This window comes from Nannospalax galili, unplaced genomic scaffold (assembly GCF_000622305.1).
Source record: "Nannospalax galili isolate Female #2095 unplaced genomic scaffold, S.galili_v1.0 scaffold469, whole genome shotgun sequence".
Taxonomy (NCBI): domain Eukaryota; kingdom Metazoa; phylum Chordata; class Mammalia; order Rodentia; family Spalacidae; genus Nannospalax; species Nannospalax galili.
In genome coordinates, this window is record NW_008359443.1 from 613,057 (window position 1) to 757,235 (window position 144,179).

At 47.3% G+C, this 144,179-nt stretch overlaps 2 protein-coding genes and 1 non-coding gene across 3 annotated transcripts in view; 2 read left to right on the forward strand and 1 right to left on the reverse strand.

Moving 5' to 3' along the window:
• Positions 1 to 37,733: 37,733 nt before the first annotated feature.
• Hephl1 (hephaestin like 1) lies at positions 37,734 to 119,852 on the forward strand. The gene is made up of 20 exons (XM_008823116.2): positions 37,734 to 37,911; positions 55,635 to 55,879; positions 62,074 to 62,286; positions 63,368 to 63,547; positions 67,446 to 67,700; positions 70,350 to 70,518; positions 71,622 to 71,761; positions 71,895 to 72,026; positions 75,768 to 75,979; positions 82,250 to 82,400; positions 85,619 to 85,831; positions 86,839 to 87,052; positions 91,773 to 91,912; positions 95,506 to 95,646; positions 102,834 to 102,940; positions 104,530 to 104,752; positions 106,193 to 106,332; positions 116,559 to 116,721; positions 117,837 to 117,908; positions 118,005 to 119,852. Exons 1-20 carry the CDS (start codon positions 37,742 to 37,744, stop codon positions 118,205 to 118,207), a joined length of 3,483 nt encoding a protein of 1,160 aa, XP_008821338.1. The 5' UTR covers positions 37,734 to 37,741; the 3' UTR covers positions 118,208 to 119,852.
• LOC115068479 lies at positions 77,026 to 77,132 on the reverse strand. The gene has a single exon (XR_003847825.1). It is a non-coding gene; the product is annotated as a U6 spliceosomal RNA (small nuclear RNA).
• Positions 119,853 to 126,761: 6,909 nt separating the features above from the next.
• Positions 126,762 to 144,179, forward strand: part of Panx1 (pannexin 1) — a 47,437-nt gene continuing 30,019 nt past the window's right edge. Inside the window, exon 1 of the mRNA XM_008823117.3 lies at positions 126,762 to 127,388. Within this exon, the coding sequence (XP_008821339.2) occupies positions 126,779 to 127,388 (610 nt within the window). The 5' untranslated portion in view covers positions 126,762 to 126,778. The remainder of the gene's footprint in view (positions 127,389 to 144,179) is intronic.

A 144,179-nucleotide genomic window follows, 5' to 3' on the forward strand; every position in this document is an offset into this window, starting at 1 on the left:
GAGATTGGCCTATGACGTTTTTGTTGTTGAATCTTTGTCTGACTTTGGCATCAGAGTAATAGTGCCTTCATAGGAAGAATTTAGAAGTGTTCCTTCTTTTAGATTTTATGGAATAATTTGAGAAGTATTGTATTTGTTCTTTGAAGGTCTGTTAGAATTCTGCACTGTATTCATCTGGGCGTTTTTTCCATATTTTATTTATTTTATTTTATGTGTATGAGTGTATTGCCTGCATGTGTGTGAGTGCACCTGCGTCGTGCAATGCCTGTGGAGGTCAGAAGACGGCATTAGATCCCCTGGAACTGGAGCTACAAGTGGTTGTTAACTACCATGTGGGTGCTGGGAATTGAACCCGGGTCCTCTGCAAGAGTATTCAGTGCTCTTAACCACTGAGCCCTCTCCAGCCCCTCATCTGGGTGTTTTTTAGTTGAACTTTTTTATAAAAATAATTCTTATTTTATATATGTGTTTTGCCTGCCTGTATGTGAGTACACCTGTGTTGTGCAATGCCTGAGGAGGCCAGAAGAGGACACTGGATCCCCTGAAACTGGAGTTGTGGACAGTTGTTGGGTGCCATGTGGGTGCTGGGAAATTAAACTGGGTACTCTGCAAGAGCAGCCAGTGCTCTTAACCGCTGAGCCCTCTCTCCAGCCCCTGGTTAGGATATTTCTAATTACTGCTCCTATGTCATTGGTTGTCATAGGTACATTTAAATTTTTACTTCATCTTGTTTTAATTTTGGTAGGCCATACATATTTATCAATTCATCCACTTCTTCTAGATTTTCCAGTTTATTGCAATATGTCTTTAAATCTGTTGTAGGGTTTCCCCTTTCATCTCTGATATTGCTGATGTGGGCCCTCTCTCTTCTGGTGACTAAAGTCTTGTTCATCTTGTTAATCTTTTCAAAGAACCAATTATTTCATTGATTCTTTGAATTTATTTTCATTTATACTTTATTAATTTCTGCCCCAATTTTGATTATCTCTTCCCATCTACTCTTTTTTAGGTGTTGCTTGTTACTATTTTTCAAGACCTTCAGGTGCACCGTTATTAGAATATTTCAAGTTTTAAAAATTTTTTTTTTAATTGAATTTTTGTGTATTTCATACAGAGCATCTCAATCAATCTTAATCATCTTTATACCCCTGTTCCCACAGGCACCTCCCATAGCCACACACCCCCTGCCACACACCCCCGCCACACACACACACACACACACACACACACACACACACACACACAACAATATCATGACGCCCAGCTATCTTCCCTTTTTAAAAAAATTTGTTTTTATTGAATTTTTGTGTATTTTTCATACAGCATCTCAATCAATCTTAATCATCTTTATACCCCTGTTCCCACAGACACCTCCCATAGCCACACACCCCCTGCCACACACCCCCTGCCACACACCCCCTGCCACACACACACACACACACACACACACACACACACACACACACACACACACACGTCTGTTAAGGCCCACTGTGTCAAGTCAGTGTCCCCAGACATTCCCCAGTGCAAGCCCATCCACTGAGGTCTAGTCAGCCTATTTACAGTCCCTTGTTTTAGGAAGATCAGCTCTTCTTTGTTTAGTAGCAATCAGTTGCCAATACTTCTTCAGATAAGATTGAGGTCTGCTGCACATTTCCCCAGTTCTGTGCTGGGTTATTGTCTGCCTGAGTTTGCATGGGACTTATGTATGCTGACACCATTGCCATAGAATCCTATGAGTAGGTTCCCAGGTATCTTTCAAGTTTTCTGATATAAGCACTTAGTACTATAAACTTTTCTCTTAGTATTGCCTTAATTGTGTCTCATTGATTCAGGTATATTGTATGTGTGTGTGTTTTTTTCATTCAATTCTAGGAATTTTTTATTTCTTTCTTGATTTATCCATTGAGTCAATCTTCATTCAGTACTGTGTGAGTTTCCATGAGTTTGTATACTTTTTTCCATTTCTATACTTGTTGATATCTAACTTTATTCCTTTGTAGTCAGATAGATCACAGGATGTTATTTTCAATTTTCCTAAATTTGTTGTCTTGCTTTGTGTCCTAATATGGGCTGCTGAAAAGAAAATGTATCTTTAGTGTTTGGATGGAATGTTCTGTAAATGTCAGTTAGATTCATTTGATTTATGATATTTAACTCCAGGGATTTTCTATTTAGTTTTTGTCTGGATGACTTGTCTAAGGTGACAGTGGGATATTGAAGTCACCCACTATCACCGTGTTGGAGTCAATGTATGATTTTAGCTCTAATAGTGTTTCTTTTATAAAATTGGGTGCTCCGGTGTTTGGTGCATGTATGTTTAAGGTTGTAATATTCTCTTGGTAGTGTTTTTCTATAATGAATATAAAATCCTCCCTTATCTCTTCTGACTAGTTTTAATTTGAAGTCTACTTTCTCAGACAGGATAGCTACAACTGCTTGTTACTTAATTCCATTTTTGTAATTACAATACCTTTATTCCTCCATTTGCCTTAATGTGGTGTCGACCTAGGATGTTGATGTGCTTCTAGGAGGCAGCAAAAGGATGGATCATGCTTTTAACCCCATCAGTTAGTCTGTGTCTTTAAATTAAAAAATTTTTTTTATTATATGTGTATGAGTGTTATGCCTACATGTAAGTGTATCTGTGTCATGCAATGCCCGAGGAGGTCAGAAGAAACTGTCTAATCTCCTGGAACTGGCATTAGGGATGGTTATTAGCCGCCATTTGGGAAATTTTCTTCTATAAATTTGTTGAAAATATTTTCTGTGTCTTTCTTCTTCTTCTAGACCTATGATTTAGAGGTTTGATCTTTTTATAGTGTCCCAGAGGTCCTGCTTGTTCTGTGCCCATGTCTTTGATCATGAGGCCTCCTTGCCCTTGAGTATCCTTCAGGTCTCTCATCACTATGCTAACCAAACAGAATGTGACAGGGCTGGTTTTTGTGTGCGCTGTTAAAAAAAAAACCAAAAACCTTGTACTGAGCTGAGAGCTCATGGGGTAGGTAGGTCCCCATCAGGTCCCTTCCTTATTAAATCCTCTGTCCTTAGAAGAGAACTTGTTGGGACTCAGTACCTCTTCTAGAATAAATGAGTAAAGGGCTTTATAGCTGTATCAGAGATTGAAAAGAATATGCTGAACATTTATTCCTTAATTTTAAGACAGGGTGTCACGTATCCTAGACTGGCCTCAACTCACTTTATAGCTGAGTACAGCTTCGCATTTGTAACCCTCCTGCCTCTACCTCTTGAGTGCTGGCATTTCTTGTACGCATCACCATGCCCAGTTCCACAGTGCTGGGGCGTCCTGCGTGGCATGTCCTGTGTGGCACGTCCTGTGTGGCACGTCCTGTGTGCTAGGGGAGCTCTCTGCTAGTTGAGCCACATCCAGCCCAGGCTGAAATTTATAAGAAACTTTCTTCTAAATCCATATTAGCCTAATTTTCAATTAAGAATCAACTTAGAGAAACTTCCTGTAGGGTAAAGCAACCACCACCTTGAGAGCATGCAGTGCTGTCCAGTGACTGCTACCAACTCGGACAAATGCTGTGATCTTTTAGCTAGGATGCGAGTAGCCCTGTCCGGGCAAGTGGCTGTTTTAAAACCAAGGGGCCCTTATTATAGAATGCTTTGGACAAATGGAGCCTTTGATGAAGGTGTCTTCTTTCCACAAATGACACAAAAGATGACAGGCCAGATGTGGTCTCACACCACATGAAAAACATCTGTAGGAAGGAGTAGCAATGTATGAAAATCCCACTCCCTGGCTGTGTGCCTCTTTCATCAAGGTTTATTGTAGTATTGACTGATCCCTCCCAAGCCTTTATGAAGCACAGCAGAGGTGCAGCTGGGGGGACATAAAACACAGTGGGTTTCACATCTGCTCTGCAGGAGCTGGCTGCACAGATGACCACATGATGGCACAGGGCAGATTATGCAGTGCTGTGACCCAGTAGTCAGACTCGCTGGTGTGGGTAGACACTGTCAGAGTTGAAGGCCCAGGTAACTCAGGACCCTAGGACAGGGAGTAGAACTAATGTTATTAGGAGAGAGATTTCTGGAAGAGCAGGTTTGAATATGCACTTTGAAGGAGGTGGAAGCTGGGGACCAGGCCAGAGAAGAGAAAGGACGAGCTTGGAGGAGTAAAAGCATAAAACACTGAAATGGAGCTGGCAGATTATTTGTTTGGCTGGCACATGGGCAGCGTGGTGGGACATAGGACAGTGGAGGTGTGGGATCTGCAGCTGTGTGCAGTCAAGATGGAGGGAGAACCATGGCCACACACCTTGCAGCTTAGATAGGATAGGACAGGCAACCTGGGGAGCACTGGGTGGGATACACACGTGGAAAACAGGGTTTGAGAAGGGCTCTGGCAGCCCTGCGGGACAGCGGAATGGCGGGAGGTTAAACACCAACATGGAAGTCACAATCATTTATGGGCGGTGAGTCCAGTATGAGATACAATGCAAGGCATGCACGCAATTTTGTTAAAGTCACATTGAAAAAGTAAAAAAAGAAAAAAATAAATAATATGTTTATAATTAAACTACAATTTTATCCTGATATATAAGCATATGGATAACAGCTTTTGTTTTTTTTGAGACAGGGTCTCCCTGTAGCCCCAACTCACCTAGAACTCTCTGTGTAGACCAGTCTGGCCTTGAACTCACAGAGATATGCCTGCCTCTGCCTCCTGAGTGCTGGGATTAAAGGCGTGCGCCACCACGCCTGGTCAGTTTTTTTTTTTTCATACTGTCTTCAAATTTCAGTGTGTCTTGATCCTTAGGACACTTTTTTTCTCCTTTTGAGTCTGAGTCTCATGTATCCCCAACTGCCTAGAACTCTCTGTGCAGCTGCAGATGACCTTGAACTTCCAATTTTCCTGTCTCCACCTCCTGAGTGCTGGGATGATAGGTGTGTACCACTATACCCAGTTTTTGTGGTGCTGGGGATCAAACCCAGGGCTTCTATGCATGCTAGGGAAGTGCTCTACCAGCTAAGCTACATCCCACTCTATATAGCCTAATTTAAATATTAAATTTTCACTGGAAATTCTTGATTTGTTCTGGGGTGTTGTATAGTTAACAACTGAAGAAGTCTATTTGCATACTGGTTTTCCTCATGTGTTTAAATGTTTCACAGGAATGGAATGAAGTATTGTTTATTAAATTTAACTCAAAGCGTAAAGCTTCAGTTCCTCTGTTATGTGAGCCATGCTATCAGGGTGTCATGTGGCTGTGGCAGCCACGTTGGATGACTGGGGCTTAGAAGCCTGTCTTGGAGATAGAGCTGGGAAGAGGGTAAGTGGGGGACTTTTTGTTTGCTCTGAGTGGGGGCAGGGTCTCAATATGTAGCCCTGGAATTCACTATGTAGTCAAGGCTGACCTCAAACTCATGGCAATCCTCCTGCCTCAGCCTCCAGAGTGCTGGAATTACAAGCATGAGTCACCACATCAAGCTTATGAGTAGAGGTATTTTCAAATCAAAATTGTGTCTATTTTGGACACACTAAAGAGTGGAGAAGGGGCTGGAGAGGTGGCTTAGCCATTAAGAGCTCTTGCAGAGGACCCAGGTTTGATTCCCAACACCCATATGGTAGCTAACAACCATCTGTAACTCCAGTTCCAGGGGATCCAACTCCCTCTTCTGAACTCTGTGGGCATTGCACGACATGGGTGCACTTACACACATGCAGGCAATACATTCATACGCATAAAATAGAAATAATAAACAAAAATGAGGTGGGGGAGACAGAGAGAGAGAGAGAGAGAGAGAGAGAGAGAGAGAGAGAGAATGGCCTGTCCTTTGCCCTCACCCAGCACAGCAGTCAGACTAGTTCTGATGCAGCTGAATGTTGGGATTCTCTTTGTCTCTCTTAGAGAGCACAGTGGCTTGGTCACGTGTGTCTGAACTTACAAATCCACAGTTGCCTTCTGGCCATCATCATCAGCCTCTGATCAGAGAGAGGGGCCCTGATGCCCATCTGACTTCAGTGTCTCCCTCTCAGGCTTCAATTGGAGAGCGCTGAGCTGAAATCCGGAAAAGCTGGCTGAACAGGGTGGGCTCCTGGCCTTCCCTCCTCGGCCTCTTTTCCTCCCTGACTAACCCTCCTCCCTCGTTTGCATCATGGTGGATCTCTGCAAGGAAAACAAGAAATGGCCCCAGAGCTTATAGAACTCCTGGATATGGGACTCATCCAGTTACTTCCCTCGTCAACCATGGACGCTATTCTGTGAGAGGACAGGGATGAAACCAGGGCCTTTAGTACGTCCCTCCACCGTTCTTGTGGCAACACCGTGTGGGTACTCCCCTCCTAGTCAGGCCGTCGCAGTCACCACTGGGCCCAATAACGTGGCTATCTATGTTAACTGGGTCTAGCTGTCATACTCCCTAACTGGTTTCCTTTAAAGCAAGCTTCAAGGTTAGCATTTACACTTTTAGTTTTGTTTTTGAACCAGGGTCTCTTTATGTAGACCAAGCTGTCTCAAACTCGGGCTCTTCCTGTCTCAGCTTCAGAGTGCTGACTTATAGGTGTGCACTACAACAACCCTTTTTACATTTTTTAGAGTTTTTTTAAATTTATGTGTATGAGTGTATTGCCTGCACGTAGGTAAGTGCCCTTGTGCAATGCCTGTGGAGGTCAGGAGAGAGTCAGATCCCCTAGAACTGGAGTTACAGGTAGTTGTTAGCTGCCATGTGGGTGCTGGGATTTGAACCTGGGTCCTCTGAAAGAGCAGTCAGTGTTCTTAGCTGCTGATCCATCTCTCTAGCCCCTCTGAAGTTTTTTTTTTCTCAAAATACGGTTTTGTATTTACAGAATAATTGAGCAGGTAGTACATAGAGTTTCACATGCTCACCTTTCCCACCCCTTAGCCCAGCACATTTTCCCTGCTAACATCTTCTTTTTTTTTTTGGTCTCTTTTGGAGTCAGGGTCTCCCTGTAGCCCCAGCTGGCCTGGAACTTGCTATGTAGACCAGACTGACCTTGAACTCACAGAGATCCACCTGTCCCTGCCTCCTGAGTGCTGGGACTAAAGGCGTGCGTCACCTTGCCCAGCCCTCCGCTAACATCGTATATTACCGTGGCACATTTTTAAAACCAATGAGCCAAGAGTGGTATATTTATATTAGGTAAAGCCCACAGTTTATGTTGGGGTTCACTCTCTTGAGAAATCCTGTGGGTTTGTAAGTACACCCATGATGACAGATACTACTATGGTCTCATAAGGATACTCTCTGTTCCTGAGCTTAACTTAAGGAGTCAAAGGATTATGGGTACCTCCCACAGTCACATGAGGAATAGCCCACTCTTTAATGTAACGATAAAATTGAAGGACACTGTTTCACAACATGTCAACATTACATGAAATCGAAATTGCAGTGCCCATAAACAGCTTTTCGGGGATGCAGTCACCTGCTCGTTTATACCGTGTCTGTGGCACCTTTCCTGTCTGACACTGGAATATTGCCACAGGGACCCTCTGGCCTGCTAAGCTAAACATTTACTATCCAGCTCAGCAGAAAAAGTATGCTGATCTTAGGTGAGATCATAAATTCTTGAAAGTTCTTTCTGGTTATCTCCTCTTACACAGAAGAGATCTGAACACAGTGGATCTGTCCTCTAACCAGATGGGTTAGGATGCAGAATTCCTTCCCTGAAACATTCACAGTTATTTCCATAATCAGCTTTCCCCTGCCATCTTGCTGGTGAGACATTACCACTACATCTTTACTTAAATAAAACATGAATCTCTGACAATAGGTATGCAGTTTATATACACATCGTAATACGATTATGGATCAAGGAAGTCATTTGTTCATATATTGTCCTTCCCTCTGAAAATCATTGTTAGTATTATTTGTTTGTTTGTTTTTTTGAGACAGGGTCTCCCTGTAGTCCCAGCTGCCCTGGAACTCACTATATAGACCAGGCTGGCCTTGAACTCACAGAGATCTGCCTGCCTCTGCCTCCCAAGTGCTGGGACTATAGGCGTGCGCCACCACGCTTGGCAGTATTGTTTTTTTAAAACGCCTTACTTATTATTTTTATTTTATGTGTATGAGTGTTTTGCCTGCATGCATGTAAGTACATCCATGTTATGCAATGCCCAAGGAGGTCAGAAGAGAGTGTCACATTCCTGGAACTGATTGTTAGCTACCATGTGGGTGCTGGGAATCGAACCTGGGTCCTCTGGAAGAACAGCAAGTGTTCTTAACTGCTGAGCCATCTCCCCCCAAAATCATTCTGTTAGTTGTGTGTAGTGCTGGGTAACAGAGATGAAAAAAAGCAACCTCAGTCTAAAAGTCAGTGTAAATGACAGACAAATGGAGCAGCCATAATGCAGTGGGGTAAGGCACACCCACTTGGTATAGAATCATAGACTCACCAATCACTTAATTAGTGAGTATTTTGTAGACCCCTGTGTATTAATTACTTTTCTGTTGCTGTGATAGAAACACCATGACCAAGGGAACTTACAAAAGGTAGAGTTTATTTAGCTTACGGTTCCAAATGTGAAAGAATCCATCATGGTGGGGAGGCATGGTGGCAGAGGTAGCTGGTAGAGGAGCTCTCAGATCTTCAAGTAGGCACAGGAAGCAGAGAGCAACTGGAGATCCAGCAAGGCTTAAGAACTCTCTAAGCCCGCTCCCAGTGACATGCTTCCTCCAGCATGGCCACACCTCACACCTCCCAGAACAGCAGCACCAACTGGGGACAAAATGCTCAAATACTTGGAGCCTATGGAGGACATTCTTATTCAAACCACCAACTGGTGTGCTAGGTATTGGAAAGACAGATGGTGGTGGTGAAGGCAGATCTTAAAGGCCCAAGTGAAGCTTAGTTTTATTGTTAAGTACTGGAAGTACTTTTTTAGGTCATCTAAAGTAATTCTCTCATCTGATGACAGAGGCTCTGCTGTACTCTCAGTAAATGTAATTTACATTAATGTGGTCTCTCTTCATTAAGATGCAAATCTCGGATTAATTGATCACTAATTCCATACAGCTATAAACATTGGTTGTTAGGTTTTCTTTTGAGTAAAACTATAATAGAAATTGTGCATTTGGGGAATGAAAGAGCTCTCTGGAAAATCTCAGCTCATTTTTCCCCATATACTTAAAAAGCAACTATCATTCCCTAAAATCAAAGCTCTTGGAGGACTGGAGTTTTGCTTTTGTTCGCTGTTTCACCCAGACATGCACAAGGATCGACTTCTGAAATCAGCCCAGAAAGTTGTTCCACAGTTTTAGAAAAACTTCTGATCTTGTCCTCTTGTTCCTGTAGATTCAGAGACATTAGTTTTATTACTTCTACTAACAAACAACAAAGTGTGTACAGGTGTCAGTGAGCAGTAACAGCCGCCATCTTGGGTGTTCTGTGTGCACCAGCCCCCTCACCGATTTCTCTTACTTCCTTCCCATGGTGAGAGGGGAGCACTTGCTAAGTCCCAGGTGGCAGTCGTCTGCTGTTTAAATCACCTGTGGAGGCAGATTTGCTGCATAGTGGGAATTGTCACAGCTTTGTGCCCTCTGTGGCCAGTTGTCCTTCTGGTTTACACTTGAGGATCTTGCCCACATTGGGGTGAGCCTTCCCACTTCAGTTAAACTGATCAGGAAAATCCCTCACAGGTGTGTCCAATTGCTTGCCTGTTAGATGAGTCCAGATCCAGCGGAGCTGACTATCAAGGTTAACCATCACGACAACCCTTGTCAACTTGACACCAGTTACATTGTAACAAGGTCATAATTCCCACTAACATGCTAAACTATCTCACGTACAACCTCAACATTATACACGTGACAAAGACTCTTCAGGAAACTTTGTCAGTGTCCCATAACTTAAATATGATAATGTACATTTACAACACTTAATCACTGATGTCAATTATTTTTATATTACATGGTAAAGAAATAGAGGAAAGAAAACACAAATTGGCTTCATATATGTGTACATATGCATAAACATGTTCTTAACAAAATGGGACAGAAACATGCTATTTTACAATCCCTGTTTTGCCTGGCTGTAGCTGGTATTTATAACTACCTGTACTCCCCATTCTGTATCTCCTTCACCCTCAGTGACCACATCATTAGGTCTTGGTCTTTACCTGAGGGGTGACCCATACCTTCATTGTGAAGGGTCTGGGCCACTTACCACCCTGCTTGGACTGGGTTGTTGTAGTTCCCGTTGGCTTCTGTCACAGGGTGTGGAACATCAAGAGGTGACCGAAAGGCTCCTTCCTTCGGACATACTCTTTCTTACCCCACCGTGGAGAAGCAGTCCGATTTCTTCCTGGTAGTCTGGATCAGTCAAGCCTAATGTAGTTACTCCTTTCTTAACCTGTTGACTCAGCATTAGGAGCCCAAAGTGGCCTTGAACTAGCGACCCTCCTACCTCTACCTCTCTGGCATCTCCTTGAAGTGTGTGCCACCACAACTGGCTTTCGATGCAATTGTCAGTCAAGATTAACTATCACAACAGAGCTTAAAGTCCAGTCCAGTGCACACTGGGCACCCTCCACACAGTCCAGGGCCTGTTTTCCCTGTGCCTCTGCCTTTCCATGGGGCCTTGGAGGTCTCCCAGGATGCTCAGCAGAGAGAGAATGTGAGTCCTCTATGGGAGCACTTTGTGAGCCAATCCTGGGAGTACTGAGTGGTGTCTCTGTTGACAATCCATTTGTCAGAGCTTCCAGGGAGGCACATAGATGGAGTCCAGGAGGAGGAGGAGGACACAGATCATGTGGCCAGCTGATCTATCTGTACTATGCTAGAAGACTAAGCATCTGGTCAAGCTGGCCTCTGTGTGTGGGCTACTCTCTTTATCCTTCTCATCTGGCCTTAGTACATGGCTCAATCCAAACACACTCAAATCTAGTTCGAGGGGACACCTGCTCTCTGGGGGAAGGGATGAGATGTGCATGAATATTTTCTGAACCACCCATGCTGGCCAGAACATGTCTCCTAAAGTCACAGAAATCAGAACCAGGACATGACCATGAGCAGACTGGTCCTGAAACCTTTCATATACTCCACAAACAAGGGGAGGGACTTCCTTTACTATTGGGGCGATACACACTTTGCTGCTTACAGAGGGTCCCATCAATCAACCTGAGCAACATGTGGTGTGTCTTAGAAATGCAGAATTTCAGGCTCCTGCCTGGCTGTGCTGAATCAGAAGCTGCAGTTTAACAAGATTCCCAAATGCTACGCATGAGCCACGGGCTGGACTTCACACGACTTTGCCCAGCTGGAATCACGAGCTTGCGCCCCGCAGGTGAAGCCTGCCATGCCGTTTCCTGCTGTAGTGTCTGCACCTCTCCCTTGGCTTCTTTTTAAAAAGTTTCCTTTTTATTATTTTTCATTATGTTTATGTGTGTGGTGGGGGTTGTGTGCCACGAGTACAGGTGCTTGCAGAGGCCAGAGGTGTTGGAGCATCTGGAATTGGAGTTACAGGTGGCTATGAGCCCCCCTAAGTGGGAGCTGGGAACTGAATTTTGATCCTCTGCAAGGCAAGAGCAGTATGTTCTTATCTTGGTTGTTAGCCTGAGCCTTAGCAGCCGAGCTGACCCTCCAGCCCACCAGGAACCATGGAGCCATCTCTCTAGTTCCTCCCTTGATATCTAAATAAGTTCAGAAGTTAGATAGCTGGATCATGACCTTGATATTGCCTATAACAGGAGAGAGGAGGGAAGCGGGGGAGGGAGAGGGAGAGAGAAAGAGGAGGAAGAGGCAAGGGGAAGAGGAGAACACAGAACTGAAGGAGAGAGGAGAGGAAGGCAAGGAGGGGAGAGGGGGAGGGGAAAGAGGCCGACAACCCCATTCGCTGTTCATTTCCAGACCTTCCCGACAGTTCTGGTCAGGGATCACGGGGCCTGTGCATCTTGGAGGGAAATGTTTTCCCCAAAGTCAGCGTGCACTCTGCCTGTCTCACACTGTCAGATTTTTTTTTTTTTTTTTTTTTTTTTGTCCTCTTGCGGTTTTTTTTTTTTTTTTTTTTTCCGTCTTTTTTGAGACAGGGTTTCCCTGTAGCCCCAGCTGGCATGGAACTCACTATGTAGACCAGGCTGGCCTTGAACTCACAGAGATCTACCTGCCTCTGCCTCCCGAGTGCTGGGATTAAAGGTGTGTGCCACCACGCCTGGCCTTTGTGCTGTCAGATTTGAGATTTGAGTAAGATACTAATCCTTAGCAATCTCTGAATCAAGCAAACTCCGATATCAATTCTTCCTGTCTCTGCCTGAATGCCAATTCCTATTTGGCTCAAATACCACCTTTTCCCTTTTGTCTTTTGGGGGTACTGGGAATTGAGCTAGAGCTCCTTTTATGGGGGGATGCTGGGGATTGAGCCTAGAGCCTCATGCTTGTGAGTTAGGCCCCTGTCACCAGGCTATAGCCCAGCCCTTCAAATGCCTGTTCCTGAATGCTGAGCTCACCCAGGCCTTCAGTGCCGACCGACCGCACTGACCCTGAGGCCCCGGAAGACCTGTTGCTTCCCCCTCCCGCCTCCTTTGCACCGTTTTATATTCCGGGTTGGCCTTACAGCTTCTGTCTTCTTTTGCAGAAAGGTGTCAACGTGATCAGATTAAGTTTGGGTGCTGTGCATAAGTGTGTTCGGGTCCTAACACAGGCAATTTATCAGAAGCCTCTGGGGTCCCGATGGGTCTAGGAAGAAGCAAGTGAAGGGGACTCTGTTCTGGTGGAGATGCCACAGGCCAGAGGGGAGCAGGGTCTCATTTTGCTCTGCTAGCAGTCATGGGCTCTGTCCGTGGATCATCCTCTCCTGTGGGTGAAGATCAATTTTGTGGAAGTCTGGGTCTCTCCAAACAACACAAGTCAATTAGCCTGTGACTGCATCAAGAAGACAAGGAAGATCTGGTCAGGTTGGTCTGTGAGTGTATGGTATTTCCGGTCAGGTTGGCCTGTGAGTGTCTGCTAGACCTGCCTTGCCTTGTTTGTGCAGAGCTCAACTGAAAGACACTGACTGAAATTGAACACCACGGGACACCTGCTCTTGGGGGGCGGGGGGCATGATGTGTTTTCAGTCAATCAGGGTGACCAGAACATGCCTCCTGAGATCAGAGAGGTGGCCATAAACAGACTGGTGATCCCTAAGCCAGTCTTTCACAGATTCTGCCCATGAGGAAGAACTGTTCCCCTGTGCACTGGGCAATGGTGTATACCCTGGTCTTCACTGCCGCTCTCGTGGCATGGCGGCGGGGGGTGTTTGAGAGCAGGTTGTGTGTGTGTGGGGGGTTGTATGTGTTGTGTGTAGTTTGTGTAGTGTCTGTGTGTTTGTGTTTGTATGAAGAATGTGTTTATGTGTGTGCGTGTGAGCATACTAAGTTGTGTGTGACAAATCTTCTGTGCTAGAATATAAAGATCAGTAGGCATAAACATTTTAAGAGATTCCTTACTTTTCCTGACCCACTTACCTCCTTGCCTCCCTCTCTTCATTCACTCATACACTCTGCTAACAGATCCAGATGTGCTGTACACATCCAGAGGTGAAAAGCCAGCCCCCACCCTATGATACCTTCAGCCCCACCTGCTTCTGCCTCAGCATCTATGAAAGCGGCCCAGCCTAGCCTGTCCTGCCTGTCTCCTGCTCCTGTCCCAGGGGCTCTGAATCCCCTTTCTTTTGAAATTCATAGACATTACTTTTTGAGACAGGGCCTGATTCTGTAGCCCAGGCTAACCTCAGATTCCCAGCGACCCTCCTGCCCCACCCTCCCAAGAGGTGGGATTACAGAGGTGAGCAACTATGTGCATGTGACTTTAGTTTTTAATATTTTGTTTATTATTTTTATGTGTATGAGTGTATTGCCTGCATGTATGTGAGTGTACCCGCGTCATGCAATGCCGTGGAAGTCAGAAGAGGGTTTCGGATCCCCTGGAACTGGAGTCAAGGATGGTTCACAGACACCATGTGAGTGCTGGGAATCAAACCCGGGTCCTCTGCGTATTGCCTGCATGTATGTGAGTGTACCCGCGTCATGCAATGCCGCGGAAGTCAGAAGAGTGTTTCGGATCCCCTGGAACTGGAGTCAAGGATGGTTCACAGACATCATGTGAGTGCTGGGAATCAAACCCGGGTCCTCTGCAAGAGCAGTCAGTGCTCTTAACCGCTGAGCCACCTCTCCAGCCCCATGACTTTAGTTTTTAAAACAGGTTGGCTCGAAGGAAAATTGAGCAGAAAGTATGACATTCCCTCACCTCTCTCACTGCTCACCCACTTCTATTTTTAGCACTGAATTGTGTGGTGTGTTTATTGAGGGGCTCCGTCAGTGCTGATGAGTAAGTCAAGGCCATGGTTCACAGGGTCCTGTGCTCCCATTCATGATAGGTGAACAATGTTTCCGCAGTTGGAGTGGCGTGAAGAGTGTGTCCCTGTCCCAAAACCCAGCTACTCGAGCCTTGTTTTTCTACCTTTTCTTTTTTTGGTTCACTTATTATATTTTTTAATATTCTATTTCTTATTTTTTATTTTCTGTGTATGTTTGGTCTGCACGTATATAAGTGCACCACATGCGGGCAACACTTGCAGAGGCCAGGGGAGTCAAACTCCCTGGAACTGGAGTTATGGACAGTTGTTAGCTGCCATGTTGGTGCTGGGAACCAAACTTGGGTCTTCTGGAAGAGTAGCAAGTGTTCCTAACCGCTGAGCCATATCACCAGCTCCCGTTCATTTATTTTTAAATTAGTATAAAATAATGGATTTGTTATGACATTTCCATACATGTATAGTATTGTTCTTTGGGGTTCTCCCCGTCCCCTCCTGATGGTCCATTTTCTTTCCCCAAATAGTCCCTGTCTACTTTCCCGTCATATACATATACATTTTACATACAGATTCCACCTATTCCACCTATGAGCGAAAACATGTGGCACTTGTCCGAACCTGGCTTATTTTGCCAACATGAAGATCTCCAGTTCCCTCCATTTTCCTGAAAAGTACGTGCTTTCGTCATTTATGGCGGAACAGAGCTCCACACTGTGTGCCCTGCTTTCTGCATCTGCTGGCCTGTTGATGAACATCTTGCCGGGTCCTTCAGTAGGCTGCAGTTGACGTGAGTGAGCAGGCGTCTGCTCCAGGGCTGGTCTGTTTCCTCTGGATCTGGGTGGGGTGGCCGGCCGCCAAGGCAGCTTTGCTGATGGTCTGTCAAGGAGCTGCACTCTCCCACCTCACCGCTCTGGGCTCTGCAGCTGCCTCCATGCAGCATTAAAGTGAGCTCATGCCCACTAGGACTGAAGTCACCGGTGGGCCACTTATTTAGATTATCTTGTTCCCTACCCCTGGTCTTGGCTAACCTATCACCCAGACACCCCCAAATCTTCACCAGACTTCACAAGAAATCCATCCAGTCTAACCTGTGGAAAAAAGACTGTGTCTCTAGTTCCAGAGAGTTACAAGAAATCCATCCCATGAACACAGCGGGGGAATGCCAGGCTGAGCTGCCTCAGGGAATTTCCCAAGAAATGCCAGGATTTTAAAAATGGCTTTTCTTTAATGTTGTGACTCATTCCTCCTGGATGAGCTGGAGTCCTTTAATGGAGCATTTTATGAATGTAATTTGAGTGGTGCTACTGTGTGTCTAATGAAGTGATAATTTATGGATGCGCAGGGTGTAGGAGGTAACCACGGGGCCAGTTTGGTGAGCCCAGAAGCAAAGCAGAAATGTCCGGTTTAGAAGCCGCCGGTCTCTTTTCCGGCCCATGGGGTGCAGGGCTGTCCTGGGTAGGGAAGGACCCTAGCCATGTATTTTCATGTCTTTTTGAAGGAAGGTAGAAGGCCAGTCATTCCAGTCAAGTTTGTACTTGAGTTTGCTGATCACAGATTCCCCTGCCCTGGGAGCCAGAGATCCCTCCTTAGGTGGGTATTGGTCATCAGAGACAACCACACAGTACAGCTCCTCACCGGCTGAGGGGCCACTCCAGGCCACAGCGCAGGAGGTCGGGGCTGGCCTTGGCTGTCTTCCAGTGGCACCTGCTTCCCTGCTCCAGATCCTCATGAGCCACCAGATTCGGAATAGCATTCCATCCCATGTGCCTACTACCCTGGGTGCCTCTCCCCTGCCACCCTGACCCCTGGGTACCTCTCCCCTGCCACCCTGGCCCCTGGGTACCTCTCCCCTGCCACCCTGACCCCTGGGTGCCTCTCCCCTGCCACCCTGGCCCCTGGGTACCTCTCCCCTGCCACCCTGGCCCCTGGGTACCTCTCCCCTGCCACCCTGGCCCCTGGGTACCTCTCCCCTGCCACCCTGGCCCCTGGGTACCTCTCCCCTGCCACCCTGGCCCCTGGGTACCTCTCCCCTGCCACCCTGGCCCCTGGGTACCTCTCCCCTGCCACCCTGGCCCCTGGGTACCTCTCCCCTGCCACCCTGACCCCTGGGTGCCTCTCCCCTGCGACCCTGGCCCCTGGGTACCTCTCCCCTGCCACCCTGGCCCTTGGGTACCTCTCCCCTGAGTGTCTCTTGTCACAGCTGATGGGAAAGACACCCAGGTAATATCCCAATTTCACAAAGACAAATAACTGGTGTGCAGTTGATTGACGTTAAGCGCATTGTTGTGGAATCAGCAGCAGCATGTTTTCAGAACTTTTTCGTCACCCTAAATAGAAATGGTCCTACAGATTCTGGGCCCTTCTCACATGAACCTACAGCAATGGTGTCAGCAGGCACACGACCCATGGAAACTCATTCAGACATAAACCCAGCACAGAACTGTGGAAATGAACACAAGACCCCAATCTTAGTTGAGGAATTATTGGCAGCTGATTACTGCTGGGTGAGGAAGAGCTGATCTTCTTAAAGGGAAGAACTCTAGATAGGCTGACTGGACCCCAGTGGATGGACTTGCACCGAGGGATGTCTGGGGACACTAACTTTACATAACAGGCCTTCACACAAATGACAGAAAGTATGAACTCCAGTGAGGGGGCTATGAGCGGGTGCCAATGGGGAAGGAGGTATAGAGTAAAGATGTTCTGTATGCAATACACAAAAATAACAACATGGTAGGGGTGGGAAGTTGAGTCTCATTGTGGTCCTGATTCTCATTTCCCCAGTGATTAGTGATGTGGAATATTTTTATGGGCTTACTGGGCATTCACCTATCTGGAAAAGCACCTACCCAAGCCCATTACCAATTCTGAATTTGATTGCTTTAGTTGTTATATAATAGAAGTTTCCTTCCTTCCTTCCTTCCTTCCTTCCTTCCTTCCTTCCTTCCTTCCTCCTGCCTTCCTGCCTTCCTGCCTTCCTTCCTTTTTTCCTTCTTAGGTGTATGAGTGTTTTTGCCTACATTTACATAAGTGCACCATGTGTGTGCAAACCCACAGAGGTCAGAAGAGAGTGTTGGATCCCCTGGAACTAGAGTTACAGATAGTTGTTCAGCACCATGTGGGTGCTGGGAACTGAACCCAGGTCCTCTGCAAGAGCAGCCAGTGTCTTAACCCTGATCCATCTGTCCAGCCCTAGTTCTTTTCTTTCTTCCTTTTTTTGTCTTTTTGAGACAGGGTCTCCCTGTAGCCCCAGCTGTCCTGGAACTTACTATGTAGACCAGGCTGGCCTTGAACTCACAGAGATCCTCCTGCTTCTGCCTCCTGAGCACTGGGATTAAAGGAGTGTGCTACCATGCCCGGCAGCAGTTCTTATTGACAAATGATTTACAAATCTTTCCCCATTATGTGGGTTACTTAGGAGCTTTGTGGTTTTACTTGTTAAATCTGACCACTCAAGAGATGACATGCAGTGGACAGAGGAAAGGACACTGCTAAGCACACACCAAGCGAGAAGTAGCTCCTGGAGAGACTGCCCTGGGGCAGGAGGAACAGAAGCTGCTGATTCTCGGGGTCTAGTGGTAATGACACTGGCCCAGGAGCTTCTTCCTGGACTTTTTGGGACTCAGCTCTGCTGCTGGGAATAGGAAGAGAAACCACGGCAATGTGGGGCAGTATCTCAGGGAAGTCTATTTAGAAAAATCCCTGTTCCATAGAGACATGCCCACTGTAAACACTTCCAGTCAGCGACCAGACGAAGCCCTAGTCCATACAAAACCAGATTGAGCACCTACAATGTGCCCCAGGCCCTGTCCCAGGCACCTTGACAAATATCTATTTTAATTCTCATTGGTATCTTTGGTATTATCTCCCTTTAGTTAGTACATGAATAAGTTAAGGTTTAGGAAGGTTGTAATTTGTTAAGTACTTTATAGGTTGAATATATATATATATATATATATATATATATATGTATGTATATATAATGTCTTTTTTGAGACAGGGCCCCCTGTAGCTCCAGATGGCCTGGAACTCACATAGTTCTGTCTCCCAAGTGCTGGAATTAAAGGCCTTGCACCACCATGCCCCGCCAAAGATATTTTTAAAGAACTGTGCTTCCCCACATTGAGCTTATACATTTAGGAACAGCATAAAAACAATCAGCGTTCATCGAAGAGGTGAACCACACAGTGCTCAGCCAAGTGCAGCAGCGGACCTCACCTTTCCAGTTCAGTTGCAAAGTCCCCAGAGCTGTGTCATTTTCTGGTCTTTCTACTGCTAGTATCCACATTACTGGCAGGAATGTGGTGGGTAGTCATTCCATAGATGCTTGGTTATCTGAACTAAAGTGAATTGAGTTTCATTTGGGGGACAAATACCTCTCCTTGGAACATGAGCGTCTGTCACGTGAGGGTCTTTGAAGCTTGAATCTCTAGTAGCACATCCAGCCTAGGAGCAGGAGACACGTCTAGCAGTGGGCCACAGCCTGCGGTTCTGGGAGCAGCAGCAGCAGCACCTGGGCACTTGAGTTCCTAGGTTAGAATGCAGATGATCACTGTAGGCTGGGTGAGAAGCTGTGGGCTGTGTTGTGTTTTAACCAGCTCTCCAGGTGCTCCTGAGAGCGATAACTCTACTGAAATTGGTGTGTCTAGTCTTTCTTGGACATACACTGATAGGGCCTCACCATGTTACCAGATTATCCATTCCATGTTCAGACAATTGTAATTATTAGAAAGTTTCTACCAAAGCCATGGCTTCTCATTCACCCGGGATACTTTCTAAGAGCCCCAGCACTTGGTAAGAACTTGGTAGCAAGAACAGTTCTGAACCATATTTCTACACATATGTACTTATAATAGTTTATGTTGCACACAATAGGACATTAGCCGTAACCAATAAGAAGAGTAAACATAATGTAAGTTATGTGAATGTGGTCTCTCTTAAGGTATCATTTCCATCACTCGGGAGGTAGAAGCTGGTGGATCTCTGTGTGTTTGAGGCCAGCCTGGGCTACACAGTGAGTTCCAGGCCAGCCATGGCTACACAGTGAGACCCTGTCTCAAAAAAAAAGATATTGTACTGTATCACCTTTTCTTAAGATGATGTGAGGAGTGAGGTGGGCAAGGGTCCTAGAAGATTGAGGCTAATTTGAACATACACATTTGAGATCATGGCATTCTTGTCTGGGAACAGAAGATGGTTCTGACTGATGGGTGGGTACCCTGCACACTGTGGATACACTGGATGAAGGGACAAGTCGTGTCCTGGTCTGAAGAGGACTGTGTGAGACTTAATTGCATCATTCTAAGAACTGTATAATTTAAAACAACAAATCGTTTTGTATTACTTGTGTCATTGCTACAAGATACCCAGCAAAACAACTCAAGGTTTACAGTAAGCCGGGGGGATACAGTCTAACACGGCAGAGAAGGCACACAGGGAAGGGGCAGGAGGTGGGTGGCGAGACTGTAACCGCCCCCAGGAAGTAGAGAGCAGTGAGTGCTTGTGCCCAGCTTGCATTGTCCTTCCATCCAGGACCCCAGCCAGTGGAATGGTGCCACCCACACTTACAGTGCCCTTCTACCTCACTTAACCTAATCCAGATCATCCCTCACAGACATGCCCAGAGATTTGTTCCCATGGTGATTCAAAATCCCATCAAGTTGGCAATCAGAATCAACCATCAGGTTTGTTTCTGTAACTTTAACATTTCAGGCCATGGCTGGCTGAGTAACTGGAACTGCGGGTGGAGGGTGGGTGACTGCGTTTAGAGTCAGAATCTGCTGCAGTTCCTGTCCTTGGTTTGCTCCTTCGCTCTGGATCTGGTCAGAATGAGAGTTCATACTCTAGAATTCTCTATGAAGATGGGCGTTCTCATGAGACATGGATCTGACATTAGTGAGGTGAGGGTGGGGCAGGCCGCCTCCACAGCTTGGCCGGAGTCAATCACAGATGCTTTGACATTGGCCCAGTTCCCCTGACCAGATCAAGCCCAGGGCATCACAGGTGGGATTCAGCGACCAGCCTCAGAACCTTTGGTCTCATCCTCCTCCACTCGGTTGGGGCTAACTTCAAGCAGCCCAGAGAAACCCATCTTGATGCTCCTCGCCTCTGATTTTTCATATAATCTTGTACTTTCAACACAGGAAAGAATCTTAGTGCTTACCAAGTGCACTTTATGGTCATTAAATGGAGGCTCAGTCACCAGGTTCGCTCCTGATCCCAGGATAGCTGTCCCAAACAGCTTTCTTTACAACCGTAAAGGGCATCACTTAGCTAACAAGAGAGTTAACAGCCTTACTGAAATATAACTTACAAACCCCACTTTTAAAATGTACTATTCAATGGCTCTTGGCCTTTTACATTAATTTTTAAGTTTTATAAATCAATGTGACAAAATTTTCCATTTTAACCATTCTAAGTATACAATTCAGTGACGTTAATTACTTTTACAATATTATATAATCACTATCAGCTAGTTCCAAAACTTTTCATTATACCAAACAAACTCTCCAGCAATAGGCAATAATGGCTCACTCTTCTTCTCTCCTAAGTCCTGGTAACCTTGAATATAATTTCTGTCCTCCGAATTTGCCGGCTGCAGTTATCCATTTAACTGGACTCAGTGCTTGCCCACTTTTTTGCTGGGGTGCTTTCTAGAATTGCCTCTGGAGACCCTGAGATGCGGCTCGTCATTTTCCTTTCAAAGCCCTTTCTCTGCCTACCTAGAGATTTTGAAAGTTTCTTAGTGCCCTTGAGTAAGTTCCCTTCATCCCACAATAGTGGAGGTAACTCCTGTTGTTTTCCGCTAGTAATCCTGAGCAGTATGCAGATTATTTCCTTCCTCTATGAAGGAAATAATGAAGGTACTGTCTCTACAGGCATGGGTTTATTTTTTTTATTTTATTTATATGAATATATTACCTATGTGTGTAAGCACACTCATGTCATGATGCAGTGCCTGCAGAGGACAGAAGAGGGGGTTGGATTCCCCTGGAACTGGAGTTCTCGACAGTTGTTAGCCTGCATGTGGGTGCTGGAATTCGAACCCAGGTCTTCTGCAAGAGCAACCAGTGCTTTTAACTGCTGAGCCATCTCTCCAGCCCCTAAGGGCATGGTTTTTAAATATTAGCTCTGTCTACAGCTTCATGTAAATTTTTTTATTAGTAGTAGTAGCAGTATTTGTGTGGTGTGTGTGTGTGTGTGTGTGTGTGTGTGTGTGTACATGTTGTATGTGAGAGTACAGGTGTACCATGGCACATGCACGGAGCTTAGAGAACAATGTTCGGGAGCTGATTCTCTCCACGATGTGGGTCCTGGGGATCGAACTCAGGTCATCAGACTTTGAGGAAAGTACTTTTACCCATTGAGCCATCTCACTGGCCCTGAACTTAAAAAAAAAAATGATACTTAAGAATTTTAGTATCACTATTTAAAATTTTCTAATTATATTTTATCGATTTTTTTTTTTTTTTTTTTGTGTGTGTGTGTGTGTGTGTGTGTGTGTGTGGTATGTGTGAGTGCCCGTGTGGTGGTCAGAGCACACCTGTGAGACAACCGGAGACAGCACGGTCCTCTCCTCCCACCAAGGGATCAAATTCAGGATGTCAGGCTTGGTGGCAGGTGCCTCTGCCCGCTGAGCCGCCCCATCAGCCCTGGGCCTCTGTACTTCACACACACGGCCCCTCTCGTTCCTGACTTGTTGCACGTGTCCAGCAACTACTCATCCAACAGAACAGCACTTAGTCCTTCCAGACTTTTCTAAGTACCTCAGGAAAGATACAGGGAAGCATCTAAAAGTTAGTGCAGACTTAGACCCTTCCCAGCCAATTTTCAGTCTAATAAACTTTCTATTGAAATGTAGCGTCCATGTAGAGAGCACCAGCCGTGAGTGTGCCTGAGCTGTCACACAACTCTCGTGGTCACACTCTCCCAGGGTCTTTTGACTCACGTGGTTGAGGAGTGCGGGCTTGGCTTGGGCTGTGATATGACTGCTCTGACCTTCGACTGGTGGCCACAGGTCTGCACCTGGCTCCTGTGCTCATGCTGAACTGTGGAAGCTTCTGTGTCTGTTCTTTGCCCTTTCCTCTCAGGGCTTGAACCACAGTTTATCTTTAATAAAGTCATGGCAGAAACATGATCTGTTTTGTAGAAAGTGATCATTTCTTTCATGCCATTTGCCTTTATTATTTTTTTTAAATATTTATTTTTTTTACTCATGTATTTTTTTTACTGCATGTATGTAAGTGCACCTATGTCATGCAGTGCCTGCAGAGGTCAGAAGAGGGCATTGGATCCCCTGGAACTAGAGTTATGGATGGTTGTTAGCTGCCATGTGGGTTCTGGAATTCAAACGCATGTCCTCTGCAAGAGCAGTCAGTGCTCTTAATCACTGAGCCATCTCTCTAGCCCCATAATACAAATCTTAAAATGCTTTCTTCATTGAGTAAAATAGAGTTCTCTGCTTTGGCAGGATTGCCTAGGGCAACCAGACGATACCTGACTTCTCAGGCCACCGTTCCAAACAAACCCAGATGGGTAGCTATTGTTAGTCAGGTGACGTGGCTTTACCCATGGTTTAGAGAGAAGGACATCTTTTTCAACTGGGATCCTTATTTGACCAAGGGCTCTGTCTCTCTGCATGGGACAGGTAACCATGGAGCCAGGAAGACCAAGTATGGGGAAATATGGGCCGAGGAGCCGTAGCTTAGTGACTTTGTTATTTAAGGCCAAGTTCAATCTAACAGATCCTTACTACTGACAAGGAACTTGCCACGGAATGTGGCCAGGTATCTGGAGTATGGCTGATTGGAGTGTGGGCACTTTTCAGGTGTGACTTGAGATCCTCTTCGGAACAATGTGGGCTCTGGGCACTTAGCATCTTATATTCCAAACTTTCTGTTTTCTGCAGGGATGTATTTGAAAGCAGAGGTTGTGCTTATTATGAGACTGGGATTATTATACTAGGTTGCAGCCAAGACTCAGGGAGTTCAAGATAACCTTCCTTCCCCGAGGGAAACCAGTCATCAAAAGGCTTCTCCCCATGGGCAATGGTCTTGTGTAATCCTCTGATGACACAGCATCATAGGGTAACTCCTATCTGAAATGCATGGGACGAGAGGATTTAGATTTCAGGGTTTGTTCAGGGTTTGGAATGTTTGCATAGATGTAACAAGATATCTTGGGGGTGAAAACTAAGTCCAAACACGATTTTCATTTATATCACACATATTCCTGATACTCACAGCCTGAAGGTTTGTTTCTGAGATAGGTCTCACTATGCAGCCCAGGCTGGCCTGGGAATTACACAATCCTCCTGCCTCAGTCTCCAAGGTACACACGTGCTACCATGTGCAGGGCCTTGAAGGCAGTTTTGTGCAATATTTTTAGTTCACCTGTACTTTAATTGGACACCTTACCCTACAACAAAACCTTTGAGTGTGTATGATGTAGCTATGTCAGTAGATTTTCTTGACTTGGGGTTAGATGGAGGAATGGAAGCTGATATCATGTGAGCTCATGAAGGAGAGATTCAGAATAAGAAAAATGCTGGCTGGCAGAGAAAGGACGAGCTTTGGAAATCCACAAAGGAGTGGAAAGGACACCAGAAAATAGAGAAATGGAGAAGCTGTGCCCGGCTTCAGACGCCAGCACCCTGGTGAGGGGAGCCCAGCAAAAGCCACTCCAAGTACATCTTGTTTTTTCTTTAAAGTTTCCTCTGTTACCTAGGAGTATGGACCCTGAACTATGTTCCTCAGGCAAAGACCCAGTGGACAACTGCCCCCATTTCATGTATACTGTAAAAAGATGCTGCCAGAATGAGCTGTGGAGAAGTGGTTTTCAGAGGAAAGTAGTGAGAATAATATCATTGCATTGTTTCTACCAGATGAAGCTTTGTAAGAACTGTGTTAATACGTTTAAAAAGACAAGACCAATGAACCCAAAACCAATCAATTAAAACCACAAATCACCACAGTCTGTTCTATTATCCCATATTTGAGGACAAGTAAGTAAAGGTCAAGAAGACAGTTGGCGTTAAAGATGCAGGAAGAGAAAAATTATTTCTGGATCAAGTCCTGAGGTGAATGAACATTCCTCCCACCTGCCGGGCTCTACCCTGCTGAGCGGACGGATGGCCCGTGCCTGGTGAAATCCATGGTGGTGCAGGCAGACCATCTGCAAGGACATGTAACTAATAAGCATTTGGCAGAAGCTGTAACACAATCCCGTTTGAATAAGGGAGTCACCAGATTCTGATTGTGTGCGCGCTTCCCCGGGAGCTGAGATCTCCTTCTGAAGAAGTGACTTCTTGGGCTGAGTCAAAGGATGGGCATGACAGGATGGGGGACTCCAAGGCCTGCCTGAGCTGAAGGGCCTTCAAGCCTCATTGAGAAAGTGGGATCGGAGATGAAGAAAGAGCTTCCCATGGAGGATGGAGCCAGAAAGAGGGTGTGAAGCAGCGAGACTGGATGGGGCTGGATGATGAGGGGCCTCATGCTAATCAGAGGTTCAGTGGGGTGGCCATAGTCAGGCTCTGTGATGGAAAGCTTACTCTGGGGGCAGAGAAGAATCCTGAGGGAGGGGACAAGATGGACTGTGGGACAGCGAGGACATAAAGACCATGTTCCATGCTAGCTAATGACTGTCAACTACGAGATGTTGCTGTGGACAGCAGAGGATTCCGGCCTGGGCTCCCTGTGGTGACCCCTGGGTTCTGGTCTAGGCTCCCTATAGTGACCCCTGGGTTCTGGTCTAGGCTCCCTGTGGTGTTCCCTGGGTTCTGGTCTAGGCTCCCTGTGGTGTTCCCTGGGTTCTGGTCTGGGCTCCCTGTGGTGACCCCTGGGTTCTGGTCTAGGCTCCCTGTGGTGACACCTGGGTTCTGGTCTAGGCTCCCTGTGGTGATCCCTGGGTTCTGGTCTGGGCTCCCTGTGGTGACCCCTGTGTTCTAGCCTAGGCTCCCTGTGGTGACACCTGGGTTCTAGCCTGGGCTCCCTGTGGTGATCCTTGGATTCTGGTGTATGCTTTCTGTGGTGGGCCTTGTCATTAGGATAGGTGTGGAAGAGCTGATTTAGGGGTGGAGATACATACTCAGATAAAGCCACCACAGCGCACTCCTTGATGAGCACAGATCCAAGGTTGTTGCTCCTGGTCTTTGGTGGATAAATGACTCAAGTCTGATAGACCTTGATGTAATGGAAGCAAACATAGTGCCTACCACACTCCAAGGGAACAAACTAGAACCTGTTCTTTTTCTTTTTTTAAGACAGGCTCTCACTACGTAGCACTAGGTGACCTTGACCTCACAGAGTTCCAACTGCCTCTGTGTCCTGCCTGCCAGAATTAAAGGTGTACACTACCACACCCAGCTAAAGTTTTTTAAAAGTATACAATTAGACATGGTTAATTGCCTGTTGGAAAAATTAGTAATATAATTCACTTTGGTAGATTTATTAGCTTTATTGGGTCAGTAGTCCCCCCAAAAAGTGAACAGCTTTTGGGAGTCAGGGTCTGAACTTGTACAGCAAATGCTATTAACCCCTGAGCCATCCCACAGGTCCTCTTTCAGTCTTCAAAAGGGTTTAGTTTTGATCTATCATATCCTTTGATATTTATCACATTAGTATTTGAACCGAGAAGTTTAAAAACTACTTAATTCATTTAAAAATAATAAAATAACACTGATCCCATTAAACATGAGCATAAATCAGGCACATTTTAAAATAAAGAATATTTTTAAAAAATAGACATTAGTGAGAATTAGCAAACCTGTCATGAGAAGTTTAATATCTTAACTGCCTGCTTTCAATCATCGTGATGTCAGGTGTCATGTGCTTTGGGGAAGCAGCAGACACTGTTAAGGAAACAGGAGTCACAGAAGCTAGTGACACAGCTCTGTATCCTTGTGAAGACAGTTTCAATGCCCCTGATGCAGGAAAGAGCGCCCAGGACACACTGGGAGTCACTGTGTTAGTTCTGTCAGGCAAGTGTCTCAGTGGCAGAATCACTGGATCTGGATGAGGCGCCCAGCAGACTCAAGTGAGGCATCCCCGTGCAGCTACCCAACTCCACACTAACTGCAGCCTTGCCCTGGAGCAGCTCGGTGGTGCTAGGCAGGTCCTGCAGCTGTCTGAGCCTCAGTTACATCACCTGAGCAATGGTCAGTGAGACTACGTGGCCACGCTTGCTGCTCTGTCTCTGCCTTTGTGAGCCTGCCTGTGGTAAGGTGTGGCACACACCTCTTCCCCAGCGTCTGAGTAAATGAGTGATAAGTGAGAGCTGCGTGGGGGTGTTGAATTTACGTTGAATGGAAAACTGGCCTAGAATATAAAGCTCGTGAATTGTGCACAGCTGCAGGTCAGGCGTTCTGAACATATGCTACAGACGAGTACAAGACAGCGGGACGTGGTGGCGTCTGTGATGAACAAGAGGAATCATATCCTTGAAGGAAACCAAGTTCAGATTCATTATGAGACATGACTTTAGACCAATAGAGTAATCTGGAGTCGTCTGTGAGTGGACAGTGGGGTCTTCTGGGGTCTTGGGGTCCATCTGATTTGACGCAAACTTGCTGGTCTTCCTGGAGGACTGGGTGCCTCATGCTCCCTCTGTTCCTCCTCTAACTCTAAACCTACTCATGGGAAAAGCCCTAATAAACGCATCCATTGAAGGCAACCACAGTCAGTGAGATCAATACCATGAGATGCATTTTTACAGGGCTCGTCTTAAGGCAAAGGTGGTGTGCTCTGATGGTGGAACTCAGACTTCACTGATGAAACCAGACAGGCCTGGCTGTTCTCCAGGATCCATACATGTGTCTACCTGCCTAATCTGGGAGCTGGGAGATGCAGCCCGACCACAAAGCCCTTCTCCACAGAACGGCTGGTACTTTGATGGGCAGAAGTGTTTCTCCTGGGAATCCATGTCCCTGAGAGATCTCAGTCCAAGAGCTCCCACCTTCAGCTGGAGCCGCCCTTTTATAAAACGTGTTCATTTGTATGTGCATGTGTGAGCAGGGAGATTGATGTCAGGTGCGTTCCTTGGTTGTGCGCTATCTTACCTTAAAGACAGGGTTTCTCACGGAATCTGGCTCTCACCAGTTTGGCTAGACAGGCCTCCTCCTCCCTGTTCCATACTGTGGATGGCTTACACATTCCTCTCTCTTTTTTTTTAAAAAAATTATTTATTATTTTTGTTTTATGTGTATGCATGCATTGCCTGCATATGTGTAAGTGCACCCATGTCATGCGATGCCCACGGAGGACAGAAGAGGGCGCCAGATCCCCTGGAACTGGAGTTACAGATGGTTGTTAGTTGCCATGTGGGTGCTGGGATTCGAACCTGGGTCTTCTGCAAAAACAGTCAGTGTTCTTAACCACCGAGCCATCTCTCCAGCTCCACATGCCTCTCTCTTACACACTGGAATCTTCTTGAAAACAGCCTCTCACCAGCACTCCCCGACACACACACCCTGCTACACCTGAGGTCTCGGTTTCATCAGAAGGCAACCACAGTTCAGGGGCTGCCCAGCCTCCACCCCCAGCTCCTGGTCCCCATCTGGCCTTTTCACTCTTAACAAGTCTCATCTTCCGGAGCTCTGGGAGCAGCTGACTTCCTTGTGGGAGTCTTCCTCACTCTGGGCCCCATGCCGATGCCAATGCCGATGCCAACCTTCAGTGCTGCCTCCACTCCAGGCTCTGAGGTTGGAAAGCTTGCCTCGCCTTCACACCCAGGCTGTTGCTTAGGCCACTTCTTATCAGGATCAGGAAATTTAACAACCATCTTGTTCATCTCCCAGTTGGTGGTTGGTACAAAGCCAGGCATGCAGCAGACCCTGAGGAAACCGCAGTATTTACACAGTGATGTTTACAACACATGAACTGTGTGCTGTTTCTCATACCGTGCCCTTCATCCTGTGCAACTATAACACCCTGTGAGGATGCTCTAAACCTGAGGAAGGTGAATGACTTGCTTACGCTACAGACACAGCAAACGGCTGAGTCACGACTGAAATCTGAAGCCCACACCCCAAGCCACCACACTCAGCACACACCTTAGAACTGGGATAAACTGAAAGCCAAGGCCAGGCCAGGCGGCTTTTTCAGGAAAAGGAATGAGAGCATCATCTGAGACGTGTTCTCAAACATAAGCAAGATCTATGCGGTTTAAGGAGCAGAGCTAGACCTACAGAGCACAGGAGCAAACTGTCACCCAATGAAGTCTGTGATGAGTTCATCTAGCTGGGTGTCCACCAGGGCCAGACACTGTGCTCTGCAGCAGGGAAGGAGATAGGCCTGGTTCCTGTCCTCAGAGACATAAACAACAAATGGGTTGAAGAGTTCATGAAGTTCAAGTGGAACCCAAGGTGGGTGTGCGAGGAGGACCTCGGGGCAGAGCCCAGGGAGATCCCGAGAACATAGGGAGGTGGCCCAGTGGAACCTCGGGGCAGAGCCCAGGGAGAACCTAAGGGCTCCAAAGGGTAAAATGAGACCAGAGACCAGGCCCATGTTGGTTCCTGTTTGGGCTCAGATTGGCATGCTCAGATGGCACAGCCAGGCCATGGGAAAACCTTATTCCTAGACCACAGTGGCCAGAGTGTGCCAGCCACCTCTGCTCACAGTGGCCAGAATGTGCCAGCCACCTCTTCCTCTTCAACACCAAAACCCACAGGATCACAGATTGGAGAGGAGAGGATCTGGAAGCCTGAGCCCAGTATTGTCCTTAGATCCAGATGCTGAGGGCCCTGCACTGAGCTAAATCCCTGGGTGTTTCTTGCTCTGAGAACTTTCCTTAAAGATGGCATCTGGGCCTGGTGGGGCCATCCAAGCATGCCAATCTGAGTCCAAGCAAGAACCCACATGGGCCTTGGTCTCTGGTCTCATCTGCCCTTTGGGGCACTCCATCCTATAGCTTGTGCCCAGGGTTGGCAGATCTCCTGGGGCTGGGGCTACAGGCTCATCCCAGGCTCTAAAGGCAGCCCCAGCTGCAGATGGTGGTGTCATGGGTGGGTTACTCCCTTGTTGCAGGTGTTATGTTTCTTTTCTTCTAAACATTTATTTTATGTATACGAGTGTTATACCTGCATGCATATAAATGCACCCGTGTCGTGCAGTGCTCATAGAGGTCAGAAGAGGGCATCAGATCCACTGGAACTGGAGTTACAGATGGTTGTGAGCAGCCATGTGGGTGCTGGGATTTGAACCTGGGTCTTCTGCAAGGACAGCCAGTGCTCTTAAACACTGAGCCATCTCTCCAGACCCTGATGTTTCTTTTGTCAGACTGTGAAATTAGGTCACCAGAACACTGACTATATGCTCATACTTGGACTGTTTGTTTAGGGCTGCTCTGGCCCACATGTTTCCTAGGGTGGTCCTGCCTAAACACATTAAGATCACATATCACAGAGTGCTGGCGTTTCAATGTTCCCAGCATGCTATGGTTCCTGTGAAAGGAGAGGAAAATGGGTTGGAGCAGAAAGTAAAAGTGGTTGTCTTTCTTCCAACATCCCCATGGCTGAAGGCGGGCTTTCTTGAGTCACTGGTATCCTGTTTGCCTTGGGAATGGGGATGTTAGACATCTCAGGCCTTTCCTAGTGCGAGAAACAAAGATCTCACTTCATAAGAGCATAAGGACTCAGAGTAGCAAAAGCAAAGCAATTTATTTTACAACTTGAAAATTGGTTATTAGGCCAGAAGTGTGGCTGGCTGGCTGCGTGCAGAGAATAGTCTTTAAACCCTAACATGTGACCCTTCTTCCCTTCCTTCTTACTGAGTAATCAGGGGTATGACCTTACACCTCATCAGGGTCTTATGTTCCTTCTTCTACCTATGTTTGTCTTTTTCTCAACAAAAAACATGCATGGGTTGTCTCTGCATTTTATCAGGTGCTTGAGATTTTAGCCAAGCTTGGCCGTTAGTAATTTTGTACTCTAGACTTTTGGTTGGGGTGTATGGGAAAGTAACCAGCAGAGTTTGGGTTGGGTGTAGGGGCTAATAGACGGCAGACTCTAGCAGGGGTCCAGTATTTTCCGTTTTCCATATTTGGACTTTCGCTGGCTCAAGGCACTATAAAAATGAACCATAAGGTTTCACTTCTTACGCCCATCAAGGAACAGAAACAGAGCTTGCGCTCCCACTGGGCAGGGATGTGGCCCACTGACCATCTTCACAGAGTTCTACTAAGGTATCTTTCAGGCTCACCCTGATTTTTTTGTTTTTATGATGATATGATGGCAGTGTGTCAGGACAGAGACTTCTCTATGTTTTATTCCACCCATAAAAAGACGCTTTAGAACAAGCTGGGTCACCTCCCCAAGCTCTAAAGCACTCCTGGGCTCTGCCCCGAGGTTCCGCTGGGCCACCTCCCTATGTTCTCGGGATCTCCCTGGGCTCTGCCCCGAGGTCCTCCTCGCACACCCACCTTGGGTTCCACTTGAACTTCATGAACTCTTCAACCCATTTGTTGTTTATGTCTCTGAGGACAGGAACCAGGCCTATCTCCTTCCCTGCTGCAGAGCACAGTGTCTGGCCCTGGTGGACACCCAGCTAGATGAACTCATCACAGACTTCATTGGGTGACAGTTTGCTCCTGTGCTCTGTAGGTCTAGCTCTGCTCCTTAAACCGCATAGATCTTGCTTATGTTTGAGAACACGTCTCAGATGATGCTCTCATTCCTTTTCCTGAAAAAGCCGCCTGGCCTGGCCTTGGCTTTCAGTTTATCCCAGTTCTAAGGTGTGTGCTGAGTGTGGTGGCTTGGGGTGTGGGCTTCAGATTTCAGTCGTGACTCAGCCGTTTGCTGTGTCTGTAGCGTAAGCAAGTCATTCACCTTCCTCAGGTTTAGAGCATCCTCACAGGGTGTTATAGTTGCACAGGATGAAGGGCACGGTATGAGAAACAGCACACAGTTCATGTGTTGTAAACATCACTGTGTAAATACTGCGGTTTCCTCAGGGTCTGCTGCATGCCTGGCTTTGTACCAACCACCAACTGGGAGATGAACAAGATGGTTGTTAAATTTCCTGATCCTGATAAGAAGTGGCCTAAGCAACAGCCTGGGTGTGAAGGCGAGGCAAGCTTTCCAACCTCAGAGCCTGGAGTGGAGGCAGCACTGAAGGTTGGCATCGGCATTGGCATCGGCATGGGGCCCAGAGTGAGGAAGACTCCCACAAGGAAGTCAGCTGCTCCCAGAGCTCCGGAAGATGAGACTTGTTAAGAGTGAAAAGGCCAGATGGGGACCAGGAGCTGGGGGTGGAGGCTGGGCAGCCCCTGAACTGTGGTTGCCTTCTGATGAAACCGAGACCTCAGGTGTAGCAGGGTGTGTGTGTCGGGGAGTGCTGGTGAGAGGCTGTTTTCAAGAAGATTCCAGTGTGTAAGAGAGAGGCATGTGGAGCTGGAGAGATGGCTCGGTGGTTAAGAACACTGACTGTTTTTGCAGAAGACCCAGGTTCGAATCCCAGCACCCACATGGCAACTAACAACCATCTGTAACTCCAGTTCCAGGGGATCTGGCGCCCTCTTCTGTCCTCCGTGGGCATCGCATGACATGGGTGCAGTTACACATATGCAGGCAATGCATGCATACACATAAAACAAAAATAAAAAGAGAGAGGAATGTGTAAGCCATCCACAGTATGGAACAGGGAGGAGCAGGCCAGCCTGTGCAAGGAAGGAATGATTGAGGCAGGAGAGGGCTGTGGGTGTGTGGGTGGGACAAGGCGTTGAGGAAGTACATGCGAGGGAAGACTGAGGTGGAGAGCGGGACGAGTGGAGGGCTGAAGGGAAATTGGAGAAATGGGACAGAAAGGCATGTTCGGGGTTTGGGAGGTTCTGTAACTGTTACAGTGTGGTCAGGTGGGCTGCACGCAAGGGGCAGTTTTGGGGTCATCCTCCAATGGACAGGCGTGTGACTAGCCCGGGCTCAATTTTCTTTATACAGTGGGTCCCCCAGGGGTCTGAAGCAGGCCCTTTTGGATAGTCTCTGTTTCCCTCTCTCCTCATTGCATTCCTTTGTAGGTGTTAGATTTAGGAAAGGAGCTTAGAGTTGAGAATTAAGAACCAGAGGCAGACCTACCACAGGCGCGGAATGTGTCCTCCTTATTCGGAGAACACAGCAGAGCACTGAAGCCGCCTGGGAAAACAGGCGTCTGCCTTGAAGGGCGGGGCAGTTTGGACTTAGGAACTCAGCTGCAGGAATTTGCTTGGTGCCAGGATCTAGTGTCTTTGAGAGTCTATTTTCTCTGTCCGGCGAGCTATCTTAGGGCACTAAAGGAGACAGGTTGGCCCCATAAACAGTCACCTTCAGACCAGGGAGTGACCAGTTGGTAAGACTTGAGCAAGGCCAAGCTGCCAATTTAGGGCCAGTTGGACACTTTAAGGGATTTATGGTTATGTTGCTTTCCTAACTAGGCTCACGGCTCTTCACACAGCCTGTCAGTAGGAATGCTGGTGACTCACAGAACTCCCTTATTTCTGTGCGTGACATGCAGTGAGAAACCCATGTGATGTTTTTAAGCCTCAGCATTCGTACCAGTAAGACAAGGGTAACGTGGGCTGCTGTGATGAGGTCGCACTTGTGAAAGTTGTCAGACTCAAAACACAGTCACTTATATCACCCCAAGAAAAATAAATAAAACCAAGAGACTGTGAAGCAAGGGTCATGTGCATGTCTTGGTTACAAGAGCAGATCACAGGAGACTTTGCTGGAACCACAGCCTCTCTCAAAGAGTACTATGGGAGCATCTGCCCCATAATGGCCTGATCTGCCCGGCAGATGAGACCTTGTCTATGATGTCATTGTTTACTTCCAGGAAAAGGCAGCCTGGCCTGGCCTTGCCTTTCAGTTTAGCCCAGTTCCACGACAGTGTACTGAGTGTGGTGGCCTGGAGTGTGGGCTTCAGATTTGAATTGTGACACAGCTGTTTTCTGAGTCTGTGAACTTAAGCTATTCACCTTCCTCAGATTTGGTGTCCAGTGTTTCCCTCACAGGGTAACACATGCAGAAACTTGTATCATGCCCTTTATGGAAGGACGTGATGGCATATCAGAGAGAGACATATCAGCCCAGGGTAGAACAGGTCATGGAGGCAGATGTTCCCACAGATGAACTCTTCGAACAAGGTTGTGGTCCTGGCAGGGTCTCATGATCTGTTCTTATTACCAGGGTAGATATGCACATGGCCCTCCCATCATAGTGTCTGGGCTTTATTTACTTTTCGGGGGCTGATATAAACAATTGCATTTCACATACCTTCTGAGTAATTCTTTTAGTCAAGGATTAGTGATTCAAAACAGTGTTTGTCATCCTCATCTTTATCGTTTGAAGATCTCCCCGCCATGGTCTCAGAGCACATGTTTATCATGTAAAAGACCCTGGGTTTAATCCCTAGCAGCACCAGGAAAGAAAGGGAAGAGGGGGAGAGATGGGAAGGAGGGGGAGAGAGGAGAGAGAGAGAGAGAGAGAGAGAGAGAGAGAGAGAGAGAGAGAGAGAAGAGCATCCCTTTAGCTCAACCTCAGCTTTATACAGGAACCGCCTGTGACCTGTTCTGGCATGCACATCACAGATTTGCATGTCCCTGGCTGTTCCCTATTAAGTTCTTTTCGAGTAGAGTGTCTGCTGTTTAGGTTGACCCACAAAAAGGACTCAGTACAGATTGCTATATAACAGGAAGTTGCATCTGTATAAGCCACTGATAGTCATTCTTTCATTCACATATGCACAGTTTTACCCTGTCACCTGTGCCTGTAAGGTATCAGACACCAGAGACACCAGAGCAAGGTCTGGTCTCATGCCTGTGCTAAGCACGTGTAGGAGGCAGACAAGTAAACAAGTGGTTACTGTGCTCTGGAATAAATGCTGGCAAGACCGGAGCAGCTGTGGTCAGAGCACGGACAGACGGCATGGTGTCGGCCATCATGATGGGGTGAGACTGATGGAGACCCATGGTCCCCAGGACTTGGGACCAACCTCAGAGTCGAGTCAAGGCCTTCAGCCCTTGTCCTGAACGCCACGAGGAGCAACTGAAACCCTCAGGTAGTGGAGAGACCTGGTTCTGCCTAGAGTGGGAAGTTCACTCTAGCATCAGAAGACAGAAGTTAGGGAATTCGGGCTCCTGGTGAGAGATAACGAGGTTCCACCAAGCCAGTTAGGGTCCCAATAAGGTGGGGCTGTGGTCTACCATAGTGCTGCAGTGGCTGAGCTGACAGTTTATAGTCATAATTTTGGATATCAAGAATCCTTGAAGGGACTTTAATACATTTCTTAAAAACTGCAGTCTCATGACAGGTCATCAAAATTATTTTTAAAAAATGACACCTCAGGGGCTGGAGAGATGGCTCAGCAGTTAAGAGCACTGGCTGCTCTTGCAGAGGACCTGGGTCCAGTTCCCAGTACCTACGTGGTGACTAACAACCATCCATTCAAATTCCAGGTGATCTGACGTCCTCTTCTGGTCTCCATGGGCATTGCACAATACAGGTGTAGTTACATACGTGCAGGCAATACACTCATACATATAAAATAAAAATAAATAAAAAACACCTCAGCTAAGACTCTCTAGAATATCATTTGTCTGACTGGCTTCTCCCAAGATGAAAGTTTTGTTTAAATGCCTTGTGTTTCCAGATTGTGCCCATCAGCTTCTGTCATGGAAGGTGGAGGGGTTTGGGAGGGCTCACCTCTGCCCCATGGGGCCACTGGTAGTTAACAGCTGCTGAGAGAGGGTGTGGGCATTGGTTCATCACTCATGCGTCAGTAAATACCCCTCACTTTCCCCCTTGACATCTTCATGCAGGCAACCCTAATTAAACTCACAGCATATCTCTCTCTCTCTCTCTCTCTCTCTCTCTCTCTCTCTCACACACACACACACACATATACACGTACATACATGCGCACAGACATACGACATGAAAGTAGGACTTGTTGGAAGAGGAAGGGGTTTAGCAGGAGTGAGGGACACTAGTGGGTCATTATGATCGAAATACATCATATACATGGCAAGAAATTGTCAAAGAATAGATAAAAATGCCCTGTGCTATATTTCAGAGATGTGTGGCCTTGTATCACCATAGCTCACATCTGGTGAGAGCGCTGAGGACATCCAGAGTGAGTGGCAGGCCTGGCTGTGTCACCCCATCCATTAGGGGTAAACGGCATGCTGCTATGTTTATGTTGAGGAATTCCCGCTGGAGCAGAAGCACTGTGTCACTCCCGTTTCCTAACTGGATTCCTGACACTGTCACTACATCTTGTTCTGGCAATCACATCGTGTTTTCAGAAGTGAATGTTGAGGGAGCCAGGAATTCCCTTACATCAGATCTTTCCTTTCTCTTAGGGAATTCAGATAGCATCTGAGTAGCGCCTTGATTGCCCTGGAGTAGGGAAGCCCTCAAAGTCTTCTAGGAACCCTGTCTGTTTGTTGAGTTACTTTGTTTGTTTGTTTGTTTTGTGTGTGTGTTTACAATATGTATTTTTTGTTGAATTTTTTTGTGTTTTCTACAACACATCTTAATCATATTTAGACCCCTCCCTATCTGTACCCCATACCCCCCACCACACTGGATCCCATGCATTTTAAAAGCCATGTTTCATTGTATACAGCAGACTCTTCACCTGACATTTATTCCTTGGTGACCGAGCTCTGTCCTTCAAAGGAGCTCAATGTGCTGACCCTGTCTTCTGTGGCAACTCTGGTCTAGCCTCATGCAGCCCTAGCTTTTTCCGTGTAGGTCAGGCTGGCCTTGAATTCTCTGTGAAGCTGGGATCCAGGCTTGTACCATGCCCTGCTCTGCACACCTGGTTTTGAAGCATTGTCTGGTTAAGCATATCACTCTTCTCTTTTGATCTTCTTGTGTTTTGACCTCCTTGTTTCTCTTATCAGGAAGAATTTATCTTAACAGAATATGTTCTAAGAAGGTTGCAGTAGGCCCATAGTAGCTTGATCTCCGAATTCATTTGGTTTGGGATATTTCCATGTTTCAAGCCCTTCTCACTCAGTTCTTCAGAGGCTGTGCTCAGAGTTACTCAAGGTATTTAGAGTGGTTCCATGTGCCAAGCCCATGGAAGTTTCCAGAATCATAGGAGTAGGCTTGAGTGAAAGAAAAACATGCTATGGGAATTAGTCTACCAGGGTTCCCTGACAGAAAGACAAATCAATAAATCCAAGCAGAGAGGATCCTGGCTGTGAGAATATTCTGTGTGCATTTTATTAGCGAGAGAATACTTCAAGACTTGTGTTATGGAGCATCTTTGGGGTATGTTCAGTTTACAGAAGGCATGGTGGGTGAAGTTTGGGAAAGAAAGAAGAATATTGGGAACCCAAGTCAGGTGATGCACAGAATGATATGGTTTCTCCCAATGCAGGAGTAGGGGGAGGACTTCAGCATCCAATGAGCCCCTCACCTCTGTTAGGGACAGAGGCGGGCACTTTGCAGACATCACTTAAATCTTCTAAAAAGTCCCCCAGGCCCGTTTCACAGACAGAGGCTGCAGTGATTAAGCGATTCTTCAATGTCATGAAGTTGGCAGGCGATGGGACTTGGGTTCAAACCCGTGTCTGGCTTCAGAGCCCGGGAGGCTGTCCTCTTCACATCAGGGTTGCTGGATCAGGAGCAGCTCTGTGTGGTGATCAGACTGGCTGTCTTCCAAGGTCAGTCAAGGTCTCTTTCAACACTGAGATTCTAGGTCACAGCCCAGAAGCTTAGAGCACACTGCCCTCACCTATTTATCCGAAGACCAGCTGCTGAAACTTGTTTCTGAAGACTTGTCACTCATCGTGAGGAAGGATGGGTGATTCAGGTGTGACGGTGTCTAAGATTTCAGCTGATCAGGACGACTAAGCTCCTCAGCTGTGGTAGGGGTCTGAGAGCACTCCGGGCAGATGGTGTGTGAGCGGACGGAGCAGTGGTGAGGCTTTATAGTGTTGTTAGGAACTTTATGATGCGGCACGATTGTTTCATGTAGCCTCATAAAACAAGTTGGAGGGCATTACATCACTCCCTCTGCCTTCGGACAGAGACCAGACCTCCTTCGGTGCCTGAAAGACTCCCTGCTGGTCCACTTGGGCTAGCCCACTTCTCCGAACAGGATGGCTCTGTAATGAGCTGTAATGGCAGAGAAGATGAGGCGGGAAGAACCCATCAGCTTCGGTTGCTTCCTGGGAAAGACAAACGGCTCACATCAGAGAAGAGTGCCAAAACTCTCAGAAACAGGCCGTTTAGCTTGGCCAGTGAATGAATAAGCCAGTTACGCATCTCCTGGGTGACTGGCAGAAGCTTTGTCGTCATAGCAACTCTCCCACCGGGCAAGCTCTGCTTACACAGGTTCTCAGCCAGTGTCCCACCCCAAGCTACCTGAGGAGGAGGAGCTGGGCCTGGTCTGTTCCTTATTTATAACACGCTCTGTGTGAGGGGGAGGGATCAACAGGGTTGACTCCCTTGCAGGCTGCCTGCCCTAGTTACATCCACAAATGTCTCAGAAGCAGCCTACTGGCTGCACCCTTCTCCTCACATTCCTGGGTCTGCCTGGGCTGATTGGTGCAGTTACCAGAACGTACTACATCGGGATTGTGGAAGAATACTGGAACTATGTTCCTCAAGGGAAGGACGTTATCACTGGGAAGAGTTTCTCAGAAGACAAGTGAGTGAACTTGGGGTCTTCACAGACTCCCAGGTTTGACTACTTTTTGACTCTGAGGGAGGGAGTTTGTGTTCCTTGAGTGGTTATGATGGGTATGAACTGAGCCTCACCGAAAGCTCGGCTTCACTTCTGCTTGAGGAGACCTAGCCTGGGTAGGTCTGTGACTTGTGAGAGAAATTCCTAGCTCCAGACATTTGTTGCACCATCTGTTACCCCTGAGTGTGAAAAGAACAGCCAGGTATTTTGAATAGCCCCCCTATTCCCGCTGCTTCTAGGGGGTTCTAGACAATGCTAAGAAGAATAAAGGGCAAACTTGTGAAACCTTGAGAACTTTCAAGAGCTCTTAAGTATAAAAAAAAATACACCCAGTTGTCTTAGCCTTATTTTTAGAATAAGCAAACTGATCAGAGATAACTAGGCTGTATGTGGCCCTGCTTTTCTCTTGTGATGCAATATTTAAATGGAGAGGTTGCCATAGAAGTGGCTGGTTTTTGAAGAGCTTCCTTGAGTCTTCTTAGAAATGACTTTCTCTGGTGAGCAGCTTGTTCCAGCCCTGGTTCTGTGTGTCCTGAAAGGCCATGTCCTCTGAGAGCTCATGACAGGGTTGGGGGAGGTGGTGTCGGAGTGTCTCATGACTCTGACTTCTAGTTTTTGTGAGACTAGCTTTCAAGGCTCACGGCCTCAGATGCGGTGCTGGCTCCTAGGTTTCCCTCTGAAGTCACTTGCTGGCTTGGAAGCTGTGATGTGTGTTTTCAGCATTGTGATTCTCAAGACATCGCCGACCTGTCAACCGCTGTCGAGTTATTTAACCCCTACTTCTTCCTTGATGCGCACAGCCTATTACATTCAACATCCACATTTGGTTCCTTAAAGATGAGGCTATTTGCTCAAGTTCAGGCATGGCACGGGGTCTACCAGTAAGACCTTCAGAGCTGGGCCTCCTAGCTTGGAGGGAAACCTGAGATCCAACTGGCTCAGTATTCAACTTCCTGCCTTTCTAACAATACAATGGTGTCAGTCATGTCTTGTTTTCTAAAAAATGATGAGGCCCCTGCCAATCTGGAGGCCAAAGACTTTTCCTTAAGCTTTGTATTGGGAAGTTTAATGCCTGTAGGATTATTTCTAAAGAAAGTGCTTGGTACATTTCAATTCCCCATCTTCAGTCCGTCATGGTGGTCTTTATTGTGATAAATAGATAGGAAATTTAAAAGTATCCTGTCTGCCAGTGGTCAGCTCTGAAACCAGGGTTTTACTGCCCGAGAGAGGGAGCTGCTGGAAAATGACCAGCGTGAGCAGTTTTAGGGCGCTGGTATGCTTGGAATCCTACACGGAACCTATCAAGTAGTCATCAACCTAAAGATGACATGATCAGTAGAGCTGTGGGCCTTTGTTCTGATGCAGGACTTATTCCCATTTCACCAACCAGGTCAGAGACTCTGAGGTTGAACACCTCTAGAATTTACTGGGCAAATGGCCTTACCACACACCTGGATCCCAGGGCCTATGTGTCCTCTTGCTGTGCAACCTATTTCTTAGAAAAGTTGATCCTTTGCTACTGAGTTAAACCCAGCTTTGATGGAAGACACAGATCTCAGTATTAACTTTCTATAGAAGTCTTAATTCTTATCAAGGGTGCATTTAATTTCACCCATCACTCCTCAGAGAAAAGATTGAAAATGATCATCAATGGTCAGTAGCCAAACTGACTTTCTGGGTTTATTAAACAAAACCCCAAGTACCTTAAATACTCAGACTCCAGTGCTGATTCCAGAAAGGTGGGGACAGGAAGAGCACATGGTCTCCCTGTGGACCCCTTCACCCTGAAGAAGGGGCTTTGAATAAAGGGAAGCAGGGGTGAGGAGTCAGGGTAAAAACTACAATAGACAAGTTGGAAACTGTTCCTTCCCATAGCATCAGATCAGAGCGAGGGCCTCACACACACTCTGTTCTGTATGAGTGGGTGTCTGGCTTTGGAAGCCGCTGGCACATGAGGATGTCACCCAGAGGATATCAAGGGTCTCCATGCATTTCCTTTTGCAGGATAGCTTTGTAGGACTGATGGCTGGCTTTTAAAAGGGGAGCATGAGTGGGTGTCCAGAACTTGCTGGAAGGCTGAGTGGCTATGGCAGGCAGCTCAGGGCAAGCCCCTCCCCGCCTCCCCCAGGTGTGTAGTTGCAGTTGACTGCTGACTTTGCTTGTGGTCTCTAGAGCATGTACTCCAGCTGCATGTGAAGACGTTGCGGTGGATGACCGTAGATGGGCCCAGTATGTGTGCTCCAGATGGACTCACACCCTGTGAGGATGGAGGGGAAGGCCACGTGTGTTGAACAACCCCCATCTTGTAAGAGTTCTGTCAGTGCCAATATCCCATGAAGGACAGAGCAGAATACCAGGCACTTGGACTTTCTAAAGCACAAATAAGCCAGTTTATCAGGATGGCTCGGCTCCATCCTGGCAGTCTATTGGTTTGGAGGCTCAGAGCAATGCCTGGCATACAGAGAACCCAGAGTGCCCAGTGCCCAGTGTTCCACCAGAGCAGAGAGACCTTGAATAGGATCTAGAGACCCCAACTTGTTGTGGGGTCTTGAATGTGTGTTATCTCTGTGAATATCACTTTTCTTAATGAGGGTGTTGAAATGCAATTCCTAAAGTCACTTGAGCATCAGATGTGATTTTTGGAACTGAACGGGGGAAAAAAAATCCTACCTGATTTGCCAGTTCTAGAAAGAGTCTCACAGTGGCGAATGGAAATGGAGGAATGGTTTGCAAATGTTCAGTCCTGAAACTGAAGCAAAGAAGGACCTGGGAATGAGTGAGCCGCCTGTGTGACAATTTTTGAAATATTCTGTATTTTATTTTATAAAATATTTTTATTGATTCTATGAAAATTTCATACAAAGTATCTTGACCATATTCGGACCCTCTCCCCTATCTCCACCCAACCTACTACCCCTCTCCCCCCCGCTCAAACTTCATGCCTCTATTATTATTTTTCTTTTTTTAAAGGCCTATTGAGTCTAATTTGTGCTCCCCGAATGCTCTTGTGTGTGGTTTTCCCCCATCTTAAAAACTATCTCCAACTCTTCATTTCGTGTCTGTAAAATTTCCTGGTTTATTTCCTTCCAAACACCATTGATGTCTCCTCCACACTCGGATGAGATGCCCTCCTCTGAAGAAACACATCTGAAGTGCATCCTTATCTCCGATGCTGGAGGAAGAGCGCCCAGGACCCCGGGGGCCTGCACCGAGCTGATAGCCCCTTTCTCTACACAGAATCTTCTCGGGGCACTATTGCATGGGGGGCTGGACAAAGAGCCAGGCATTTGGACTCTTTAAACAAACCAAGTGGCAGTTCTGGTTGCTGTCTTCTTGAAGAAGAGAAGTTGGAAAGTGAAGACAATAGGAAAACAAGAGAGCAGGTGTTAAAATTCCAGTAATGCAGAAGCATCCAGATACCACAGCTCAGCAGCACGGAGCTCTCCTGTGCTCGGATGTAGAAGATGAGATGGGAAATAAATTGCAGCCGCAGCCACAGCAGCCAGATGGAGCACTTCGGCTTCCCAGGATGGTGCCTTTGATCAGTGTTCAAAAATGTAACTGAGAGTGTAATCATGATGTTCCCTAGACAATATAGGATTTCAGACGGGTGTTCTACTTAGAAATGTTTGCTCTTAAGTATGTATGCCCCTCCCTCCTCTCCAAGTGTAATGGGGACACTAGGCTCCTTTGATTTGCCTGTGAGATGGTGTCAGCATTTTGACCCATTCATGCCAGGCCTGCTGGAGCTCATAAAGTACTTAATTAAGGCATGACTGCGCTTCAGTGGTGAAGCCTGGTCTTTATGGATCTGAGTGGGTCACCTTAGTTAAAGCCACAGTTTTCACCGCAGACCTTATTAGGCAAGCGCCACCCACATAGCTTCTTCCTGGTGGAATTCAGGGGTTTCTGTGGTTGTTACCTCATGACCAAAATTCCCCTGAGCATGAGTGTGGCTGAGCTCTGTCAAAGCCCCAACTTTGAAGGGCCTACTTCAGAGAGTTAACCTAACCATCACCACATAGCCCAGCTGGTGGGACAGCACTGTGAGTACTCTCCAGCTGGAGGCTCTGTGATGGGTGTGTGGGAGAGACATAGTCACCTATCTGAAAGGAAGTCAATTCGGGGAAGCAGAAGGGTGACAGAGAGACTTCCACAAGCTCTGAAATAAATGGGAAGGATTCAATCTCAGTAGAGTTTGGTGTTAGACAAATAGTGGCTTTCAAGTCTCAACCCCATCTCATCAGCATCTCAGACTGTGGATTTGAACTGGAGGAAGGGTTCAGTGGGTAAAGATCTTGATGTGTAAGCATGAAGACCTGAGTTCAAAGTCCTAGACTCTATCTAAAGCCAGATGCATCCATCTGAATCTCAGGACTTCTGCTATGAGACAGAAAGTATAGCCAGGAGAATCCAGAGGCCAGCTAGCCTGGCGTTCACAGGGGCAAATAAGGGACCCTGTCTCCAACATGTGGACGGTGAGGACCAATTACTCCAGGTTGTCCTCCAACCGCCATACACATGCCGTATGCATGTACATGCCTATACGCACACATAAGCATACATATATATATATATATATATACACACACACATAAATACACAAGATTTTTTTAAAATCATGAAGGGCTTGGAGCAGGTGTTGTCCCTTACATCAATAACTGACTGGTTTTAACCACCAGAAGAGACTGGAATATACAGGTTAAATAAATTAGGATTTGGTATTTGCCTGAAAAGAAGTCCAGATGTGGGCAGCCCCATGTTGATGGACAGATGTGGGCAGCCTTACGTTGGTGGGCAGATGGCATGATGGGGCTTTAGTGGCTGTCTGTATTTTTGGTCCCACCATCCTTAGCACAGAGCTTCCTTCCTCATGATCACAAGATGGATTTGGGGACCCAGCGTGCATGTCTGTGTTTCGAGAAGGAGGAGGAGAATGGAGGAGGTGTGGGAGTGCAACCTCTGCTGCAGCAAACTTTAAGGGGCTCTCACAGACCGTATCCAGCCATTTGAGAGTGTAGCTCAGCGGCAGAGCCCTTGCCTGGTATTCATGAGGCCCTGAGTTCAACCTCCAGCAACTGAAAGAAAGAAAGACCAGGAAAGAGAAAAGAAAAAGACAAGAAACCCCATCCAGTTAATTCTGCCACATCTCATTGGATGACTCAAAATTAAATGTGTACGTGCTCATCTGTGTGAAGAGGTGGAATTCAATTCTGCTGCTTAGAAAGAAGGGAAACGTGAATACTATAGGGAGCTGCAGCCCTTCCCTCCAGTAAGGACATCTTCACAGTCCCTTCTCTCAATTACCGCCACCATGGTCGGGCCCCTGAGATCCACAGAGCACACAGACTGCACATCAACATAGTATTCCAGCATCATCAATACACTCCAGACACCACCTTCCAAGCCTTGCGTGGGAAACAGAGGGAGATCATCTTCTGTCCCTGGTAAAGGGGACTGGGAAGCACAGGGAGGCCCCCAACCTTGCTTCAGTTTTCTCTTCAGTGACAGGGGAGCAGTGACCCCTCTCTCAGGGTACGTTAGCTCTCCATGGCTGTGACCAAATGACCACCAACCCGGTGGACTCAAACACTAGCAATTACTCTTTTCCAGTTCTGGAGGCCACAAGTCTAAATGAAGGTGTTGGCCATGTTCTCCAGGGGATGTAGCCATTTCTTGTCTCTTGGAGTTTCTGGTGGCTTCCAGCATCCCTTGACTATGACTGTATCTGTCCAGTCTCTGCCTCCATTTTCACAATGAATGGTCTGTCTCTTACCCCAAGGGGTTCTGGAGACTCGGCGCTCTGAAAGAGAGACTTACTAGCTACTTGCCCCTTTTTTTCTAAGCCTTAGAAATGGTCAAAGCACTGTGCTCAGGGGTCTTCATCTCTCCTCACTGACTCCTCATGGCTCTGGTATGGCCCCTGGACACAGCTGAGACACCTGGAGTTCAGCAGCATCAAGTCACTTCCCTAAGTGGGAAAGTTGGGATTCGGACTCACGTCTTTTCTCCTTCACTGTGTGGATATGCTTTTAAACACAAGGTGTGCATGTGCTGGGGGGCTTCTTTGAAAATCAAGATGGATAAGGACAGACCCAACTTCAGGTGGCACCTCGGGACTCAGGCTGAGAGAATTGTACAGGAGCTCTTAACCTGGATGGCTCTAAAAAAATCTAATTAGGGAGGGTGTGTCTCCCGAGTTCTGATGTGTAATTGGTCTCCACCCTTTCTGCCCACAGACACTCCCAGTCTAGTTTGGTTTTCTCTTTTGTGAGTTGCATCCTTGCTCAAGCGCAGACTATGTGTTCTTCCTATAAGAGCCTCACGCTGCACTCTGACTATGCCTTCTGCTCACATTAGTTTGTGGCAGCGCATCCTCACCCCATATTCACATGCCGCCTGGCACTCAGGTTCCACACAACATAATGGGCATTTGCTATAGAAAACTGCCTTACTGTTTACTCTCCAGCGTAGAGATTCCCCAGCAAAATGCAAATCTCTTGTGTACAGGGACTGAGACTGATCACACTCCAGCCCCATTTCTTGCTCTGTGTCCCATATTTAATAGCTGCTCAACAGTTGCTCCATGGGGAGTGATGAGAAGATAATCCCCAAATATCCAGGGACAGATTGCAGGTGGAATGCACGCACCTTGTGAGCCATGAACTCCTCACATTCCAGTCTGGAAGTTCACCTTAGCACTGGTGGGATGGCCAGACCATGGTCAGTCTAACCTGCTTTCAGAAGGTGACTCCTGTCACAATGTGGCCCCTTGTCCTTGGCAATGTCAGAGCTGAAGTCCACACTTGGGCTTTAAGACAGTTGCTAATGGGAACATTCTGGATGACAGTGGAGTCCCTCCCAGCAGGAACCAGACACCTCCTCTCTGAATCGGAGGCTGGTTCTGGTTGGTTTCCTCCAGTAAGCCACTGCTTGGTTTATTGGGCAAGGTTTGTACCTCCTAGGACCCACAGGAGTAAGTTTCTATCCTATGATTTTAACAGTGTGATGTGGGGGCTGGAGAGATGGTTCAGCAGTTATGAACACTGGTTGTTTTTGCAGAAGACCCAGGTTTGAATCCTAGCACCCACACGGCAGCTAACAACTGTCTGTAACTCCAGTCCCAGGGTATCCGACAGCCTCTTCTGACCTCCGAGGGCATTGCATGACACAGGTGCCCTTACCTACGTGCAGGCAATACACACATACACATAAAAAAAGTTTAAAAGTGTGATGTATATTCACAGGATGTTTGCTATACAGATGCTCAAAGAACTTTTCTTCATCCTTTTCTTTTCTATTTTGAATATGACTTTAAATTTTTTGATTTATTTATTTGTTTGATTTTGGGTTTTTTGAGACAGGGTATCCCTCTAGCCCCTGCAGGCCTGGAGCTGGCTATGTAGAAGAGGCTGGCCTCAGTCTCAGAGATCTTCCCGTCTCAGCCTCCTGAAATCTGGGATTAAAGGTGCGTGTCACCATGCCCAGCTATTTTTATTTTATGTGTATGCATGAATGTAAGTATACCATGTGCATGCAATGCCTGAGGAGGTCAGAAGTCGGCATCAGATCCGCCGAACTGGAGTTATGGACAGTTATTAGGTGCCTTGTGGGTCCTGGGAACTGAGCCGGGTCCTCTGTAAGAGCAGCCAGTGCTCTTAGCCACTGTGCCATCACTCCAGCCCCTGGATGTGTCTTTAAAAAAAACTTTTTATATTTATTCTTGTTTTTTCAGACTCTGTCATTTGTTTTCCCCTTTAAACATTTTTCAAATAGTTGACTACAGTATTTGTGTGTGTGTTCGTGTGTGTGTTCGTGCGCGCGCGTGTGTGTGTGCGTGTGTGTGTACGTGTGTGTGTGCGCGCGCGTGTGTGTGCGTGTGTGTGCGTGTGTGTGTGTGTGTGTGTGTGTGTTGTGCGCGCGCGTGTGTGTGTGCGTGTGTGTGTGTGTACGTGTGTGTGTGTGTGCGCGCGCGTGTGTGTGCGTGTGTGTGCGCGCGTGTGTGTGTGTGTGTGTGTATGCTAAGGATGATAGAAACATGGTTTCCAGCCTTGGCCGTATACCAGAATCATGTTTTCTCTGTAGGTCAGGGTTTGAGGGATAGATCGCGGCCTCATTTCAGGGGCTTCCCACATACAGGTTATTTCTTACCCTCTCACATTCCTAGAGGGCCATGAGCTCCAGGACACCCTCTACCTGGGCACTCAGAATTCCTGGCTGCTTTGACCTTGAGGCATCACTCTCGCAGAAGCCCTCTTAGAATGGCACTAAATGCCCTGACCCAGAAATGCTTTGTACCCCTCCACTCACGGCCTGCCTGCTGGGAGCCTCAAAACTCCACTTAAGTGGGATCTTTCCATGCTCTTTCTGTTGGAAGGAAGAGGCAGACAGGCTCAAGAAAGCTCTACCACAAGAATCATTTGGTGAGCTTGGGCAAAATATGGATGCCATAGCTTTTCAGAAAGTCTGATTCAGCCACCCTGAGATGGGGCAAATGTCCCTAGGGATTCCAACTCAGATGGTGCCCAAGTGACCCTGGAGAACAATTGCTGTAGGAACCCCAATCCTTTCCTGAGGTGATTGTTGGAGGTCTAGGTGACAGAATTGACACATTCCAGGAATGTGCAAAACAAGTCACTGTGCCACTCAATGGTGAACTATGTGGCTCAGTGATCAGTGCTGTGGGAAGCTGGCACACTCCCTCCCTCTGGTGCTTTGTCCCACCTCTTTGATGGATTTGCCAAGCTGGCCAAGGTAACACCCAGACTCTTGAGGGTGCTAGAGAAGCTCCTGCAGGGGCAAGACCTTTTAGAAGCAGCAGAATGCACAGCTGGGCATGAGCATGCTGGCCAAACTGCATCTCCGTGCAGGTATGTGCAGATGCACTCTGCCGTGTGTGCTGGGAGCATGCATGCAGAGAGGGATGCTGCTGGAGTGGCCAGGGCCTCTGAACAGCCTCATACTGGCTTCTGCCCATCAGGCTGAGCCAGAGGCACACCAGCCTGGCTTGTCGCGGCCTTGCTGAATGACCCAGTGTCAAGGGCAAGCAGGCAGCTCTGCTCAGGCTGGTACTACTGAGGCGGCTTTCGGGTGACTCAGTCCTTCCTCCTCCTGTTCAATTAGGAGTTGTGCTCACCTGCTTCTTAACAGAAGCCTAAAAAGACTCTCAATATATTACACAAAACAAATCTAAAGGTTGTCCATCCTCAGGGTCCAAGGTCCCTTTCTGGTTTTCCACTCAATCAAGATCAATCCTAGGATGTGACTGAACAGCCTGGATCCAGTTTTCTAAGAAAAATATATATTTTTTGCTGTCGTTATTTTTCTTTTTGAGACAGGGCTCCCTGTAGCCCCAGCTGGCCTGGCACTTGCTATGTAGACCAGGCTAGGCTCGATCTCACAGAGAGCTGCCTGCCTCTGCCTCCTGAGTGCTGGGACTAAAGGCCTGCGCCACCATGCCCAGCTTGTTTTTGTTTTTGTTTTTTTTCTTTTTAATATGAAAATGCATCCATAGGTGCAGATAAAACACTCCCACAGTATAAAAGGATGAGTAAGCAGCCCATCCCTTACCTTCTCTGTGGCTTCTGTCCCTCACCTAGAAGCCATGCTTTATTTTTTTTTATATTTTGTTATTATTTTATGTGTCATACAATGCCCAAGGGGGTCAGAAGAGGGTGTCAGGTCCCCTGGAACTGGTGTTATGGACAGTTGTTAGCTGCCGTGTGCGTGCTGGGAATTAAACCCGGGTCCTCTGCAAGAGCAGCCAGTGCTCTAACTGCTGAGCCCTGTCCAGCCCCCAGAAGTGCACTTCTGTGGCTCCCCTGCACTGGGGGGTGGCGGGTTCCTTCCTTGCCTGTACTACATGTATATTGTCCAGAAGCCCACACAGATGGGTCCCACTTTATGTGCTAGGCCATCATGTGCTGTTCTTGTTGGTATTTTGGTAATGGTGTGGCATGGATCTGTCACCTGTACTTACTCAGACACAGCTGAGGAACAGATCTCTCTTCTAGACTTTCACTATGGCAACCATTCTCTGACCCTCCAAATTGGATTCCTGTCTTGTTGGTCCCATTGTACAGACTGGGAGCTGAACCCAGGTTGTTGCTTCTGGGGATTTGGCCCTGTGGGTCCTGGGTTATGTGCCCTTTTCTGGGCAGGCTCTACCTCCTCTGTGAGGGTCCTGAACCCATGACTTCCCCATTCATCTTGATAGCTTCCCTGACTGGCTTAGCCCCAAGGTCTGGCAGAGCTGGCACATCCTAGTGCTCTGGGCAGAGTAGCAGTGTGGTCACTGTGCAGGTAAGTAGCACCAGGCTCATCCAGCTGACGCTCACAAAGGTGCACGTTTGGCTTTCACTGGAAGGAGAGAAGGCCGTGTGGTGGAGGCAGCTCTCAGCCTCCCTTTGCCTTTGCAGCCCAAAGAAGCTCGCCCTGCGGTCTACTGCACCAGTCCTCCAGGAGTAGGTTTTAGCGACCACCTGTTAGCACAAGAACACAGCCCTTGGGGTTTGCCCACCTACCTCCCTCACTCCATCTCGTGAGTAATCGAACCATACAATCCTCACCCTGAAGAAGTTCTGGAAGTTGGCATTCTCTCTTTCTTCAAAGTCATTGCCGGTGAATTTTATCCCCTCAGCCTGGTGATGCTTGGGCCCAGATATGCTCCAGGGCTCTTGGGAGGTGAGGCAGCTGCACTGCCCTTCATTTGACTCTGGGGAGGATTCCTGCAGGTTCTCCCACTGCGAGGCTGAGGTTCGCTTCTCAGAATAGGCTTGGTGTTGCTGAGTCTGACCTAAGCACGGGATCATAGCAGGAGGTGTGGGACAGACTGTGCCTCAGTGGGTTAGAGAAGGGATGATAATTATTGTTACATTTATTTATTTTCTTAGAGTGTGTGCACACATGTGTGCATGTGTGTATGTGCACGTGTGCATGCGTGTGTGTGTGCATGCACACATGCATGTGTGATGCTGTATGAATGTGGAGGTCAGAGAACAACTTGTGGGAGTCATTTTTCTCCTTCCATCACATGGATTCTGGGACTGGAACTCAAGTCATCAGGTTTTGTGGAAGGAGCCTTTGCCTGATGAGCCATTGTTTTGACTTGCCTTTAAAACTTTAGTATGCTCCATTTAAATGTTTTTCTTTTTAATCTTGTTGCTCTATAACCTTTTGTTTATAAATTAAAAAAAGACGAGGTGGCTATAAGCCCTTCTGGCCAGCAGAGCTCTGGAAAGAAGTTGGCAGTCTTTGGAAGGCAGACCCAGCAAACAGAAGTTCATGACATATGTGTTGGATTTCTGAGATATGCTCACTGGATATTCTGTGATGCTGTAGACTGTACCCTGGAACCAAGCATCCTGGGATAAATGCCTGGTATCGTTTGGTTACCAGGGGGATCTAGTGATGAACACAGATGGATTCTTCCCTAGACGTTACCATTCCAAGAAAATAACTCCAGTGTGTTCTGATGTGGTGAAGCATATCGTCATCCAGGTGTAGACAGGCCACACTCAAAGACCCTGAAGCACCATGCTACCTGGTAGTCTTGAGTGCTGGAAAAAGCTACTCCACGGTGTACACGCCCAGCCACCTCCACAGCCGACAGTGTCTGGTCATCTCATCCTTCCCGTCTGATATACCTCAACCTTCACTCCTGTTCTGAGCAGTGCCAGTCAGTCAGGCATGGACAAAATCTGTCTGCAGTTCTGAGCCTGGAGGATATGCAACCTCAAGGGCAACATGGGCTTTTCTACAAATGTAGTTTCCAAAACCCTCCCACTTTAGCTTCTGGGGGTGGATTCATAGGGATTTTGTCCTAGTCTGGTTTCAGTTTGCTGTGGTAAAACACTGACCAAAAGCAATTTGGAGGAACGGTTTATTTGGCATACAGCTCACAGTCCACCATCAAGGGAACCCAGGGCAGGAGCTGGAGGCAGGAGCTGAGGCTGAGGCTGCAGAGGAATGATGCTCACACACTCACTCCTTTGCATGTGCGCGGCCTGCTTTCTTCTACGACCCAGGACCACCTGCCCAGGGGTGGTGCCACCTGCATTGGGCTGGGCCCTCCTGCATTACTCAGCAATCAAGAAAATGCCTCACAGACACGCTCACAGGCCAACAGGTGGAGGAAATTCCTCAGCTGAGGCTCCCTCTTCCCAGGAGTGTCAAGAGGACGACGGAAGCTTCCAGCACAGTTTTTGCTTGCTTGTTTATTTTCCGTTTTAGGTTTCAATGCAAGTAGCAACTCTTCCAGGCAATTTTCAGTAGAGAATCCGGCACTAGGAAATTAGACTGGGTGTTCGGAATAGAAAAGATCCTTGAAGGAGTTTTATGTTCACCGAGCTCACAAGCTAAAGACGGATATAACTTGCCTTAACATGTTTTGAAAAATGCTGTTACTAATGTCTGAGCAGAGCACTGAATGTAGAGAGAGAGCTAGAAGAGGAATCTTTGATCTGACGTTGAAAGATCCTCAGGTGGAGAATGAGTTAGTCACTGATACCCAGGAAAAAGACACCGTGGCAGTCTTGGGATGCAGAAAGGACCCACATCAGTTTCTTTTCTCTCTGCCATAAACTCCCTGCAAAAGCAACTCATGGGAGGAAGGATTTATTTGAATTCACTGTTTGAGGGATACTGTCCACCATTGCTGGGAAGGAATGGAGTTGGGAACTGACTGTGACTTGTTATGTAGACCAGGAAGCAAGCCTGGTCCCTAAGGCCCCATGTTTGCCAGCTAAGCCCCATATCCAAAAGCTTCCTCAGCCTCCCAAACAGCACCACTAGCTGGGGCTAAGAGTTTAAACATATGAGCCTGTGGGGAGACATGTCACAATCAAATCACACAGATGAGGTGTGTTCCAAGAAACAGGAAGGAGCCTGAGTCCTTGGGGCAAAGAGAAAGGAAAGAGGCTGGAAGGGGAAACGGGCTGTTTTCCCAGAAGAGTAATTCTGCCGAGCTTCTGAGTCCTTTTCCCCAATGTCACTGGGGTGCTCTCTCCTCCATCTGCCCATTTCTACCTTCTTGGACTCTCCATCTCAGTTGATGGAGGGCTAATATTCGATAATCTCTTTGAGGAAATAAAGGGAAGACCCCAAATTGCCTTCAGGTTTTGGATCTATGCTGTTGTCCCAAATCTTAATGGAGCCGATGAAAGTTTGTTAGCTAATACCAATGACATCAGCCCTGCTGTGGCTCCATCTACAAAGGACTGTCTCTGCTTGGACAGCAATACCACTATCTGGAGACAGAAGGGAAAGGAACTGGGGCTAGACAATGTAGAAGTCAAGGGAGATAGTGAATTCTGCCAAGTTGGCTAAAAGCAGACCCAACCCCAGCCAGGCAGGTGGATGCCACCTCTGGTTTAGAGGGTAGGGCGCTCAGCCCTGTCAGATACCAGGGAATAAAATCCTCCACATCGAGCTGGAAGCCGAACAGAGGCTGGGTGGCCCTGTGGGTATAGCACTGAGTGTTCAGGGGCAGAAACTTAGCAAGGGCCAGTGCTCCAAAAGCAGGTGGGAAAAACCAGGTGAGCAAGTATGGTGCTAAGAAGCAGAGGGAGCCGGCCAAAGTCTTCCTGAAATGTATCTGGTCACACATCCCTGGCCTAGAGTCTGGAGAGACTCATGTTTACAGATGAAATCAGACCTAAATGCCTTCAGCCAGCACCCATGTTTCCCCACAGTACCCTCCCATCAAGCTTCCTTGGCCATATAAAGCTGTGTTAGTTTCCCTGAGCTGACCTCTGACCCTGACTTGGACACCTTGCTCAAGCTATCCCTCCCACTCCATGCACCCGCCAATCCCTCCCCCCTTACTATCCTAGAGCATGTTGTTCTGTTCTTCGAATCTAAGTGGTGGTCTCTCCTGTGCCAGCATCAGAGTCTTCCCTTTGTACATAAGTGCCCCATCTGGTCACCCGCTCATTTCTGTATCCTAAACATCCAGCCCAGCACCTCTGCTTCTTGTCCCCAGTCTGTTCTTGGAAGTCAGCAGGATGGTCTTAAAGTTTAACCAGGGCTGATCTGGAGACATGTGAGATCTACGCTAAAAGCAGGTGTGTACACTCATGTGGGAAAGATGGAGGTTCCCTCTGGACCCCATTCAGCATGACCCTGTGTCTTTAAGGGCTTGCCCCACTGTGGCGTCAGGGTCACAAATGGCTGTAGACGTTATCTTGGTTTAATATGTCTGTCTCAAGAGGCACATGGTCCTGGTTCTGTCCTGGGCAAATGGCGAGTGTGGAGCCATCTGCTTGAGGGGCCTATGGATGTACAGCTCCATCTGTTATGTCTGAGGCCAGGTCCTAGAACAAGACAAGGAAGCCTGAGTCAGGGCAACTACCTAGGGTTCAGACTCAGAAGAGACAGGAGACAAAGGGGATTACTGTGTCCTTTACTGAGAGGGGTGGAGGTGGGTGAAGGGGAAATGAAGGCACTCTGGAGGAAGCTGGGAGGCCAGAGCCTCTTGCAACCCTCGGGCTGCCATGCCACCATATCTCCTGTGTCTGCTGGATGCACCTGGTCTCACCATCCTAGAATTACCCTACCTTTTTTGTTGACCTGTGATGCACACAACTGCATGGATTGTTCATCCTGGCCCCGAGTGGAGCACCTGGCTACTCTGTTGAAGCTACTGTGCCTGGACTGGGTATGTAGCTCAGTGGTAGAGCATTTGCCTAGCATGTAACAGGTCGGGGATTCAGTCCCCAGCACGTCAAAAACAGACAGATAAAGAAACACATGTGCTATGACCTCTAGCAATGTCTGGGATAGTTTCTGTTGGAAAGAAAATAAAAATAAATAGGAAAGAGTTGGGGCACAGACCACTAGAGAGAAGAAACTGGTGAGATCTGATCAGCACTTGACACATTAAAAAAATGGATTATATGAATGATTGACCACCTGGAAGTGAATAAAACAGAATAGACCATAGGAAATGGAAACAGGAGGTCACGTGTTGTGCATGCTTCTGAGCCCAGGAAGACTGAGGCAAGAGAGCTGTGAATTCAAGACCAGCCTGGGCTACAACATGAGTTCTAGTCCAGCCTGGACTGCATGATAAGACTCTGTCATCTTAAAGAATGGGAAATGGGAAAACGAATAGTCATCACAGTGGTCATTCGCCAGAGCAGCTCACCTCACATAGCGTGTGCTCCCAGCCCGCCTCTGCAGAAGACACTAGTGTGAGCTTGCCCTTCCCATCTGATGGAACTCAACCTTGACTCCTCTTGGGGGGGGGGGTGTAAACAGAAAAGGTTAAGGAAATATAGAAATGGAGAACATGTAGACAGACTCTCCTTGGCCTAGTTGTGTGGTTGCTAAAAGTTCTACTAGGTGTGCCCAGCTGGTGGCCGAGAAAAAAAAATTTTTTTTTTTGCAATTTTTTTTGTGGTAACTCAATTGCAGTTCTCAAGAGTGAACTCTGTAGATGACAGAGCTGTGCTCAGTAATCCTTCACAGGTCCCCAGATTCCTTACCAGTGAACCAAGCAGCCACTCTGTGGTCAGGGAGTGCTAGCTGGAGGAGATGATGCCAGCTGCCAGGTCTGGGTCACAAGTCCCACCTGACCTGATGTGTTACAGGAATGTGGTGTGCTCAGGGGTGAGGCTGGGTCACCTGCTCTGTCACTGGGGCTCCATTGAAAACTCGTGGGATTAGAATCCGGGCGTGTTCTTAGACCAGAGTGGAGGGCGGGGCCACATAGCCAGAGCTGCGGGGCTCCAAGCCAGCCTTTTCTCCTTGGCTTAGCTGACTGCTCTTTGCTCCTTGGGAGCATAGTTTAGACATTTGGGAATCCCCTCACCATTTTCTACTGCAGATGAGATGCCCGAGATGCCCCAGGACATAATCCGTGTTCTCTCAGCCCTCCCTTCCATGGTGGTGCTCTTTCAAGGCAGGGACCATGTCTCGTCTCTGAATCCTGAGTACTGAGTGCAGGGCTTGACATGAGTAGTGTTTGTTGAATGACTGAGAGGGAATGCCTGCATGTGCGTTGCAGGACTGTTCCAGGTTGGACTCGATCTCCTGCCGTCAGAGAACACGGCTGTCCAGGGATGGCCGCACTCAAGAATGTGGAGCTCTTGCCCAGGCAGAATCCAGGGCTGCTGCGTCTGGAGCTCCAGGCTGAGCGTGCAGATCGAGGGCAAAGGGGCTTCACCTTCCCTGGAGAACCTGGTCCATCAGTGCCCCAGGCCGCAGGGACAGAGTGTCCCCTTCACCCCAAGGCCCCAGGCAGACCTTGGTCACACCCAGCCCTAGAATCCGGTTCCTTTTCTCCCCCTCCGCTCTCCTAACCGCCTCTCTACCCTCGATTGTCCTGTTCCCTTTGCCTCACTCCTAAAATAAGCACACGGCGGCCACTGAAGGGTCCTTAAACCCCGGCCACCGGGTCGCCGTGCTGCGGAAAGCCCCAGTGTGTCGGCGCTTCCCGGATCAATTCCGAATGCTTCAGCTGGAATGAAAGTTTTCGTGCTGTCCGTGGGTGTGCAAGCAGCCACGGCTCAGCCTCCCAGGCCCGAGGGTACCCAGATGTAACAGGCTTCCCACCTGTGCCCCGCCTCGCCTTCACTGCTGTGCTCTGTACCCGCCTGCCAGGCGTCTCCCCTCAGGTACATGTTCCTGCTTTGAGCTCTCCCATTTCTGGAAAGTTGTGCCCGTATCTCCTGTACCAGCCACCCAGTGCGCTCTTACGCTGCAGCTCAGCTGACACTTGGCCGCCTGCTACCCGCCGCGCTTCCTTTCCACCTCTGCACCCACAAAGCACGGCGGCAAGGGCACAGTACTGTGGGTTAGATGAAATCCGGCGGCGGGGGACTGGGAGGTGCCTCGGTCAGGAATGTTCTTGCTACAGTTGTGGCCTGAGGTTGTAATCCACCAGTGCTAAGGGGCAGAGACAGGTGGGTCACTGGCCCCACAGCGAGCTTAGTTAAACCACAAGTCTCAAGTAAAAGTGAGAGACCCCGTCTCTTAAAAGAAGGTGGATAGTGACTGAGGAAGATACCTCAGGTTGACTCTGGCCTACACACACGTGTGCACACCATGTGCACACACCATACACACACCACACACCATACACACACACCGTACACATATCACACACGCACACCATACATACACCACAGACACACACCATAGACACACACCATACACACACCACACATACCACACACATATACCACATACACCATACACTCACATACCCCCCACACATCACACAAACACCACACATACACACACATCACATACACACCATACATACACACTATACACCATGCACATCATACACACATCACACACGCACCATACATACACCACAGACACACACCACACACACACCATACACACACATACCCCCCCCACACGTCACACATGCCACACACATGTCACATACACACACTGGAGGTGGCTATGTGGCATGGAAAGGGTGAAGGAGCAGCCTGACTTTGGAACACTTTACTGTACTTTAGTTTGGCTGTGGATACTGTCTGCCTTTTGACTCAGCTCTTACCTGAGTCTCACTTCCACACTGGTAAGTGAAGGATGATCTTGCCGAGTCTACAGGGGTCACAGGCTATGAAGAACACCACAGAGAAGTGGTAGACGCTTAATAGGCCTCACAGACAAGCTGTCCAGACTCTTGTCATTCCAACTGCAAAATGCTGTTTCCTTCTCACTTTCAGACTCGCAACCCTATTTCTCGGAAGAGGACCCGACAGGATAGGCGGCATCTACAAGAAGGCGGTCTACAGACACTTCACGGATGGGAGCTACTCCACAGAGATCCCCAAGCCCCCCTGGCTCGGGTTCCTGGGCCCCATCCTGAGGGCTGAGGTGGGTGACGTGATCGTCATCCACTTGAAGAACTTTGCGTCTCGACCTTTCTCGCTGCACCCACATGGCGTTTTCTACAACAAGGATTCGGAAGGTGATCATCCGCTCTCTGTGCTGGGTCCTTCTGTCTCACGGGGTCAGGGGCACCCTAATTCCACATGCTCACTTGACTCCCTCTTCCCTGCCCTCTCCCCACCTCCAGCTACCTGTTCTCTCTTCTTTCTCTGTTTCTTTCCCCTTCCTTTCCTAACCCTTCCTTGCTTTTCTTTTGAGACAGGGTCTCACGTAGCCTAGGCTGGCCTTGAATGTGCTCTGTAGCTGAGGATAGCTTTGGATTTCTGATCCTGCTACTTCTACCTTCCAGGTGCTGGGATTGCAAGTGTGCACCCCCACACCCCATTTATGCGGCGCTGAGGCTGGAACCCAGGGCTTTACGGACGTTAGACAAGCACTCTGCTACCTGAGCTCTACCCCCAGCCCCTTTATGTTGACACAGCTGGGTTCTGAGCCTGCAGTGCCCCTGAAGCTGACCAGCTTTCCGTCATGCCCCTCAGTGGTATCTGGGAAGCTGGCTGAAAGGCAGCCAGCTCTTGTCACCAGGCACAGCCGAGGCTGGGAGGGGCTGTCTCAGGGTGTGCTGTCTGCAGCCTGTCCTCTATTCTTCCTACTGGCTCCCTTCCTACATGACATAGTCCTCTCTGCTCCCAGTCACTTGGGGCCTCTGTACAAGCAGCAATAGTTTAACCACTGAGCCGCCTCTCCAGCTCCTATTTATTATAGCTTTAATTCGATGTTTTAATTTTGTCTTCAGTTGGTTTTTAAATGTATGTCTTTCTATGAATTTGTCAGTTTAATCTGTTGTTCAATACTTTGTTTAAATTAGTTCCTACAGTTCCCCTGTAAACTCTTTGTGTGACCAGTAATGTCTTGTTCTGTTTCTGATTTTGGTCATTTGCTGCTCTTTCCTTTCCTGTACAGCACAGACAGTTCTCTCAGTTTCATTGGTGTTGACAAAGAATAAGCGTTTGCTTTAATCTGCTTCCTCTTCTTTTATTGATTTCTGCTGCATTCACTGTCACGTTTTTATTCTGCTTGCTTTACGCTGAGTTTTCTCTACTTTCTGTTTGTATTTTGAGACAAGGTCTCTCTGTAGCCTCAGCTGGCCTGGCACTCACTATGTAGACCAGGCTGGCCTCAGTCTCACAGCGATCCACCTGTCTCTGCCTCCCAAGTGCTGAGTGCTGGGATTAATGGCCTAGCCTTCCAATATCTATATATAAAACACTTTTATGTTTATTTTATGTGTATCAGTGTTTTGCCCATGTGTATATAAGTGCACCCGTGGTGTGCAGTGCCTGCGGAGGCCAGAAGAGTGCATCAGATCCCCAGGACTGGAGTTATAGACGGTTCTTAGCCACCACATGCATGCTGAGAACCAGACCTGGGTCCTCTGCAAGAGCAGCCAGTGAGCTAGATTGCTAAGCCATCTCTCCAGCCCACCTTCTACTTTCTTTTTTCCCCAATATTTTATTTATTTTATGTGTATGCATGTATTGCCTGCGTGTAGGTAAGTGCACCTATGTCGTGCAATGCCCATGGAGGACAGAAGAGAATGTCAGATCCCCTGGAACAAGAGTTACGAACAGTTGTTAGCTGCCATGTGGGTGCTGGGATTTGAACCAGGGTCCTCTGCAAGAATAGCCGGTGTTCTTAACCACTGAGCCATCTCTTCAGACCCCCTTCTATTTTCTTAAAGTGATATTTTAGGTTATTGATTCAAGACCTTTTCTGCTTCTAGCATAGGTATTTATAGATCTAAATGTGCCTTTATGGATGGGCAAAGCACTTGACACAGAAATGTGAGGCCCAGATTTCAGATTCCTAGCACCCACATAAGCACTGGGCAGGCGACAGCCTGCCAGTTAACCCCAGCCCTTGGGAAGCAGAGATGGGAGATCACAGGGCAAGCTTGCCAGCTAGGCTAGTGAACTGATGAGCTCCAGGGTCATGACAGGCCCTCCCTCAAGACATAAGGCAGAGGAATGATTGAGGAAAACACCCAAGGTCAACCTCTGGCCTCCACACACATGTTCACACATGTGCATGTGCATCCCCTACATGTGAACACAAACATGCACACACCACATATATAATACAAACAAAGCAATAAGTAAAATTAAATAAATTTACTTTTTAAGCACTGATTTGCCTGTATCTCATGACTTTTCATTTTCAAAAAAGATTTTATTTGTTTGTATTGATCCATGTGCATTTTTGCACGAGTGCAATGCCTGTGGGAGCCAGAAGAGGGCACTGTATCCTTTGGAACTGGAGTTACAGGCCATTGTGAACCACCCGACGTGGGTGCTGGGAACTGAACTCTGATCCCCTGAAGCTCACTAAATGCACTAACCACTGAGCATCTCTGCCTCCTCATGTTTTATCTCCACTTCACTTCCTTTTTTTTTTTGGTGTTTTGGCGACAGGGTCTCTCTGTAGTCCCAGCTGTCCTGGAACTCACTATGTAGACCAGGCTGGTCTTGAACTCACAGAGATCCGCCTGCCTCTGTCTCCCGAGTGTGTGGGGTCTCTCCCTCTCCTTGCGGGTCGTTGGCCACCGGTCCATGAGGACAGGGGGAGCAGAAGCGAGGATTGGGGTCAGGACGGCCAGTGAGCACTGACGGAAGAAAGCCCTTCCCGCCAGAGGGAGGCAGGTTCAACGTACAAACAGCTCCAGACTCAGTGAGACAGCTCCTTTACTCAGTGGGAGAACTGGGGAAAATATAGTGTGGAGGCAGTAGCCAAAGCCTCAGCTGATAGGTGCTCATAGTATGCTTTATTTACATGTGGTAGTGGGCTCCTATCCTCCGACTACCAGGCAATGCCTGATTATCATATAGAAAAAACCTGGGGGTAGTTTTTATCCAGGTAACTATGCCAAAGATCATGTTCCAAATAAGGTCAGGCATCCGTGCTTGGCGGCACTTTCCAGGTAAGTCAGGCAGAGAGCAGGAAGCCCCCTGCTGAGAAGGGGAGTCCTTCCATTGGGCGCGGAGCCTCTTAGAGCTATCTGGACATGGAGGACTACAACCCTAACAGCAGGGTTTCCCAACACGAGTGCTGGGATTAAAGTGGTGTACCACCACGCCTGTCTGTACTATTCTTCAAAAAAAAAAATATATATATGTGTATATTATTTTAATTATGTGTCTGTGGGGGGTGTTCCGTGAGTGCAGGTGCCCGTGGAGGCCAGAAGAGGGCATCAAGCCCCGTGGAGCTGGACGTATGAGCAATTATGAGCTGCCTGATGTGGATGCTAGGAACTGAACTCGGGTCCTCTGTAAGAGTAGCAAGCACTCTTAACCCTTGAGCCATCTCTCCAGGCTCCCCCTTGTCTAGTTGTGCGCAGGCAGCCTCACTGTTAGCCAGCTTGGCATGAATGACTTGGGTCCGCCCCATTCATTGCTGTCCAGTCAGGGATGTGTCTTTTCCAACCATCGCTATGACTTTAGGCTAGGACAGGTGGTCGTTGTTCTTTCCGCTTCCTCAATCTTCAGACCATCGTGTCTAAATAACGTTGCAGTGCATGTAGGCAATGTGTGCCACTCCCAATCTGACAGTCCCCCCATTAACCACGGCTGCAGAATGGGTGGACTTCATTCCTAACCGTTTCAACAAAATCATCTCACCAGTGGAGCTGAGGTGGATGAGAGGGGAGACAGGAGCACCCCAGGCAGGAGTGCCACAGAGCCCTGACCTTCCAGTCCTCAGCACAGACGGTGCTAGGTGCCTTTATTTGTTTCCAGAGGGCTGAAACAAACTGTGGTGGTGGTGGTGGTTGCTGTTTTAATCAGGTGTGTCCAGCCGTATAGTTTCCTTCCCACTCTATGCTGGGATCAAACAGAGCCCTTGTGTACGCAAGGGCAAGCACTCCACCAGTTGCTCAGGTAACAGAAATTCTTTAAAATGCTACTTGGATTAAATAGATGGAAAATAGCGTTCTGGATTTTTTGTTTTATTCCCCTATCAAGTTAGGTCAAGTTAGAAAGTAACAAATCACGTTAGTTTAACTTTGAGTAAAAACAGCTTTATCAAAATATTCTCACTTCAGATGGCAATGCAAATATTTTAAGAGCTGGGCATGATGGCACATGCCTTTAATCCGAGCACTCAGGAGGTAGAGGCAGGTGGATCTCTGTGAGACTGAGGCCAGCCTGCTCTACATAGCCAGTTCCAAGCCAGTTAGGGCTATATTCAAAGACCCTGTCTCAAAAAACCCAAAAGGAAACATTATTTTAAAAGAAAATTTCTGGAAAACATGCAAAATATAATTCATTGCATTGCTCAATGATGTATATATGATGACTCTTTGAAAACATTGTCTAAGAACTTAACATTAGCAAAAAGTTGCTTTTCCCTAAGAAATTGGTAAGTTTCCTTTTATGGAAAAAGAAATAATATAACTTGATTATATTAGCCTAATATATACTAAAGCTATATCTAACATCATAACCTAAATATAACCTTGCTACAGACAGATCTAATAAAATTTATTTCCTGCTTTCTCTTAAAATTTTTCTTAATTTGTTTTTATTTTGTGTATGAGCATTATGTCTGCATGTGTGTAAGTGCACCCGTGCCATGCAATGCCCAAGGAGGACAGAAGAGGCTGTCGGATCCCCTGGAACTGGAGTTACACATGGTTGTTAGCAGCCATGTGGGTGCTGGGATTCGAACCTGGGTCCTCTGCAAGAGCAGCCAGTGTTCTTAACCACTGACCCATCTCCAGCCCCATCTCCTGCTTTCTCATACAAGTTTTCTCTGACTTTATGATGAGACACCTTTGACTATCTTTAAGTATTATGTATTGTATAGACTTTATTTGGAAATTGATTCTTATCCTTCTTTGACTAAGTTGTTGAAAGTTAATATATAAAAGAGATTTAAGTGAATAAATGCATATAAAAGTGGGCCACAGACTGTCTTCTTAGTAATTTTGATGGAGACTCAGACATAAATAGATTCAAATCTGCTCATCCACTTGCCAAGACCTACCACAGTATTGGCTTATAATGTGGATACTAACAGCTGCCATATGGGGTCGCTCTGAAGAGGAAAGCTGTTCTGGCTGAGGATGAAATTCAATGGTGCGATGTTTGCCTTGTGTGTGTGAGGCCCTGGGTTCAATCCAGAGCCACTAAACTTGACACACAGTAGGGACTTTAACTGTTACTTTCTTCTGGTTTCCTTCCCCAGACATCAACTTACGTTTTCATGATAAAATGTTTAAAAGATAGCATTGGATTTTGGGTCCTATCTTTTCTTAGGCTTGCTGTCTTATTTGAATTTGCATCCATGATTGATAACACACTAATTAGTGTGTGGTCTGTATTCAATTCACGCCGATGAATGAATGAAAAAATGGATGTGTGAGGGATGGTGACAGAGCTGGAGTAAATCTGTGTCCGCCTCCCTCTATGTCCCTCATGTTCCTCCTGCTTTTCAGTAGCAGTGTGAGGCCCGCTGGACCTCTCAGGACCCTCAGACTCATCTCCACCGTGAAGCTCCTGATGATGTTAACATACACAGATAGGTCGCCTGCCTTCTTCTAGCCTTCCACAATTTCTAGCAGCGGCTTTCCTCAAGTGAACAATCCTGTGCAAGATTGTTAGTTTGTAAAATGCAGCATAGGCTGCTCTGTCCTAACTGTACCCACTCTGTGGTTGACCTCCCAGGTCTTCTCTGTGTAGACCATATATTCTGACACAAAATTACCTTCTTCACATTATTTTGCTTTGTTACCCAGCTGTCCATGTATCCGTAATGCATATTCCAGTCTGACCCACAGGAAGGAAAGGATCCCCTACCCTTCCTTCTTTCTCATGAGGCCTACACATACGTGTGTGTGTGTGTGTGTGTGTGTGTGTGTGTCTGGAACAAGTCCCCATGAAGGGCTCAGCATTTCCTCTCCTGCTGGCCTGCCCTGTCTCAAAACAGTGGCAGGTGAGGAGACTCAAAAACCTTCGGACCGGTGACATCTTTGTGTGAGGACCATCTGGGAGAAGCAATCTGCATGCATTGCCGCACTGAGTGCCCCGTCCCTGTGGGGTAGAGCTGAGCACTCCAGCCTTACTGATGAGAGGCAGGGTACCGAGAACTCAGCTAACTTTGTCTTGAGTCCCATAGGACACACTTTACATTTGTTTATGTTGGACTCCAAAGCTCTGGCCCTCTGCGGCAGCATGGGTCTCTGCTTTGACAGCATCATCTTCTTTTCTTGGGGATTAGGAGCCTTATATCCAGATGGGACGTCTGGAAAGAACAAGGGTGACGACATGGTCCCCCCTGGCAAAAATTACACCTACGTCTGGCCGGTGAGGGAGGAGTACGCACCCGCTCCAGCAGATGCCAACTGCCTGACCTGGGTGTACCACTCGCACATCGACGCCCCTAAGGACATCTGCTCTGGCCTCATTGGGCCCCTGCTGGTGTGTAAGCAAGGTAGGCAGCCTCGCAGCCGGAAGCTTCTTCCTGGGTAACTGGTGTGCCGAGCATGGGACTGAGATTCAGGTCTTGCTTCACAGAGCATGCAGCCCTTGCTCTAGACTAGATTAGGGAAGTCCTTGTAGCACAGACAACCACTCTGACACCATAGCAGAGGGCAATGATTCAGACGCTATTTAGAAGTCACAACAGGGCTCTGAGATTGATATGCTTTAAAAATAAAATCACATAACACTCCATGTAGGAGAGTGAGAAGCAAATAACCGGGGATGGTTTTGCCTTATAATCTGACCCAGACAGCTTTGCTTGATCTTAGCTGATACAGTGTGTGCACGTGGACATATGTATGTATAAGTGTGCGTGCATTTGTGTGTGCATGCATGTGCATGTGTGGCTGTACATGCATGTGTGTACATATGCATATGTGTGCATGACTAAGTTGTGTGTCTGTGTCTGTGTGCATGCATATGTGTGTGTATCTCTATGTGAGTGTGTATGTGTGTATGTGTGTGTGCATGTCTAAGTGTGGAGTGTGTGTATGCATGTCTATGTGTGTCTATGTATCCATATGTGTGTCCATGTCTATGTGTGTGGATGTGTATATGCATATGTATGTACATGTCTATGTGTGTATGTGGTGCATGTCTGTGTATGCATATGTGTGCACGTCTATGTGTGTGTGTATAGCGTGTCTATGTGGTGCATGTCTGTGTGTATGCAATGTGTGCACGTCTGTGTGTGTAGTGTCTGTCTATGTGTGTATGTGTGTATGGTGCATGTCTCTGTGTGTGTGTGTGTGTGTGTGTGTGTGTGTGTGCATTGTCAACACTGGCTCTTGAGACGTCACCAGCTTTCCAAGTCTGCAGTGGTGAAGATTTCTGTCCTGTGACTTTTCTGTGTTTCTGCTCTTCCACCAAAGCCATGTTCTGCCTGCATGTTGTGGGTTGTGGGCTTTCCTTCTATCTGGAGGTCTTAGACACACGTCAGGCTTACTGAACACCATCAGCAGAAAGGAGGCTTGCTTGGCTGTAGTGGACTTGAACTGCTTTTTCTCCCCTCTCTTGGATGTCCCTGACAGGCATACTGAATAGATACTCAGGGACAAGGACTGATGTGGACCAGGAGTTCATTATCATGTTCACTCTCGTGGATGAGAACCAGAGCTGGTACCTCGATGAAAACATCAGGCATTTCTGCACTGACCCCAATTCTGTTGACAAAAGTGATGCTGTTTTCCAGAGAAGCAACAAGATGCATGGTGAGTGCATGCCCCGACCTGATGTATGATGTGAGATACATGGTGAGTTCGTGCCCCCGATCTGATGTATGATGTGAGGTGCATGGTGAGTGCATGCCCCAATCTGATGTATGGAGGGGCTTTCTGTATGGCGATGTACTCTCAGGGAAGGAAGACATGGAAACTCTGAACCTAGTTCTGCAAGATGTGTAGTTTAGTAATGACAGTGGTTCTAAAGGGTTACAAGACACAATACATCTTGGAATCTCAACGGATTGAGATGTCATCGAAATTCCATCTTGTCCTGAGGAAGGATGAGGCCACATACACAAGCTACATTCAACAGGACAGACAAGATGGTGTCACAGAACACAGAGGGAAAAGGTCATAATCAGGTTAGAACTGGGGACTGAGGAGAGCCCAGATGATGGCCAGAAGGAAGAATAAAGTCCCCACCACTTAACAACCCTCTGCCTTGTGCACTCCTGCCTCACCCAGCACCCATCTTCCAAGTGGCTGCCAAATTTTCAGAACTGTGTGCGCATGGAGCTTAAACACACACTTGTAAATTTGCTGTTTATTGGGCAGTCTTTTTTTATTTTATTTTATGTGTGTGAGTGTACTGCATGTATGTGAGTGCACCCGTGTCGTGCAATGCCGCAGAGGTCAGAAGAGGGCTTCAGATTCCCCTGGAACTGGAGTTAAGGATGGTTCGTAGCTGCCATGTGGGTGCTGGGAATTGAACTTGGGTCCTCTGCAAGAGGAGTCAGCGCCCTTAACCGCTGAGCCACCTCTCCAGCCCCTATTGGGCAATCTTTAAATCAGCAAGGTTTAGCGAGCATCTGCTGTGCACCAGACCTTGTGTTTGCTTAACATAGTGGATTTCCAGTTACCTTGTTGGTTGAGACAGAGAACTTGTCTGTTGGGGGCTGAACATGGCCTAAGGCCACATCTTATGTGTGGATTAAGTGGTCTGTTTCTAGTCTTTTCCTAGAGAGTTCTCATTAACATGAAGGGACTTTGATGGAAACACTCCAGTCCCTGAGCAAAGGCCCCTACCTTTCCCTGTCTCTCAAAGTCACCCTAACTGGGGCCTTCTCAGTATAGTCGTAAAATCCTATGGGAAAGGGAAGGACCTGGTGGTGATTGCATTTTGCAAATGAAGAGCCTGGGGTCAAGACCACAATGACACACCCAAGATCTGAGTTATAATCAGTACCAGATCAAGAGCAAGAGAGAGGTTGGGGGGGAGGGGAGCAGGAAATGCCTCTCTGTTTTCATCTGCTTCTAACAGCATGGCCAATTCTCTCTGTGGTACCACAAGCCCTCTGTCTTCTCTCTGGTGCTTGGAAAACATTTAGGGAGGAAGTGAAGTAGAGAGGAAGAGGGGAAGGGAAGGAGGCAAAGAAAGTGAGGGGTTGAGACAAAGGTCTGAGTGGAAATCCCTGCTGAGATCAGTTTAGTCCTGTTCTTCAGAACACGTGCTTGAAGACCGCAAACACTGCTGAAAACCACAAGGATCATGATGCTTCAGGGCTCCGCTGCCCAGGCAATCCCTCGTATCCCAAAGTAGTTATTCTTTTGGAGTGAAATGTCTCCCACAAAAGAGATGATTACGTAAGTAAATAGGATGGCATTTAAAATAAAAAACAGCCTGTAGGGATTTGTAAACAATGTATATTTCCTAAAAACTGGCAAAGGAGGCTATAGAAAAATAACTTTGAAAAGAAATTGGTCTATAGAAGGTGCTCCATTTAAACAAGATTTATCAATCAGTTTACTCACATTCACTAATACAACCCATCACGGAGGGGAAGGCGTGGCAGGAGCTGAGGCAGCTGGTCACGTTGCACCTGCACTCAGGAAGCAGAGGGTTGAGTGCTAGTGCTCAGCTTCCTTTCTTTTATCCAGTCTGAGAGGCCAGCCCGTGGGAAGGTGCCACCCACAGTTAGGGGGGTCTTTACTCCTCAGTTAAATCTCTGGGAACACTCTCACAGACACACCCAGAAGTGTATCTCTTGGATGATTCCAGGTCCCACAAAGTTGACAATGAGGGTTACCATCATACTCATTTTTGAACTTGAGACGAGATGGGGTGACTTTTTAAAGCCCTGAATCAAGTTCTCTGCTGCACCTGGCCAGGTTTGGGCTGTCATTTACATGGATTAAAAACATTCAGTGTTGCTGGGAGTTGTGGCCTAGCACAGAAAGGCAGAGGCAGGTGGAGCTCAGTGAGTTCAAGGCCAGCCAAGCTACATAGTGAGACCTTGTCTCAGAAACATAAAAACAGCCAACAGCTGGGTGTGGTGGCACATGACTTTAATCCCAGCACTCAGGAGGCAGAGGCAGATGGATCTCTGTGAGTTCAAGGCCAGCCTGGTCTACATAGTGAGTTCCAGGACAGCTGGGGCTACAGGGAGGCCCTGTTTCAAAAAGACCAAAAAATAAAAAATAAAAAATTAAAAAATAAAAACAAAAGCAAACAAACAGAAATTCAGGACTAGACTTAAGGAGTGGGTACAGCCAACAAGATTCTGCCACAGTAACATCTGCTAAAAACTGCTTTTCCTTTTAAAAATTTCTATTGGGCTGGAGAGATTGCTCAGTGGTTAAGAACAGTGGATGTTCTTGGAGGAGACCTGAGTTCAGTTCCTAGTATCCACATGGTGGCTAACAACCATTCCTAACTCCAGTTCCAGGGGAATCCAATGCTCTCTTCTGACCTCCGTAGGCATTGCATGACACGGGTGCATTTATATACATGCAGGTAATACTCTTACACACAAAATAAAAGTAAATAAAAATTTTTTTTAAATTTCTATTACATTTATTTATTTTGTGTGTGGGCACATGTGCCCTGGGCCCTGGCTTGGTAGCAAGCACCTCTACTGTCTGAGCCGACTTGCCAGCCCCTCCCTGTATGTTATGTAGCAAGTTATAAACATGCCTCGTGGGTAAGTGCTGCCTCTCTACTCCTGACCCTAACACTGTGGACGCTGCCCAACTTTTGTGCTGGACCCTGGGGGCTGTGAGATGAGGAGACAGGCGTTCCGGTTCTAAGGAGCATGGGTGGGGGTGGGGTAGATATGCAAGTGAAGGCTTAGGGCGGGACCAACCAGCCCTCCAAGAAGTGTGGGCATCGACTGGCGACGTGACTGCGCACACAGCAGCTGCAAGACTGTCACTAGCCCACCAGGTCAATCTTACCTGGTGTTCTGCTGAAAAAGACGAATACCAGCGTTTCCATTCCTTTCAGATACACAATACTTGAAATTTATTCTTTGAAAATGTCATCATGTACACAATGTATCTTGATCAGCTCTATTCCTCCCTGCTCTCCAGCTTCCCCAGGACCCTCTATCAATTACATCTCTCTTCCAACTTCAGGGTCACCTTTAAATTTTTTTATTCATTTATTTTTAACCAAGAGTCTAATTAGTGCCGCCCATATGGTGCGTGGGTGCAGGGTCATGCACAGGGCCATGGGCAACCCACCAGCGGCCACACCCCCAGGGAAAAATGATCCTTCCTGGGTGCAGCGTCGGGAGCCCCGCCCTCTCCCTGCTGGGATTTTCAACCGGCTTGATTTCTGTGCGGGAACTTCGTGTGCAACAGCCATGTCGGGCCCAGAGGACGGCATGTCACCCGCTCTTCCCCCTCGCCGGGCTCTTCCAGTCTTCCCCTCCCTCTTTGAAGTTCCCCGAGCCTTGGTGTGTGGGGTCCATAGAGCACTCACAATCGCTGGTGCTCAGCACGTTTTCACTCCGTATCAGTGATGAGTGATACTGTTTTCGAAGAACGGGGACTGTTTCAGGAGAACGTGGACGACGACCCGCCGGCCTCCAGCCACACTGCGTCCGGATGGTCAGCCCTGCCGGCCTCCGCTGCAGACTTTCTTCCACTGTGTTTGTGCTTTCAGCCCTCAATGGATTCCTTTTCGGAAACTTCCCTGAGCCTGAGATGTGTGTCGGTGAATCTGTGTCCTGGCACCTGTTTGGGATGGGGAATGAGATAGACATCCATTCCATCTATTTTTACGGTAACACCTTCATCACCAGAGGGCACCGGGCGGATGTCGTCAACCTGTTCCCAGCCACCTTCCTCACAGCAGAAATGATAGTGGAGAATCCTGGGAAATGGATGATAACCTGTCAAGTCAGCGACCACCTGCAAGGTAAGTGGACAGCGGCCACTGTGGAGAGGCCCCAGATGGGGCAGTCCCACCAGTCACTGGGCTTGCTCATAAGTAGATTCTCACCTGCCTTACAGTTACTTAAATATTAGATCTATGGCAGAATGCATGATCATTTACTTGGCCCCTGTCTGCAGATATCTAGTAATCAGGTCCCTAAGAGCACCGTGCTCAGAATCTAGTCGTTACCTATTACAATATGAACGAGCACGTGGCACACATCCTCTTTGGTATGCTGTTGGCTGCTGCAGAGCACTCTGAGGGGCTCATGAGAAGTGAGTGCCAGGCCTTGACAAGTTGGGGAAACTGAGTAGATGGAGGGAAGAGAGGCTTTCCAGCTAGTGAAGAAACAGGAACGGAAAAACTACCTGCTCTCACCTCGGGACTGTGAACAGAACTAGCCCTGGGAACAACCTTTCAGATAACCCGACAGTCGATTTCCCATCCTCTTGTTGAATCCCCTCTGAGTGTCTTAAAGTAACTGCCTCAGCTTCAACCTGTTCTGTTAGAACATGCTTTATATCAAGACAAAGCCCCCGTGCTCAGGATAAGGTAGGTCAAAGGAAAAATGTTGACTTGGGCTCCTGTTGAATGTCTCAGTCATGACTCCTGGGACCACTCAGAATAGATCCTCACTTGGCTGAACCATAAGTTTGTGTCAGAAGAATGATGAGGAGCAGACTGGCCCCTCAGGAAGGGGTTTAAATGGCTGAGGAGATGGGACAGTGTGAGGCCAGAGCCTTAGGTACAGCGGTGATGTGCTGCAGCTGGTGCGGCAGCTTGGGACAGCCAGTACAATGTGCGTGGAAGGATTCCGCCAGGGAATTCTGGCCCCCGGGGAACCATCTAAGGCACAGTGACAGAGTTACACCACAGAAAGCATCTGTCCTTAGATGGCAAAAAACAGGAAGAGGAGGAAAGATACCAATGGCATGGACCCAGAAAGAGTAATGTCAGGCTAAAGATGGATGCTGCTAACTTCACACAGACACTAACAGGTAGAGCTCCTTCTACTTCGTTCCTGTCAACCTCCTACAACTAACCTCAGCACAGTCAGCTGTTTTTCTAATTCAATTCAGCTCAAGGGCTGATCAGCTAGTATGTGCCGGACAGTGGTCTGGAAAGGTCGGCTGGAGAAGACAGACAGGTTCCTATTCTTAAAATAGCTCATACTGGTAAATTAGGGGAAAACCTTTGATACAGGGATTCTAAACCTAGATTCAAAATCAACACAGTAGCAGCCATTTGAGGCTGGGTTTGGCCAGCAGCTGTAGTATTTATTTATACTGTCACTATTATAAAATGTTTCTTAAATTGTCCATACCCTCAGAAAATATTATTTTAAAATGTATAAAATACATGTGCTTTTATTTTTTTAAAGATTTGTTTTTATTTTATGTGTATGTGTGAGTACCTGCATGTATGGATATGTACTATGTACATGCCTGGTGTCCTCCGAGGCTAGAGAAGGGCACCCGATCCCTTGGAACTGGCGTTACAGATGGTTGTGAGCTGCCATGTGGGTGCTAGGAACTGAACCCAGGTTCTCTGCAAGACCAGTAAGTGCTCTTAACTGCTGGCTGAGCCACCTCTCTGGGACCTATACTTGGATTTTTAAGTGCAACAATCTATCTAGAGATGTCGGCATTGCATTCTGGTCAGTGTGGCCCTTCGCTGCTCTATACCTTGTGAATGAGGCCTATAGCTGTGGTGCTCTGCCACGCACTTCTCCACTTGTCGGTGTGTCACACCACTGTATCTCCACGTCAGTGGGTACAGAGTGATGATGAAGTTGCCAGTGTTGATGCCTCCACGTCCACAGCAAGAGCGCAGCAGATCCACCCAACACTTGACTGCTCAACACTGTACTCAGCCTTCCTGTTATTAAGAATAACTTACATGTTGTCTTTACTTTTACCTATCTCCTTCGAAAAACTCCTGGATTTGGAATTCTAAGTCAGAATCTGATTTTTTTTGAGGCTGTGGATACACATTGCTAAATTCCCTTTCAGACACTGTGACTCATCCTCCCACGGTGTGTGAGCGTGTCTTCTCTCTGTCTGCCTGATATTACTGGGAGTTCAGACTCCTAGCTTCTACCCATCTGACCAACGAACAGCAGTGCAGCTTAGTTATGCCCAAGGCTGAAGTTCTTTTCCATTTGTTTATTGGTTGCTATGATTTCTTTTGTGAACAATCCATTATTTAGGAATTATGTGTATGTGTGCATGTCTGTGTGGGGATGAGTGCAGGTGCCCTCAAAGGCCAGAGGTGTCCAGTCTCTTGGAGTTGGAGGTATAGGCTGTTGTGAGCTGCCCAGTATGGGTGCTGAGGATCTAATTCAGGTCCTCTACCAGAGCAATCAGGCTCTTAACTGCAGGGCCATCTCTCTACCCATCTCTCTGCCCATTTTCTATGGGAGAATTGCTTTCCTTCTTCAGTTTTATAAGTGATTCACTTGTAAATTTTCATATTTGTTACAAACCCCCGTCCACCATTTATCCTTTCTTGTTAACTTTGCTCATAGCCCACTTTTCTGTATGAAAAATTTAAATGTTTGTGCAGTCAAATCTGCCCATCTCCTGAATGATTTCATCTACACCTTGGCTCATGCGTTTCCTCTGTCTGCAGCTGGCATGCTGGGACAGTACAATGTTGGTAACTGCAGAAGTGATATTCCTCACCCCAAGATGAGGGGTCGGCAGAGACACTACTTCATAGCAGCTGAAAAAGTCCTTTGGGACTATGGTCCCCTAGGCTATGACAAGTTCAGCGGCCTTCCCCTGAATGCCTCTGACAGGTAAGAATTCTGCTGGTGTTTCTAAGCCCCTCTCCAGAGAGGCACGTGGTTGGCCGGCTCTTCCTTCTGATCTCACTTGTCTCAGGCAGCAGACAGCATGTTATCGCAGCTTAAAGAGCTCTTACTGTAAATACTGCTGAGTCCTGGGGAGTGATTATTGCTTTGTGAGGTGCTGACTGTGTCAAAGCACCAGGTCCACTTATTCACTCACCCATTCGGCCACTCACTCATGCCTGATCAAACATGTCCTTAGCACCTCCTATGTGCAAAGGGCAGTGTTCAAGATCATTGGAGATGCTGAGCTGACAGAACAGAGGAAGGCCTTTGTCCACATGGAGCAGTCTGGAAGAGGAAACAGGACTCTGGGTGGAGATGAGCTTCTTTGGTTTAATGGCATCCTTATATAAGTTACACATCCTCTCTCCTATAAATGTCTTCCCGCCCTGTCCAGTAAAACGCCACTTTTTCTTCGAAGCCTAAGTCTAAAGCTGCCTCTTAAGTGAAGTTTCCCTTGAGTTCTGAGTCAGAATTAATTATTTATTCTCTGGGCTCGCCCAGTACTCATTATGTTTTAGGTTGATTTTAAAATGGAGGTGCCCTCCTGTGACAGAGTCACATGCAGTGGCGTCTGTGAAAACACTGAGTAGAGATAGCCCAAGTCAGAAGTGGTATTGTTGCATTCTGCAATTTTGAAGTTAGGTGTTTCATGCTTATAGTTTTTTATATGACAGCTCTCAGTGAGTTAAGCTGTTTTATTGGCTAGATACCCCATTCCTTAATCACGCCAGATACAAAAGAACTTATGATGTACAGAGCCTGTTCACACTGGCCTGGGCACAGACACTTTCTCCACAAAGAAACTGGTTAGCTCTCTCTTACTTGTAGGGCTGCTTTCTAGGACCCCAGGGCTGGTGAGTGAGTTTTCCTTTCTTTGGTTGCTGGACTTTGGGTGAATGAGGCACACATACAAGGGAGACAGGAGCCTGAGAGCCAGCCCCCAGAGAAGGGCGATGGGGCGGGGGCCAGATGACAGGCTAAGGCTCCATGACGAATGCATCAGGGGATGTGTCAGGGTGTCTTCTCAGATTCCTGTTTTCCCACAGAGATTCTGCGCTGTACTTCACACAAGGGGAAAACAGAATAGGAGGAAAGTATTGGAAGGCTCAGTATACAGAGTATGTTGATGCAACTTTTAGTAGAAGAAAGGCCCTCTCTGAAGCAGAAGCCCATCTTGGAATCCTTGGTACAGTGCCGGCATCCTCATGTTTGGGGCGGGGTGCTCACCTGGGACTGCACATCTCCACAGCACGGCTCCTTCTGCTGGGACTGACTTCTCTTTGCCTTCATCCTCTTCTCTCTCCTTTTGATATTTCCAGGGCCAGTCATCAAGGCAGAGGTGGGTGACACACTGCTAGTGACCTTTACCAATAAAGCTGACAAGGTTTACAGCATCTTACCCCATGGTGTGTCCTATGACAAAGCATCCGACGCCGCCCCAAATGTAGATGGTGAGTCTCCACCAGGTTTAGCTTAGTTGGGACGAGTAGGAAGAGGACTGAGCATGGGCCAGAGGGGCTGGGGCGCTGAGCTCCAAGGGTAAGTGGGCAAGCATCAGGGCCCGAGTTTACATCCCTAGCACCATGTAAAGCCAGAAACAGCATGGTGCATGTCTACTGGGGGTGGGGGGTAATGGACAGGCAGATCACTACAGCTCATTGGCTGGCCAGTCTAGCCAATCAGATGCTCAAGGAGAGATTCTGCCTTAAAAAGTAAGGTGGAGCCAGATGTGGTGGCTCATGCCTTTAATCCCAGCAGAGGCAGGCGGAGCTCTGTGAGATTGAGGCTAGCCTGGTCTACATAGCGAGTTCCAGACCAGCTCAAAAAGACAGAAGAAGGAAGGGAGGGAGGGAGGGAGAGAAGGAAGGAAGGAGGGAGGGAGGGAGAGGAGGGGGGAGGGAGAGGGAGAGGGAGAGAGAGAGACAGAGAGAGAGGCTGATGAGATACCAAAGACTAGGGTATGGAAGAGGGACTTTTACATTGTGACTGGGACACGCTCAACAGAGCCTCTGAAGACTTTAAACAAATATTAAACCCACTGTCAGTATTAAGGTCAATGAAATATGCATTAGTATGAGGAGTGAACATGTCTAGAGCAGGGTGACACCATAGATACAAACATAGGAGTAAGAGGTAGGAAAGTGGTGATGCTATGAGCCAAGGGGATGCTGGCAGGATGGAGATAAGAAGGCAGATATTAAAGGACTTCATTTCAGAGAAAGTTTAGAGCACAGAGCTGAGTCAGGCCACAGTCAGTCCTTAGGAAATGTTCAGTTTTTCCTGCCTCTCGGTGATGCAAAGACTAATTCCACAGTTTCTTCCATGCTTCTCACATGGAGAGTATGTCTGCTGCAAGGCACAGGGGACCCTAAATCTGATTTCCGTGTTTTGTTGGCATCAGAATCTTACCCGCTGGTCTGTGTCCACCAGCAGATACTGATTTAAAGCCAGTATGTGGGCCCTTTTCTGTGGCCTCTGTCCCTCATGGCTCAGGGAGCACAGGCTTTCTGCACATAGGAGGCACAGCAGGAACTACCCTTGCACTCTGGATCCTGCTCTTGGGAAACCCCTGGTCCTTTGGTATGTGTTCCCATGGTGGGACCAGACACCGTGGCCACCTGGTATACTTCCTCATGACCAAGGATGAGGCCAGACCCAGTGGAGAGCAGGCTTTGAAGTGACGATTAGGGGTTCAACCAGGACGGAAAGGGGGGAGATTCACCCACCCCCACATGCCCATCCTCTCTCCTACAGCAGAACCTCCATACTTATTTTTAATTATTATTTATTTTTATGAGTGTGAGTGTATTGCCTGCATGTATGTAAGTACACCCGTATTGTGCAATGCCCTCAGAGGTCAGAGGGCATTAGATCCCCTAGAACTGGAATTATCGTTGGTTGCCAGCCACCATGTGGGTGCTGGGAATTGAACTTGGGTCCTCTGCAAGAGCAGATAGTGCTGTTAACTATTCAGCCATCTCCCCAGCACCCAAAACCTCTATACTAAAGATTTCTTTCATGGTCAAGATACTCAGGGTGAGACCTGCAGGGGCGTTGTTCATAGAAAATACCAGAGACAGCAAAAAAATATATATATTTCCATTCTTCTTTTCGGAAAACGTACAGGGCCGCTTTTGGCGGGGCACAGGACAAGATGCAGATTGAACCTGTGGCCTGGCCCAGTGAGAGACACAGCACAGTGCGAGAGTTGAGTTTCGGTCCTGGCTTTGCGACCTTGGACGCTTGCTCTCCTTCTCTGTCCTGTAGTTATTTAGGTTATTTGCTTAGTCAGCCTTCCAGATTTCAAGCTTTTTAAAGACAGGGTTCTTGCTTAGCCTCTGTAGGGTACCGTCTTAGTTTGTTCTTCATTGCTGTGACAAAACACTCTGACCACTACCGACTTGGGGAGGAAAGGGTCTATTTGTCTTACATCTCCCAGGTCGCACGCAGTTCATCAGGGAGCCCAAGGTAGGAACTCAGGGCAGGAACCTGGAGGCAGGAGCTGGAGCACAGGCCATGGAGGAACGCTGCTTACTGACTTGCTCTGCTCAGCCTGCTTTCTTATGCAACACAGGCTCACCTGCCCAGGGGTGGCACCACCCACAGTGGGCTGGGCCCTCCACATCAGTCATCAAGAAGATGCCCCTCAGACATGGCCACAGGCCAGTCCAATAGAGGCAATTCCCCGATTGAGGCTCCCTCAGCCCAGGTGTGTCAAGTTGACACTAAAGCTATCAGCACAGGCACCTTCTGGAGGAAGGGTACAGAAGACACTCAACGACACCATATAGACTTGCAATACCATGCAATCTACAAAGACTACAACAATTTCTCTCTCTCTCCTCTCTCCTCTCTCTCCTCTCTCCCTCTCTCTCCTCTCTCCTCTCTCTCTCTCCCTCTCTCCTCTCGTGATAGTGTTAGGGTCCTTGACTCAGTGGGTCTCTTCTGGGGAACAAATGCACGAGTATGGAGATGCAAAAATCAAACAGAGTTTTATTAAACCAGCTAGCTGGGGCTGACTGTCCTTCCAAGACACACAGGTCTGGTTAGAGCGATTGACCCTGAGGCAATTTTAGGTAAAGATTATATAGGCTCCCACAACCGTTACACAAAAGCCCGCGTTCATACAGCCAATAGTTTCAAAGCAAGCATTTCACAAACCAATAACTTCAAAACAAGAAAAATGTCACAACTTCCTTCAGGTGTCTCAATCAGGGAAGGGTGAGTGGTATGTACCTGGCGCAACCCTTTCCTGTTATCTTGGGTAAGTGGACATGCCTACATGACACAACACAGATCAAACAGGCTAGGCTCTGGGGGGTGCAGCACTTGCCCCTATCTGGGGATGCCTGTGTCTCCACTTGTGGTGCTGGGGAGTGAATCAGAGTTCCTGTACTTCCTACATAAGAATTCTATCACTGGTCTCACACCCCACGCCCTATCCATTCATTCATTTATTATTTATCTTGGTTATTGAGTTTTGTACTTGTTTCTGAGGATGAGTCTTCCTGTAGCCCCAGCTGGCCTGGAACTTCTTATGTAGACCAGGCTGGCCTTGATCTCACAGAGATCTTCCTGCCTCTGCCTCCTGAGTGCTGGGATTAAAGGCGTGCGCCACCAGGCCCTGCTTGGTGTATATTTTTAGTTTAAATTTATTTTGTAATGTTTCACTCTGTGCTCACTACATGGTACTGTGCTAAGAACATTTTATTTCTTTTTAATAACATTAAATTTATTTTTGAAGATTTCATTCTTCAATACAATATCTATTGATTATATTCATCTACCGCTACTCACCGCCAATACCCCCTCATCCCTTCTCCCTCCCAGCTTCCTGTCCTCTTGAGTTCAGTAAGTGCTACCCATAGGTATGAGACACGAGCAACCTACTGAAAGCCACTGATTTCAGCTTCTGTCTCATACAATAGCCCTAGTGGGCTATGGGCTCTCGGGGCAGGACACCTAAGGGAAAAGAACCCAGGCTGAGGCAAGTGAATCTCTGTAAGATGGAGTCCAGCCTGGTCTGCATAGTGAGTTCCAGGACAGCTGTGCTACAGGGAGATGAGAGAGAGGGAGGAATGGGGAGAGAGACCTTCCTTCTGTAAAATACATGGTCAGAGAGAGCCATCCAGGGCAGTCCGGCAGGCGTGGTGTTCTTGGCTGTGGCTATACTCTTTCCTTTGCATCCCCAGGGTTTCTGAAACCAGGGGCTCATGTCAAGCCAGGTGAGACCTTCACCTACAGGTGGACGGTGCCTGAAGATGTCAGCCCGGCAGATGAAGATCCCCCCTGCCTGACCTACCTCTACTTCTCTGAAGTCCAGCCAATCAAAGACACCAGTGCTGGCCTGGTGGGGCCTCTGCTGGTCTGTAAGAAGGGCTCCCTCAATGCTGACGGGACACAGGTAGGCCAGCAGTCTCACCAAGCTCTTGTCAGGGTTGTGTTGGAGCCTCAGGGACCCACGATGAGAATAGAGGTTGGCATTGGTGATGGTCAGGTACGAAACCGACTTTACAATAAGGAGGGTTATTTTTGAATTTACGGTCTAAATTTCTGAGTTATCAGTGCCCATGATCTCACCTTTCTACTTGTGGTGACGGGGACTTGATGAGCCTTGTTCCCTGCATGTTGCCTTGATTCTGGAATCTTCAGAGAGCTACATGGGTATGTGATTGGGATCCTTCTTGCTGAGCAGTGTTTCTCAGGTGTGGTCACGTCATGCATATTTTCAGCATCCTTTATCCATATGCTCCAATCAAATCAGAATCTCCTGGTAACTCTGGTTCACAGCCAAAGCTGAGAACTGCTGTAACTCACTACTGGAAGCAGGAAGTAAATCATGGTGACTGAGAGGTTGAGAAGATGTGGAGACAGCTATTCAAAAGTATGAGGCAGTATTAAGATAGTTTTTGCAAATCCTAGCTCAGAGGTTTGGAGGGTTGTCCTGATAGGCAGTGCATAGCATAGGATTTCAAGCTGTGTCTGGACAATTCAAATATATTTATGAAAATGGAAAATTCATCTAATGAACCACAATCAGACATAACATGACAATTTATTTAAATGGCATAATATTTGTCATTGTGTGGACTCACTTCTGGGCTCTTAGAAGATTCTAGATTCAGAGGACAGCAAACGTCTTGATCTATCTCAGATTGAGATACTAGGTGGTATTCCAGGGACTCAGTAAGCTCTGAAGGTCATCAGAACACAGGACTCAGGGCATCAACCTCTACCCTTTCCCCAGTACACTGACATGCTTGCACCATGGTATCAAGTCCTTGAACGAAAGATCAATACTGGGAAATAATTGTGAGGTAGTTCTGATTTTCTCTTTTCCATTGTATTCACACAATGAAGACGTTGAGAGTTTCCTTAGAGTCTATGGAAGTGTTATTTTTAAAAAGACATTTTTAGTGGTTTTTTTGGAGTGGATAATCTTTATTAAGAGAAAATATGGAACGCTTCATGAATTTGTGTGTCATCCTTGCGCAGGGGTCATGCTAATCTTCTCTGTATCGTTCCAGTTTTAGTATATGCACTGCAGAAGCGAGCACTGTTTTTAGTTTTCATGTGTACGAGTGTATTGCCTGCATGTGTGTAAGTGCACCCATGTTGTACAATGCCCACAAAGGTCAGAAGAAGGCATCGGATCCCCTGGAACTGGAGTTACAGATGGTTGTTAGCTGCTTTGTGGGTGCTGGGAATCAAATCCAGGTCCTCCGCAAGAGCAGCCTGTGCTCTTAACCGCTCAGCCATTTCTTCAGCCCAGAAGTTGTTATTTTACGGTAAGACCATTTATACAAGATTCATGAAAAAACAAACAACAAAACAATAAAATACCTGGTATTTAGTTGAGAGATAAAATAATTTGGCTTGAGATAGTTATTTTCAATGTAAGAAATACCTAACAAATAACCTGCCATGTGTCAGTTTCTCTGTAGATAGAAACCTGGTCAGGCTTCTTCTAGACAGGAGGCGAGAAAGGCGTAGAAAGGTGTGTTTCTTTCCAGAAAACTGTCATAAATTTTCCCAGAGGTGATAGAATAGGGTCAAGTGGTATATGGCTGATTTCTGGTGATGTCATAGAATATGGTCAAGTGATATAAGGCTGATTTCTACTAGTCACTGCCTTCCACATAACCATTCAATTAACTCAACTTCCACTTCCTGTCCCCTTTCTTCCTCTCTACCCCTTCCTCTTGCCTGTTTCCTCCCCTCCCTTCCCCTCCTCCCCTCCTCCCCCTCCTCCTCCCTTCCTCCTCTTCCTCCTCTTCCTCCTCCCTTCCTCCTCTTCCTCCTCTTCCTCCTCCTCCTCCTCCTCCTCCTCTTCCCCTTTGAACCAACAGGAGGTGAATTGTGTTTCCTACCCCTCCTCCTCTTCCTCCTCCCCCTCCTCCTCTTCCTCCTCCTCCTCTTGTTTTTCCCCTCATCCCCCCATTAAGATACATGGGCAAATACAGCACAACAGGAGCAGGTGGACAAGGAGCAGGCCACCGAGTGTAGATTACGTCAGTATAGACCTTATCAGTATCATCGAGAGAGAGAGAGAGAGAGAGAGAGAGAGAGAGAGAGAGAGAGACAGTTGAATAGATTGCTGCAGATCCCTGTGGGGCAGGCAGCAGGATGAGGAGTGGGGAGTGGCTCGGGTAGGGAGCGTGTTAGAGACAGGAGAGCAAAGGGCAGAAAACATGTTGTTTCTTGGAGAGCTTTAGAGAAGAGCAAAATCATCATCAACCCAGCGGTCAGAGACACTCCAACACATGGCTTAGGAGTACACAGCACGGAGTAAGCATACCCCTGTCATTATTGATGCAAATTGATATAATCCAGCCCAGGCCCTATCCATTATATTAACCATCTGTGTGAACTTAATATTTCACTCTCAAGTATGTATTGAGTGTTTTTCTAGACAATTTTCTTGGAAATGAAAATATAAATAGGAATCAGAGAACCTCAAGAAATGTCCCTGCCTTCATGAAGCCCACACTGCATGGGGAAAACCATTAAGATGAGTTTTCAGACTTGGCCTCAGAGCTGGCTCTGGAGGTGAGTGAGTGAGGAAACACAATGACTGTCCTCAGACAGGAAGCAAGATCTGTGGGGCTTCCTGAGTAACTGTGGAAGACCATGTCCAAGTAGGGGAAACTGGAGGAGGTCCATGTGGAGCTGTGTCTGAGGGGCAGGAGGTGGCCGGGAAGACGACTGGGGGAGAAGGTGAGGAGGATGGGGCTCCTGCTACCGTTTGAGAAAAGGACTTCATCCAAATTCAGCCTTCGAGATGTGTTTATGAGGATTCCAGGGCATAGCGCATTGTTCACGCCCTTCCACGGATGTCAAGGAATACCTGGATTCTGTTCTTTCCAGTCAGTTCAATCCATTATTTTTAAGAGGTTTTTGTACCAAGTCCTTCAGGACGCTGTATTTTGTCACGTTAGAAGAGTTCTTCACAGGGACTTAAACCCTTAAAGCCCATTGATTACAGAGGAGCAAATTGGCTGATCAAGGTCTCACTGGAGCTCTGGTAATGCCTATAGAGATGCTGGTAAGTCATAAAGCTCTGGTATGGCTCTGCAGAAGCGTGGCCGGAGGGCAGCCTCTCACCCGCTCCAGCTGCCGTTTGGAGTATCTGTGGAATTGGCAGCTAACAAACAACTGTTACAGGGGGATCCAGAAACCTAACTGGGTTTTTTAGCACTTTGGTCACTCCTGATAAGGAAGTGTAGCCAGAAGTAGGGTGCTTCCAGGACAGTATGAACACATTCTCTGGGCTGGGAGATAGTGAGCGGTTAAGTGCTTGCCATGCAAGCATAAGGATCAGAACAGAATCCAGGTATTTCTTGACATCTGTGGAAGGGCGTGAACAATGCGCTATGACCTGGAATCCTCATAAACACATCTCGAAGGCTGAATTTGGATGAAGTCCTTTTCTCAAACGGTAGCAGGAGGAGCCCCATCCTCCTCACCTTCTCCCCCAGTCGTCTTCCCGGCCACCTCCTGCCCCTCAGACACAGCTCCACATGGACCTTCTCCAGTTTCCCCTACTTGGACATGGTCTTCCACAGCTACTCAGGAGGCCCCACGGATCTGGCTTCCTGTCAATCTTGAATCCCCAGATCTCTACACACATGCCAGATGGGCAAGGTGGCCTCCCTGCACTTCCAGCCTTGGAAGGAGATGAGGGATCTGTGGAACAAGCTGGATAGAGACCAGCCATGTCGGCGAGTTCTGGGTTTAACTGAGCAACCCTAGCTCAGTGAATAAGCAGGAAGAGCGACAGGGGATGATTCTTAACACCAACCTCAGGCCTCCATATGCACATGTACACATGCACATGCACACTAGCACACATGTGCCCTCACACATGCAGAAAAACATGCATATACATACATGGAACACATATGCAGCACACATACACATGAAAAATGGTAAGAGGCAAAAAAATACCAGGAAACCTTGCTTCCCATGTCAAAAAACTTTGATAAAAATGGCTTCGATTTGCTATCAAAATGTTATAATCTGACCTGCCAAACAAATTTCTGGAACAGGATACACTCATCCGTATTTTGATGATCTGGACAATCCAATTAAGAACTGGAGCTTTTCTGACAAAGAAGTTCATAAAAAAACTCAGTTCCAGGTGGAGATAGGTGTTATGAAGATGATTACACAGGGTGAAATGACTATGTGATTGGGTGGAGCGTGGTGGTCAGGGACTGCCACGGGGTGGAGGATGGCGGTCAGGGACTGCCACGGGGTGGAGGATGGCGGGCGGGGACTGCCACGGGGCGGAGGATGGCGGGCGGGGACTGCCACGGGGCGGAGGATGGCGGGCGGGGACTGCCACGGGGCGGAGGATGGCGGGCGGGGACTGCCACGGGGCGGAGGATGGCGGGCGGGGACTGCCACGGGGCGGAGGATGGCGGGCGGGGACTGCCACGGGGCGGAGGATGGCGGGCGGGGACTGCCACGGGGCGGAGGATGGCGGGCGGGGACTGCCACGGGGCGGAGGATGGCGGGCGGGGACTGCCACGGGGCGGAGGATGGCGGGCGGGGACTGCCACGGGGTGGAGGATGGCGGTCAGGGACTGCCACGGGGTGGAGGATGGCGGTCGGGAGTTGTCACAGGGTGGAGGATGGCGGTCGGGAGCTGTCACAGGGTGGAGGATGGCGGTCAGGGACTGCCACGGGGTGGAGGATGGCGGTCAGGGACTGCCACGGGGTGGAGGATGGCGGTCAGGGACTGCCACGGGGTGGAGGATGGCGGTCAGGGACTGCCACGGGGTGGAGGATGGCGGTCAGGGACTGCCACGGGGTGGAGGATGGCGGTCAGGGACTGCCACGGGGTGGAGGATGGCGGTCAGGGACTGCCACGGGGTGGAGGATGGCGGTCAGGGACTGCCACGGGGTGGAGGATGGCGGTCAGGGACTGCCACGGGGTGGAGGATGGCGGTCAGGGACTGCCACGGGGTGGAGGATGGCGGTCAGGGACTGCCACGGGGTGGAGGATGGCGGTCAGGGACTGCCACGGGGTGGAGGATGGCGGTCAGGGACTGCCACGGGGTGGAGGATGGCGGTCAGGGACTGCCACGGGGTGGAGGATGGCGGTCAGGGACTGCCACGGGGTGGAGGATGGCGGTCGGGAGTTGTCACAGGGTGGAGGATGGCGGTCGGGAGCTGTCACAGGGTGGAGGATGGTGGTCAGGAGCTGTCACAGAGTGGAGGATGTTGATCGGGAGCTGTCACAGAGTGGAGGATGGTGGTCAGGGGCTGCCACGGGGTGGAGGATGGTGGTCAGGAGCTGCCACTCTAGGGAGATGACGTTTGTGCAAGGAGCTAAAGGGAGTGAGGGAGGGAGCCAGTCAAAACCCAGAAGGGGACCAGCTTGAACAGACAATGGAGCGGCACGAGAAATGTGGGGCAGCACATGATAAGGCCCTGAGGCAGGAATGAGGCTGGTGTCCGGAAGACCAAAGTGCAAAACAGCTGCAGAAAGCCAGGCTGTGTGAAGTGATAAAGTCAGAGAGGGAGGGAGGGGAAGAGGAGGAGGAGGAGGAGGAGGAGGAAGGCGAGGAGGAAGGGAAGTGCGGGGAGGAAGCTGGGGTCAGGGCTTTGCAGCTCATAGAAAGAAGGAAAAGATTGGACCTGACTGGCAGCTGGGGTACCATAACGTAGAAAGGCTTCTGTGTACAGACACAGAGCCTCACAGCAAGTCACGTGGGCAGAAGGAAGAAATAATGAAAGACATGTTTTCTTGGGGCTGGAGAGATGGCTCAGCAGTTAAGAACACTGATTGCTCTTACAGAAGACCCGGGTTCGAATCCCAGCACCCACATGGCAGCTAACAACTGTCCGTAACTCTAGTTCCAGGGGATCCAACAGCCTCTTCTGACCTCTGTGGGCATTGCACGACACAGGTGCACTTACCTACATGCAGACAATATGTGCATACACATAAAATAAAAAAAATAAAATTATTTAAAAAAAAGTTTTTTAAAAAAGACACATTTTCTTGGTTCGTGTGAACTCGGAGCCACACTCAGAGTCCTGATTCAAAACCCAACAGGTGGGTCTGTGCTAACAACCCCTCATCCACTTCTTGTAAACTCTGGAAGTGGAGCTACAGACTCCCCAAGCTGTGCTTTGTATGTAATCATTTCTTTCTTCTCTCTAGAAAGGAATAGACAAGGAGTTTTACCTGCTGTTCACAGTCTTCGATGAGAATCTCAGCAGGTATCTTGATGAAAACATTCAGAAGTTTACCTGGCGGCCCCACAGTGTAGACAAGGAGGACAAAGGGTTCGTGAAATCCAACCGGATGCACGGTAGGACGGCTGCTTTCCCTCCTGTCCACGAGAGGCTTCATTGGGTTGAAGTGGAAATGTTTATTTAACCACCTCGACTTTGGATGTTTTGGTCTTGTTCTTGGTTGGGAGGTTAGCCGTTTCATGCCTTCAGTTTTGCAAGGAATCTCCCAAAGTTGCTGTGATGTTAGCACTTCTAAAATACCCTATCAGCTTTAGATGGAGTTCCAACAGAATTGGAACCAGAACACAAAACATCTGAAATGTAGAACATCACTGACACCCCCGCATCAGACTTAGGAGTTATAGCAAGTGCTCTCACACTAGAGTGCGCCTCACAAATGCCCAGAGGGTTAACTCATAAAATGCTAGTGCTTCCTCTCCCATCTCCACTTGGGAGAAATTACTTCGTTCCTTCTCCCTGTCTCTCTTTACATCACCCAAGCCACCTGGTGACTGTCTGTGGCTGGTTCGGGATTCAGTTAGTGGCAGGTGTGTTGCCTAACGTGGCAGAATAGTGAGGAAGAGGCCAGACTCCAGGCCAGCAAGAGCGAGCAGCAGCAGCCCAGAGACTGCCCGTTCTAGTTCCGGATTTAACAATGGTTTATTGTGTATAAGAGAAGAATGAATAAATAGGGCCCCCTGCTGCCTGCAGCTCAGGAAGTCCCCAAAGTCTGCAAACCAGGCCACAGGCTACCATGGTCCTTGATGCTCGAGCCCAACAGAGCCCCATCTTGGACCCATGGAACTCGGGGAGCACTGTGTCTTCAATACCAGCTTCTAGGAAAAGCTTTGCTATAACTCGACATGGGCATTTCTGAAGTTACTTGTTTTTTTTTTCTGAGATATGGGCTCATGTAGCCCAGGCTGGCCTTGAACTTTGAACTCCTGATCCTCCTGCCTCCACCTCCCAAGTGCTGGGATTACAGACGTGCATCCCCACACTTTTTGGAAGACAGTAAAAAAGAGAAACTAAGCTAGGAATGAAGAAACAGTATTCCACTGTGGGAGGGCCAAATTATAAAAACATGTATCATCGGAGACACTTTTATATGAAAATACAGACAGAGCAACTGGATGGGCCACATCAAATTCAGCCTCAGTGTAGTTTGGTCATGTAAAGCTCATGTTCATGTCACCTAAAGATACATGTCAGGGAAGTCATGTATATTAATTCAGATTTCATGTTGATTATAAATTAAGTTCTAGCTCGGTCTTGCTTACAAGGAGAAAGCCACAAAACGAAAGAGAAAGTGTCTCCCATGGTGCTCTGTGCTGAGCTGTGTGTATTAGCTAAGCTGTATCCGGAAGGTATTTGATGAATGAGTGGATGAACAGTGTGGAAAAGAAGTTCTAAATACCAGTTTAAAGTCAGGAAAGGTGCTCCACTGAGCCAGCCTAGTACTAAATTACTTGGCACCATGATGTATAGTAATACTCTTTCAAATTCTATAGACAAAATTTAGCTAATATACTGGCAAAAGTATTATCAATGCCCCCCAAATATGTTCTTTTTCAAAGTCCCAGGGTTTTCTACAGATAATCCCAGATTTACATCCACTTAACAAATACCACTGGTCCTGAAGACACATAAATAGAGTGATTTTATTAGCAAGAGGACTAAACCAGAAAGTCATTTGTATGTACAGTAGCTGTTCTGTGCTACATTGGGCTTTAGGAAGGAGCAGGAAAATGGTTCTCTCTAAAGGACATCAAGCGTGAGGCATAATCCCATGTACCCTCCAGTCAGACACTCCGATCTGATGGTAGCATTTGTCCACACAGAGCGGGGATGTGGGCTCTGCACCTTTCCCCAGGTACTGCTGTAGGTAACTATCAATGGGTTGGGATTGATACAAAAGACAAAATCAGTTTGCTACTCTGGGGGCACAGAGGGTCTCTGCATGAGTTATTTCCACGTTGCTACAACAAAATATCCAACAAGAGCAGCTCAAGTGTGCAAGGGTTTGTTTGGCTACAGTTCGAGTGTCCAGCCCACCACGGAGGTGAAGGCAGAGTGGCAGGAGCTCGAGGCTGCTCACTACTACATCCACAATCAGGAAGCTGAGGTGGATGCTGGTGCTCAGCTGGCCGTCTCCTTTCTATTCAGTCCAGGACCCAGCTCAGGGAATGGCACCACTCACATTCAAGGTGGGCCTTTCCTTCTCGGTTAAACCTCTCTGGAAATGTCCTCACAGACACATGCAGAAGTGTGTCTCCTAGGTGATTCCAAGTCCAGGCAAGCTAATAGTGTAGATTGCCATCACAGTCTTCACACCTAAGACTCTTCAGTTCTTATTGGGGTAAGAGAGGAAACATTATCATTAAGTGAGTTTATTCACTCACGTGCTAACCTATCATGGATGTACCGTTCCCTTATAACTCCCAAATCTGTCTCCACTGATCATAATGCTTGAACTCTGCTAAATGATTCAAAATCTATGAATATGGTAAACAAATCTCTGATAAGTGTAAGAAGGAAATGCTGGGGCTGGAGAGATAGCTCAGTGGGTAAGAGCACTGGGTTCGATCCTAGCACCCACATGGTGGCTAACAACTGCCTGTAACTTCAGTTCCAGGGGATCTGATGCCCTCTTCTGACATTCATTGGTATTGCATGCATGTGGTGTACTTACATACATGGAGACAAACACTCATACATATAAAATTGAAATAAATGAATAAATTTAAAAAGAAGCAAATGAGCCATTGGCAAATGAAGGTCTGTCGGAATCAAAGGAATTGCATTACTTGAGTTGGTAACCGATGAGTCGTTTGAGAAGGGCAACGACAAGATAAGAGACTCCAAGGAAGTGATTTTTGTACTGAGTTGTATGGAAGAGTAGGAGATGGCGAAGTCAACTGATATTTTTATAAGGATGATGCTTTCTTTATGATGTGCAAACACAAAATGTGAAATGAAAGGTCCCATATCACACTATGAGACAGTTTTGTCATAAAAATTTTGTAAGAAAACCACCTGGTTTATTCTTAAGCGATTCTTGGAATAATGCCCTTCCATGTGGTGCTAAATTTTATAATTTCACTACTTGTTGTTAATTCTAGTTCCCATTTTAAACTGACTTACCACATGGCTTTTTCCAAGTAGTGTTTATTCCCTAACAAAAGGATCTTCTGTGCAGGTCACATGATCTGTCGACAGTCCCACTAAGGTGGTGTGTTCTCAGTATGTCTGTAGAATGAAAGTGGGTGCTGACCATCTTCTGTCTTCCATTTAGCTATTAATGGCTACATGTATGGCAGCCAGCCGGGCCTCAGCATGTGTAAGAAAGACAGAGTCTCCTGGCACTTGATTGGGATGGGCACCGACACGGACATGCACGGAGTTTATTTTCAGGGCAACACCATTGACCTGCGTGGGACTCATCGAGATTCCCTGGCTCTGTTTCCCCACATGTCCACAACGGTGTTCATGCAGCCAGACCATGCAGGTAAACATGGCAGGTCCATCTAGGTGACCAAATTCCAATTCATCCTTATGAAGTCCTCCTCTAGGAAAGATTCGTAGACCTTGTCGCGTCACAGACTAGAAACAGGTACAGTTTTGACTCAAATTAGGGACACTTCACCAATGCAGCTAGAAAATTCAGTTTAAAAAAAATTACATAGGGGGCAGGAGAGCTGGCTCAGCGGTTAAGAGCACTGGTGGCTGTTCTTGCAGAAGACCTGGGTTCGATACCCAGCACCCACATGGAGGCTAAAAACCATCTATAACTTCAGTTTCAGGGGATCCAATGACCTCTTCTGACCTCCACAGGCATTTCAGGACACAAGTGCACTTAATATACATGCAGGCAATACACTCATACACATAAAATAGAAAATAATAATATAAAAAATAACATAAATTTCAGCCCGACATGGTTGATATTTTGTAGAGAAATCTAGTTGAAACTTCTTTCTCATTTTCATATGACATGCTACACATGAGCCCCTCCCTGGCTCAAGGCTGCAATGAAGTAATCCATTTGACTTTACACGTTTACCTGCTTTCTAATTTACAAAGTCCTTTAGGGCATAATCCCGCACTGTGGTCTAATTTAATCGTTGCCTAAGCCCTTCCTCTCGAGGTAATTAGTTCTCTGTAAACTGGGCTGGGTTGAGACAGTCATAGGACTGGCTGTGAGCAGGTGTGTGTTAGCAGGGCCAACCCAAAGAAGCCCTTTCTTGGTAACAACACTGTGATTTTTTTTCTACTACAAATGTGGCTGTTTTTCTACTTCAAATGAATTTCATGCAGTTTTTTTTCCTCCGAAAGTACTCCAGTTAAAGTAATTTATTTCCCATGGGATCTGCTTTTAAAATACCATGAAACCAGTGTTTTAAAATTGTCTTACCGGTTAGATGTAGGGATAAAATGTGCGAGGTTGCTAGGGCCAGATCAGCAGCAGCAGCAGCATGGCCTGATGGGCGCAATGCCAAGCCGCTTCTCTCCCAGGTACGTTCAAGGTGTTCTGCTCTACCTTGCACCACTTCGCTCGAGGCATGAGTCAGATCTATGAGGTCAGCAGCTGTGGCAACAGGGACCCTTCTGAGCCGCCCTACGGGATGCTAAGAACCTTTTTCATCGCCGCTGAAGAGGTAGAATGGGATTATGCCCCTAACAAAAACTGGGAGTTCGAAAAGCAGCACTTGGACGCAGGAGGGGAAAGGTACCATGGGGACCGCCGCCAGGGCTCTTCGGTGGGAATGCGCATGTTCTGTGGGCCTTAGCACGTGTGGAAACCTGAAAGTGTCTGGGGTTTGTCTGCACAGTTCTGCGGGCAGAGATTCTTCACCTTTGAACACAGATGATTAGTGAAGCTCCCATCTCCACCCCTAGAAGTGGGTCTGAGGCCATCCTGGGGTCACCATGTGGGCTCCTGCAACTCCCCTAGTGTCCTAGCTGTGACGGAGGGAGGGAGGGAGGGAGGAATTTGATGGCCAAGGAAGGGGCAGATGGATGGATGGATGGACAGATTGACGGATGGGTGGATTTGATGGCTGAGGGAGGGGCGGATGGATGAATGGATGGGTGGATGGTCAGACAGATGGTAGGATGGACAGATGGATGAAAGGACCTGTGAGTAAGAGTGCAGGGAAAGGGTTCAGGGAACATCAGGCTCATCGTAATGGTGGGACGGGCAAGACCAAAGGACCAACCGAGGCAGAGCAAGTGTTTGAATGCTGATGAAAGGGTGGACTGTGGTTGACCAGAGAGTGTAGGACTTGTGGCTGGTGGACACAGATCCAAGTGGGAGCATCCAGAGAGGGTTTGAACACATTGCTTTGGAACAGATCCCCAAATCAAGGTGGGAAGAGCAAATCTCTAAGCTGCCCAGAGAATCTGCAAGACGGGTCCTCCATGGGAGGTGACATCAGCCAAGACTACAAGTTGAAGCATCAGCAGTGCTCAGCCCACTCACAGACCTGAGCCCTGGTCCTCTACTGTCCTAATCCTGGACCCCAGTGACCAGGCTCCCCAGGACACACTGGGATAGAGTTAAGCAAAGGAGTCAGGTGCAGACTGCAGACCTCCCTGAAGTTAACCTCTTCCGTGTCACAACTGCCTGCTGCTTGGGTATAACTGGATGTGCAGATGAGGGAGCTTGGGTGCAGAGGATGAGGCATCAGCTGGCTCTTGGCAGAGGGGGAGCCGAACCTAGATCCAGGCAACACACCACACCGTCTTTTGTGGTCCAGTTCCTCCTCCTCGCCCCAGCCCTTCCCCAGGCACCCTCAAGTCTGTGGCATGCAGACACCGCTACACACTGTTGTCTCCACTCTCAACACACCTTTCTGCGCTTGTCGGCCTTTGTTTTGAGGCCAAGCCACTGCAACAGCACCACCTTATGGTTAAGTGGGAAAGAATCTTCAAGGTAATTGTGGAGAAAATTTGCCTGGAGGGCCAGAACACTCAAAACCCATGCAATTACTCACTGACTCACTTGGTAATCTAGACATCCTTCTGGGAAACATGTACAAGCTAAACACATGGCTGGCGCCATAGAAAATGAGGACTAATTTGGCCTTTTCTAAAACGATTATTTCACTAAGCAGCTGCCATCATCCTGAAGTAATTGCATAATAATGTTCCTGTGTGCACATCTTGGCTTAGAGTGGAGTATAACCTTCCTTATTTCTGTCAGGCGTTTTAACTTCTGTTTGAAGCCCCATCTGTCCGAACAAGCTGAAGGTCCAGCTTCAGGCTTAGGGACCCTCTACTAAGTGACATAGAAAACTAGAGGGTTCTGGTGGGAAGAGGGCAAAATGCATGAACTCTCTGCCACTCTGGTCATTGGCTGTAAGTTAGTCAAAGCAAGGCAGGATAAGGACACTGTCACACGCTCAAAGCACACCAAATTCTATAGATAAAAATGTAGCACAGGAGCCAGCAAGATGGCTCCGTGGGTAAGAGCGCTTGCTGCCTAAGGCTGACAACCTGAGTTCGATCCCTGGATCCTTCAGTGGAGGGAGAAAACCAATTCCCCAAAGTTGCCCTCTGACCACCACACATGCCATCCATGCCACATGCGTGCCTGCATGCACACACATGCTCACACAATAATAATAAAGCTCTTTTTAATGTGGCACAGAATTGAAACGGCGGCTTCTCCTGACGGCACCTCTGTTATGTGTCCACTGGCAGGCACTGAGGGACATGTGCTCTCTGTGCCCCAGTTTGTGCCCGTTTTGGCTTTTTCAGCACAAGTGCTCAAACCAAAGCCCTCATGCATGGCACACAAGCACTCTCCCCCTGGCGTACATCACTGGCTTTGTATTTTGAGACAGGTCTCAAGTTGCCTAGGCTGGAATTGAACTTGTGATCCTCCCACCTCAGCCTCTAAGCTTGGAGATGAACACTATCACACCCTCTGCTTTTGCCCCAAGGCTATTTATTTTTAAGTGTTCTCTGGAACAGGTCATCTCTGAGACTTTTAGTGTCCTGACCAGTACAGACCCTCTGCACCATCTGGGTACATAGAAGTCTTTTTTGTGAGGTTCCTTTTTAATGGAGAAGGCCTCAGGATCCCAGAAAGACAACACATGGACATCAGCACAATTCTGGGATCAGATTTGTACAGTAAGAGCAAATCCAAAAGCAGAAATTAAGCTGTTAAAGAAAAATGAAGTTACAGCCGGGGTGTGGTGGTGCCTTTAATCCCAGTACTCAGGAGGCAAAGGTAGGTAGAACTCTGTGAGATCTAGGCCAGCCGGGTCTACACAGCTACATCGCCAGTTCTAGGCCAGCTGGGGCTACAGGGAGATCCTGTCTCACACTCCCCTATCCCCAAAATTCACGAAGTTATATTTCTAACACTCCCGAGCTTGTAGACCAGCTTATGTTTAACTTAACCACCCCTAGACTCACCATAATGATCAGCTATGGAGCACTAATTATGCACCAGGCTTCTACTAAGACTTATAAATAATAGGTCATATGATCCTCACAGCACACTCAACTCACTAGATCAGCTTCTGCCCAGCGTCAGATGATGATATAGTCTGTACACAGCACTCAACTGTGTGCCTATTGCAGAGGAGGAAAGCTGGGAAACCACAGCGCGCGGCTCTAGGTCTGTGCCGGCCACGGCATTGCTGGGACTCCTGGAAAATTAAAGGGAAAAGCTGTGTCTCTTTGCAGGGAGTGTACTCAGTGCACGTACAGCCGTTGACTGCTGTGCGTGCGCCTGCGCGAACGCTGGAAAAGAAGCACGCACCGAGGCTTTTCCACGCTGACTTCATGGTCCATGAAGATGATGCTGGAGCAAATGTGGAGGGAGGCAATTTCTAACAGGGGCAGTTCAGCGGGAGCTCACAACAGAACCACAGTCCCAGCCAGGAGACTGGTAGGGTAGGTGGTCAGGGAGAGCTTCCCAGAGGAAGCAGTCTTTGAGACGGGGTATGCAGAGAAAGGCATTTGAGGAAGAGTGATGTGTTCTTGGCCGAGCAATCAGTATGAGGAAGCCGGGGGCCCCCATCGCGTTCAAGAGAGCAAATGTGCGCGATGACCAGAGTACAGGTTTGGGGGTGGCCAGTGATGGACAGTCAGGCCGGGGATGTGGCAACAGCAGGTAGTGTGAGGCCTGAGCCAAACTGAGCAGGTTTGCAGGGGGAAGCCATTAAGGGTTTCCCAGTAGGAGCAACTGGTCAGACTTAGAGCTGGGGACCACTCTGCAGAGGGGATGGGGAAAGAGGTTGTGTCAGTAGCAGGGACCCAGGTGCCCTGCTGTTGTTTAGTTTTTTCTTCATTTAGTGACAGATTAGATATACACAGACACACAAAGCTGGTCCTTGGTTTTCATAGACTTTACCTTTGTAAATGGTTTACTTGTTGAAATTGACATGTAATGCCCCACTCCCAGAGAGTGGGGTAAAAGACCAGCTCCCCAGGAAGGCCCTGAGGACCCACACCGGAGGTACCACTGTTGAGCATCCTGAAATCACCTAGAAACACTCGGGGTTCCTATGTCATCTGGAGACATCTGGAGAGCTACAGAAACACGCATGGCCAGATGCACACGTCCACAACTGAGTCCAACGAAGCATCTCCCACTCACTCCCTTGTCTGACCCACCATCAACAGATTTCCTTTGTGCTGGTCTGCGTAGTACTGTCACCTCATTTCTGTGCTTTACTGGGAGATTCCGCTGTTTTAAACGGCAGCACTGCAGAAGCACAGTCTCCTCTCCGAGCACAGCAGGGCCGGGTGTGTCTATGGAGAGTACAAAAATCCGAGACGCTGGATTCAGGCCGAGTTACAGCACTGTGGGTCAGTGTTAACACACACCAATGTGTGTTCAAGTGCCTTTAAATGGGAGCTCAGAAAACAAGGTTACAGCTCAGCACTGGGCAGATTTCTAGAATATAACAACCATGAGTAACAGGATCCACTGAATCTGAACATGCGCATTCACAACATTCAACCAGCAGGCTTGCTTGAGATCTTTAAAGTGGACGAGAACAAGGTAACCAGACTGGCACTTGTGAGACCCGAGGGAATTTAGAGTAGTGAGGGCCGCGTGTGCGTGTGTGTGTGTGTGTGTGTGGTGTGTCGGTGTCGGTGTCGGTGTCATTCGTTGGTACCAGCCAGATAAGCACAGCCTCTAGGGACCCTTAGGACTGTCTGAGGTTGGCCCTGTTCAGAGCCCAGCAGTGAGTGATAGTGATGGCTTCCAAGGGTGGCCATGGGCCAATGCTGGGCCACTCCCGTCATGACCTAAGCAGCTTTGAGGTGCTAAGTCCTAGCCCTGCTCTCAGAGAGTTATGCAAGGCTGCGACCAGACTCGGTCGCAGCCAGGGTTAGGGAGGGCCACCTCAGAGCACCCCCATACCGCTGAGACCCTCACAGTTCTTCTGATAACTTTAATTTATGATGCCTCTTATTTGCAGACATGGAGATATATTTATGAACCACACTGAAAATTGGATTGGCTCTCAGTATAAGAAGGTGGTTTATAGGGAATACACAAATGGAGAATTTGTGGAGATCAAAGCCCGACCACCACGGGAGGAGCATCTACAACTCCTGGGTATGGAAAATTTCAGCCAGGCACCATATGCCACACATGACATACATGTACACATACACACACACACACACACACACCCCACATCTTGTTAGACTGGGTAGAGATGGGAGGAGCAGAGCAGCATCCCTGCAATATCTTCCTGGTCTGCCACTATTAGGGGATGTACTATACATTCAGCTCATACAAAGAGCAGTCATGGGGCTGGGCAGGTGGCTCCATTGGTAAAGTGCTTGCTGCATGAGCATGAGGATCTGAGTTCAGATCCCCGTCACCCACATAAAAATCTGGTAACACAATGTCCCTCTGTGATCCCAGCACTGAGGGACAGAAATAGGAGGGTCCAGGTGGCTCACTGGCCACCCAGTCTAACCAATCAATGAGCTCTGTGTCTAGTGAGCTCAAAATAAGGTGGAGAGAGATAGACACTGACCAGCCTCCACATACACGGACAGAGGAGCACACCTGCACGTAAGACAGAGGAGCACACATATAACACACATACATAGAGACAGAGACGTAGTAAAATTCCAGGCAATGCACACAGATCCCTGCCTTCAGGGCAATCTTCCTGATGTCTACACACTTGAGCCTCTTTCCTTCCTCTCTTTTGAGCTGGAGAATTTTCACTGGAAGCAGGCTGCTGCCTCAGTACATCAGGCAGAATGTCTGCAGGACCTGCTTGAGGTCCTGGCTTATCTGTGCACAGTACCATGGCAACACACATAAAACCAAGTGTGAGCCAAGAGGAGCCCTTGACGTGACATAGGTGCCAAGGGAGACAGGTCTGGCTCAGGTCAGGAGGCCTGGCCCATGAACTCTCAGAACTGCCTGGGCATCTGCATCAGTGAAGCCCTTCCTGCATCCTCCCCACTGTCCCCCACCTCGGAGAACTAGACCCAGCCCCACTGGAAGAGAAAGTTTTTAAGGCAGAGGACCAATCTAGAGGACTTTTAAAATACTATTCTGCTTTTAAACACAAAGATAACTTTTCTAGTACAGCTTCATGTAGTGCTTACAATATTAAGACAAGGGCCTGGAGAGATGGCTCAGCAATTAAGAGCACTGAATGCTCTTTCAGAGGATGGACCTGGGTTCGATTCCTAGCACCCACATGACAGCTAACAACCATCTATAACTCCAGATCCAGGTGATCTGATGTCCTCTTCTGACCTCTGGGGGCATTGCATGACATGGGCGCACCTACCTACATGCAGGCATTACACTCATAAAATAAGATATAAATAAAATATTTTTAAGAATATTAAAATGAGCTGTGATGTCAGCCTGATAATTATTAAATGCCTCCTCACCCCCACCTCCGTGTTTTATTACCACTTGGCACATGAACTTGTTTGTCACTGCAGATGAGTAATTCATGAGTCAGTCAGTTGAGCCCTAAGTGTCCACAGAGCTCTGAGGAAAGGGAGTGGTCTTGCTGAGGGGGCTGGGCTCAAAGAGCAGCCTGGGCTCCGGGGGACTCCCTGGGTACATGGAAGGACCACCTCTGTCCACCACTGCTCCCTGTGTCCCATCACACTGCTAGCTAGAAGGTCTCTGCTCTTTGTTACCACCACAGGAAGCCTTGACGGTATAAATGGTAAAGACTAAAGAATCATTTCTTTTGTTGTTGTTTGTTTGTTTTAAGACAGGGTCTTCCTGTAGCCCCAGGTGGCCTGGAACTCACTTTGTATACCAACTGGCTTTGAACTCACTGAGATCCACCTGCCTCTACCTCCCAGGGGCTGGGATTAAAGGCATGCACCACCATGCCTGGCTGATTTTTATTTTTTGATTTACTTATTTTTATTTTATGTGTATGAGTGTTTTGCCTGCATGTATGTAGGTATACCCATGGAGGCCAGAAGAGGATGTAAGATCACCTGATCTGGAATTAGCTACCATGTGGGAGCTAAAACTGAATCTGGGTCCTCTGTAAGACCAGCCAGTGCTCTAACTGCCAAGCCATCTCTCCAGCCCCATGAATGATGATTTTAATGTCTCCAAACTCAAACATCTATCTGTCTCTACTATGCCTGTCCTTACTGTTTAAAAACAGGAGTTTCTTGTTCATCTTGGTCAATAAAAAAAAGAGTGCTCTACAGAAACATCCCAATTCATATTAAATATTTTCCTCTGAAGATAATTATAGGCCCAGATTCTAAATTTATTTATGATTTAGTAATGTTTCTAAGAAAAGCAACCAAAGCTGGGGCTTGCTTCAGTGATGAGTGTTCAGGCATTGCTGCATCCTGACTGGTCCTAAGTGCAGAGTATATCTCAGTCAGGGTGAATATAGAATGGACCAAATGCTTCAATGAGGAGCAGTCAGGTGTTGCCACACCCCTGACTGTCCTGAGTGTACAGTGTATCTCAGGATGAATGTGGAATACACAAAATTCCCAAGAGAGAATTGTAGGCAACAGGTGGGAGACACTTATACAATGTAGTCTGCACACCACAAGGCTGTGCCTCACGAAGGTGGTTGTAAGCCCCATGCTCTGTCAGGGCAGGCCGTGTCCTTAGCATTGCAAAATGAGAGGCATAGGAGGGCATCACCCATTCAGGCTGACCCAGCTTCACCTGGACCCAGGAGCAGGCTCATCTGCATAGGCACACAAGCCAGCTGTTCCCAACAGAAAAGTGTTCACAGGACAGGCCGGAAAGTGCACGTGTGTCAAGTTGTCATCCCTAGTTTCCTTTCTGACAGAAAACAACTTAGAGGAGAAAGGGTTTATTTGACTCCCTTCCAGGTAACAATCCATCACTGCTGGGGAAGTCACAGAAGCAGGAGCTTGAGAAGTGGTCACATGACATGCACACGCAAGAGGAAGGATGCACAGATGGGATATACTCAGCTCGCTCTCCACTTACCCAGGCCAGATCCCCACCCCAAGCAATGGCACCATCTACTTTCAAGCTGGGTCTTCTCACATCAATGAGCGCAGTCAAGACGTGATCTACTACGGGCCGACCTGATCTAGATAGCCACTCACTGAGACTCTCTTCCCAGATGATTCTAGGTTGTGTTGATAATTAAACTATCACAGCATCCACACTGTGAATGGAGAGTCTGTTGTAGATGTGCATTAGCGACATGGCTGTGAAGATCACAAATTCCTTTAATACCCACCATTCCAGAGGGTTCTTGTTACTACTAACACACCCATTTACCACTGAAACTCAGTATACCATATGAGCTATGGCTTTGCCTGGAGAGTATTGCTCAGTGGTAGTAAGAAGTTCAGCGTTTGTTGAATGAACCTTGTACACACATGCCATCATACTATTTAATCTTTACTGTAGCCCCATGGGAAAAGTCTTAGTAACATATTTTGCAGGTGAGGAAGTTGAGATTCTGATTACATGATTCACTCAAAGCCTTCAGATAAGGGAAGGAGGCAGAATTTGAGTTCAGGTTGGTCCTATTGCTAATAATGACATGGTATCCAATACTGCATAGAATTGTTCTCTAAAGAAAGTATAGGGATGGAGAAGATAACCTTTGTTTTAACCTGCCCAGTGCTGCCTGTGTTTAATGTACATTGATGTTATAGAGAACAGTGACCATACACCCAGCTGTGTTTTACCTTTAGGCCCAATGATCCACGCTGAGGTTGGTGACTCCATCCTCATCATCTTTAAGAACAAGGCCAGTCGGCCCTACTCCATCTCAGCCCAGGGTGTGGAGGATTCCGACAGTGGGAAGCGCCTCGAAGTGCCCATCACACAGCCAGGTGAGCTACACTGGAGGTCTGCTCCATCCTGACAGGAACGCCACGCTCTACTCTTCTGATCCTCGGGGTCTGGGAGAGCCATTTCCATGTGTCTCAGCCACTTCCCGGTCACTCCTGGTATAAGAGCATCACTTATCCAGTGACTAAGTATTTAGGAAATCTCCATTACAGACTTTACAGGGCAGTCAGAAATAACAATGGCCAACACACATGAGGGCTAACCTGTGCTAGAGAGCATGCTTTTTGTTTAACATAAACAGGAAAAACAAACCCTCAACCCTCCTTACAACAATCCAGCACAGCAGATGCCAGGCTGTCAGCGCTGAAGCCTCTAATTATAAGTCCCTTGTATTTTATCTGTTACTAAAATAAGAGGAGAACGCACACTGCCAGTTAAACCTTAACATGCTACAAACTTAGTATGTGTCCTAACTTTGGGTTTGTTAAAATGTGAACCTTGGCCTGGTGTGGTGGCACACGCCTTTAGTCCCAGCACTCGGGAGACAGAGGCAGGCAGATCTCTGCGAGTTCAAGGACAGCTGGGGCTACAGGGAGACCCTGCCTCAAAAAGACAAAAAAAAAAAGTAAACCCTTATAACTGATGAAATACAGTGTTGTTTCGTTCACTTAACAAATGACTGAACCACAGAGGGGTAAATGACTAGGCCAGACCCTGGGTGAGCAATGATGGACCCCTGTCCTGTTTGTTTGACCCAGGACCTATCCTCTTCACCACACATTTTTCATAAGAGACTAAAATGAGTTGTGGGGCGGGAAGGCAGCAAGATGAATCATTTCAGTAGTAATGCAGATTATGCACGCTATGAGTTTATTAGGGCAAGATGTAATTAGAGAAAGCTTTATAAACAAGGTAGAATATTGGTTGTGCTTTTTTATTGTTTATAAAGTTTATTTTGGAGGGCTGTTTGCATTTCACAGCAAAATTGAGAAGATAGTAGAGATTTCCCACCTCCTATTCCCCCCAAATACTTCATTCCCCAATAATCGACATTCTCTACTGGATTGGGTAATTTCCTGTTGCTGTGATAAAACCATGACCAAAGGCAATTTATGGAAGAAAGTGTATTTTGGTTTATGGTTCCATGAGGAGAGCCCATAATGTCAGGGGAGGCATGGCAGAGGCCGCCTGAGCAGGAAGCCAAGAGCTCAGATCAAGGACACAGTAAGCAGAGAGGGAGCTGGAAGTGGGCCCCGGCTGTGAACCCTCAAAGCCCGCCTCCAGTGACATAGTTCCTCCAGCAAGGCTGCCCCTCTTATACCCCCTCAAACAGCGCCACCAACTGGGGACCAAGTCCTCAAATATTTGAGCCTGGATATTCTTACTCAAACCACCAGTCACCAAAGAGGAACATTTGTTACATCTTGAGCCTGACAAGCATCACCCAGAGTTCACAATTTACACTAGCATTTACTGTTGGTGTGAAAACAATACGGACTTTGACAAGTGCACAGTGACCATAGTACCACACAGAATAGTTTCAGCACCCTGAAACTTTTCCAGGCTCAGCCTGTTTGTCCCACCTTCTCCTTTGATGCTGGGCAACTACTGAATTATGTCCTCCGTAGTTTGGCTTCTCCATCATGACTGGAACCATCTAGTCCAGCAGATAACTCTTTCACTGAGTGATACCCCATGCCTTTTCATGGAGCGACAGCTCACTTCATTTTAGGACTGCTCTGCTGTGTGGATGTACCACATTATCCACTCTCCTATCAGAGGCTGCCTTGGTTGCTTCCAAGCTTTGGCTGTAATGACCAGAATAGAACTGTTATAAATTATCCATGTGCAGGTTTCTGTATAGACACTGATATTCAGCTCCTTTGTATAAATACTAAAGGACACATGCCTGAACCATGGGGCAAAGATAGGATGTTTTTAAAGAAACTGTGAAACTGTCTTCCAAAGCGGCCGCGCCGTTTTGCATCTCTACTTGAATGAAGGAGACTTCCTGTTGTGCCATACCCTGGCTAGTACGCGGGTGTTAGATTTTGGTCATTCTAACAGGTATATGGTGCTATCAAATCATTATTTTTAACCTGTACTCTCTCTAATAGCATACAACTTGGAGAATTTTTTCATGTGTGTGTGTCTTCCTTGGACCTTGACTCTGGCATATATTTTAATCAAGTTGTTTGTTTTCTTACATTGTCTTTTGACAATTCTCTGTACATTTTGGCCTTGATCAGATGTGTCTTCAGCAAATGTTTCTTCCTGGTCTATGAACCGCCTTCTCATTTTCTTAACATTTTTTTCACAGAGCAGAAGTTATTAATATAAGTGCAGCTTATCAATGGTTTCTTTCATAGACTGAGACTTGCTGGTATGTCTAAAAAGTCACTAACATGCTCAAAGACAGCTTTTTCCCGTGTTATCACCTATAAGTTTTATAGTTTTGCATTTCATTTAGTCCATAATCCATTTGGGGCTAATTTCTGTAAAGGGTGCAAAGTCTTTTCTATATTCTTTCGTTTTTTTCCACATATGGACGTCTAGTTGTTCCAGCAACTTTGGTCCAAGAGCTGTCCTCTGACCACATGCAGGCCATGGCATGAGTGTCTGCACTCATAGACATACCATCTCACACATATCACACATACATCGTCACACATACATCACACGTACATCATCACACATACATCACACATACATCATCACATCTCACACACATCATCACACATTATCACACATACATCATCACATACATCTCACACACATCATCACACATGCATGATATCACACACATCACACATACATCGTCACACATACATCACACGTACATCATCACACATACATCATCACATCTCACACACATCATCACACATTATCACACATACATCATCAAATATATCTCATCACATGCATAACACACACATCACACACACATCATCTCAGACACATCATCACACATACGTTGTCACACATACATCATCACACACATCATCACACACATCACATACGTATCACACACATCATAACACATCATCTCACACACATCATCACACAAACATTATCACACGTACATCACATACATATCACATACATATCACACATACATCACACACATCACATACACCTCATCACATATATATCACACACATCACACACTCATCTCACACACATACATTATCATGCATACATCATATACATATCACACACATCACACACATCATCACACATAATCATATCACACATGCATCATCTCACACACATTGTCACACACATCACATACATATCACAAACATCACACATATCATCACACATACATTATCACACATACATCATCACAGACACATCATTACATACATACCGTATACATCACACACACATCTCACACACATCATCACACATGCATCATATCACACACATCACACATGCATCATCTCACACATATCATCACACATATCACACATTATCACACAAATGTCATCACATACTTATCACATACATATCACACAGCACACACACATCATGTACACACCATCACACACATATCACACAACATATTTCACACACATCACACACATATCATCTCACACACATCACACACTCATCACACATACATCACTCATATACAAATAAGAAATAAATTTTTTTAATTTAAAAAGAAAAGCAAGCAGCCCCTATCAAACTTGATCTTTTTAGTTAAAGCATTTGATAAAGTTACTGAACACTTTTACCACCTGCTGAACACTGATAAGTGCGACTCCAGTTACAGCTTCCTGCAGTCATTTGCAAACTGAAAGCTCAATACCAACGCTTCTCTCACCATTAGCAGGATGAAGGGGCCTCAAGGAGACACACTGGAAACCAGGCCTAAAGTTGTATCTCTGCCCATGTTGCATTAGCAAAAATGGGGCAAAGGTGCACATAGCCATTATTTTGCTTAGTGCACACTACGCAGGCATGGGTGTGTTGTTCTGAGGGGGTGGGGCGCGATGCTGACAGTTCAAAGGAACTACTGATTTAGAGCAAGCTTTCATTTGGGTCTTTTGAAAGCTTGTAAGCCAATTTGGATATATTGACTCTGGGAAAGTCCCTGGATCAGCCAAAGTGGATGTGTAGATGTGTTGTCTACCCACAGGGGCGACATGTATTTGTTACTAATGCACATAAAAACCAACCATGTATGGTGGTGTGTGCAACTGATCCCAGTACTCAGGAGGGTGAGGAAAGGGGCTCAGGCTGAGGCCACCAGTGGGAGATGGAACTGTTGACTGCATGGCCTGAGGAACTCTTTCCAGAATCATCTACTCAGGTAGAGCTGAGATCCAGACTTCCGCACAGAAAAGTGTTTCAGGATGAAGCAAGTCGAAGCTTATTTTTTTTAATTTTAATTTTAACTTATTTATTTTTTAAATATTTTATTTATAGGCCAGGTGTGGTGGCCCACACCTTTAATCCCAGCACTCAGGAGGCAAAGGCAGGCAGATCTCTGTGATTTTGAAGCTAGTCTGCTCTACCTAGAGAGTTTCAGGCCAGCTGGGGTTATATAGTGAGACCCTGTTGCAAAAGAAGAGGGGGAGCTCTCTCTCTCTCTCTATATATATATAAATATATATATAATTTTTATTTTATGTGTGTGAGTGTATTGCCTGCATGCAGGTAAGTGCACCCATGTCATGCAATGCCCAAGAGGACAGAAGAGGCCGTCAGATTCTCTAGAACTGGAGTTACAGACAGTTGTTAGCTGCCATGGGGGAGCTAGGATTTGAACCCAGGTCTTCTACCAGAACAACCAGTGTTCTTAACCCCTGAGCCATCTCTCCAGCCCCCAAGTTGAAGTTTATTAAAAGAGGACAGTAGAACTAGGTGTGTGGCTCATGCCTTTAATCCAAGCCCTTGGGAGGCAGAGGCAGATGGATCTCTGTGAGATCAAGGCCAGCCTGGTCTACATAGTGAGTTCCAGGACAGCTGTTGCTACAGGAAGCCCCTGCCTCAGAAAGACAAAAAAAAAAAAAAAAAAAAAAAAAAAAAAAAGAGGACAGTACACACCCAAGACATGGGTGTGGGCTTTGACGTGTCCTAACCATGGTTATATGTTCAATGGATGTAATTTACAACAAACTCAAAGAGTGAACAGAGTTTTAAGGATTAAGTTAAAAAAGGAACCGGTTTGCTTATGTTGGTGCAAGAAGCACAACTTTACCTCAAAGGGGATAAGAAAGAGTTTATTCTGGAGCCAAATCTAAGTGGCATTGGCTTGGGAACACAGATTCAGGTTACCCCGAATTCCATGTTCCAACGTGGAAGCAGGTTCATGAAGTTTTTATAGCAGCAGAAAAAAGAAAGGTCATAAATGAAGACACTTTTTAAGTACATCGGTGGACACACCAAGTAGGTTGTTACAGCAGGAGAGACCTCAGCTGTGAGCTCAGATGCTACCTGATGATACTCAGGTAGGAGTGCTGGGGGTAGGCCTTTGTTAGTTAACTCATTCCAAAAGGGTTTTATCTGTTAGTCACAGGATGTTAAATCAGGAACAAAGTTGGGCAAGGAGTAGCTGTTTAGGGGCTGAAGATGGCCCAAGATAAATGGATAAATGATAATTCAACTCGATCTGCAACATTCCAAACTCTCCACTAGCACTGAAGTTCTTAGCAGTTGATTGGCTTGTGCAGAAGATTCAGTTTCACGATGCAGTTTTTCTGGGAACTTTCGTTCATACTTTAAAGAATTTCCTTTCCTTCTGTAGGTGAAGTTATAAGGTGGTTTATGAGGTCCACTGTTCAAGTTTGTGGATGACGAGGAGTACTGACAAGGTTAAAGTCAAAGGGCCTGAGCCTAAGACATCCTGGTGGCTTAAAGCATGACTCATTAGCTGTTTCAGTGCTGTTGTTTGAGTTCTCTCTCTGAAAGAGACACTGACTGTGCACAGGCATCAAGGCACAGGTGTGAGGAGCCCTTTGTCCCTGAATCTTCCATGTTTTCTGTCTTCCCTTGGAGCTACATAAAGAGGCTTTGTTTCAGAAAACAAAACCAAAATAAAAATGTGAATCACTTCCCTGTGTATTCAAATCATATTATTTCATTTAAACCTCACAAAAATCCAAAAAACCAGGACGATGAACCCAGTTCACAGGGAGGGAAATTACAGATCACTGAAGTTAAGCAGGTTGCCAACTGTCAGTTAAATGAAAACTTCCAGGCAGGTAGCACATGCCTACAATTCTTAGTGCTTGGGAAGCTGAGGCAGGTTTGTGAGTCAGTGCACGTTACAGAGAAGACCCTGTCTCAAAATAAATAAATAAGTAAAACCAAAAAGTTTACGTAGGTTTGAGGTTTGAGACTTAGAACTAGGTCTCTCTGATTCTGGTTCTAGCCGGAATGCAACCTGCCCACCTACATGAACAGCTTTCAAAACATACCTGTGCTCAAATCTCAAACTCAAAATGTTTGAACTTCCTGGAGGAGAGGAGGACTGAGTAAAGAGGTCGCACAGAGTTCACTGGGGATTCTCATCTGTCTTGGCTACTCTTCCTGTTGCTTGATAAAATACTCTGACAAAAGCAACTTAAGGAGAGTTTATTTTGGTTCACAGAGACAGTCAGTCCATCATGGCAGAGGCTGTTAGGAAGCAAAGACAGATGAACTCTGGTGCTCAGCTCACTTTTCCCTTTTTATTCAGTCCAGGATCCCAGCCCAGGGAATGATGCCACCCATAGTGGGGCCTGTCTTCCTTCCTTGGTTAACCTAATCAAGATCCCTCACGGGCATACCCAGAGGCTGATATACCCTAGATAATCCCTCACTGATGTGCCTGGAGGCTTCTCCCTGATAGTTCCAGATCCTGTCTTGATGGTATAATATTAACTGTCACAGCATCAGAAGCAAAGATTGAGACCCTTGATAACACAAGTATGTCAAAGGATGGCTTGGGAAGGAGACACAAAACTCAGGATAAGCAGTGAGCTATAAAGTACATCTTCATGCCCTGAGTGTGTGCTAGTTGACAGCAGAAACAAGCAAACTATAGGATGGCGAGAGCCTGAAATCACAGGTGTGCTATCTCATTTTGAAACTGAAGGAATTAAGATGTGAGTTTCTAAGAACATGTCTAACAAATGGCACTTATGTCCAGCTCGCCATCCAGCAAAATACAGAAAGATCTGCTCATATTCCTTCAGGAAAATCTAACAAGCCCTTTCCATTTCTTCCTCCATTTCAGGGGAAGTAAAAACATACAGATGGAATGTCCCCAAAAGATCAGGTCCTGGACCCTCAGATCCCAATTGTATCCCGTGGGTTTACTATTCAACAGTGAACTTCGTGAAGGTAAGGTGGGGAAAGGAACCAAGATGCTTCACAAAAGGTGGTTGTAAGGTGACTATTGAAGTCATCACCACCCCAACAGATACATGTGAAGGGGGCATGATTTAGAGCACGGGTCTCAAACTAGTCCACTGGCCAAATCCAGCCATAGTCATCCAACTGCATCATCTGTGGGCTTAACAGAGACAGTAGGACCCCAAAAGCAGAAAGATTTTACAAGTGCTTTTAAGTTTGTTAACTGTTGATTTACAGTGTAAGAGAATAAAAATAGAAAACTTCAGTTTCCAAACACAGAGTTTACAAGACGATCGACTCAAACGAGCCTGCTGGTTTACAATCCTACAGTATAATTTGTTCATGGTTTTGGGATGTGGGAAATCTATTTTAATTACATTTATTTGTGTGTTTATATGTCCATGTGTGTCCATGTGCACGCACACATACTTGAGTGCCACAACACACATGTGGAGGTCAGAGGACAGCCTGAAGGAGTCAGTTCTTTCCTTCCACCGTGTGGGTCCCATGGATTGAACTCAGGTTATCAGGCTTGGTGGTAGGTGCCTTTACCAGCTGAGACATCTTATCTCACTGGTCCGTGTATCCATATTAAAGGGATTGCCAGGGCTCAGGAAAAGAAAGCCATCCTAAGCATGATAACTAATTACAAAATTATTTGAATGATAGTCAGGCTGTAAAATTAGAAGCAAATAGTCAATGCTGACTTTGAGTCAACTACATGTTGTAAGCTTAAAACAGCTGCAATATTGAACCATGTGTTATAAACCAAAGTCCAAACCAGAATCATATCTGATATAAATTGTAACTATTTTTTAAAAGCAAGGAATTATCTTTACCTTTCTCTTAGTGACATATTAGATGGCTTGAATTAATGTCCTAGAGTTTAGGAGATAGGCAAACAAATCATTTGACAAAGTACATTTGCATATTAGAATCATGGAAACTTATTTATTTAATCATGTATCTCACAAAACAGAGTATGTATGATATGCAAATTATACTATGAAATACTATGACAGATGATAACCTGCTTGTCTTGAAGAAATGCATAACTTTGTGGGGAAATTTACACATGTCTGCACTATAATTGCAATTTATCTCTGAATTTGGTAATGTCTATAGGAATGGAAGGCTAGGGAATGTTTTATGGAAGGTTCTGGAAAGAGTCAGAGAGGAAAACCGATACAAACAGCTGAAAAGTGGGAAGTGTGTTTGGAAGTGTTAAGAGTCCCATTCAGCCATGATCTGGGATCCAAGAGAAGCCTCATCTGAAAAGTTCATGGGGTGAGCAGACGGAGGGCTTCAGAGGCAGCAGGGAGCTCACAGGCCTCACACTGGTAGCCATGGGCCTCACACTGTAGCCATGGGCCTCATGCTGTAGCCATGGGCAATCACTGAAGACTTCTAGATACCAGAGAGATGACATTCAGGTGATGGTGAGGACTAGGAGGAGGTGGAGGTGCGATGAGATGGGACCAGGAGGAACTAGTGTCAACAGCAGAATGTTAGCAGACAGAATGGAACATTATTAAAATCGTAGCCGCTTGTCTAATTGGGTCTGTTTTTTGTTCCAGGACACGTACAGTGGTTTGATGGGGCCTCTGATCACATGCCGAGAGGGGGTATTGAACGAAAAGGGCAGAAGAAGTGATGTGGACTATGAATTTGCTCTCCTGTTTCTGGTGTTTGACGAGAATGAATCTTGGTACCTAGATGACAACATCAAGAAGTATCTCGGCAAAGACCCACGACATTTCAAGCCCACTGATGATTTTGAAGAGAGCAACAAGATGCATGGTACATCCAGGGTTTACAGAGAGCTCTGTTGTTGGGTAGGCTCCCAGAAACCCTATCACTGCGGGAGATGCCTGCGCCTCCTCTGGGCCTCCTCCTGGGCACTGACTTGGAGAAAGTCCTGAGACTTTCTCTGAGACATTTCCAGAGTGAGCCAGCAAGCCTAACCACTGGTTGACTGTTTGCAAGTCATCGAGGTTCTGGACTGGTTGTTTAGGAACACTGTCTCTGAATGCTGAGATCTTTAAGTTGTGAAGAAGTAATTTTTGAAAGACAAATAGTCACTTATTGATAGGTTTTATGAGACTCCAATACAGCCTGTGTGATCAAATTTAAGGGTTTGATTTAATTCTCTGGAACGTGAAATACCATTCACTGAAATTTTGTTTTAATGGACATATGTGACTGAATTCCGCGTCATTTAAGGAGGTTTGCTGGGGGGCTGACGTGTTCACATGGGCATACCCACACTCTCTCAACAACATGTATTTCTGAGGATGGGTCAGCCCCAAGCTCACAAAACTAGCTGTTAACAGGGATTACAATGCCGTGGTTGGATTCCCAATTCAGACACTGTTCCTCTCCTCTCTGAAAACTTTCTTAGCATGTTTTTCATTTTTTGTGACTGCAACTCACTCAGTTGCACCATCGCGTGGAGGGAAATGCTAACAGGAAGTACAGGAGCAAGGCGGTCACTAACACCAGCTTGCTTTGGCCGTTGTCAGCCAGTCTGGAGCTCCCTTCTTGGAGACTCAACCATGTTTATACTGGATCTTAGAAAGTGAACCATTAAGACGTAAAAGACATAGAATCTAATTGATTCAGCCTATATACGCACATATATACACACATATATACACACATATATGCTGTGTTTGATTTATTCATTGCATGCATATGCACATATTATATATATTTGATTGTTTGTGGCTCAGTCCACTCCTGTGTAGAATGATGTAAATCAAAACCTAGCTTCTCGCTGGAGAGCTCATCGTCTATTTCCCTCAGAGCCCGTGCTGAATAAACAAACAATGCTGTCACCCAAGACGTAGCTCTGACAGACAAACTGGTTTTTCTTTCCAGGATCCCTGCATGTAAAGATTATTTTGTTGTTCATCTGAATTTTGTGTCTAGAATGGTGGGGTTACTGGTAAGTATGAGTGGGGCTGGCACCTGTTCACCAGGCAGACAGAGAGCCAGAGCCCTGAAGATCTTGAACCACTTCGGTGGTTCACACCTTTATTTAATCCCAGAACTCAGGAGGCAAAGGCAGGTGGATCGCCATGTGTTCAAGGACAGCCTAGTTTACACAGTGTGTTAGTTCCAGGCCAACCAGGGCTACATAGTGAGACCCTGTCTCAAACAAACAACAACATTTCTGACAGTAGAGTGAGCAGTGCGTTCTTCTGCTGACCCATTGCTATTTGCTTTACACCTTCCCAGCCATCAATGGAAAGATTTTCGGAAACCTCCCTGGTCTGATAATGACTGAAGACGCAATGACTAACTGGTACTTGCTGGGACTGGGAAGTGAGGTGGACATACACACCATCCATTACCATGCGGAGAGCTTTCTGTTCAAAGTGAGTATCCAGAAGACGCTTTGGGGAGACTTTCAATGAACAGTCAAGGTATTTCTGCTTGGAGGTAAGAGTGTTAGTTGGCAATGATGCTTATGAGGGATTCATTTTAGAAAACGGGACAGAATGGGACTGTGCCCTCCTTACAGGCATTTCCTAATGCTTCTGTCTACATATTTCTTGTAACCAACCTGTCTGAGAGTCAGACGAGAACTTTATCATCAGTGATCTGGCCACAGCTGTGACTTTCCCAAATGTGCTGTTAACACTGTGCTTGAAACACCTGCAGTGTTGGGCCTTTTCCAGGCCTTGTTTTCTATTTTCTCTTCCCTCCCTCCCTCCCTCCCGCCCCACCTTCTCTCCCATCACCCTTTCTTTTTCCCTATGTTATCTAGTAAAGGAGATCTTTCGAGTTCTGGTTAGGGCATCCCAGCTTTATCGAGCTGGGCTGGACCCTGTGTGACCTCCTGCCATGTGGGTAGTGCTGGCCACACAGCAGAATCACCCATAGAACTGTTTAAAGAACACACCCCACCGCAGACCTGTTGAATCAGTGCCAGGGATGCAGTCCGTCAGCTCGGGTTCTCAGTGCCACCCTTAAGGAAGTGGAGAACACAGCCAGGGCTTGTCCTTAAGGAGCCAAGATGGGTGCTGTGCTGTTCACAGAGGGGCAAACAGTAGTCTACCAAGGTTTTTAAAACCAAGGGTTTTACACGTCAAGTCACTCTCAGAAATGTGACTTTTAAAAAGTATTTTATTTTATGTGTATGAGTATATTGCCTGCATGTATGTGAGCGCACCTGTGTCGTGCAATGCAGCGGAGGTCAGAAGAGGGCTTTGGAGCTGGAGTTAAGGACAGTTCGTAGCTGCCATGTGGGCGCTGGGACTCAAACCTGGATCCTCTGCAAGAGTAGTCAGTGCTCTTAACCACTGAGCCATCTCTCCAGCTCCTCAGAAATGTGATTCTTTCAATACACATTTTAAAGATTAAATAAGAACATAACATTATAAAAAGTTCACATACACATTATATATGTTAAAAATTAAGATTCAATTCAAATTGCATAAAACCCTCCCTATTTATTATAAAATTCTGTATTTATTTATTTATTTATTGGTCTTTTTGAGACAGGGTCTCCCTGTAGCTCCAGCTGTCCTGGAACTCACCCTGTAGACCAGGCAGATCTTGAACTCACAGAGATCCTCCTGCCTCTGCCTCCTGGGTGCTGGGACTACAGGCTCACACCACAATGCCAAGCTTTCTGTTTTTATTTTTATTTTTATTTTTATTTTATGTATGAGTATTTTGCCTACGTGTGTGTAAGTGTACCATGTTGATGCAATGCCTGTGGAGGCCAGAAGAGGGTTTCGAGTTCCCTGGAACTGAGGTTATAGATGGTTGTTAGTTACAATGTAGGTGCTGGGAACTAAACCTGGGTCCTCTGCAAGAGCAGCCATGCTCTTAACCTCTGAGCATCTCTCCAGCCTCCAAATTCTGTTTTTATAAGCACAAACAGTGGCATAGCCAACAGCAATTAAAGCAGGGTATTTCCCAAAGCTTCCCCATCACCCCACAGTGTCACTTAACTGGCTCAGGCTTAACACTGGTCTGTTCTCTCTCTGCTGTGATCTGAATGTGTTTCCTCAAAGTCACGTGCTGTACATTTGCTCTCCAGTCTCCCTGTGTTGGAAGGTAGGGCCTGATGTCAGGCTGGCAGGCAGCCAATCCACAAGGGCCCCACCCTTATATGAGAGTAAATATGAGTGCCAGTCATGATATTGAGGCTGTGAACTTGACCTCTTGCTCTCCATGTGAGTGCCCTTCCACCTTTTGCCATGGGATGATGCAGCAAGAGCTTACTAGATACCCTTGACCTTAGACTTCCCTAGCCTCCCAAACTATGAGAAAGAAATCCCTGTTCTTGGACCTCAGATACGGCTCAGCAGGTAAAGGTGCTTGCCATGCAAGACTGATGATCTGAGTTTGTTCCCCAGGACTCATGGTGGAAAGAGAGAACCAGTTTCCAAGAGTTATCCTCAGGCTTACACAGACACACACAGACACACAGACACACAGTCACACAGACACACAGACACACACACACACACAAATAAAATATTAAATCTAAAAAGAAATAAATTCCTGGTCTTAATTATCCAGTCTCGGGGGTCTAACAGTACAAAGCAGACTTGGCAGTCTACAGTTTGCCTTTTCTGAACATCACGCAGAAGCCAGGCACTTCGCAGTATCTGGCTTGTCTCGTTCAGCATCCATCTTGTATGTATCAGAGCCTTGTTTCATATGATGGGTGAATAAATAGTATTCCACCATATGGATACAGTGTCATTTATTAATTTTCCCATTAAGGAGCAGTTGAGCTGTTTCCAGTGGTGGCTAAAGTCATTATATATAAACATGTGTGCACCTGTATTTGTATAAACTAACTTTTCATTTTCCTTAAGAAAATATGTAGGGTTGCTAAACCATGTGTAAGTGTGGATTTAACTTTATAAGAGACTGCCAAGCTGCTTTCCAACGAGGTACAATGTTGCCTCCCCCAAGAAAACCCATGAATGCTTCCTCCGCATCCATATTTGCACTTGAGATATTTTTTCTATGTCATTGATTCCTGGCAATTTATTACACTGTATTGGTATCTTATACTGCACATCCTCCCATGTATTTCCATGTGTTACCATCCCCCATGTCCAAGTTTTCTTTGGTACCGTCTACAAGTCTTGAGCCTTTTTTGTTCTATAAATTTTATTTTAACTGATGCATAAAAGTATAAATTGTACTTATTTCTGGGGTACTGTGTGCTGTTTTCATGCATGTATACATCATATAATGTTCCAATCACAGTAGAAATAGTAGCTCCTTAAACATCATTTACTTATGGCAAACTTTCACAATCCTTTCTTCTGGCTTTTTGAGGTATACAGTACCTTATCACTGCCACAGTCACCCTACAGGACAAGAACTTCTTGCTTCTGACTGTAATCATGCCCACAATCAACCTGTCTCCATTCGTGTCTCCCCGTACCCTTCCAGCCTCTGATAGTCAACGTTCTTCTCTCAGCCTCTGTGAGATCAACTTCTTAGATCCACAAATCAGTAAGATCACGAGGCAACTGTGCCTCTGAGCCTGCCTGCCTTATTTCTCCAGACATCATGATCTCTAGCTCCATCCACATCATCGCAAATGGGAGGGTTCCATCCTTTCTCACAGCAGGACGATATTCCATTTGAGGCACCTGTGCCTCTGAGCGTGCCTGCCTTATTTCTCCAGACATCATGATCTCTAGCTCCATCCACATCGCAAATGGGAGGGTTCCATCCTTTCTCACAGCAGGACGATATTCCATTGTGTTGGTGCCACATTTTCTCTACCCATTCATCAGTTAGTGGACACTTACGTTGTTTCCATTTTGTGGCTGTACTGGTTTATGTCCTCACGCACAGGGGGCAAGGATTCCTCTCCACATCCTTCCGGCACTTGTTATCTTTCTCTTCAATTGTAGTCATTTTCACTGGGGTGAGGGGATAGCTCATTGTGGTTTAGATTTCCATTTCTCTGATAATCAGTGATATTGACCACTTTCTCAAGAGTATATCAGTTGTAAACCTGTCCTCTTTTTAGAAATATCTCTTTAGGTTTACTTTTTTTAATTGTATAGATTTAAATTGTGTTACTTTCTTTTTGCTGTTGAGTTTTTCTTATATTTTCTATATGCCTTTCAGAGGGTTATAGATGTGCAAAGGACTATCTCTCCTCTAAGGCACTCTAATCCCTGGTCAAGCGCCAGTTTGATGCACATGTGTGTGGCCTTACTTTTGGCTATTTTTTCTTTGTGTCTGTGAGTGTGGTTTGTGCCCACACCGTGTGGGACTACAGCTTTGTATGTACTTTGAAATCAGATAACAAAATGTTCCCTGCTTTGTTCTGTTTGCTCGAGATTGTTTCTGCTACTCTGGTATTTGGGGGGAAGGAGAAGCAGTCATACCACATTTGGGAAATTTTTTCCTAGTACTCTGAAGAGAACTACAGATATTTTGAAAGTGACTGTTTTGAATCACTATCAAATTGCTTTGGGCAGTATGGTCTGTGCCTCTTTTAAAACTGAATTATTTTCTTACTGTAATGTTTCATTTAAATGTTTTAAAGATTCTCAACACGAACTTTTGTCAGCTATGTGGTTCGCTAATATCTGTCGTTGGTTTATGGTTTATCTTTTTATTCTGGACAGGACTTCAAAGACAGAAACCCTTAATCATCGAGAAAGTTCAAGGCGTCATGTTTTCTTTCGTGCTGCATGCTTTGGTGCCACATAGAAGAAAACTTTTGGCTGACTTAAGATCATGTAGATTTCCTTTGTGTTCTTTTAGAAGTTTTATATGTATATATATATATCTTTTTTTAAAATTTTATGTGTATGAGTGTATTGCCTGAATGTTTGTGAGTGCACCCATGTCGTGCAATGCCACGGAGGTCAGAAGCGAGCTTTCGATTCCCCTGGAACTGGAGTTAAGGACAGTTCATAGCCACCATGTGGGTGCTGGGAATCGAATTTATTTATTTATTTATTTATTTATTTATTTATTTATTGTGTATGAGTGTGTGCCTGTGTGTATGTAAGTGCACCTGTGTTGTCCAGTGCCCACAGAAGTCAGAAGAGGGATTTTGATCCCCTGGAACTAGAATTACAGATGGTTGTTAGCTGCCATATGGGTGCTGGGAATTGAACCCAGGTCCTCTGAGAGCAGCCAGTGCTCTTAACCTGAGTCATGTCTCCAGCCCCGCTTTTAGAAGTTTTATAGTTTTAAGTTTCACTTTTGGGGCTCTGGTTCATTTTAAGTTATTGTTCACAGATGATTTGAAGGAGGATTGAGGATCTTTTTTTTGCATATGTATGTCCAAAAATCACCACTCACTGAAAGTACTATTCTTTTTTTCTAAAAGACTTGTTTTTTTTTTTCTTTTTTGTCTTTTTTGAGACAGGGTCTCCTTGTAGCCCCAGCTGTCCTGGAACTCACTATGTAGACCAGGCTGGCCTCGAACTCACAAAGATCTGCCTGCCCCTGCCTCCCAAGTGCTGGGATTAAAGGCATGTGCCACCACACCTGGCAAAGACTTGCTTTTTATTTTTTAATTTATGTGTATATGTGCGGGTACATACATGTAAATGAATGTGTCCATAGAAGCCATTACAGGTGGTCATGAGCTATCTGCCCCGGATGCTGGGGTTTGAATTCCAGTTCTCTTCAAGAATGGCCAGTGCTCTTAACCACTGGGCCATCTCTCCAGCCACAAAAGTACTATTCTTGAGCCGGGAGATGTGGGGCACACCTGTGACCCCAGGTTCACTCAGGTACTGATCCAGGAGGGTGACAAGCTCATGGGCAAGGTTACAAATCACATTGGGGCAGGCTGGGCTTCACAGAAGGGTTTTGTTTGGGGGGCTGGGGAGATAACTGGGGTGGTAAAGTGCTTGCTGCACAAGTGTTGTCTGTATTTTCTTGAGCCCCGTGCTGTCTTAATTTCTGTAATGCTATTATAAACCTTGAAATTGAGCATCGATTGTTTTGGTGAGAGGACCTTAACCTCATGACAATATTGCAAAGAGCTCAGGTTGATTTCGGTTGAAGATGTCCTTCCTGATGGGATTTGATTGGATTCACTTGAATTTATACAGTGAATAAATTGGGAAGAATTTTTAAAAATATTTTTTATTCAAGAATCTCATACAAGGTATTTTGATTGTATTCCAACTACTCTGTCCCCCCCTTACGACCCCTCCCACTTCTTATGTCCTCCATTTTTATTATCTTCCCTATCACAGTAGCCTAAAAAAACATAATATCTTGGAATAAATTGAACCAAGGAAGTAAAGGACTTATATACTAAAAATTTAAAGACATTGAAGAAAGAAATTGAATAAGATACCAGAATATGGAATGGCCTCCCATGCTCATGACTCAGTAGGATTAACACTGTGAAAATGGTTGTCCCTACAGATTGAGTCCAATCCCCATTAACATTCCAACACAATCCACAGAAATTTAAGATAAAATCTCAAATTTCATAAGGAAACACAAAAATCCCAGGATAGCCAAAACAATCCTGAACAATAAAAGAAATGCTAGAGGTCTTACCATCCCTGATTTCAAATTATATACAGAGCTGTAGCAATGAAAACAGCATGGTTCTGGCATGAAAATAGACACACTGATCACTGGAATAGAATTAAGGAGCTAGATTTAAGCTGACCCAATTACAGTCACCTGATCTTTGGAGAAAAGACAGCATGTTCAACAAATAGTGCTGGTCAAATTGGACAGCTGTATGTGGAAGAATGAAACTAGATCCCTATTTCTCACCATGCACAAATCTCAACTCCAAGTGTATCAAGGACCTCAACATAAGACCTGATACTTTGAATCTGATAGCGGAGAAAGTAGGGAATACACTGGAACTTTTAGGTACAGCAAAGAAGTTTCTGAACAGGACCCTGTAAGTGCATCTCTCAACTCTGACCAGGGAAGATTCTTCTTGCAGCAGATGGCGATCAACACAGAGATTCACAAATAGTCAACGTGCAGAGAATTCGAGGATTAGAGACTGCAGAGTGTTCAGCCCTAAATGGCACCTATATCACACACTCTCCTCCCAAGGCTCAGGGATCATTGTAGAAGAGGGGACTGAAAGATGTAAGAGCCAGAGGCAGTAGGTAAATACAAGGAATCTGTTGTCTGGACACCACAGGGTAGTTGCACATACGAATCCACAGCACTTATGACGACATGCGCACGATCTGTGCAAACCCAAACCAGACAGGAGTGCATTGTGGGCGGGGAGGTAGACAGGAAGTGCCAGGCCCAGCTGAGAATCTGTTGACACCTGATGGATGCTGGGAGAGGGCAAGTCCATTTTGCTTACTGGTGTGATACCTGGTAGGTTGACCAGACTTCAACAGACAGACTCAGACCCCAGAGCACTTGGGAAACAGATTAGACTTGATAGGTCTTTAAAAACAGAAGCTGACCTCATTATGGTGGATGATCCTTTTGATGTCTTCTTGTATTTGGTTTGTATTTTATTGAGAACTTTAGTGTCTATGTTCATCAGGGAGATTGGCCTATGCTTTCCTTTTTTTTATTGGGTCTTTGTCTGGTTTTGGCACTGGAGTAATACTGACTCATAGAAATAATTTGGACTGTTCCTTCCCTTTCTATTTTATGTAATAATTTGAAAGGTATTGGTATTAGTTCTTTGGAGGTTTGATGATTCTGTGCTGTGCCCATCTGATCCTGGGCGCTTTTTAGTTAGATTTTTGTTGTGTCTATCTTGCTGGTTGTTATGAGTCTATTTATTTGTTACTTTGATTTAACTTTTGTAGGTTGTGCCTATCTAGAAATTTATCCATTTCTTTTAGATTTTCCAGTTTATTGGAGATTTTTAAAATATATCCTTAATGGATTTCTGAATTTCCCTGGGGTCTAATGTAATGTTTCCCTTTTCATCTCAGAGTTTATTAATTTGGGTTCTCTCTCTTTTTCTTTTGTTTAACTTGACTAAAGGTCTGTCAATCTTATTAGTATTTTGAAAGAACCAAGTCTTCACTGATTCTTTGTAATATTTTCTTTGTTTCTATTTTATTAATTTCAGTCTTTATTTTATTTATCTCTTCCCTTCTTTTTAGGTGTTGTTATCATAACAATATTGAGTCATCCAATTCATGAACATACTATACCTTTCCATTTATTTTTAATTAAAAATTTTATCTTATTGTATGAGTGTTTTGCCTGCATGTATGTAACTGTGCCCATGCAATGCCCATGGAGGTCAGATCCCCTGGAACTGGAGTTAAGGGTGGTTGTTAGCTGCCACATGGGTGCTGAACACCAAACCTAGGTCCTCTATAAGAGCAGCCAGTGTTCTTAACTGCTAAACCACCTCTCCAGCTCTGTTTATTTTTAAAACATATTTATTTATTACTTTGTGTATGTATGTGTGTGTGTGTGTGTGTGTGTGTGTGTGTTGTATGTCTGTGTGTACGTGCCCATGCCATGACATGCTTCTGGAGGGCAGAGGACAACTTCAGGAAATAGTTCTCTCCTTCCACCGTGTGAGTCCTGGGGACCAAATTCAGGTGTCGGGCTTCATGGCAAATACCCTTATCAGCTGAACCATCTCGCTGACCTCTATCTTTCTATTTGTTAGATTGTCTTTGACTTATTTCATTAGCATTTCTGTAGTTCTCAGCATATACATTTTGCATGTATTTTCTATGTATACATAACTAAATCATACATTAATATCTGAGTTTTGGTGCTGGTGTACAGGCTGCTGTTTGATTTCTAATTGTTTACTTCCAATGCCTGATTCTGAACATGAACCTTCTACCTCATATCTTTTCTAAACTCAGATTTAAATTGAAACTGGATTTTCTAATAATTGTGTTATCTGTAAATATAGATTTTTTAAAAAACAGGGTCTCCCTATAGCCCCAGCTGACCTACAACTTGCTATGAAGACCAGGCTAGCCTCAAACTCTTAGAGATCCACCTGTCTATGCCTCCTGTGTGCTGGGATTAAAGGTGTGCGCCACCATGCCCAGACGTTTTTGTTTTTTATGTATCTGCTGTTCCTTCTTTTCTCATATTGTACTTGGTAGGAGCTCTGCTATAATTCTGAACAGGAAGAGGAAGTAGAGAGCTCTGCCTTATTTGTAATTTTAGGGAGAAAGTGTTTAGTCATTCATTACTGAGCATAAAACAAGCTGTGGGTTTTCATACAGCCAGTTACCAGGTGGAGAAGTTGCCTTCCAGCTACAATTTGCTGAGAGTTCTTATCACAAACAGATATGAAGTCATATAAAATGGTTTTTTGCATCTTTACATGATGATCATGTAATTTTTTCCTCTTTAGCCTATTGATAATTTTCTTCAGCCCATTGATGAGCTATATTGATTGATTTTCAAATGCAGGACTACCTTTTCATTTCCTGGATTAAGCTTTCTCGGTCATGATGAATTATCTTTCCTGTGCATTGAAAGGTTTGATTTGCTAGTATTTTGTTGACTATTTTTAGATCTGTATTCATAACGAATATTGACTGCACTTTTTTTCTTGTATTTGTTTGGTTTTTGTACCAGGGCGATGCCAGTTTCACAGAATGAGTTTGACAACGTTCTTTGCCTTCTAGCTTCTAGAAGAGTTTGGAATGCGTTTTACTTCTTTAACTATTTGGATCTAATTTGCCAACAAGGCAGTTAGAATTTATTGGCTAATGCTAACCTAATTTCTGTTTCTTTGATAGGAACAATACTATCCAGGTCACCAATTTCTTCAGTCTTTGACAACTTGTCTTTTAAGGAATTTGTTTAGAGCGTTTAAGTTGCAGACTCTGTGGACCTAGAGCTATTAGTGTGATATTCCATTTTTGATCCTTTCATTCTAAGATCTTAGTAATATTCTGTTTCCTTCCTGTATTTGGTGTGCGTGTGTGTGCGTGTGTGTGTGTGTGTGTTTCCTGATCAATCTGTCTAGAGACTTGTATTGCAGATCTACTGTTGTTTAACAAATTGCTCTAAAATTCAGCGGCCTGAAACAAGTACTTCTTACCTCCATCTGTTTGGTCAGGCATCTGGAGGGGTGCAGGCAGTTGGTTTGGATTCAGCATGCGTCATGAGGGTCAATCCCAGTGATTGGGTCTGTGGTTGTCAAGCGTTTGACTCGAGTCACAGGATCTGTTTACACGCTTACATCTGTGGTTGCTGACCGAGCTTCGTTTCTCCATCGTATGGATATGGCGAGGGAGCTGGTTTCACCTAAACTGACTGATCTAAGGGAGAAGGATGGAAGAGAGGGTCTGGGGCACGTATCTTTATGGCTTAATTTTGCACATGGAGTCCCGTTACTTCTGTGCATTATGCACCGTACACAGGCCAACCTCATATACAAGGGATCTACAAAGTTATGCACATCAGGAAATGAGGCTCACTGAGGCGACCATAGAAGACAGTCACCACAAAGCTGGTCAAGTTTTTGATCTGTTCTAAGAACCAGCATTGGTTTGGGGTTTTTTTTTTAGTCTATTTCTTCTTGCATTTACTGACTTCTGTTCTTTATCACTTCCTTCTGCCTCCTGCATCCTTACTGGCTCTTCTTTTTCTTCTCACCATGCTGAGCACAAAAAGACACAGCCATGTCTTTTGTCTTTTGCAGATAGATAAGTCTTACCGAGAAGATGTGTATGATCTCTTTCCTGGGACCTTCCAAACCATCGAGCTTTTCGCAGATCACCCGGGGACATGGCTCTTGCACTGTCACGTGTCTGACCACATCCATGCGGGCATGGAGACCACCTACACTGTCCTCCGGAACATAGGTATTGTCTGTCAGTGATGCCAGGTGATGGCACCAAGTTTCCTGTAGTCCTGGAGAACAGGAGGCATGAGAAAAACAGATACAACCCCCAAGGAGCTCAGAGTCAAGTATGAGAGACAGACATGTTGATATGCAACCACAATGGAGCATGACTTGTGCCACAACGGTGTGGAGTACAGAGTTCAGTGGCAAGAGGAGGTGGGCATGGTTAATAGTCTGGGGCATGAGCCAAAGCTTCGGAGTCTATGAGCTCAGGCAGGATCTTAGAGGATGAGACGCTGGGAAGGTGGAGGGGTAGGAAAGCTTGGTACCAGAGTCTATGAGCTCAGGCAGGATCTTAGAGGATGAGACGCTGGGAAGGTGGAGGGGTAGGAAAGCTTGGTACCAGAGTCTATGAGCTCAGGCAGGATCTTAGAGGATGAGACGCTGGGAAGGTGGAGGGGTAGGAAAGCTTGGTACCAGAGTCTATGAGCTCAGGCAGGATCTTAGAGGATGAGACGCTGGGAAGGTGGAGGGGTAGGAAAGCTTGGTACCAGAGTCTATGAGCTCAGGCAGGATCTTAGAGGATGAGACGCTGGGAAGGTGGAGGGGTAGGAAAGCTTGGTACCAGAGTCTATGAGCTCAGGCAGGATCTTAGAGGATGAGACGCTGGGAAGGTGGAGGGGTAGGAAAGCTTGGTACCAGAGTCTATGAGCTCAGGCAGGATCTTAGAGGATGAGACGCTGGGAAGGTGGAGGGGTAGGAAAGCTTGGTACCAGAGTCTATGAGCTCAGGCAGGATCTTAGAGGATGAGACGCTGGGAAGGTGGAGGGGTAGGAAAGCTTGGTACCAGAGTCTATGAGCTCAGGCAGGATCTTAGAGGATGAGACGCTGGGAAGGTGGAGGGGTAGGAAAGCTTGGTACCAGAGTCTATGAGCTCAGGCAGGATCTTAGAGGATGAGACGCTGGGAAGGTGGAGGGGTAGGACAGCTTGGTACTGAAGAATCCCAGGAAGATCCCGGGAAGGTGGCGGGTATGGGGGGAAAGGTAAAGTCCTTGCTGATGGAAAGACATGACTAGCATGTCCCATGAAAAGGATCTTCTTTGTTTATAAGCAACTCACCTTTGTTTTTCTAGACAACAGGGTTCCGTATTCTACCAGGTCCCCTTCTGGTGCAGCATCCAACCCGGCCACAGTGCCCTCCCAAGGTAACGGCATTGCCTCCTGAATCTTGTGTGGGAATGCCTCAGCGTTTCAGTGCTCAGGGGGAGGCGGGCACCTGATAATGTTTTTCTTTATCACAGAACAACCTAGCACAGAGAACCTCTATTTCTTTGGCAAGAATCTGCGTCCAAGAGGAGCCAAGGCAGCTCTGATCATCCTTTTCATCCTGGGACTCCTCCTCCTGGTCACCACTGTGATTCTCTCCCTCCGACTTTGCTCTGCAAGAAGGCAGATGGCTTACAGGGAGGTCCAGTCCTGCGCACTCCCCACGGATGCTCTGTGAGCTGCCTGGTCTTCCTCTGCAGAAAAGGGTCAGGTTCCACAGTTGGCTGGACAGTGGCAAACAGGGACACTGGATCAAGGCCATGCTCACCAAGGAAGGTTGACACTGGATCCTGGATCTGTGTTCTGAGCTGCTGAATGTCATTCAAAGCAATTTGCCTTTATTTATTTACTTTTTAATGGGCTGTGAATAATCCCCAGGTATAAAAAAAAATACAGAACAGGAGCATGCACTGGGTTGAGAAATGCCGACCATCAGTCTGTTCTATGAACAACTCACTCAAGTGGGACACCCTCTGAAAGATATTTTCATATTCCATTTTTTATAGTTTTAAATTAAATAGCACTCCCTTTAGCTAGCCACTAAAACTTGTAGGCGAACAATTTCCAGAAAGCAGTGCAGTGCCTCCGACATGTCTGCCTGGATCACACTGATTCTCAACACTTGCACAAAACGAACGGTTCCTGAAGTTGTTCCAGGGAAAACATTTTTGAGGAGTTCATGGGAACGTCCAAGGCAGTGTGTGCTGATGGGACTGGACCACATGAGTCTTTGGAGGCTTCGGCAGCACCCCTGGTCTTTCCCCCTTTAATATAAAGAGCCCATGCATCTTTTGTCATACAAGCCCAAGTTATACGGTGTTTTATTTAACTGCTGCTGTTTTTAATGCAACCTATCAAAATACTTGAATGTTTACAATTCACTTCATGTTACATCTTTTTACAATGTGTCTCCTTGGCAACCTATGTATTTTCAAACATCAACTGGAAAACTTTTATTTCAGAATGCGGAAGAGTTGTGAAGGAACAGGCTTGACTTTCTCACTGTGAGTCAGAGATTTCCTGTCTGGGCTAGAATCTTGAGTCTGATTTTTCATACAGTTAAGGGACATTTCCATATCTCCATCTTCCATGAAATAGTTTCATCACGCGAGAGATGGAAGGAGGAATTCGTCAGTGCAGCTGACTGGCTAGGAGGAAACATGATTTCTCAAAAGCCTGCATTCCATGCTTCTTAAAGAAATAGCCCTTGAGAGGAGGAGAAGGGGAAGAAAAAGGAAATGCTAGAAAAAGAGAGTCTCCACGGCAGCTTTTGAAACCATTAAATCAGCTCTGGAAGCAAGTATGCAGTTGCCAAGACTTACTTGCAAACCCAAAACGTTGAACAACTAAACTAAGGGCATGACACTAAGCACAGTCTCTGCAGGCATGCCTAGACATTAGATGTAAGATTGATAAAAGCAACATTGCTATGATTAGACTGGGAATCTACCTTAGTTCAGGGCAAGTTGTCTTGGGATGCTGTTGCCAGATGTGTGACATCAGACCACTGCCTTACCAGGCCCATAAACACTGTGGTGGAGGGATCTTTCAGACTTTCTTTTCTTCCAGGGGAGGGGAAATGGGCAACTTGATAGAAGCCATAGTCTTATGTAAAACAGATGCAACTGCTAGTAGCGCTGTTTATAGTTTTCTTGAATGCCTTACCAAACAGAGTACCCCAAAGATTTTGAATTCCAACCTGCTGACCATGGACAACGTGGTTCTGCAGCCCAGCACAGCATGTGCTGTACAGTGTCCTTGCAATTGTGGGCTGCATAATTATGTGAGAAGCGTGGTGAACACCTTATTTATTACCTGTAGTAAGACCGTAAGCTATTTAGTTGTGTTTTTCCTTTTCACTTAGTTTATTTTTTAAAGAAAACCACAAAGTAGTTTTATTGTACTGTTTCTCTTTTTAATAAAGTTTCACATATCATAAGATTGCAATTTTCATGTTTTTTTCCCTCTCAAAATTACAAATCCTGTTCAGCAGGGTCACTGCCACAGGGCCCACCATTCCCACCCCTCCGACCACTGTCCACACAGCCCACCATTCCCACCCCTCTGACCACTGTCCACACAGCCCACCATTCCCGCCCCCTCCGACCACTGTCCACACAGCCCACCATTCCCACCCCTCCGACCACTGTCCACACAGCTGCTGTCATGTTTGTCCTGATTAATATCCTTCACCAGCTTTCAATTTCACTTTAGTAACTCCAGACCCCTTGCCACACCTATGAGGTCCAGATTGGTGGGCCTGTGCCCACCTCTCCAACTTTTGCCACCATTCCCGCCCCCTCCGACCACTGTCCACACAGCCCACCATTCCCACCCCTCCGACCACTGTCCACACAGCTGCTGTCATGTTTGTCCTGATTAATATCCTTCACCAGCTTTCAATTTCACTTTAGTAACTCCAGACCCCTTGCCACACCTATGAGGTCCAGATTGGTGGGCCTGTGCCCACCTCTCCAACTTTTGGGATTCCTCTCTAGCTTTTGTCTGCTCCTACATCTGGTAGTTTTCTCCTGCCCCAGGGCCTTTGCACATCTCCCCTCTAAGCCAGGAGTTCTCTCCCTCTTCTCCCTCTCCAGCATCCCATTCTCTTTAGCCTTCCTACTTCCCACATGAGCTCCCCAGATCCCTTCTCCCAAGTGGGCCTCTATTTCCCATATCCACAATTTGAGGCACTTAGGGACGTAATTTTATGTCTGCTAGCTTTTGCCTGCATTTTTGACTGACATGTACACTCCCTGGATGCAAGAACTATTGATCTGCCTGCTGCATCCCAGTGCAGATGTTTATGCAGGTACAGAGTCGCTCAGCAAATACTTCTCCAGTGAACACATGAATATATAACCAGGGCAGGCAGTCTGGCGAGCTTCACTGTTTTGGTTGCTAAAGATCTCATAATCAAATGTCAAGGGTTTCAAGCAAGCAAAACAGAATTCTGGGAGCACGACTGCAAGCCCACGCCCTGCCTAGGCTCCCTTTTAGCAAAGGGATGGGGTGGGGCAGAATTGACATCATTTAATTCCCGAGAGTGCCGTATAACTATCAGAAAGCAATGCCATCAAAAAGCAAACCAAAATAAGTGAAGTTTGAGAAGCTGCAACAGTCAAGAGAGCTGAGGAGACCTGGGGGCTTGACAGGGTGCCCTGTGCTGCCTAAGCCCAAGCAGGACATTCAGCAAAACTAAGGAGATCTGAATCAATCGTAGACTTTCACTAATGCATCCAAAATGGGGGCTGGGGTGGTGGCTCAGTCCTCAGATGTGAGGACCTGGGTTCAGAGCTCCAGAACACACAGAAAGCCAGACCTGGTGCACATGCCTGTAATCCCAGCACTCTATGGCAAGATGGGAGGTGGAAACAGGAGGATCCCTGGAGGATCACAGGCCAGTGAGCCTGCTGTGTGCAGTGGTGAGTGGAAATGCTGTCCCAATCAAGGTGGAGGGTGAATATGGGGTGCGCAGGGATCCTGGGGCGCCCGCTGCTAGCATGGCGCTGGTCCCCTCCGTGCACCTGGAGGGCGGCGGGTCCCACAGCACATCTGCACTGCGTTGCTGGCGGGCCCCTGCTTCTCCGCTGTGGGTCTCTGCTACTGAGGCTGACTCGGTCTAGTTTCGCCCCAATTTCACCCGTGCACTCTCTCTCTAAGTTCGGTGCCCGTCAGCTGCAGGGTCACGAGGAGAGGTGCCAGACGGCCAAAGCTGGATTTCCGTGAGTCGATGACGGAAGGACAGCGCCCCTCGGGAAGACTGGATCATAGGCAATAAGACACGGGACTCAGCTTAGTCCATGTTACAGCTCTTTATTCAGTGACTCAGCTCGGCTCCAAGTCTTGGTGATCCAGCTCCAATTACTGAGGAAAAAACAGGACACTTTATATCATGGGGTTGGTAGTAAAAACCTTAACTGATAGGTACTTTTAGGATACCCCATTTACATGTGGCGGTAAGCTCCTGCCAGCCTGCCAGACTGCCTGAAAAATCACACGGGAAAGCCTGGCATTTCCAGAGCTGGAGGCCATGTTTCTGTGGCGGCTACTTCAAAAGACGAGTCAGGAAGATGCCAGGAAAGCATCCTGCTGAAAAAGGAGTCTCTGCATTTGAATCCGAGCCCGTGGGCTTTCTGGACATGAAGAGACTGCTACTTTACACAAGGGTCCCCAACAGGTGACGACACCTGAGTTTGTCATCTGACCTCTAAACATGCACCACCGGGGTCCTCTACAAGAGCAGCCAGTGCGCTTAACCACTGAGCCATCTCTCCAGTCCCCATAGCAGTTTTTTAATTGTAGCAAATGTACGATTCTATTGTACGATAGCAAGTGTAGGAGGATTTGGATGCCAAGACAGGGGTATATGGGAAGTCTGACTCATTTAACCCACTTTTTCCATAAATCTGTAGACTGAAATTAAATTAAAATCTAGGGCTGAGGAGATGGCTCTGTTGATAAAGTACTTGCCACACAAGTGTGGGGATCTGAATTGGTAACCACAAAGCCAGGCATGGCAGGGTGCACCTGTAACTCCTAGAGCTGGAGAGGCAGAGACAGGCCCGTTGGCACTCGTCGGCCAAGTAGCCTTGCCAGTGAGTGAACTCCAGCTTCAGTGAGAGACCTTGTCTCAAAACAAGGTAGATATGGATAAAAGTAAATATCCAACACCAACCTCTGGTCTCCACACGCGCACCTCTCCACACACACACACATACATGCACTTGTGCACAAATACAGACATTAAATTTAAATTAAAAATCTATTTTGAGCCGGGTATGGTGGTACATCTCTTTAATCCCAGCACTTGGGAGGCAGAGGCAGGCAGATCTCTGTGAGTTCAAGGCCAGCCTGGTCTACATAGCAAGTTCCAGGCCAGCAGGGGCTACAGGGAGACCCTGTCTCAAAAAGACAAACAAAAGTCTATTTTGAAAAGAAGCAATGCTGCCCACATTTTAATTTGATACATTAAAGCCTGCAGTTGTTAATGACATATCAAATGCTAAAAGTGTCTATAGTTCAGGAGACATTGTAAAATATGTCGCCTGTGGGAGACAGGCTTGAGTCTAGGGCGATATGCAACTGTCAGGGTCACATGGTTTCCAGGAATCCAGGCTCTGTAATCTGAAACCCGGTGTGCTAATGAGGCATCCTACCCTCTGTTCTGTGATAGGACATTAAGTCTGTTATGCTAATAAGGTATCCTACTTGCTGTGCTGTGATTGGACTACTACCCCTATATAAGCTTGTGCCTTCCTGCAATAAAGCAGACCTGTGTCACTGAACCTGGTCTCCTGTGGGACCAGGCAGAAGCAGCAGCGACAGGAGGCAGCACAGGGCAAGCAGAAGAACTGCCTCAGCACCAGGCGAAGAGCGGCCTCAGCCCAGGGCAGGCAGAAGAGCGGCCTCAGCTCAGGGCAGGCAGAAGAGCGGCCAGTGAGAAGAGCAGCCTCAGCCCAGGGCAGGCAGAAGAGCGGCCTCAGCTCAGGGCAGGCAGAAGAGCGGCCAGTGAGAAGAGCAGCCTCAGCCCAGGGCAGGCAGAAGAGCGGCCTCAGCTCAGGGCAGGCAGAAGAGCGGCCAGTGAGAAGAGCAGCCTCAGCCCAGGGCAGGCAGAAGAGCGGCCTCAGCTCAGGGCAGACAGAAGAGCGGCCTCAGCCCAGGGCGAGCACAGGAGCAGCCTTGACGCCCGTGAGAATGAAGGAGTGGCACCCACGAGAATGGAGGCGCAGCCGCCGCTGGCGGTGACTGCAGTCGCCCTTGGGTATTGTTTTTTATTCTTTTTGAGGGGTTTGTGAGCGAGGGTATCACATAGACCAGGTTGCCTGGAACTCACCATGCAGTCAAGGGTGACCCTGAACTCCTGATCCTCCTGCCTCCGCCTCCCAAGTATTGGGATAAGTGTGCATCATCATAACCAGCCCCCCCACCTCCAGTATCCCATCTGATTCTCAGGGAACCACTGAAGGAAACCTATAGTATCATCCTTATTTGTGAGAAAACAGGATCTCTAGTGATCACACTTGGTCACACAGCAAGTCATCCAGGCACTAAGCTCAAGTGTTTGCTTCTGTTTCCTCCCAAGTATGTTGGCATGGGTCAGATGTTTTGTGCAGTAGTAAAAACGGCTCCCTAAAGCTTGGCATGGTGGCGCATGCCTTTAATCCCAGCACTAGGGAGGAAGAGGCAGTTAGATCACTGTGAGATTAAGGCCAACCTGGTCTACACAGGCCAACTGGGGCTACAGGGAGACCCCAAAAAAAGAGTGGGCTTCCCTGAACCATCATGCCCTGGTCTCCACTTTTTGCTCTGCAAAGCCATCAGTCTGGGGCCTAATTTACTTCTGATGTTCGAAATGGGGGAAGCCTCTGCCTTTACCTCTCCACCTCAGCTCTGTCTTCAATCCAGGCGACATGCAGGGCACAGTGATTCTTTTTATATTTCCCTCTAAACACACACCAATGCTCACTGAAAACTGCCCAGACGCCTGCCCCAGGCCCCCCTTCGCCTTTGACTCCCTTCCTTCTGTGTTCCCCACACTAGTGTCAGGTGTCCCTTCTTCCCAACTCCTGACAGGGTCCCTTCCTTGTCTCTGTTCTAAATTCAGCAAACATAGACTGATGTCTTAATGAATGCCCCAAACTGCTAGGAGCAAGGACACTTCACAAAACTGCTGAGACTCAGCCTAGATCCTCAGGTGCACAGCCCAGCATCACCCAGCAGGGTGAGCTCAGCGCTGAGTAGGGAGGAAAGCAACAGGGAGTGACCAACTCATTCCAACTGGGGGTCCCAGAGGGCTTCCCAAAGGAGCCCTGAGTTGATCTTGACAGGAAGAGAAGGCAACTGCATCTGTGACGGACTGGGGCGCGCACACCCTAACTCTGCCTGCCCCAAACTGACGTATCCCTTCCAAGCTGCACTCACCAGCTCGGACCACAAACCTTGAGACTAAAAGACAAATGAGTGTAAATTGGGTCATTAAAAAAATTCAAAATGGGGGGCTGGAGTGATAACTTGGCATGTAAGAGCACTGACTGCTCTTAAAGAAGTCCCAGGTTCAAATCTCAACACCCACATGATAGCTAACAACTGTTCGATTTCTGGAAAATAAAAAGAAAGATAGAAAAGTAGGAGACAAGGAACCAGCCAGACCTGCCACAGGCGAGGACTAGACCTTCCTTTATACAAAGATGGCACAGTGAGAGGTGGAGGCTGCCGCGAGAACCAGGCTTCTACAACTAGACAGAAAAGCGGAGGGGAGGTTATACTGGGGCTGTGGGACGCAGCTGCAGTTAGTGGGGAGTTGAGTTAGTGCCCAGGCTTGGTGTCCTTGGAGTGATTGGGGGGGTCTCCTTCTCAAGATTATTTCCCTGGAAACTGGCAGGAGTGTTATCTATGGCCCTAGAGCGCAACAGGCAAGGACTGTATCTTCCTTTATTCAAAGAAGATACAGTGAGAGGTAGAGGCTGTCTGCGGGAACCAAGCATCTACAACTAGACAAAGAAAAGGGGGGGGGAGGTTATACTGGGGTTGTGAGACACAGCTGCACTTTGTGGGGAGTTGAATTAGTGCCCAGGTTTGGTGGCCTTGAGGGTCTCTTTTCTCAGACAGACAGATGAGTTAGCTATGGCACTAAAGGAGGCAGGTGGGCTCCACAAACACTTTCTCTCAGGCTTGGGAGTGACCAACTGATAAGGGGTGAGCAGAGCCAGGCTTGAGCAAGGCCAGGCTGCCAATTTAGGGCCAGTTAGACACTTCAAGGGATTTATGGCTTTCCCTAATGAGGCTTGTGGCTCTTCTGCAATTCACACATTGTATCAACAACCATCCTTAACTCCAGTTCCAGAGGATCCCACGCCTTCTTCTGACCTCTGTGGGCACTGCACAACACGGGTGTACCTACCCATGTGCAGGCAATACGCTCACATACATAAAATAAAAATAATAAATAAAATTAAAAAATTCAAGGTGATATTTGTTTAGATTCTGATTGAATAAAATTAATTAAAATACTATGTGCTAAGCATGTGTTGAGTATTGGAGATAAAAGTGGCCCCATCTTCATGATGGGGACCATATAGGGGGACATATATGAAATAAGTGGACAGTTAGCAAACAATTGCTGAGTTGTAACGGTGATTGCTAAGAAGGAAAAACAGAAACTGTAAGAGCAACTTCACACTATGTGGCTATGCCTAAGTCTACAAGCACAATCTTCAAAGGCTCAGTCCCCTCAGAACACTGGTTGGATCATTCCCTACTGTCCTCCACTTCCTGGAGGGGCTCAGAAGCAGCTGTGCAGCTCCCCACACCCCGGCCCCACCGGGAGGCACTCTGCTGGGAAGCCAGGGAAGGTTGCACACAGCTCTGACCCCTCGGCACCTGTCCCTGCCGCAGAGCCCCAGGAAAGGTCGAAGGCCCAGCCCTGCCACACACTGTCAACACCGCTGGGTTATCACAACCGCTTTACAGCACCGGGTTCCATGGAAGCTTTTCCAGATCCGTGTAACTGGATTGCACAGGGTAGGTGAGCAGGGGCGCAGTTCTGCTGCCGAGCGCTCGCCTAGCACAGGAGCCATCTGCAGCATCACACGTGCACACTATGGTGGGCAAAGCAGAAAAGGGGGCTAGCCTGTGCCAGAGGAGGGGGCTGGCCCGTCCGGGGAGGGCTGCTGGCAGAAATGACTGCAAGCACAGCACCCACGTGCCAGGAGTAGGGGAGCAGGGAGGGAGGCCGCGGGGTGTGGCGATGCGCACCGGGTCCTGTAGGGTCGCCGTGCGGCCGCGCCCACCCTGCAGCGTCAGCGCGCTTCCGGAAGCCGCTCGCCCCTGGGAACCGGGTTCCAGGAAAGGTTCCGGAAGAGCTGCGCGCGGCGAGCTGAGCGCCGACCCGCGGGGCGGCCGTGGTCGCCGACGCGCGCTTTGTTCCCGCCGCTCGTCGCCCCGCGAGCGAAGAGGCCGGAGCCCGGTGCAGCGCCCGGGGAGTCGCGGGCCGAGCGCACGCCGCCGTCTGCGGCCCCAGCACCGGGTCCGGGTGCCCTTCGGGGCCCGCGGCCGAGGATGCGGGGGACCCCGCGCAGGGAAAGCGGAAGTCGCGCGCCCGGGCGCTGACCGCGAGGACTCTGCACCTCGGCCCGGCTGCGCGCGCTCCTGCCCTCGGCCGCCCGGACCCGGCGCGATGGCCATCGCCCACCTGGCCACCGAGTACGTGTTCTCAGACTTCCTGCTGAAGGAACCCACCGAGCCCAAGTTCAAGGGGCTGCGGCTGGAGCTGGCGGTGGACAAGATGGTCACGTGCATCGCTGTGGGGCTGCCTCTGCTGCTCATCTCGCTGGCCTTCGCGCAGGAGATCTCAATCGGTGAGGCGGGGGTGCAGGGCCCGGCCGGCGCGGTCTGGGGCTGGCACGGTCTGGGCCGGCGCGGTCTGGGGATGGCAGGGTCTGGGCCGGCGCGGTCTGGGGCTGGCACGGTCTGGGCCGGCGCGGTCTGGGGATGGCAGGGTCTCGGCTCGCCCTCAAAGTGCTTGTTGCGGTCTTGGGCCTGAAGGCTTGCAGGAAAGGTGGTCCCCACTTGACGGTCTGCATCCTGCTTCCCCTGTTGACCCTCCTAGAATCCTTCCCCCCAGTTCCTTTTATCTCCTGCGCCCCACCGGTGGGACTGTGGCTTGGAGCTCATGTTCCTGTATTATCACCCGACATGCCCCCCACTTTCCACTCCTCTGCCAGTTACGGTGGGGTCACCTAAAATTTGGTACCAAAGAAGTTCCTAGTGGCTGCAGGGAGGGTGTGAAAACAGGGGCTCAGTGGAAAGTGTTCTTTCACTGGCTGGCATTTAATTGGTATTTACTTTAGTTCTAACAGAGAGTTGAGTGATGGGGAAACTGCTTGGAGGTTAGAGCTGTCCTCTACCTGGACAGCCTTGCTGTGAATGGAAGATGGAAAGATGACCACATCCCTTCCTGTAAACGCTGAGAGATTCCCAAGCCTGGGGTTTTCAGGCGCATGAGGCTGAGTGGGTGGCCTTCAGCCATCAGCTGCCTGACAGCACAGGAGTGCGTGTGTGCGTGTGTGTGTGTGTGTGTGTGTGTGTGTGTCACAGGAAGGTAGTGTGGGGGGCAAAAGACAGCTGTGGGTGGGGCAGGGCCTTGGAGAATGCCTGTCGGGGTGGGTGGGGTGCCGATAAGCTCCCAAGAGACTCTTGCCAAGATTCAGGTGTCAGATTTACATGTTTCTGGAAGGGAAGACACGGGCTGTGCTAGGCCAGAGCAGGAAGTTCCTCTGGTCCTGGTCCTCTGAAAGCTGAGGGAATATGGGCCAGATTACTACAGAGCAGTCCTCACTGACCCACCTGGAGGGGAGCTACTGACAGAGCAGACAGACTGGTTGACAACAGCACTTAAATGACAGTGTAACGGAGGCACACAGGGCTGGAATGGAGGAGAGGCAGCAGAGTCGCGAAGGCAGATGCCCTGCGTTCTCAGGTCCTGTGCTGTGATGAGTGACGAGGAAGGGCCCTTTGAGATTGGGGGGGGGCAGCAGGAAGCCCCCTGGGAACCTCAATTTTAACGGGGCGCAGAGCAAAGAGGTTGGCCTTGTTACCCAGGCTGTATGCTGGTGAGTGGAGGTGTTGCTGATGGGAAATTGAGGGAAAATTTGTTAGAAAAGCATTGCGGTAGGAGTGAGTCTCACACCTGGGACTGAGGGGGTCATTGTGGCAGGAAGTTGCCGGCCATGGACAGTGAGCTTTCGGTTTTCCTAGTCCCTGCCAGGCATGGTCATGGCATGTCCTTGGCTTTCTAAATGACAGGGGATTGCAGTTTCTGTCTGAAAGGAAAACCACACGGTCTCGTGGGTGCTGGAGATAGTCTCTGCCTTCCAGCTGTGCTGAACCAAGTGCCAAGCACCAAGGATTGGGAATAAATGAGGTGGACTCCCTGTCCTGGACAAGGAAGTTTTGCACAGCTGGTGGGGGCAGAGGGCCAGGAGGAGGAGCCAAGCTGATCTCCTTGCCCAAAGTCCACCTTCTAGAAGGACCTCTGAGGTACCTGCCTCCATAGTTCCTTAAGGTCTAGATGGATGCGCCGCCCAGAGGCAGTTTTGGGGGCACGGGGTGCAATCAGTCAGCACACACTGTGTGCTCAGCACGGCTGTACCTGTGGAGGGTGGTAAAGAATCCCTGCTCTGTAGTTTACTCTCCAGCTGAGCACCAGAATGGTCAGCTAGCAGGTGCTGTCATGCTGTGGTGGATGCTGCCAGGACAAGGCAAAGGGAACTTGGGTGAACTCCCAGGCAGATGTCTGTCTTCTGAAGGACTTGGGAGTTCCAAGGGGAAGGACAGACATGTGGGATGGAACACAGAAGTCCTAGGAGAAAGGCATTAGTGAGGGGGGAAGTGGTACTCAAATCCATACATGCAGTTGGAACAGCAGAAGTCAATACACAGCAGTTTACTTTGTGCCCTTTAGCTGTGCGCCCTCAGCCAAGAGGAAAACAAAACAACAAAGTGAATTGTAAAGCCAAAGAGATGTAGACATCCTTAAATGGAGCAGGCCCTTCGCCCACCACACTGGCCAGGGAGCATGGCCCCAGGTGTGTGGTCTAGGACATGGCAGCCCCAAGCACAACTCTGACCTCTTCTGGCCCTTACCCCTCCCTCTCTGCTGTCTGGGATCCTCTTGTCCCACTGTGCACATAGCATTATAGCCTGTCCATGTGGCTGCCCCTCCTACTAGGTACTTAAGCTTTTATTGATCCCTAAAAGCTGGAGTCTTGTACAGCATATCAGAAGCCCCTCTACAAACGTTTGTTGATTGAACAAAAGTTGATTGCTTTGGGCATCGTCAGGTGTTAATGAAGCAGGTGTGCACCATGTTGCTCCTTGACAGCAGAGTGTATGAGTGTACTGCCTGCATGTATGCAAGTGCACCCGTGTCATGCAGTGCCCACAGTGGTCAGAAGAGGGCATCAAATTCCCCTGGAACTGGAGTTACAGATGGTTGTTAGCTGCCATGTGAGTGCTGGGATACAAACATGGGTCCTCTGCAAGGATAGCCAATGCTCTTAACTGATGAACCATCTCTCCAGCCCCATTTTTTGTTGTTTTTAAGTTTTTTGTTTTTCGTTTTTTGTCAAGAATGCATACTCGGGGCTGGTAAGATGGCTCAACAGGTAAAGGCATTTGCCCCTGAGCCTGACAGCCTTGAGTTTAATCCCTGAGACCCACAGAGTGTCAGGAGAGGACCAACTCTTAGGGGTTGTACTCTGACCTCTACACATGTACCCACACAGATGCTTGCCCCCCACAGGCATAAACACATGTAGAAAAGTTTCCAAGAGAGAATGCCTGGTCTGTGGATTTCAGCTCCATTATTAGAATCCCGTCTCATCCTCACAGAAGAGCATCCATTTACTTTTTTTCTAATTGTTTTCAGTGATTTTACTTAACATTTACCACGTGGTCTTTTGTTCTTTCAGTGGGTTGTCAAGACTGTTAGTGATCACACTCAGTGTCACTTATTGCGGAACCTGGGCCTTATATCCATCAATCTATGATGATTTCCCTGTTATACTTAACACCATGTAGTGGAGTGTGGGAATCTGTTTTGGGCTGTTTGTATTGTTCTGCATGTAGAGCCATTATTTTTTATAAAGTACTTGACCACGCTGGGTGTGGTGTGACACGTGCATTTAATCCCAACACTCTGGAGCAGAGGCAGGTAGAGCTCTCTGAGTTCCAGGACAGTGTGGTCTACACAGCACATTTCAGGCCAGACCCTGACCATTCTACTATAGGTTGTATGCTGGTTTGTTGAGTGCATTTCCACATCAGCATCACACGCTGGGAAAATGAAGCTCAGTAGCTCAGGTGCCTGGTTCAGCTGTGGCACCGCCTGGATCATCCCTCAGTGAATGAAGTACCTGAGAGCCCGCTGAGGTCCCGGGAGAGGACTTTCATCAGCAGATCTGTACTGGGACTGGACATCTTTTTATAGTGATGAGAAATACTTTTTAAATTTTCCTTCAACATTTTCTGTCATATTTTTTTCTTTTACATGCAAACACCATCACAGCTGGTTGGAGTCCTCTCCTGAGACAAAAATCACATGGAGGCTGAAAGGAAGTGTTTGTTTTTTGTTTTTTTTTAATGTTTTATTATTTTTATTTTATGTGTATGAGTGTTTTGCCTGCATGTATGTAATTGCTCCCGTGTTGTGCAGTGCCTATGGCGATCAGAAGAGGGTGTTGGATCCCCTGGAACTGGAGTTATAGATGGTTGTTAGTCTCCATGTGTGTGCTGGGAATTGAACCCAGGTCCTCTGCAAGAGCAACCAGTTTTCTAACTGCTGAGCCATCGCTCCAGCCCCTGTGATAAATTATCTCTGCATCTCAGGGCATCATTAAGTGTGCCAACTATTCTTCTGTTTTTTGTAGTGCTGGGGATCTAGGCAAGCACTTTACTTCTGAACCACTTCCCAGCCCCCACCCCCTTTTTCCAGTATTGTAATCGTAGTTGTGGGTTACCACTGTGGGTATCACCACCATCGGCCATATTAAATCTTGGATGGGTCAGATAAACTAGCAGTTCTTTGAGGAAAATTACAATTTCCAGATTGTGGCATAAAAATGAGCAGGCAGTACATGGGCTTGGTGAGTGCCTGCGCGCCCTGCTCTGACCCCAAGTCAGGGTCCACCAGTGTGCTGTTGCACTGCCAAAGACTCCAAGTGTGAAGACTGCCTGGGTGTGAGGACTTCCTGGGTGTGAGGACTCTCCCTGTGTGAAGACTCCCTAGGTGTGAAGACTCCTCTCACAGTGTGAAGACTCCCTGGGTGTGAAGACTCTCCCAGTGTGAAGACAACTCTCCTGTTGTGAAGACTCCCCTCCTGGTGTGAAGACTTGGACTCTCCCGGTGTGAGGACTCTCCCTGTGTGAAGACTCCCTAGGTGTGAAGACTCCTCTCACAGTGTGAAGACTCCCTGGGTGTGAAGACTCTCCCAGTGTGAAGACAACTCTCCTGTTGTGAAGACTTGGACTCTCCCGGTGTGAGGACTCTCCGGGTATGAAGACTCCTCTCCCAGTGTGAAGACTCCTGGTGTGCGTTCCTCCTAGCAGGGCTGGTGACACACCATGGATGACTCAATTTATTGGGTGCTTACAAGGAACCTGGGTGGGGTTTCTTACCAGTGCAGGCACTGTACTCAGGTGAGCAGATCCTGCATGGGTGACTCCTCACAAAAGCAGCGCCCCTGGAGTTCCCAGCTCAGCTTGCTTTCAGCAGCTCCAAGGAGAGCCTCCCCAGCAGCCCCTACGGTGGTGGCTTTATGCCAAGTTCCCTGACTCCCAGCCCTGCCTCTGAAAGGGAAAGTTTCAGTCTAGAGGAAATAGCTCTGCAGCACCAGGCTAATTTTAAATTGCCAAATGGCCATGGACCTGTAAGTCTCTGTGTTTGTTAAAAATCAGGCAGTAAGAGAAAAAAATAAAGCCCCCTACACACACACACATGCACGCAGACACGTGCGCACGCACACACGCGCATGGACACACACACACGCATGGACACACACACATACACGCACACACGTGCACGCACACATGCGCATGCACACACGCACACACAAGCGCACACGGACACACACACATACATGCATACACGTGCACGCACACATGCGCATGCACACACAAGCGCACACGGACACACACACATACATGCATACACGTGCACGCACACATGCGCATGCACACACACGCACATGCACACACACTCTCTTTTTGGTCGTACCCTAATCTTAGTCTGTTTCCCAAAGGTAACTGTCCTACTGTGTGTTTCACTTCCTTTTGTTTCTGTAGAAAAATACTATTGTAGCATTTTAACATAGACTTTAAACAGGGCCAGGGCCTGCAGAGCTGGCTCCCGATAAGAGCACTTGCTGCTCTTCCAGAGGACGGGGGTTCAACTCCCAGCACCCACATGGTGGCTTTGTCATCCTCTTCCAGTGTTCTCGGGGACTACACACACACACACACACACACACACACACACATGCACACACACACACCAGTGAACATACCAGCAATCAAAACACTTTGGAAATAAATAAATAAATAATTTAAAAAAATTTAAACAGGGCCAGCAAGATGACTGTGGGCAAGGAGCTTGCCACAGGCCGGGCAACCTGGGTTCAATCCCAGGGCCACACGTGGTGGAAGGATAGAACCAAGTGTCCTCTGACCTCCACATGGCACAGTGGCATGTGCCCCCTAATACACACACAGTAAATAAAGGTGAGAAAGGGCTCTTGAAAAAAATGTAAAATATGTATGTGTTGATTTGCAGTTTCCTCTCTTATCTTTAATGTGTCTTAGAGTTGTTTGCACATCAGTGCCTGTGGGTCTGTCTCATTCTTTGTGTGCATGTGCACATGGGGGCATGTGTGTGAATGCGGACACGCACTTGGCACGGCACACATATGGAAGTCAGGCCAGCTTTCTGGAGGTTCATCTCTGCCTTGTTGACGCAGGGTCTCTTGTGTCTGCTGCTGCATGCTCTGCTAGCTGATCCCAAAGCCTCTGTGCAGTTGTGTCTCTTTCCATCTTGTGGAGTGCTGGGGCCACAGATGTGTGCCCCTGCGTCTGGCTTTTTTATGACCTCAGATTCCTGAGCACTCACAGACCACCAGATCCCCTAGGAGATCAGGTTTGCATGGCCAGTGTCTACCCACTGACCCACCTCCCTGGGCCTGCCTCACTTAAAAAAAATTCTTAAATTTATCTTTATTTTTATGTGTATGCATTTTGTCTGCATATAAGTAAGTGCACCGGTGTACACAGTGCCCATGGAGGCCAGAAGAGGGGGCATTTGATCCCCTGGAACTAGAGTTAGGGACAGTTGTTAGCTGCCATGTGGTATTGAGAACCAAGCCTGTCTGGGTCCTCTACAAGAGCAGCCAGTGCCCTTAACTGCCAAGCCATCCCTGTAGCCCCTGCCTCGTTCTTTTTAAGGAGGGTAGACCTTTCTGTGGGGCGGCTGTTCCTCACGTCATTAGTTGCTGTGTCGTGATATGACAGTCATCCCAACCTTTTCTACTAGGGGCCATAGCTCTTCTAGACAAACAGATCTCGAGAACAGTAGCTCCTGAAGTCCCTGGTCTCATGTGCCCGGTACAGATTTAGGATCTCATTAGGATTCAAAAAAAGCTTTTGTTTTCTTTTCGTTGTTTTTTCTTGATTTGTTTTTTAAGACACAGCCTCCCTGTAGCCAGAGCTGGCTTGGAACTCCTATGTAGACCAGGCTGGCCTTGATCTCATAGATATTTACCTGTGGACTGGGGTTAAAGGCATGAATCACCAAGCCTGACTTTGTTTATGGTTTATATCTATTACTATTTTCCTAGGAATTAAAACTTGGAAATTTAAAAAGTAATTAAAATTATATTAATACCCTCACATATTAACATATATAGTAAATAATGTATTTCTATAAAAAGAACTTCAAACACTTGATTGGCAGTGTTTTCCATTGTGTAAATCCCTATCTTTTTGTCATTTGTTCCCCTGTGAGGGAGTCGGTAGTCTCAGGAGCCCCTTTACACTTACAAGCAACACCAGGAAAGCAGACAGCACCGTAAATACCATCGTGGCCTTCTATAAAAGGGTTTCTGGTGTCTTCAAAGGTCGCCCTGAACCCCATTGGACCCGTCAGCCTTGTAGAGGAGCCCCAGGCTCCACGTTTCTCAGACTTAACACTTTCCATTAATTTTTTTTTTTTTTAAGTGCTAAGCATGGTGACACACGCCTTTAATCCCAGCACTCAGGAGGCAGGTAGATCTCTGAATTTGAGACCAGCCTGGTCTACATAGAGTGTCCCAGGCCAGCTGGGGCTACATAGGGAGGAGACCCTGTCCTTAGGAGAAAACAAAAAAAAACAAAAAAAAACGCGTGTGTGTGTGTGTGTGTGTGTGTGTGTGTGTGTGTGTGACTCTGTGTGTCTCAGTGTGTCTCAGTGCATGTGTGGAAATTAGAAAACAACTTTTGGGAGTTGGTTCCTACTTTTACCATGGGATCCTGGGATCTCTGATTTCAGCAGCAAGTGCTTTTACCGACTCAGCCCTCTCCTGCCCAACACTCCGTTTTTAATTTGCTGTTCTTAGAGTTGAAGTGGCATCTCCACAGTTTAGTTTATAGTTCCCTATTTACAGTGGAGCGTCACAAACCCATTTCTGGGCTCTGGATGCCACCCCCGGCGGTGTCTGGGGATTGCCCTTCTCTTCCTGTGATACTATTTCCTGGAAGACTCTTGGCCCCTCTCTCCTGCCTCTCCCTCTTCCTGTCTCACTTTCTCTTTCTCTTTCTCTCCCTCCCTTCCCCTTTCCCACCCCTTCTAACCCTGCATTTTGGAGACACAGTCCCATGTAGCCTAGGCTAGCCTTTTGTTCACCATCCTTCTGCCTCTCAAGTGCTCAGGTCACAGGTGTGGGACGCTACACCTGGTTGAACTACATTTAACTTTTTTTTTTTTAAGCTAAAAGTTAAAACAAAACAAACTAGTTGTTTCACTCTGAGTCCCTGTTTCCCGTTTCTGTTTAGTCAGCTGGTTAAACGACTAGAGATAGTTCATTAGGAGATAGGAAGACAGCTTTGCAAGTCTTTCATTGTTGTGCCTGCTTCACTCCTGGTCTGGCCTGGGTTCCTGAGTGCTCTCCAGGCCTGCTGCTCCCCCAGAAAAGCCTCCATCTCTTCAGCTGTGCCCTGTCTGGGCTGACCTCTCTGACAGCACTGGGCTGCTCATGTGCAAACAGAGGACAGGACATCTTAAAAGAGAGCTCAGAGAAGAGGCCTGGCCTAGGCTTAGTACTCAGTGACTGGCCTGACTAAGTAGGCCTGGCTGGGCACTGTGCTGACTCTGAAGGAGGAAAGAAAGTATGTACAGTTGGAGTTTTTTTTGTAGAATTTCAGGCTGTTGGGACAGGCCAAGACTTCCCTCCAGTTCCCATGCAGACTCAGGGCTGCTGAGGGGCCCCTAGCTTTACTGAGATGAAACTGGGTGATGGGGAGTGGGTCTGGTCTTGACTCTCCCCCTCCGTCCAGTGTCCTTGGAAAGAAAAGAGCCCAAAACTCGGGTCTTAACACTCTTCTCCTAATAAGGCTTCATTGCTCTTCTAGAAGTTCCTTTTGACCCCAGTGTTGCACACCTGCAAGTGACTTGTGGATCAGAAAGTCAGTCCTTTTTTAAGAATCAAAGGAACACACTTAGGGGTTTTATTTCCAACAGCCAGAAACAGCTGGTGATTGATCTGTGACCAGAAGGCACGTTCCCTGGGATCACTCTCACCCTGTAACCTGAGGACACTGCACTAAAATTAGTTATGGGTGGTACTCCACACTCCTCCAGTCAGGAACTGGTTCATACCCCCTGTGGTGAATGTATTCTCATTACTTCCCGTGCTCATGTCTGTTCTCACTTACTGACATGTGCCACCTGTGCTTACACGTGCCGCCTGTGCTGTGGTCAGTCTGTGCTCTGATACTCATGTAGACATGGGACAAATGGGACCCTCAGCAGCCACAAGCCCTGGACTCTGCTGGGGGTGCTGTTGTACCCAGTGACCTCCTGGTGAGGGTATTATTGGCACAGTGACCTCCTGATAGGACACACACAACTCTGTTGAGAAGCTTGGAAATCTGCTGTATTGAGTTTCCTTGAAAAAGGCATCTACCATCTGACTGTCTCACTCTGCTGAAACATGATTGTCAGACTGGGATGTTCGGATCCAGCCTCTGCTCAGGCCACAGGGTCTGCCCCAGCCTTCTCCCCATCTCAGGGATACTGACAAGCACCCTACAGAGAGACACAGTCTGTGACACCTAACTAATCATCTGGGACCTGGGTCTGTCACCTGGGAAGTGAGTTTACCTCAAACCCCCTTCCTTGCTTCCTGCTTGGGAATCAGCCTGGCGGCAGGCTCTTGCTATAAAACGTCCCTGTCCTCCGAGCTCAAAGCGGCTCTGAGCTCCGCCACGTGGGCTCTGACTTCGCTGTCCTGGGACCCCAGTGCTGTTGTCCCTGGTGCTGAGGCCTAACCTTTCGGAGGCCCCGCCATGCTCTGGCCTGTCTGTCCATGGCTTGCCCAATAAACTCTTTACTCCCCAACAGTCTCTCTCCGTGCCCTCTCCACCCCCCCACCCCACCCTGAACCTAACACCACTGGTCTCTGTGACGTGCCTTTATGTTTGCTGAGGAATCTCCCAGCCACTGTTTAGACCATCTCTGTAAGTTCTTTTCATTTTGTCACTGTCACTGCTCTTTGATTCAGTAGAGCAGAGATAGTCAAGGCTTCTCTACAGAGGATTCTTTGTCCTGGGAACTCCAAAAGCTAGGTTTTAAGCAGCACCTCTGAGGGAGAGAAGATTAAGCCTTAGCTAGGCTGAATCTAGCTTCAGGCTGGGGCGCTTTTAAGGATTATGTCCACATCTTTCAAGGGCCATGTTCATGGTGATGTATTTGTTGCAGAATTTTAGAAGATACAGCAACTCGATGGAAATTAGAGAGTAAACATGTCTGCACTGAATAAACACTGCAGCATGTGACGTAAAAGCCTGCCTCCTGCTACATGCTGCCTGACAAAATCGTTTCTATTTGTGTGTTCATGTCTGTGCATGTGCGTGTGTGTGTGTGTGTGGGTAGAGGCCAGAGGACAACCTCACATGCTGTTTCTCAAGTGATTACTGTTTTGCAAGACCAAGTCTCTCATTGGCCTGGAACTGACCAAGTAGGCTAGGCTGGCTGGCCAAAGAGTCCCAGGGATCCTCCTGTGCTGGAATTACAAACTTGCACCACCTCTGGGTGTGCTTTTTTGTTTTGTTAGTTTTGGGTTTTTGGAACAGTCTTTCTGTAGTCCCTGCTGGCCCAGAACTCTGCTGTGTAGACCAGTCTGTCCTTGATCTCACAGAGATCCACCTGCCTTTGCCTCCTGAGTGCCAGGGTTAAGGGCCTGTGCCACCATGCCCAACAACCTCTAGGGTTTTTTATACGTGTTCTGGGGATGGAACTTGGGTCTTTATGCTTGCAAGGCATATACTTTTCTGACTGAGCCCTTAACCCCACTTGTGTGCTCTCACTGTGTCACTGGCCCATGACAGGCATATCCTGTGATGCTTGTAAGAGATTTTATTTAACTTTACAAGTGAGAAAAGTTAGATTATGTGACTTGACAGGAAGTGAGAAAAAACAGGCTGGGGTCTTTTTAAGGCAATGGTGAAGAAGAAAATTTCTAGCATCTCTCTAAAATGTAGAAATGCTAAAGTGTCGTGTCCCCCCCACCCCGCCCTCATGCACAGCTAAGTGGAAATCCCTACTGTTTACTGCAGATTAGGTCTCAGTGTCAGTAAATACCTCTAACACTCATACTTAAAGGTGTGCGTTGACCTCTTCCCTTGGCTGTAAGTGGTCCTCCTTAACATTGGTCTTAGGCTGACCCATCCCCCATCTTGCTCTTGGTTGTCCACTGTTCAGTCCACCATGGGAGCGTGTCCAGCTTCTCCCACTACAGCAGTGCCACGCCCAGGGTCGACACATCCCTAGTGGATCTGTCTGCTGCCATCTGCTGTGACAGGATTTATTTCCTGGCTCTTGTGTGCCCCATTCCTGTTGTAATATTTTTAATGATGCTGTCTGTCTGTTCAGTCCAACGTCTGTCCCTACCAGGAGGGCTCCATGCAGACTGTCACCACCACGCTGCTCATGGTCTGACTATATAGAGAGAGAGCACTAGGTGCTCTGGATGACATCTGTGCATGAGTTGTTAGCTGCAAGCTACAAATCTTTTTTTCTTTTTTTAACTTTTTAAAAATTTATTTTGTGTGTATGAGTGTTTTGCCTATGTGTATGTGAGTGCACCTGTGTCATGAAGAACCTGCATAGGTCAGAAGAGGGTGTCAGAGCCCCTGGAACTGGAGTTACAGGTGTTTGTCAGCCACCATGTGGTGCTGGAAATTGAACCCAGGTCCTCTGGAAGCACAGCCAGTGCTTTTAACCACTGAGCCATCTCTCCAGGCCCCGTTAGCTACAAATCTTGTTCTCTCTGTACTGTGTGTGTGTGTGTGTGTGTGTGTGTATGTGTGTGTGTGTGGCACATATGTGTGCAGGTACACACAGAAACCACAGGTGGACATCAGGTATGCTGCTCCATCAGTCTGCCTTCTTTCCCTTGGAAAGGGTCTGACTGAACCTGGAGCTAGGCAAGTCCCAGCAACCTTTCCACCCCCTCACAATGCTGGGGTTACAGGCCCCCTGGTCACACCCAGCTTCATACATGGGTACTGGGGATTTAAACACAGGTCCTCAAGGTTGCACAGCAAGCACTCGTACCTGCTGAGCTGTCTCCCCAGGTCAGTGCTATAGTTTAGATGACATTTTGTTATGAACTTAGACCTCAGGCTCAGGCCTGGCTGGCTGGGGGTTGATGCTTGGGGGTGGATGCTGGCTTCTCCTTGTGTGCCTCTTCTGTGTTGGCTGGCTGGCTTTGCACTCTGTGGGGTGTGATTATTACTCACTGTCCAACCCCAGGTCTGGCTCTGCCTTTCTCCTCCCCAGTCACTGGTTATTCCTTCAAGGATGCTGTTGTATTTTAGAAAAGAGTATATATAGGCATGTATATCTAGGCATGCACTTGGGTAGGAATCATAGCCTGGCAAGTATTAGGTGACCACTTACCCTCTCTGAGCCTGTTTTTACTCATTTGTAAAACAGGAAAAATGGCAGTAATTCACAGGTTACTTTTATTAACTGCAGTGTGCATTAGTTACTATTCCAGGACTGAGGCCAGAATGCCTGATAGAAACAACTTACAGAAGAAAAGATTTATTTGGGCTCATGGTTTCAGGGATTTCAGCCCTTTGTCACAGAGGAGGTGTGGCAGAGAGATCCAGTCCATGCGGTGGCCTGTCGTGGCTGTTCACAGGGTCGGGGACAGTGGACAAGGCAGCACAGAGTGGCCCAGACCTCCAAACGCCTGCCCCTAACAACCTTCCTCCACCAGCTGGGCCCCCTCCTGCACGTTCCACAGCCCCCCAGATACACCACCAGCTGGGGGAGTAAGCATTCAAAACAAGCCTGTGGGGCATTTCAGAGGCAAGCCATCACAGTTGAGAATGTCTAATTCCTGTCCCATCGTAGTGTTCAGTAAAAACCCTCTGTTTCAGAGGGATCTGTGTTGGGCTGGAGCTTCCAGGTGGTCAGTATTGAGGGGGTGGTTTTAGCATGCTGTGGGAATCACACTAGTTCATACTCAATCCCCCCCCCACCCAGCATATGAATGGTTTGTGTTTCTAAGTAGGAATGGATGAAGCAAGCTTATAAGAAATACACACATGCATGGTGCAATGTTTACAGTCTCTGAGGGATTCCCTCAGACCTCTCAGCACTTCATGGGGAGGTGGGTCCACTTTCATAATGGGGAGAGCTAGAAGATAGCACTCAAGTGACTAACACAGGTGACATTACCGATTAATGGGAACCTGTCATCCTGGGATGTCCTAAGGAGAACCCGTAGCCCTTCCATGGGGTCTACCGTAGCTGCAGACGTCCAGCCAGAGCAGGAGAAGCAGGAAGGTGTGAATCAGGGCAGACAGAGCCCCTGTACTCCCTGTGTATTAGGAACAAAAATGACAGAGACAGGCTGTGGACTATCCTGGGATCAGGTGACTGTGACAGCTAAGTGCAGTGTGTGGTGTAGAATTGGTGCCATCCACAGTGGGCGGGGCCTTCATAATCAGTTAAAAAGCCCACCCCTACAGACATGCACACAGGCCAGTCTGACCTGGGAAATCCCTCAATGAGACTCTCTTTCAGATGACTCTAGGCCGAGTTATGTTGACAGTTAAAGCTAACGAGGACACAAGTGTTTGGGGTACGGGAAGCCATTGGTATAGATGTAATATTATACTGCTTTTCTCTCACGGTGTTTTAACTTGGTGATCGCATTGCTTACAAGAAGGTTCTTGTTCTTAGAAGACGCACAGCACTGACGGTAAAGGGTCAGGGTCCGCAGCAAGTGTCAGGTGACTGCAGCAGTTTGCACACAGAAGACAAGTGGCCAGAGGTTGGCCACACCTGGATCTGAGTACAGATGGGGCACCATTGTTGTGTTCTTGTAACTTTCTCATAAGTCGAAGAAAAATTCAGAGTAAAGTGCTTAATTAAAAAGTGACAGGGTTAATAGAGCAAATGTCACTTTAAAGCCCTAGATGTCAGTGATACAATTTTGTATAATGTTCTTTTTAAAGATTTTTTAAAATTTTTATTTACTTCTTGTTATGTGTGGGCGTATTGCCTGCATGAGCCCTAATCACTGTGACACCTTTCCAGGCCCTTTTTGTTTTGTTTTGTTTTGTTTTCATATGAACTTTTTAAGTTTTTTATTGAATTTTTGTGTATTTCATACATAAAATCATCTTTATCCCCCCTCCCCTTTGGCACCTCCCACAGCCCCTCCTCCCCACTGAAGTCAACATTCTGTCATTTGTGTTAAGGCCTATCATGTAAAGTTAGTGTCCCCAGGTGTCCCTCAGTGCAAGTTCATCCACTGGGGTCTGGTCAGCCTGTCTAGAGTCTCTCTCTTCAAGATCAGCTTTTCCTTACCCAGCAATAATCGGCTGCCAATAATTCTTCGACTAAGTTTGGGGCCTGCTGTTAATGTCCACAGTTCTGTGCAGGGTTTTTGTCCAGGCCCAATTCTTTAAAAATAATTTTCTGTATGTCTGAGGTAGTTCATCTCAGATGATAGAAAAGAATAACCTAGTACCCGTTCGCATCTTTAGTCACTGGGCTCTTCTGACTCGGGGACCAAGTCATGAGCTTTTATTCACGGAACTGTATGGTATAGATCCCCTGGTGTGCTCAGGGCCTGGCATCCACTACAGGAAAGAAACCTCAGACACCACTTAGTTTCCTGCTCTGTCCAGGGATGTGTGCCTGGTCTGGTGGTGGTGTGTGGTCCGGTTCCCGCTTCCTTCTGCTCTGACTGGCAGGCCAGGTTGGCACACAGTCTTCCACGGTGGTTCCGTGTCTGGATGTTGGGCCACACTTCCCGATCCCACAGACTAAGTAAGTAAAGGTTATGTATTATTTTTCTCCTTACAGAGACAGTTATTCTGGGGGGCCCTACTCGGTTTGTGGGACCCTGAGTGGAACCATCCGCCCTACGCTGCTGAGTGTTCGGCAGGCCCAGGTTGTGGGCACTGAAGTACCTGGCACTCTATGGAGCTCCTCAGAAGGTGAGGCCTGTTGTGCCCATCTCTGCAGAGGAGCAGGTGTTAGAGGGGTCTGCTCCCTTTGAAACCCAGGCTTAGCTGTGGGGAAGAGTCCCTGCGAGTCAGCCTAGTTTAATGGGAGAGAAAGTAACTTCAATTCCACTTTTGAGTTTGGGCTGCAAAGAGTGCTTGTATTCTCTCACTGGTTTGAAATACAAACCAGTGTGCCTTGGAGTTCCTGCAAAGAGAATGGAGGCAGTCTAGGGAATCTGAGTCTCCAGCACTGAATTCCAGAGTATCAATTGCCTTGTGTTTGAAGCTGAAGGTGGGTTTCGGTAGAAATCTGTGGGTAAGTGAAAGGAGAGGATGTGATGTGGCTCCTACCTGGGGAGAAGTTACCATGAGGGTCTGAGGGTCTGAGCTTTACGTGCCCAGGAGCTCTGAGGATCCCAGTCCTTGGGCAGATGGCATCTGGCTGTCCTCCACTGGAATCAGTCACCAGGCAGATTCAGACCGGCTTCCAGAGGCTTGAATTTATCTTTATGGGCCGATGGTGCCTCTCTCCTTCCTGTACTGTTTTCACAGTCCTCTTCATTTAATTGTTGGCATTGAACTTGAGGGTTTCCAGGAGAACAGTTTTCAGTTTCTTTCTGACAGCCTTAAAAGCAACTTTCAAGTTCAGTGCTTTGAAGGTTTTATGGTCTGCCTGGGTCTCTGGTGTATGAGGGTCTCTCTGTCTCTGTCTCCTGTAATTGCATCAAAGTGACTTACAAGTTTTTTGGTTTTGTGGAATTAAAACATTTTGCAGACTTTAAAAATGTTGCTTAGGGGGCTGGAGAGATGTTTTGGTGGTTTAGAGCACTGGCTGCTCTAAACCACCTGGGTTCAATTCCCAGCACCCACATGACGGCTAACAACCACCTGTAACTCCAGTTCCAGGGGATCTGACGTCCTCTTCTAACCTGCACGGGCATTGCATGACACAGGTGCACTTAACATACATGCAGGCAACACACTCAAACACATAAGAAAAAAATAATAATAAAACCCCAAAAATCCATTGTGTAGAAACTGATAATGATCAGCGGTGTGGCCATAAGTACATTGTTTCCCCTTTGTGCCCCAGAACAGCAGCACAGGATGTGTCTCTCCCTCAAGAATGCGCCTCCCACATCTTTCACAGCCCCTTCCCAGCCCTCTCAGTGTCACATTCGCCTAGAATCCCTCCATTTGAAAGCTCTCTGAAGTTCTGCTGAGTCTAAAGTACCACCTAGGTCTCTGTTGATGTTTTTACTTTTGTTAGACCTGTGGCCGCTTGGAGGAACCACCTGCTGAGGCCATTCCATCCTCCCCAGACCCTAGTGAGGACTCTCCAGAGGGGCCTTGCTGGAGTGACCAAGTCTAGAGGTATGGGGAGGGGTGGGGGGTGAAGCTGGACCACTCTGAGCCTTGATTTCCTCCAGGGTAAAGGAAGATTAGCTCTTCCTCATGACTGTGAGGCTTAGAATAGGCAGCAGTTGAAGGAACTGGTGGGTGCCAGTTAGTATCAGCTGGCTGCAGCCTCTCCTTCTGTCCCTCTCTAGAGGAGGGATGTTTCCTGGGGACCATGACATGCCCTCAATCTATAGCTCTCTAGTTTCTTCTCTCTTTTACAAAAGCTTTGCTATAAAATGTCTAGCAGTTTTTATTTTTCTTTTCCAAGAGTTTCTGCCACTGTCCTGAGGAAGATCCCTAACTCAGACCCCACGACAGAGCTCGAGGCACAGTCTCCTCCAGAGAGAACGTTCCTAAGTGTTAGAGATGAGTGCTCTTAGGGTAACACCCAAGGAACATTCCAAGCCAGGCAGGTTTTCATGAACTCTTAACAGCACCACCTGTTTTCATGATTATTTGGACAAGTGTTCCCA

Coding starts and splice junctions, on each gene's coding strand:
- Hephl1 (XM_008823116.2), top strand. CDS start 37,742: ATGTCTCAGAAGCAGCCTACTGGCTGCACCCTTCTCCTCACATTCCTG. Junction 62,287..63,367: donor CCTGCTGGTGTGTAAGCAAG/GTAGGCAGCCTC, acceptor TGTCCCTGACAG/GCATACTGAATAGATACTCA. Junction 102,941..104,529: donor CAACAGTGAACTTCGTGAAG/GTAAGGTGGGGA, acceptor TTTTTGTTCCAG/GACACGTACAGTGGTTTGAT.